This window comes from Ammospiza caudacuta, chromosome 10 (genome assembly GCF_027887145.1).
Source record: "Ammospiza caudacuta isolate bAmmCau1 chromosome 10, bAmmCau1.pri, whole genome shotgun sequence".
Classification (NCBI taxonomy): domain Eukaryota; kingdom Metazoa; phylum Chordata; class Aves; order Passeriformes; family Passerellidae; genus Ammospiza; species Ammospiza caudacuta.
The window spans coordinates 24247249-24391427 of NC_080602.1; the positions used below are offsets into that span (position 1 = coordinate 24247249).

Sequence of the window (144179 nt, forward strand, 5' to 3'; positions counted from 1 at the left end):
AAGACAAGTACCCTGTTAGTCCTGTCCTGTGGGTTGATACAGAGGGGAAAAAATTGATGGATTTGTCTTATGCTTCTTGTGCTGATTTCTGACTCAAACGTGTATCAAGTAACACAAAACTCAACATGAAAAATTCCTGTAGTAAAGTAGAAAAGCATTAGTATTCAAAAGGCATTGAGGCATCCTGCAGCTACATGGCACAGATGTATTTATATACTATATACTGTAGTTTACTTGTTCTGTTTCTTTCTGGTCTCATAGTGAATGTTTTAAGCATTAGATACTTGCATGGTTAAGATCTCTGTCATATTTATGCTTGAAAGGCAAGTCTTGGTGTTCATTACATGTCACTTGGAGGGTCTCTGAAAACACAGAGACTTCAAATCCCCCAGTAGAGGCTCCCCTAAACCAATCCAGCTGTTTTCCAAAATACATTCTGCAAGTTCATCTCCGAGATCAGGGTTTATTCATTACCTATCACTTCTGTATTTTTACAGCCATTCTGTACTTTTCCAACCATTCTGTAATTTCTTCATCCTGAATCCAAGGAGGAGAAACATGGTGAAACTTTCAGAGTTCTAACTCTCTTTCAGCTGGGATGATACATTTTTATGTTACATGGGTAGACAAAAATCCCAGTTATGGATGTAAATTTAGTTTGCTAGGGCATGGATATAACCAATCCTTGCTGTCAGAAATCCCTGATCTGGAGAGGGTTCGAGCTGTTCCACTGTGTGGATGTGCTGGAACTGAGAACCCCAGTGAAGCTTCTTCCCAGTATTTCTTTCAAGCTGCCTTTCTCCCCCACAAATGCCCTTTAGATCCTCACTTGACCACTTCAAGTAGAGCACATCCAGCCTTTTGGGAGTAGCATAACCCATGGCGATGTGAAATAAGTGTATCTTTTTTGCTGAGGCTCCTTATTGCATGAGTTAAATACTGTAACTCTGATCTATCTCTAGAAAAGTGCCAGAGAGATCCAAGATGGTTTTTGGTTATACTCATTAAATAATGTACCTGTGCAGTGCTAGAAGGATGGGATGTCCCAGACGCCAGAGAAGGGAGGAAATATGAATAATAATACCCATTGTCAGTCCTGTAAAAAATATTCATGCCTAATCCTGATGCAAGAGTCGTACCAAGGTAACAGCTTTGCAGTCATACCAGCCTTGAATTCCCTCTTTTCCCTCTGCAGAATCAGAGCTGGGTGAGCCAGCAGAGGTGATTGCAATTATCCACCTAGCATGAGGTGGCAATTCCAGCAAATTGTGAAATCCACCCTACCAAGGCCATAGCATATTTATGGGAAGGCATCCAATCTCAGTGTCAAATTCAGGGGACAAAAATAATTCCTGGGTTTCTGTGTGGGCAGGGGATGAGAGTGGCACCAGTCATGCAGTTGGTGTGGGACTGACCCACAGTCTTTCCAATTCCTTCTTTGGAAAAATAGTAATCCACACTGAAATATCTTCTGAGGGACTGTTTTACTACTTCTTTTCCTCAAGTCTGAAAATTATGGATGAATAATGATTGCCCCAATTGCCTTTCACAATTATGATACAGCCAAAGAAGTTAATAAGTCACCTCTGTAGCCCCCCTCCCTTCTCTGAACAGACATTTTTTACCACATGGGTGAACACAAAGAAATAATCAGATAAGAGATTTTTCTTCTAAATTAGGCCTCTTGTTTGTAAACTGAAAGAGTGCTAATGCAGTTCAAACTCAGCTGTGTACCACATACGCACACTCGGCCCAGGAGTATTATAAAGAGTGGGAGAATAGGAGGTTTTGTTCTATTCTTCAGTCTCTTTCTATATGAGAGGGCCATTCATTCAATCCCTATGCTTCTCTCTCTCTCTCTATTTCTCTCCATAATGCCAGCATTAGCTGCAAGCTGCTAGCTGTAAAAGTGCTTTGATGTTGACCTCTCACTGCCATTGACAGACCCTCATTGGTGGGTGAGTAGCAGAGCAATAAGGGCATGTGTGGGAGAAAAGAGGATGAAAGCCTGGACAGCTAGGAAGGGATAATATGAACAGATTCCTGCCTGTTCACTTAGTTTCTTTTTTTTTAACTGGGTCTTCTGATTACAGAGGTTACGAACCAGTAAAACTTCAGAAATGACCACTGAAAGCCTGCTGTACATGAAGAATCAGATAATTGTTCCAGCTCTTGCCTTGTAAAATTAAATCAAGCCATGAACTAGGCAGGAGCGCATAGGGGAGTTGAAAACATTTTCCTGTTTAAGGCAATGAAATAGTGGGGTTTTGCCTGATACATACAGTAATATTACAAGGGCAAGGAGCATGTAAGTGGCATGGGAGCAGGGGACACACAGGAGAGCTGCCTGCTAATGATGTTGATTATTTTGTTTCTCATCTCATGCCTAAACCTAAAGCATGAGTCTTGGGCTTTAAAAGGATCAAAACAGAAAGGTGCAGTGAGAGGTCAGGAGGACTCAGAGGGGTTTGTGCCCTGGCGAGCAGAAACGTGCACATACGGCAGAAAATCCTGCCTGCTGCTCCCCACTGGAAATGCTCCCAAATTCAGATCACAGCAGGGCCTCAAAAGCAGCTTTGCACCCCCAGAGAGAGCGGGGAGGCTGAGGGGACAGGGACAGCACTGTGGGCCACCTGGGCCCCCAGCCAGCTGTTAGTGGGAGCTGAGAAAGGCGGGGAAGCCTCGCTGCTGCCTGTGCCCCATTGAGGCAGGATATCTCCAGCCACTTCACCTCTGCTCTCCCCCTTCACCTCTCTGAAAGCTCAGCTTGTCATACTAATAATTAAGCCCTAAGGCTCTAAGTTGGAATGGCCAAAAGGCTCTGCAAGGCCAGTGGAGGGAACAGGAGGGAGGGAAAGTTCACACAAATTTGTGTTGGAAACCCCGGTTTCAGTTGCGATCTGAAGGACCAGCTATGGAAACAAAGCTGCTCGCCTGAAGGTTCCCAGCATCTGATCTTCTGCTGCTTTGGGACAGGCAGAAATCTGTTCTGCCTCCACTTCCCTCCCTCTTGGCAGCATTAGGCCATCAGACTTGTTTAACTAAGCCAGGTGAGCTACAGATCATTGGTTAAACCCAGCCTATGCCACCCCCAGCGCAAGCGCTGTCATGTGGAGTAACCCCTGCCTGGAGCAAAATGCACCACTTGGAAAACTGGGGGATTGGGTAAAACAGGTGCCCATGTAACAAACTGCAGTGCAATGGCACGTCAGCAGTGTCAGCATTCACATCACACCCTGCTCCAAGCACTTGAATGAGAAAGAAGCCATTGCTGCTATGATCTGGATTTGATTTCTTCTTTAAAAATTAAAAGGTATTCAGCACACACTTTTGGAGCAGAGACTCTTCACACACTAATCTGTTAGAAAGAAAGAAATCTTTCACTGAATGATTAAAAAATATTCACATTTTGGAGGGGACAAACTTCTACAGCACTTTTTGCCTTGCCGTCTGCATTTGCTATCAGGGAACTAATTCTCCAGTCAATTTCACAGATGGTTTCCTGTCATTACTATACAATTCTATTTATTTGATAATAATTTTATAGGACTTTTCCAGGGGGATTTCAATTACACATTCAGCTTGTAGCAGTTTTTAAAAGGTGCGTGAATACAGCACTCAGTCAAAACTTCCTTGCCTAAACTTTTTAAATAGAAAATGAATTTTCAATTCAAGCAGGAAATCTTGCCAGAAGTGTCTTGGTTAAGGTTTTTTCAGTACATTTTTCTGCATGTAAAGGGCAGTGTATATAATCCTTTCTGTTCTGTCACTTTGCCTTTGCTCTTTTCAAATTTCATCTGAAATAAAGGCTATTTCCCCCTTTCCAGCTAGAAATGAAACAGGACTTCACTTATTTTTAAAAAGGTACCATTTTTAAACTTGAAAACAGAATGTAGCAAATATTTTAAGTTTCACGTTTGCTTTTGCATTTTGAGCATGGTCAAGATGAACTTGCAGGATGCAGAAATCTGGGGTTTGTGCAAGCTGAAATTTCACCCAAAACAGAGTCTGTTTCCATTATTTTTGCAGGAAACATCTCTTCTTATATCACCTGTTTCTCGATGAATATTTTACTTGGAACAGTTCTTTTTTAATACAGTCCAGTCTCTGCTAGGGCCCTGTGTTGTTGCTAAGCTACCTGAGATTTCAAGTCCCTGCTTTTTGGTGGGACTCCACTGAGCACAGCATTGCTGGGGTGAGCCAGGAGTTTCTGTTAGGGCATTAAGGAAAATGGGGTCTTCATGGGGAACAAGCTCTGCCCCACAACTCCAAAGAGAGGACTTTTGAATCTGGATTAATCTCCTTGAGAGGTACAATACAGAAGCCTTTGGAGCTTCTGCACTGTGAGCTTGGCCGACAATTGTAAAAAAAATAAAAATAAAAGGTGCTTTCTCTAGCATTTTCAATTAAGAAAGCCTGTGGGGACCTGGATAGGCAGTTGGAATCTCCATTCCAAAGGATTAAAAATATATCTTTGCCAGAGGTACAGCAGCTGTTTTGGTAGGTACTTTGTATTCTGCCTGTCTGTGGTCTGCTGGAGTCCTTACTGTTCCCTGATGTGTCATTTCACTCCAGTGAAAATCACAAGCGATAACTCAGGAGGCAGTAAAATTACAGGGGTCACAGAATACCCCCAGTATGCCTGAAATCAGGTCACCAACCTCACTCAGCTGGCCCTCTTGCTGATAATTCCCCTTTTCCCATTTCTCCTCTCCCCTGTTCTCTCTGCATCTCAATTATTGAAAATAAAATAAAAAAAAAAATTTAAAAAAACAGAGAAAAGAGCCAACTCCCCAGGGCCTATAAAAATAAGAGCACATGGGCATCTCCAACAGTGGGCAGTGTTGGGGTGAGGAGGATATATGTGCTACCCTTTGGACTGATCTGGCCATGGTTTGGTGATATCCTGCACTCTGGCCATGCTTTGCAGTATCCCAGCACTGTGGAGAGCCCTGCCTTAGAGCAAGGCCAGTTTCAGAATGAAACCCAAGTAAGAAATGTGATGGGCAGAAGGAGTGAGTGTGTTATGGACACCCAAATGTTTTGATGAAACATAGCAACATTGATAGTTTGAAATTTTATAGTGTAAACTGAGTGTGAAAAACCATGGAGTGAGGGAGAGAAATGGAATGAGGATGCAGAAAACTGGAAGTTTTCAAGTCCCATTCTCCTCATGGTGCTCCCAGACAAGCCTCAAGTGATGCAAAGAACTGGATCAGTCTTTGAAATTCAGGTTTTCTTCCAAGGTCAGAACAGTCAAGAATCAATTAAATTTACAGGAACTCAGAATATTGCAGAGGTTTTTCCTTGATAATGGTGTTTGTTCCTTGAATTTTCTCCTACTCTCCATAGGAAAGTAAGGGCTCCAAACTGCAGGGTTGTGGGAGAGCACTCAAAGCATTCATTGGATATTTCCGGCATACCTGTTACTTCACTGATTTCTCCTTCAGTAAATGCTCACTTCATGTGCCCTTTCTGAAACTCAGTCTCTGGTTCGGGCTTGCTCAGCTCTAATTTTTGATGATTCCTTTTTTTGTAACAATTCTCTGGAAAATGCTGCGCTGGACTACTTTAGTTTTGATATCTGGAAGCACAGGTACAAGGTACTGACTGCAGCAGGTGATTCTGCTCTGGGGGCCTCTCCTTCCTTCCTTCCTCAGAAGTCAATCCTCACCATTCCTCACTGAGACAAGCTTTGTGGCTTTGCAAGAGTCCAGTTTCACTGAGGAGCCTTTTGTGTGGTTTGATTATTTCAAAGCAAGGAAAGAAAATACAGCAATGGCTTAGCTTTCTGAAAGCCTCCAAGAAAATTTGGAGAGCTGTGAGCTTTTCTGTTCCTCCTTACTCCGAGCATCCTTCCTCCTGCTAGCTCTTTGCAGAGGGAGCTCAGAGATCACCGCGCTGTGCTCTTGAGCCCGAGGCAGCTTTCCCTCCTTGCAGTGGAGGGAAGAGCTGCTATAAATCAGTCAGAAATGAATGCATTTCACTTGCCTGCTCGGTTGGGGGGGGCAAGGAACTGAGGAAACCACCTACAGATGAGGCAGTTGTGTGAGTCATGAGAAGAGAGGAGCGTTCAGCACTTCTCAGGAGGTTTTTGCCAGTCTTAGAGAGGGAGATGAGCGCTTGGGAGCACTTTGAGAAGCTTGTAAGTAAAACTCACAGAAAATACCAGGCTGTGTTAGCGCATGGGCAGCCATGAGGAGGCCAAGAGTTTCCTTCTGAGGGGCATTTATCTTTCCCAGGGAGCAGGAAGGCCTTCTTGCAGTGGATGCTACTCCACAGAGCTCCTCAGGGCAGATTTGTTCCCTTGACTTTTAATTTTCCGGTTTCCCTCTGTTTATGCCAGAAAATAAGGCTTGGGTTTTGCTTATAAAAATAATAAAGCCAGAAAAGGCTGAGCTGAGACTTGGCCTCTTTGCTTTCTGAAAGACAGCAATAGGGCCTTTCCAAAGGGCCAATTCCAGCCTTTATTGCCCCACCACAGGGCCCACAGGAGGGACGAGCGCTCCGCCCAGCTCATAGCGCCGACAGAGAAAGATGGGTTGTTTTTAAATTATCTACCTTTGCTTTGCAACGTGAACGTTTCAGGGCAATTATCCTGAGATAATGCCTACAAATTGCTGAAGACTTTGGGTTTATAATTGCTCATGTTCATTTAAAGTTCCCAGCAGACTAGGCCGGGGAAATCACTGCCAGTCAAGCCAAGGTTGATGGTGTACGGTAACTGAGTTTCTCTCAGAAGAAAGACAAGCAAATCAGTTTTCTCTGAGAGCAATAATTCCAACTAATTGTTTGGTTTCATTGTGCCTCCACAGCAAGGCAGAGCGGTGACACTTCCCATCCAAGGCACATCCCTGTGAAGGGGAAGATGGAATTCCACTGTGTGGGGCTGTTCCATGGAGCAGGGAAAAGCAGCTCTCTCTCCCCACACCCCCTTTTTGGCACCCCAGTGGCCATCCCAGTTGCCTCAGAAAGTGAAACGTGAATTTGCAGTGAGATAATGTTATCATGTCAATGCAGGGAGAAATAACGGTAGCTGCCTGCCACGTTTGTAATTAAAAATCACTTCTTAATGCAATATTTAGGTGAGGTTTCAAATCAGCAAGAGCATTCATAATGAATAACAGAATTTCAAAGTAGGGATGTGCTCACATACTCCCATCACATACATTTTATACATACACCTATTACCTATTTATATACTTACATTCCTATTTGTATTTATATACTTACATTGCTATTTATACATGCCTCTGTATTTTGTGTGGAGCCTGACTCCCCACCAGCTCTGCTGTGAAGCTCTGATATCATTCCCATCACAGGCATCCTCCAGGCATTACTTAGACAAATCCATTTCATCATTTTTTACTTGCTAAGCACAAGCAGCATTGGCCAGTTTAGGTGTCTACACTCCAGCAGTGTAAAATCTCCCCTTCTGTCCCTCCAACTGTTGCTATTAGAGCAGCTGAATAACTGATTTTTCTCATCCAGTAACTAAGATTAAAGAAAAAAAAAATTATGAAATAGGCTTAGTTGACATTTCTGACATTTGGGAGGGAAAAAAAAAAAGATGTCTTGCACAAGAAAAAAATCCCCCCGCCTAAAGTGCATTGGCTTATCAAAAATATTTTGCTTGACCTATATAAAAAAATCTCTGGGTTGTTTTCATGTTATTTTTTAATGTGTTCCAACAATATTTGGACTGAAAATATTGTCTGGAGAGAGATAGCAAAGTATATGGTTAAAAAAAAATGTCGAAAGTCTCTGTGCATGTAGACTTTTCTGAATATTTTTGCATTTTTTTGCCTTATTTATTAGAATTTACAGATAACAGTGGTCAGTTTGAAGATGGGTTTTTCAGTGAAGAAACTAATTTTCTGAAAAATTCCATCTAGGATTAGGAAGCGAGGAAGATACCCTGCCACAGCACTGAAAATGTCATTAGTATCCTGCTTATTCCAATTTTAGGGGCTTTATTGTAATGTTCAGTGGGGGAAATTTTTGGAATTTGTGCCTTTATGAATTTGAGGGATCATATACTTTAGTTGGATACAATATTTAAAGCTATTGGGTCAATATTCATCCTCCCAGCCACCAAAAAGAAATATCTGCTTTCTGCTGAGGTGCTCCTTCACAGCCCTTCAGCTTTTCCTGCAAACTGTGGCAAATATAAACACAAATACAAACATAAATATAAATTTTTATATATATATATATATATATATATATATATATATATATATAATGGAGATTTGAGCCCCAGATATTGCCAGATTGTTTTACCACTTTATTAATATTTCCTTTCACATGAAAATGAGTCTGTAAAAGCAGAATTGTTTACAGTGCACTGCGTGAACACCAATAGCTGATACATGTCATAGACAGCCAAAACTAGGACTTTGCATGAATCATTGATTTCAAGACATATTTCCAGAGAAAACTGAAGAATGTGTGTTATGCTGTCAAGTGGGCTCTTAGAATGAGGAAAAATAAATTTTTTTATCCACATTTCTTCTCAAATAATTAAAAAAAAAAGTAGCATCTTTCCCCAAATAAATTCAGGATATGACACATACACAAACTAATTTTTTCATTATCTTTTTAAGATACTTACTTGACCAACTGTTATCGCCAAATGATTCTTGTTTTGTAAAGTCTCTCATTTGCTGGTGTTATCCACTTGAAGGGCAAAGAGTTGCCCCTTCCCATCCTCCTGGGCATTAAAGGAAAAATACCAAAGGTGGCTTGTAAACCTCAGAATGTGTGTCTGGAATATCAAATCCATTTTGCCACCATGTTATGTTATGTTATGCTGTAGAATTCATAATCTGCTCAGATTATATTCTAAAACTATCTCAATGCTGTGGGCAGGGATTTTGTCCTTCTACTGCACCCACTATGGGGTGGAGTAAATTCAGGGATTTTTTTTCTCCAATGGTCAGGATCATCTTGTAATTCCCAAATTAGCTGAATTTAAAACCAGTTTATAACCAGTTCTTCCTGGGTCACCTTTGCACATATATATCCTTTCCCAGTTGGATTGGGCACCACCATTCCTGAGCTGGATCTGTGTCCCTTTAAGCCACGTTTAGGTAGGCTGAGCAAGCAGAGGCTTTTAGTTTCCTCTCAGAAGCTCTCCAGCTCCTTGATCATTGTAATAGTCCTCTTTGCACCCTCTGCTCCAATTTGCATGCATCCTTCTTGGGCATGGGTAACTAGAATTGATGCTGTATTTCAGATAATGCCTCACCAGTGCTTTGTGTAGTAGCATTAATATTTTCCTCTCATTATTAGCACTATTACAGGTGATGAATCCCAGGATTGCATCTTTCTTTTCAGTTGCATTATATTATGGCACATATTTATCCTGTAATCAACTAGGAAACCCAGGTCTTTCTCTTCCTTTGTCATTCCCAACAGCTTCTAGCAGAAATTCTCATTATTAGTCCTTTAGTGCATGACCTTGCATTTTGTACTGTTCAGTTTCATCCCATTTCTATTACTTCTGTCCCCAAGGTCATCCAATTCTTCCTGCGCGATATTGCGATTTTCGTTTGTGTTGATGGTGCCTCCCAACTTTGTACAATCTGCAAATTTCATTTGAACACTCTTACTTTTTGTGCCAAGTTTATTAATGAAGCGTTAAATGAGATCAGTGCAAAGACTGATCTTTGAAGTACTCCCCTAATATTTTCCCTGCAGCCCCCTATTCCCCCCCTGCAGCACATCTCATCCTCCCTTTCCCGGTCACCAACCCAGACCTCACAGCTCTGGCTGAGTCTATTTTTCCCCCAGTGAACTGGGTAGTTCCCAAGTGGCACCTGCTGAAACACTTCAATGAAGATTGGATACCTTTTTAGAATTTTAATTTAAAAAAAAAATTTTATCAGGGTAGCTGGGCGCAGTCTAGCCCCAGGAAACCCGTACGGTAAATGTTTGCCCTTTACTCCTTTTGATTCTTTCCTCAAATTTGTTCTAAAATCTAGTCAGCTATTAAGGTCTGACTGACAGGTCTTCCCTAAATCCCCTTTATCTACTCTAAGAAGAGGAAAACTATAGTAAAGGTGCAAGGAGTGGGTACAAGGGGTGTGGGTGCTGCTGTTCCCTCTCCATGTTACAGTGCAGCACTTCCCTGCTCTATTAAGGACTGACAGTGGTTACTGGATGTGCAATTTCATGTGTTCATCCTCAGTTAGGGATTATGTTGCCACTCTTCAGAGATAATAAAAGGAAGGTGTTCATTTAGGCTTGTGAAACTTCCTGCACTCTCAACCCATCCTTTCCCCCACAGCAATTTTCATTCCTTCTTCACTTGCTCTCTTTCCATTCACTTAAATCCTGTTCTGATCAGTTAATTTCCTTTCCAAAATCCAACACTTTTCTCTGAAGTTCCCATTTCTTTCATCTCTCTCTTCCACAGGAGAGAGAGTTCCTTAGGAACTACAAACTCCTGCTTGAATCCCAAAGTTTTGAGGCACAATCAAAAATCTGGCTGTTCCAGGCCTGTCAGTGTAGAAGGAAATATCACACACCCACATTGCATTAGGCTTTGCAGCAAGAAACACAAGTGACCAGACTTCCACAGGTCTCACATGACATTTAATGAGCCTTGATGTGTTATCATGGTTCTCTGAACTCTTGTTTCTCTCTTCTTTCTGGCTCATAGCTGCTTGCAGAGGTTTTAAGAACTCTCTTGTCACGTCCATGCAGATTTGTCTCTCTCCAGAGGAAGGTCATGCCATGGGAGTCAAACCCTCATTTTTTTACAAAAGCAGAGGCTACAAGAGGTGCCCTCTCAGTATTCAGGAAGAGCACTGAAATAGTATTTGCTCATTTCCAAAAGTGGAGGCCAACAGCACACCAAAAAGTTAGAGATGCTCCCTGGTGAGAGCACACGGCAGGAACTCCTGAACCCAGAAACAGCCCTCCTTCCTCCTACCCTGCTACCTGACAGTGCCCTTCACCTGGATACATTTCAAGCTGTGCATAATTTCCCTCTGTATTCTACCTGGAGCATTTCTGGGATGTGTGGAAGGGGTGTGTGGAGTTCAGCAAGCTGTGGCACAGGTGAAGCAGCACAGTGAGCAGCATTCCCAGAACCTGCACTTGATAAGCAGCAGATGAGCCCCTTGCTGGCCTGGCAGGGCACTTTAACAGGGTAGGTTGCATTAAAATTTAATTTCACCTCTGGGAAGATGCATTTGTTTGATGGCAGCAGGCTCTGGTCTTGTGTGGTGTTGTGCACCAAACATCTGAGGTGCACCTTGGAAATCAGTTTCTCATCATTCTCATCTCAAAACCTGTGGAACTACTGTGCAGGCAGGGGAGAGAGCCCAGTGTTTTCTTTTATGAGCTGGAATCTCTTGCTCCTTATAGCATATGCTGTTTGTTAATTATTCTCTTTCTCTCTCACTGTCTCATTCCTACCCTTGTTCATCCTCCCCTGTGTTTTACTTCTCTGATGGTTTGATCTCTTGTACTGCATCTCCTCAGCCCCAGCGTGCTTTCTGTGCATGTTGATTTTGATTTGCTTTTGCTGTGTGGGATTATACATTTATAACAGAGCCTGGAAATGAGTCTGTTTTGATAGCCAGAATGAGGAAAGCACCATCTCCAAATCATGTTGATATTTGAGAGGAGGGAAGAAGCATTTTAAAGCCTTGCCTTCAAACTCTTTTTTTTTCATGGCCTAAGTAGTTTTTTTGCAGTATCAGAAACACTTCACTTGTCTCCTTTGCTGGTGCCACTTCTGGCCCCTGGCATTACCAGGTGTGGTGACACAGAATCTCTGGAACTTGTCACCATGGCTTTTTTCTATTTCCCCATGAAGGTACATTTTGAAATGAGACCTTGGCCAGCAGAGCCCACGCACCGGAACTTGCTGAAATCCCTGGTGGAGTTGTGGGGCTCTGGGGAGCTCACTCCAAAGAGGCCCCAGGTCCCATTCCAAGGCAAAAATCAAATCTGGTTTGCTTTGGTCCTGTTGTATTATGCTCCAGTGAATTCTGGGCTTCTTCTTTTTAAATTACCAGCACACCAGAAAGGATGGATAGGGGCAAATTAATGAAAAGAAGAAGACAGAAAAATGTCTAAGGTACCAGTCAGGGGAGAAAAGAAGGGCTCTGCCATCAAAACCTTCCCCAGTGAAAAGACCCAGCAGGATACAGTGACTAAATGTATTTGCCACAGCACTGAGAGTTAAAGAAAATTTACTTTCATTCACCAGAAGTGGAAAAAGATATCTGTAAAAGCTCCTCTTTTTGTTCCCTTAGTTCTTGTCAACAAAGTGAAGTTCTGAATGGCATGGGGGAAAATCATCTTCCTGCATTTGCAAGCAGTGCAGCCAGTCCTGTTCCTGGGCATGGGGCAGTGATCACCCCCCAAAGAGTGATTACAGCCCCAGCAATAAAAGGGTGGCACCTTCAGCCCAGGGCTGTATTTTGACACTGTGTTTCCTGCATTTCATTTCCTGTGTGAAGCCCAAGGAGAATTTTTTTTTTTTCCTTTTTGAGCGTTGGGGGTTCAAAGACTGAAATACTCATCAAGGCGCTCGAGGAAAGTAGGAAAGGAGAGCAATCTCCTGTTGCCATCAGAAGGCTGTGCTTCCTTTCTTTGTGCAGATCCAAGGTGATTTCTGGGCCTGATTCCTGTTCCCTTTCCGTGGCAGGCAGTAGGAATTATGCTCCTGTTCTCTGAAATAATGGGCCAGGGGTCTGGCTCCAATTCTGGAATGATTCTTGTAGTCACATAGTTAATGGTTAGTTGGAATTATGTAGCAAAATGCAGTCTCAAGGAAGGAGCTGCTCAGAGAGCTGGAATGGTCCAGCAGCTTCCCATCTTTGTCCAAAGACCTTTATAAATGTTCCAGGGGCTCTCAGACCACAAACTACTGGATCTTGGTCCTCGGTCATGCTGAGATCTCTATTTCTTGCGTTCCTGTGGAATATGTGGAGCACCTCACAGGCTAGGGAATTTTGCTGTAGTCCCTCGGGTGTTTTACCACTGTCAGCACCACCAGGCTGTTGGGGTGATTTGTGTTTGAAGCCCTCTGCTCCCCGAAACATCTCTTTTCCTATGCTTTGCATTGTAATGCTGCATGTGCCACTCTGCATTGCACTTATCCGTGTCTTATACCAGAGAGCTCCTTCTCATCTTCTTTCATGGATGGGAGCAGAGTGGTTTAAATCAAAGCATTTGACTTTGAACCTCTCTTGAGCTGGCCTTCAGGCAAGTTCTTTCTGATCAAAGACAGAAGCATACCAGGGTCCAGGTATTAAGGCTGAATAATTGGTTCAGACTAAAATAAGAACTGTCCCAAGCCTCCACAGAAAAAGTTTTTATCAAGTTTAAAAAAATGTACAGGTAACTTTTTGGCCCTTGATATACTTCTGCATTTTCTCAAGGGGGTGCCAAGGCAGAGGCTGCTAATGCAGAATGAGACTGTGAAATATCAGTCAAATTTGGAAGTCAAAGATGATCAGATTACTTGAGGAACAGGTAGAATTAGGGGTACTGAAACAGAATGGCTTTTCATATGGAAAAAGATGGGATACTGTCGGCAAAGCACAATATAACCGAGGTGATTTTGAAAGATCCTTATTTCTTCTGCTATGCAGGATCCCCTCATATCTCTGAAGAAATGTGTATTTCCACATACAGCACAGCACATATAGCTGTGGCTTTTCTGAAGATATCACAGACCCTTCAGACTGGGGGGAGAAAAACAAACCAACAACCAGGCAATCACAAGCAATTTACCAGACGGAGCAGGATGCCTGTAGCATCCCAAGCAGCCTGAGCCTGTCTGCCTCTGTTTAGGATAAATACTGAAACTGCACCTCCGTGAACTCTCCTGCCTCTGCCCATCAGTAATGTGTATATAAAAAGTCTATGCCTGGGGATCAGCTAACGGGATTATTCACAGACACAAAATGAAGCTGGCCCAATCCTGACATCCTTTGCAGCCCTCCCTGCAGCCTGCTGAGAGGGGCAAAAGCAGGCTCAGGCTCCAGGTCCTCCACATTTCAGCAGCCTTTTGGGAATCTGCAAGGGGGGTGGCAGTGGAAATAGGCTCCCACTTCTGCTTTTTTGTTGTTTTTCATTTTTAATAGAGCAACTTTCAGTCCGAAAGGAAACCCTGGTGAAGTGGCGAGGCTTTTGTCTCTCGCTATAATGCCACTGGGCTTTGGATTGACCTGTGTGATACAGTGACACTGTGTGGTTTGAATTTTTACATACAGCTGCATAAAGCAATTCTTATGTAAATTTTGGAGGTAAATAAGCCTGCTGTTGGTCTGCTGCATGGACACATATGCTCAAACCATTAGGCTTGAAAGGAGATTAGAATTAACCCACCCGTCTCTCACTGGCTCGCTCTTTCCCTCCCCAGCACGCAGCTCTTACAAGAGCCCAAACACCTTGCTATTTTAATGAATGGCAGCAGAGTTAAGGCTGACAGAGGAAGAAAATCTCTGTGTGCCCTCCCTCCCCCTTCCCTGCAGCCGCAGAGCCTCTGCTGGAAGCCTTGAGGGTTTAGAGGAGGCCAAGAGCTGATTCCCCTGGCACAGGCGGGCACGTCGGAGCCGATGCCCTTCCCTCGCTCCCCCAACCTCTGAATTGCACAGGGCTGAGCTGGACCCTCCAGCTCCCACTGTGGCAGCAGGAAGGCTCAGAGCCTGCCATAGCAGGCCTTGTGTGTGTTTTCTTTCTCCATTAACTCCTACTGGGCAGGGAAAGCTTTCAGAGCAGCTGGGAAGTCCCAGGTGGGACGTTCCCAGGTGCTTCTGCAGGGCCGGAATGGGCAGAGTCTCACCCAACAGCAGGCAGTGGCCGCTGGCCACCACCCTGCCTGGAGCTGGCATCTAAATGGCTTCACCTTCCAGCTGAGGAAGAGTTTTACTGTGAGCTCTTGGAAGGAAGAGCAGGATTGAGGGTGCACACACACACACACACACACGCACATATACACCCACACGTGCACAAAACTGCCAAGGGCATGAGCCGGGCCGAGGGGAACCTGGCCCGGGATTGTTTGTTTATGCCAACTTTAAATAATTCATTTTGATCCCTATTGAGCTCATCACAGCGTGACCAAAATAAACGTGTCTCCTTGGCCTATTGTTTGAAGCTGAGGATCGCCGAGCGGGAGGGAAATATTACAGTGACTGAGGGAGATACACGTAAGAGTGTGACCTTTAGCTGCGCTACCTATAACCAGCCTCATCAAATTAAAGCACTGTATATTTTCCCTAATAATCCCTGATTAGGCCCGGGCTATGAGCGAACACGAACGGCCGCCATTGCTATGCAGCGGGAGGCCTGCTAAGCACCCGCCGAGCGCTTGGGAATAAGTGAGCAAAATGCTTTAATTTGATAGGGTTAGAATCCTGCAGGCTCCAGGGTGAGGAGTCACCAGCAGCTCCGCTCGCACTGAATATGCAGAAATAAAAAAGTAAATTGCTTACATCTGCTGCAGGCGGGAGGGAAAATGATCTGATTGGACAGGCCGAGGGCTCTCCATCTCTTTTGGGTTGGGAAGAGGGGTTTGGAGCATCAAAAGCTCGTAATTGGAGTAATTCTGAATTAATGGACACACGCGCACAGGCGCGTGCACCATTTTGAAGCAGCTGGTCACGGGATGCACATGCTCAGGAATGTTTGGAGATGGCGAAAATGCTGTTAAAAACATTGTCCCTTATTCCTAATATTACTGACGTTTGGATTTTGTGACCTGTAAGAAGTGCAGTGAGTACAATAAGCCTTGCCCATCTGCCCGATAGAGCCGCCTGCCTCAGCCTAGATCTGTTTATTCACAACACAATTATTCTATCTCTCTGTCTGTCTCTCTATCTCTGTTGTCTATCTGCTCTTTCATGTCTGAGGGCCTTTGCTGCACGCAGAATCCCAGGCTTTAGCCTTGTCATCTGATACTGTATTTAATCTATGTATTTGATCAATAAGAATCAAAGACAAGGCTCAAGGTCTTTTTGGCACCAGGCATCCAGCTTTGTGCCGGGTGTCAGAGGTTGTCTACAGTGTCACCTTGATGGTGTCACACTAATTTGTACCCTACTTTGCTTGCCTCTATGATCACAGTCTGCACTGGTTTGTGAGGGGTATTTTTTGCCTCCGTATCTCTTTTTTTAATGCTTGTTTTTATTAGTTTGGGAGGTGGGAGGCTGAAGACATTAGCTTAGAGATTTAAGGAGCGCACTTCCTGACCCTCCTCCTCCTCCTCTCCCTGCTTCCCCCTGAGTGTCACTTACAGAGTGAGGGTGTCACCTCCACCTGGCAGGCTCCGTGTCCCAGGGGGGCACACATTACTAAATCCAAAACGACCAAGGGAACAAATCCTGCAAGGCAAACTTTCAGCAGCGATTTCTCAGCTTGCTGCTGACAGGGAAAGGCAGGCACAGCAAGGCCAGAGCCCAGGCTTCAGCCCACTTCTGGGCAAATCCACACAGAAGGTGCATCTCTAAATTTCACTGGTATTTTTCCTGGAGACAGGGTTCTTTGGATCTCGCACTGATGCACAAACTTGAACAATTTGTTCTTTTATGGCTGCCTAAGGCTGTACTGCATCATTTCAATGGCCTTTTGTCTTGTGACAAGTATTGCAATGCCTATAATGTACTAAACATTCTAAAAATCCATGTAATTAATGCCCCAACATATCTAATATAGAACTATTATCTTGAGGACAGATAAATGCAGTTTATTATCTTTTTTTTTTTCCTTTGCCTACACCTCTTCATTCTCTTTTCTGTGCTGTTATTTAACACAGCCAAATAATAGCACAGTAAATGTATTATTTAAGTCTCTCATTTAGAACTCTGTGTGTGTGTGAAGGCACTGCAGAAAATGAGGCTGTGTTTAGACCCAGTTTCTTAGCTGTGGACTGCACCATGATTTCCTGAGGTGCTTTGGAAAGTCAGCCAAGATTTTCACAAATGGGTGACTGACACCAGGCATCCATTTCTGAGTTTTGATTTCAGAGGCTGCAGGAATCCATGGGGACTGGAATGTTTCAGTACCTAGCTCCTGCAGCCACTGCCCTTGGCTTTTCTGCTCTTAAAAATTCATATTTCAATTTTATTTAGTGAATCAGTGGAAGCATTAAGGCTTAAAAACAGCAGAAGGGCTGCCCACCCGGGAATCCTGTCCCTAAAAATCAGCCAGGGTGGATGTTTGAGGACAAAGTATCTGAGAAAGAGAGCAAACAGCAATAGGAAAATTTGTAGTTGTGCTTTTTAAAAACCATAGGCTCTGGGAAGAGGAAGGGCTCGGTGCAGAGTTTGCTGTTATGGTTAAGCTGCCTGTTGTGATTAAGATGCATTTTGAAGTTTGAGGTTGTCTAGAGGAAGGGGCACCCTGGCTGGATCCCACACAGCCTTTGGACAACTCTGCTTTTTGTGTCTGAGCTGGCTGCCAGCCACCAGAGGATGGGAACGGGGTGAATTTTACAGGTTTTTCCCTGTAAAAGGGAAAGCTGGGTGTTCCCTTGGTGAGGTGCCACCTCCCTCAAACCTCTCCCTGTCGAAGGGAAGTCTCTTTTGTGTGCCAGCCATGCCTGCCACAGTCCATTGGAAGGTATTTGTCAACAATTATATGTCTATTAAGGACAAGTCAATCAGGCCATGTGCAAATAGCCAGACCTCTGGGGTCTGCCTATTGATAGGGACCTGTCAATAGCCAATCCAGGCTTTTTTCAGCCAAACAAGAAATTAAGCACTCACCAAAATCATTGCTCCTCTGAGTCCCTCTGGCCCATTTTTATTCTCAGAGTGTTGGTCCCTCTTTTTTTCTTTTTTCTTTTTTTTTTTTTTTCCCTGGGCTAATATTTATTTGGAATAAACAAAAGAGACTAGGAGGCACTTGTTAAAGCCCTGCTTTTAACTGTAAGAGGAACATCTTCTCATTGTAATTAAGGATATTACCAAATGGTTGCGCTTGTAGGTGGCTGCGGTTAATCCCAGTGACAGAGGAACTATAAGGGAATTAATAACAGAAACTTTAAATTAGCCCAGCTGTAATTAATATCTACAGTATATAAATATCCACTCTTTCACCAAGACAAATTTCAAACATATTTACCTTTATTAGGCTGAGGAAGACAGTAACACCATGCAATATTTTCATGCATATTCAATCTGTAAACTCAACAGTTGATTTTGTAATTTATATTGCAAATTACTCTGCTGTTTCCCACACGTGAGCGGGAGGGAGAGCAGGAGAGAGAGCAGACAGTGTGTGGGAAGCTTTAAACAAAAGCCTCTAGCAAAAGCCATGACATCAAAAAGATGCTCCACAGGGCCATCTCCTTTGAACCAGCAGAACTCCGGTATCACAGAACCCACTGGTGTTACACAACAAACGGCAGCGCTGAATAACTCTGCACAGGGACCTGAAATGACCAAAAATATTGAAAGCAGATGTAGTATGCAAAGCAGAAATGATATCTGATCCGTGTGCTCTTTGGGTACATCACAGCTGGCTTTGTTAGTAATTACCCAAACAAACATTCTGTCCATCAGGGCTTTATTTCTTTTCATTTCTACCCTTCAGACAGGACAAATTCGGAGAGCTGGGCATTTTTTTCCCTGTTATTCAAGCACCAAACTAATAATTGGTAACATAATTTATTAAAATTCAGCATTTACCCAATAATATCCTTCAAACACCTATTTTTGATGTATTTCTGCCCTGAAAGAAGGGTAGAATGCAAAGATACATTCATTGCATAATATTCCCCAACCACTGGGAGATTACTAGGTATGGAGATAGTTTTTTATTTGGTCCCAAAATTTCTTATACTTTGAATTAAATATGTATCAGGGGAGAGCTTTCAACCTGGCTTTTATTGCTGGTTTTATCGCAGTCTTAATTTAGGTACTTGTTTTGTGTTTAAAAAAAAAAGAAATAAAATTACCATTTCAATTTCCTATTTCAAATCTAAAAAATACTTTTTCAAAAAATCATCATGATTGCAGCTCCCTTTTTAATTCTTCACCCTCCTCCCAGACATGGGCCCTTTAGAAAACAGCTTTGGTTCTTCTTTAATCTGATTTTAGCAGGTGCAGCACATGGATAAAAGCTTTTCAGCAGATGCTTTGGGAAAGTGACCATTAAAGGCAGGCAATTTATTTCACTGTAAATATGAGCTATTTTTGCTAAGGAACCCTAAAAAAGAAATTCAGACGTGTCAATACACAGGTTTAGCACCTATGCTTCCAGCTTCTCTGACCTGTGTCAGCTTTCACATGTAAAATCAGCTTTCAAGAGCTCATTTATGTAATTATTTAACTTCATAGGAGAGGAATCTGTAACATTAAAAATCCCCATGTAAACACTCTTTCATATATAAACATGGGCCCAGCATTGTGACACCTTTCAAATAAGTACCAGTTAAAGGTATTTTTTCTAAAAGCTTTTAATTCTACTTCATTTTTTCCTCCCGGCACTCAGAGGGGCAATGACCTCATAGATAACTGCCGCAGTTCCTAAATTCACAAATTTAAAGCCCAAGTTATTGACACTGTCCACAACAGAGACCAAAAATCCTTCCATGCCTTTCTGCCAGCTCCTGCTGAAAGCAAAGCACATCCATTTAGAAATTATATTTAAAATTGTATTTAAAAAAATATATCCCCGTTGCATCAGCGTTTGATGTCTGTCTGGTTGATGAATTTTCTTAAAACATCCAGAAAGGAAGCTGTTGAAGGGCTTTTCCTTTTCAGATTTTATTGAGGAGGGAAAGGGCAAATTTTATATTGAGAGGGCTTAAAGTAGGCACTAAAGGTCTGCCTTTAGATTCCCTAAAATTTAGGGAATTTAGCAAGGAGGGAGATGGCTCTTCTGATCTGCTTCATATTTGCACAGTGCAAAGAGCACGGCTCTCCAAACAGTGTGAGATGGGCTGGAATTCCTCACTCAAACGGGCGAGCAAAGGACAGAATATTTCCCTTTGAATTCTGAAGGTTCAGGGTTTTTTTGCTTTTGGTCAGCTTTTGCCAATTTACTCCCTCTGCAATAATTTTCCTGCTATACTTTCTAAAATTGCAATTTTTACTGGTTTGGTTTGGTTTAGGTTTTTTTTTTGTTTTTTTTTTTTTTTCCACCCTTGATGAACAAGTTATCCTCTTAATCAATATTCAATAAGAAAAAATAATCCAGAAAAAGGTCTGTAACTTGGGATCTAACGCAGGGCTGGAAGGAGAGAGCTCATTACTGACCCAGGGGCTGCAGTGTCCCTGTGCTGCTCCGAGCACTTGCAAAATTCAGGATTACCTGAGGAAAGTGTTGAGGCATCTGATGGGGAACAGCATAGCATGTAATAACAAAGATTCAGCCACTGTGTGCGTATTTTCCATCTCTTTGACATGAAAAAGAATGGAGTTTTAACAGGCAGGAAGAGATTATTTGGGGACGACTTCTTAAGAGAAAAATGGCAAAGAAAAATAAATGGTGTATACAAAATATTCACAGTATGGGCAGCCCAGATAGGGTAGTTCAACAATGTGCGTTTGTTTCTGTATTTGTACAAGGTGGTTTTTATTTAAAATACCTGCTTGAAACAGAACAGGGGGAACAAATCAACAAACAAAGGACAACTCTGCTGCAAAGCAGAGAATTCCCTCTGTTCCTCGGGGATATGAGGCAGGGAAAAGGGAAGGGGCAGCGCCTGCACCTCCGGCCATTCCCTCTGCACCACCGCCTGCAGACACAGAGAGAGCTTCCAAAAGGGTAACAAGTTCTTGCTGGGGTTTTAAACTCTCCACGGGCAGCTCTGTGTTGATGAGCTGGAGAGGTTCTTCTCCACAAAAAAAAAAAAAAAAAAAAAAAAAAAAAAAAAAAAAAAAGAAAAATTGCTGCCCTCTGCCCTGGAGTTGCGGCGTGCTCGGTTCTGTGTCCAGCGTGTCACAGCAAGGACACCCTGCACAAAAATCACCATTGAAGTTTGTCCTGATCCAAAACAAGGCTCAGGGAGTCCAGGTTTGCTACAGAGGCAAAACCTTAACATGTGTGTGAGAAAGTGGACGTAAAGTCATCATTTAAAAAGACAAAAAAAACCAAAACCAGAGAAATGCAAGAGCAGCATTTTACAGCTGATAACACCCAGATAACAGCCACAGTTGGAGCTTTCTTTATGACTTAGAGATGGTGCTGCAGTGCGCCCTTACTGAAACCAGGCACAGAGAAACATGGAAAATGTGATATATTTGCATACAGTGCAGTGCCAGTACACAGAGAGTGAGCTCCGTGCGCTGGAATACAGCTCCGAGGCGGCTCAGGAATTTTTCTCATTTTCTAAATTGTTAGGACTCAGAGGTTTGCTAAAAATATTCTTTTGAAGCTTGTCTAGTCCTTGGCAAGTGTTCCAATTTATCCTCCCTTTAATGGTGTGAAACTGGGTTTTGTTAGGGCTGGGTACATGATCTCTGCTGCCTGGTGCTCAAAGGCAGCAGGGAAAAGCCTCTGATGAAGATGCGTAAGAAGGGAAGAAAGAAGCAGCTTCTGATCTGGTTATTTCGTGATCAAAATTGCTCGAAATGAACTTTGATCCAGCTGCTATTCTGAAGAATTATAGCTAACAAATAAACAAACCCAGCAGAAAAAAAAAAAAAAAATTGAAAAAAAAAATTCCTTAGTGCTTTTATTCCCTCCTCGGTTTCTGCGGGTATCTTGTCAGCCACAGCCTGATTTCAGGGAAAACTTCCCCAGATCTGGCCCAGGCCTGTCTGTTGTGGGCTCCTGGCAGGAGAGACCGAGCCTGCCTGGTACCACACGGAGCACCTGGAGCGTAACGAGGGATAAGTAATAATAATAACTGCCCACTAACCACATCAATGTTTTAAGTATCTCGCGTAAGTGGATAACTTGATTTGTAAATAAACTACATTTCAGGAATATTTCATAAACATCCTGTGCTAAGTTGGTGCCTGGGGTAATATAGATTTCCATCCATATTCATCTCCGCGCAACAATTCCCGGGAGTTGCTAGGGGGGTGCTGCAGCAGCTCAGGCTTTCACGGTGATTTCTCCTTCTCTTTTTTTTTTTGCTATTTTTCGTGTTGCTAGACCGTGCTCCAGCCGCGGCGGGAGCGCGGGCACGGCGGCGCTGACCCCGCGCCGCGGGGCCGGGCGGGAGCGGGACCCGAACCCGCGGCCCCCGGAGCGCGGGGGGCAGCGGGGCCTCCCGCGCTGCGCGGTGCGCCAGCGCCATCTACCGGCGGCGGGGGGGCGGCGCGCGCCTGTCGCGACTGTCGCCGCTGTCGCCCGCCCGCGCTGGGCGCTCCCGCCGCTTTCCTCGCCGCCCCAGTGAGTTTGTGCCGCTCCTGGCCCCTGCTCGGCCTCAGCTCCCATCTCGGCCCCTTAAGGCGAGGTTGAGAACGCGCCTTTATTCGCCCTGCGGGTAGTGGGGATGGGCTGGGAGCGAGCGGATCCCGATCCCGCGGGGTGGGGGATGCCCAGGAGCCCGGCCGGCTGCCAAGGGGGAGACGAGGTATAGATCTGAACGTGGATTTTGTAACCATGACCAGGAAACAGTTTTTATGTCAATGGATTTGCTGCTGGACCATCCCATCAGTGTAACTCGCTTGATTTCAGGTCTGCTGTGGACTGGGGTGATGGCGCAATTACAAATTTAAGTTTTATTTAAGATTTTTTTTTTCACATAGCTTTTTATTGTGGTGAGCCATGCTTTGGCTGTTGGGTTTACCTTAGAGCACCCAGTTGTGCAGGGTCACCAATGTGACACTCAGCAATCGCCCTGGCACGAGGCTGTGCCCAGTTGTCCCCAGCTGTTCGCTCTGGCAACAGCTGGAAACCTCCAGGCAGCCCCTGAGACACCCTGAAATCAATTCCTCACCCAAAGCAGCAGCCCTGGCCCGGTGAGCAGGAACCACCTGGCTGGCTCTCTGCGTGCGCTCGCTTTGTAGCTGCAGGGAGCCACATCTGAAGTGTCTCTGCCTGGAAACTCCTGGCTAAAGCAGCGATCCACGGCCTTGCTTCTGATTTAATGTGACGCCGAGGCTGGAAACAGGATTATCCCAGTGATTCCCTGCAGCAGGGAAACCACCATGGCTGTGCTTGGTGTGTGAGGTGCCCCTGCTGAAAGCAGGTCCTCCTGCAAGGAATGGTGTTGAGGTATTTTGCTCCTGAGCATGATTGGTCTGGATCTCTGTTTTCAGGTGTAACAAAAGCTGCTCTGGGTGGCTGGAGCTCTGAATGTTGTGATTTGCTCTTTAGAGTTCACATTAGGGGCGTAAGTGTTCCTGATATTTGATTATTTCATTACCCTGCCTCTCTGGACTTTCATGTTTCTTTCTGGATAGATTTTTCCTGAGTTTCTGCTTTCTATCCTTAATATAGAGAGAATTATTTTAAATACTTTCAGTTTCTAAAGGGAATATCTGGTACTAAGTGTAAATTATCTTTAGGGTATAGAAAATACAGCCCAATGGACATATTTTGGATTTTTCATGGAAAAGTACTTTTTAATATATTAATTACATTTGGGATGGATAGGACAACAACATGGACTTTTGAGAGGGAAGAATTGCAGTCTTTGGGGTTTTAAACTGAAGGGGTGAAGGATTTGGGCTGGCAGATTTCTACCGTGGTGCTGCAATTCCCTAGCTAAAAATTGATAAGGAAATATCTGCTCTGTTTCTGCTCTGTTGGAAATAAAGCAGTTTTGGAGCTGGCACTCCAGGGGCCATTGGAAACTGGAAGGGAACTCTGGGGAGAAAGTGGAACCCCCTGTGAACTTGTTGGTCTTCCTTGCCCTGAGCCTGCAGACCCTGGGCTGTGGCTCTCCCTTCCTCTGGGAGCAGGAATCATCTGGAATTATTCCTGCTGGAGTAACCTGAGCTGGCCAGAGGTGAGGCTGCCCTGAGCCCCAGAGAGGAGCTGAAATCTGTATTTTTGTATTTTTTAGGGGTAGCTGGTGGCTCTCAGAGGGCCACATCTGCCTGGTTGTGAACCTGCCTCACCCCACAGAGGCAGAATTTTTATTTGCGCTTTGGTTTTGGTTTTATCCTAAACGTGACAAAAATGTAATTGTAGTGGCCCTTTCAGTCTTGGTTGCAGGACTAAATTTTGCCTGGAATTCTGCACTCAGGTGACATCCACAGACCCCCAAGAGAAAGCAGAGCAGAGTGAGGACTGAAGTTCCCCCATTTCCATCAGAGTTTTGCCTGGCTAAGGGCGTAGGCATTTGGCTACAAATTAATTCAGTTTCGTTTTCACCCAGAGAATGCTGCAAACTCCCCAGAAAGACAAATTTAATTTTTTTTCCTCGCTAACACAATCACAAAATAATACAAACTTCTCCCCACAAAGTGTTGATTGTTCTATAATGGAATCGTAAGTAATTTTGTAGTCGCTTTGGGGAAAAAGCAAAAACTGTTCTTAGCACCTGCTGTATGATATCACAAAGCTAAGGCTCATAATGATTCTAATATGTGAAGGCAGTTGCATAATATCATCATATTACAGTTTGTATAAGGAAAAAAAATCATGGACAAGAGATTGCCAGTAGAAACTCTTCCCAAATGCTATTTTTTCCCTCATTGCTGTTCCTCTGTCTCAAAATATCTTTGCATTTTCCTTGTCAGAGTCTGTGGGTTTCATTGGTGGAAATAACAGCCAGCAAATAATGAAGAGGGAAGGGGGAAAAAAAAAATCACCATAAAAAAAAAAAAAAAAAAAAGGCATTTTTCTATAGAAGCTAATGTTCCATAAAGAGATGCAAAAGGAAGAGAAAAAGATACTAGATAGCACAGCTGCATTGAATTGCAAGACAGCTGGAATTTTTCAATGTAACCAGATTTTAGATGAGTTTTCTTTTCATTTCTCTATAATAAGATCTTTGTAAACCACAGTCCTAAACAAAATCTTGGTGGTGGTGGTGGTGGTGGTGAAAATAGGGAAGAGCAGCTCTGCTTGTGCTCTGTGTGTGTGTGTGACAGTCAAAATACGAGGCCAGATCCTTGGGAGCTGCAAGCCTGTGTCAGCAGAGGCACTCAGGCCTTGCTGCAGGCCCTGAGGATAAGGATTGCAGCATCCAAAGGGAGATTTCCTGGTGCTCAGGATGCCCTCGGTGCCCTCAGCTGAACGAAAGAAATTCCAGGCAGAGCCTCTAATAAGACTCGGAGCTGAATCAGAGTTTGCCCTGCAAAATCCTGGGCAGCACAAAGCAAAGCAGCTACTCCAGCCTTGGAAGGGATCCAAGAGGCCTCTGCCTCGCTCCGCCCAGGCTCTGAGTCTGACCTCTCTGAGCGATAAATAGCGAGTTCACATCTCACCCTGCTCCTGGCTGAACCTGCCCCTTGCACAGGGCTCGGCGCAGACGAGGTCAGGCCCTCGTGGGCAGGCCGAGGTGTGATAAAAGGAGAGAAGTTCCTGCGCTGCCTCCATCCCTCGCTCCCTCCCTCATTACCTTCGCCGGGGTCAGCCTGCTCTGACTCCTCAGCAGACAGAAGAGCAAGAGGCATTTCCCAGCAATAGTTCCTGTTCTGCCACCTGCCTGCCATGTGCTCTTTAGCAGCTTTACCTCATCTCTGCTGGGCTGTAAAACACAGGGCAAAGCAGTCTGACGGGGGGATTATACAGGTTCTCAGCCTGTGAGGAGCCTCGTTGAGAAAGCCAGAGTGTTCAAATGGTTTGGATACCTTAATGCTCACAATTTGCCAGAAATAAAACCCCAGGAGGATTTTCAATGCACTTCAACAGGGCAGAAAGCACTACTTGGCTGTCTGCAGTTGGAAAGGAGTCTCTTGACATTCTGTGCTACATCCTAACATCTTCCTTTGAGCTAGGAATCAGTGCTGTTTTCATTTTTCTGTTGTGGTTGCTTTAAATTCCTAAACTGGATCAGAACCAATGGTTTTTTCCTTTGTGGCAGCAGGGGGGTGATTTAGTTAATGCTGGGCTCGGATGCCAAATCATGAGTTCCAACTTATTCCTATCAGTGGTCATCCATCAGCAAACTTGGGGGAGTGAGGCAGAAATATAAGCACACTGACAATTTGCCAGAATGATTTAAGACCTGGCATTTAAGAGTTCCTGTTGTAGTTGTTCTTTTGACATGTCTCCTAATTTGCTCCCATCTTGAAGACACTCGCTGCTTTAAGACTTAAACAATCTTCATCTGGGAAAGGAGCTCAGCAGCAGGAACAGGGGGGCCTTATCCAAGGGAAAGGTTGCACAAGGGCAGACACACCTCCTGACTTGTGCGTCATCAGCAAACAGAGATGTGCCTGTAGGAATGCTGCTCTATTGGCTTGGCCTCTCACGAGGGAGGAGGAGGCAAAAAGCAATATGCATTATTGATCAGAATGTGCAGGTGAACCAAGATGGACAAGGATAGGTCACAACTTTATTAACTCCATGTAGGCAGCACTTGCACAGATCCAGGGCTGAGTTATGCTGCCTGATATCCTGGATCTCATGGAATATCTGTGATGCACAGACCCACCTCCTCCTCTGAATCTTTCACCATCGCTGGCAGATGTGGTACCACAGGCACAGACCCCAGCAGCAGCATCCAGGGCTGTGCTGTGGGAGCTGCTCTCTCCATCCTCAGCCATAAAACAAGAGCCATGACTGAGCTGAAGGGCTGGAGGTGCAAGCTTGTCCCTCATGAGCACAGGGATGGAGAAGCCACCAGCTGTCCCTTATCCATCCCACACACAGAAAAGCAGCAGAACCTGCTGTAACCCACCCTGTCCCATCCCCATCTTTGCCTGCTGGCTTTACTCCTGTCCTGAACATCCTCTCTGTGCTCTCCTGTGACAGCCATTCACCATAGTAACAGGAAAGTCAAGAAACACAAAAGGTGAATACAACCAAGCTGGACGAGTGCTGTTTGGGCAGAGTGCTGCAAAGTCACAAAAACCCCTCCCAGCACAGCTCTGGATTGGCAGAATAACCAAGCCTGTGAATCCCCTCCATGGGATTTGATTGCCTCTAAATAGATTGGAGCTTTCTGGGATTCATTTGCTCCTCACTGTGAATCACTGGAACATTTTCATGGTCACAAATGTTCACAGCAGAACTGTTCAGGGAAGTGTGTGATGGGCAGGAATCCAAGGGGGTTGTTTGGTTTTCATTCTGGTGAGATCCACTGATCACAGGTTGCAAAAGGTTTTCTTCTCTATTGCAGGATGTTTCTCTCTCTCACATTAGCCTGACTTTATGACATTATCTGTCAGAAATTACATTAGTCTGTGCTGTTCTCACAGGTTTTCTATTCAGATTGGTACCAGCAGCAACCTTGAAGGCTTGCACAGAAAATCAGACTTGGATACATGGTTAGAGTACAATATTACTTAAAATAGGTAAGTTACACCTCAGACTAATATTTAAACGAATTTATATGTATGCGTACACATCTTGGTGCATGACCTTTTGGACCTTTTGGACCTCAAGTACATGGCCTGTTTTCCAGAGTTATTTGTTCCAGTATATAATTTTTCATGGAATATTTCATGGTTAACTGGACAATGAGAGTCAATTTTTTGAGTGAGAATGTATATGGTATCTGCTTTACCATGAATTTACTCCTGCATTTGCTCAGAATTTTGTTGAGCTTGTTTTTTGAGTATTCCCACTGTTGACTATGTTCAACACAGTAGATGTAGAAAGCAAATAAAAAGGGAATGGGAATGCTCTCATGGAAACTGTTGGGCTGTGTCTGCTCAGCTCTTCTCAGCACTCAGCATCTGAAAATTACTGCCAAATTTTGAGCAGATTTGATATGCCATCATTGCTAGCAAATAAATTTGGAGCACAGCACCCCAAAAATACATAAATTGAAGTACTAGATTTAGAGCCTGTGTTTTCTCTTTCCAAGTAACACAACTTGAATGGATGTAGGGGAAAAAAGCATTGTCTGTTTGGATGTAAGGTAAAGGAGAATATATGGAGAAAAACCACAGCCTGGCCATGCCTGATGTGGCCCAGTGCTCTGGCGTCAAAGATCTCTGATAATGACTTTATAAAAGAGTGATCTGTGCTTTGGTGAAGCTTTTTCTTCCCAAGCCAGCCAGCAGTAACCTTGTCCTAGAAAATGTGAGGATATGCCACTGTTGTAAAGATCCACTCTTCCTTTTTGATGCATTTTTAAGTGAGGAAAGTGCTATTCAAATGCCCTTGAAAATCTTTAAAAGTGGCTCTTGGAACATTTTTTTTCTTACTTCATTCTTTCTTTCATTCCATATCCATGCATATGATTCCATCTGTTGGTCCAAAAGGCTCAATATGACACTGACAACAGACCAAGTTTCTTTCAAAATTTCTCCTTTAATTGAAGCCATTTTTTCCTAGGAAAGTATGAAACCCAAGAAATCCTTACTCCAAGCCCATTTGAAAGGGTAATAGAACTAATGGGGAAATGGTTTGTATTTACTTTTAAAACAACCCCCTGAGTATCAGATGTTGTCGAAGCTAAGTGAAACATTGCAAGTGTCAGGTTTGTGTCTGTACCCAGCCGTGATGGCTGAGCAGGTTTCAAGGTCTCAGCCTGCCAAACACTGACACACACACTCACTCTTAACTTTCCCTGACTTTAATGCAGGATCAAGGCTGGGACTCATGCAGACACGTCAGCTGTCCCTCGTGCATCTCTCTCATGTCAGCCAGGTCTGCTTCTGTTGTGCTGGTTTTTATTAATTGGCTACTAGGGAAGCACAGTGAGACTCTATCCATAAATAGTATAGGAATAAATGAGATATGGAAGTGATGGGAGAGCAAAGAAAGAGAAAGGACAGATTCCATCTTGAGGTGGAGACTGAATCCATTTGCCTTAGAATCAGTGACAGGACAGTTCCACCAACACTCTCCTCTCTGGACAAAGCTGACTTGCTTCTCACCATGTGCCAGCACATTCCTGCTACACATCACTTCTCTTCCTTTACCTGCCTCCTGATAGCCACGTTATGTCTCACAAAAACACCCACAAACAAATACAAAACACATCACCAGGCCAAAGCTCTTTCCGCGCAATAGGTTTATCCCAGGATGTATCAGTGTCAGCTCCAGAGCAGAAATTTACAGCCAGTTAGAGGTGCTATCAGCGTGCCAGGACTGAAAAGGGACCAAATGAGGCACGGTGTGAGGGAGAAGATGTCAGCCCAGACACAGCACACCATATTCCTGGGATAAAGGAACAATGCAGAAAGCAGCAGTGGGTAACAGATGAGGTATTAGGCCTAGCGGGGAGAAGACAAGAGCTTAAATCAAAAAGACATCCTGATGAGACTGGATGTAAGCTGAGCACACAGGCCTTCAAGGAGGGATATGAGAGGTGGTTAGACAAAACACTGCAGGAATTCATCCACAGTGAGCAGGGCAGGAGTTGCAGCAACAGGATGGGAGAGGTGGATGCAAAGGGACTTTTCAGCGCTGTCAAGGAAATTGGCCAAACTCCCTCCCTGAGGCAGTGTCACCAGGGCAGCATATGGCAAAGGGGAAAGGAAAAAAACAAAAAGAAAAGGAAAGTAATGGAAAAAAGAGACAGGAATATTTTAAGAATCTCAGCTTTTGCTAAGTTGCAGAAAGAGTCTGTGGACAATCTGGGATTTCAAGCCTAATCTTTGGAGTTGGTGCAGGCCATAAGCTCATCTCCCACACTCACATATTTGCAATTTCTTCCAATGGTGTAATGTGGGAAGATTTTTATATTTAAAATATTTAATATATTTATCCTATTAACATGATGCAAAATAGTCAATAATTTACATATATTTACATCTAATGTTCATTTATAGGCAGACAAATATAAATTTACCAGTGTGTGTGCATATGGCTGTAACATATGATTAATACACTGTCAGCATAATCTAACAGCTCAGAACCATCAGTTGTGCAAATAGTCCTTTCTAGCCATGTTTTCTGCTGCTATTTAACCTTTCTCCTTCCCTTCCTCCCCCCTTTCACAGTCTGTCTCACTCACCCTTGCTTCACTAGCCTGCCTTAAAATAGCAGGCAAGGTCTGTGCAGTGGTGACTCTTTTTATACATATTTCACAATGCCTAAAACATGATGGGATCTCTTCTCTGAAGCTTTTGGGTATGAGAGGAGTAGAAATTAACAAAAAATATTCCTTTCTCCCAGAAATCTTAACTCATAAGTCAAACCTCCAGAGTAACACTCTTGATTCACTGTCCAGCCTTAGGTAATGAATAGTTTAATGCCCCATTCCTGGCACACCAAAAGTCATTTTTGGTCTAGGGCAAAATTTTGGTCGAGGCTCTTGTTCTGTCACATATTCCTGCTGTCTGCCATGTGCTGATGGCAGGCACAGCCCTGCCATGGCCAGAGCATATTGAGCCATCACATGTGGGAGGACACATGGGAGCCTGGCCACAGCAGCTATCCCAAATAACCTCCCAGATCTCTCAGGTGGAAAGAAGCTAAGCTGTCCCAGCCCAGACCCAAGTATCCTTCACAGGGGTTCTGTTTTCAATAATCTTCCCCAAGCATGGAAGAATTGTTTGTTCCTAGAGCAGGGATGTCCAGCACACACATGAGTAATGGCTGCATCATCGCTGCACTGACTTGCATTTCATGATACAATATATTTTGCATGCTTTATGGCCCAATCCTGAATTTTTTATTTGATGTGGGTGATTCCTCATCCCCAAACAGTCCTGTTGACTTCACAGGACTCTTCAGACTCCCCATGAAAGTGAAGTTTATGGTCTCACTCATGTTTCTCCTTTATGGCCCAAAGCACCAGGCTGACCTTCCAGGAGGTTCTGGGAGCAGAGCAGTTGTTTTCCCTCTGCTTTTCTCCCAGGATAGCTGCTCCTATCCCAGCAGCTCTCTGAAGCACACGAGGCAACACTTATGGAATGCGCTGAACACTTCCAGACCGCCTCGGTCAGGGACAGGCACCTGTCTTATTTCACACATCCTGCTTCCTGAAACCCCTGCTTGGATTTACGCCCTGGGAAATTGCTGGATGTGTGGAGGCTTCATTTCCCTGCCTTTTGGAGTGTTTTGTCCAGTGTATGAGAACTGAAGTACTACAGCAGTGTTTCTGTCAGCCACTGAGGTGTTGGTGGCCAGGTAACAAAGCCACCACCAGCAAATGCCCAGACCATGCTTTGATTCATTCCTGTTTAGGAATTCCTTCCACATCACCATGCTGAGAGCCCATGGAACTCTCTAGATCTGGCCCTTCTGTCTAAGAAATTAAAATATCAAACTGAGAATTTGTAAGGAACTTTCAGAGGGCTGCCAGCTTCCCATCCTCTCACTTCGCTTCATGTTTCCATTTGTTGTCACTCTCAGTATGGCTTTGTCTTTAGAATCCATACATAGTTTTGTTCCAGTGACATATCAAATGATTGGACTTCCTTCCTTCCTTCCTTCCTTCCTTCCTTCCTTCCTTCCTTCCTTCCTTCCTTCCTTCCTTCCTTCCTTCCTTCCTTCCTTCCTTCCTTCCTTCCTTCCTTCCTTCCTTCCTTCCTTCCTTCCTTCCTTCCTTCCTTCCTTCCTTCCTTCCTTCCTTCCTTCCTTCCTTCCTTCCTTCCTTCCTTCCTTCCTTCCTTCCTTCCTTCCTTCCTTCCTTCCTTCCTTCCTTCCTTCCTTCCTTCCTTCCTTCCTTCCTTCCTTCCTTCCTTCCTTCCTTCCTTCCTTCCTTCCTTCCTTCCTTCCTCCCTCCCTCCCTCCCTCCCTCCCTCCCTCCCTCCCTCCCTTCCTTCCTTCCTTCCTTCCTCCCTCCCTTCCTCCCTCCCTCCCTCCCTCCCTTCCTTCCTCCCTCCCTCCCTTCCTTCTCTCCTCCTTTTCTTCTTTCCTTCTTCCCCTCTTTACTTATTTCCTCAAAAAACAATCCTGACTTTATATTAAAAAAAATCCTAAATAATTCAACATTTCAGCAGAAAAATATTTGATAAAAGTAAGGTGTTGGGTTGTTGGTTTTGTTTTTTTTTTTTTTTCTGTGAAACACACTGCTCACTAAACTTTTCTTTATTTGAAAAATCAGGTTTCCATCAGAAATGTTTCCATCAGAGGCTTTTTCTCCTGGGCTTTTATTCAGTGTGCAGCCCTGCTAACAGTTACTGAGGTGCAACATCTGTTGACTTCAGTCGAAGCTGCACCCCAGTAATTGAAAGCAGAATTGGGTCTGTTCTTTGTGAGGTGTGTTGAATGGACAGAATCCTGCATTGACTGAAGTGTTAGTCTTAGCAGTAAGTGATCCTCTAATTTAATCCTCCACTCTATTCACATCTCAGATTCGAAGTGTTTAATAAACTGCAGCTCAGTGCTAAGAGAGTGAGGTACCCATCAGTGCATTGCTCAGCCAAAATTGTAGAGTAAACTACTCTCAATAGTAGGTTTATGTTACCATTTACATTACTGGGTAAAACCTAAATTGGAGTTTTTATGTATTATGTGTTACTTATATAATGCGCTATATAAGGAGGTTTATTTTCTCAGCTTCCTCAGATTTCACGTTGGATGTTACTTGATTGTACATTTTAGTGGTAAATTACCAGTGCAATTCTTTTCTTTTATACACTTCTTGTATCCATGCAAACAGATTTCCCATCCAGTCTGTAGTTTCCTGGGATGTGAAAAAGAATCTCCCCAAACCTATAATTTGGGGGGGTTGGGGGTGAGAGGACCTGGCACAGCTTCATTTAAATACCAGATACATTTTTTCATTCCCTGACCCAAACTTGCCTTTTATACATATTGTACCACACAGAACAAGCCATAATTTTACATTTGTATGTTGTTCACACCAAAATGGGGGAAATGTATATTTTGTACACATGAGGACTTTTAAAAATATGTGTGTATACTGTTTAATGATACATTGAGATTTAAATTACTCTTTTATTTTTGTGCTAATGACTTTATCTTTTCTTTGGGATTCTTTTAGTCTTAAATACTTTAATGCTTGGTACAGCAAATTGCTGATCAATAGAGTTGCAGCTCCTAATCTACCTTTTCTTCTACTGAGAAACTCCATATTTAAAATGTTCATCTTACTTGAAAGGTAAGTTTTATAAATTTATTTCCTCTGAGAAATACTTGGAAACAAATTTGATTAATCACCTGCACCACATTTGCATCCAGAACCTGATAGACCAAGTGTCTGCAAGTGAAGAAAACCCACTGAATTACTTTTGCAGAACAATTCATTACAATTTGAATAAAATAGAAAAATGCATCTATATACCCATTTCTTAAAAATATTCTGTGTTCTTGTTTTTTGAAACTTTTGGCATGAATAGAAAAGTTCTCGAAGATTTGCAAATTTATTAGATGTTTCAATAGCTTCTGTTTAAATCTAACTACTTTATTTGGAAGTTATAAAGATCTCCTGCCTGTTAGAAACATTTAAATAAAAGCAAAGTTTTGGTCTCATTACACACCAAAAATATTTATGTGTAATCATTAAGCCAAATTAGTGGTGTTATTGGGGAGAATTAAGTTTTATAAGCACCTGAAATGTGAAGCCTTTGTGTTTTGTATTTAGATTTTTGCCAACAGCAGTTTCGTGCTAGTCCAATGAGAGACCTCACTCACCATTAATGACATTTGAAATAAAGCAAGCAAAATATTTATTATCTAAATAATTATAAATTTTAATAGCCATCTGTAATAGCATAGACATTCACAGGTGTTTTTAAACATCTTGACTTGTTTTAAATCAGTGATAAAAAATACTCCTGTCATTAGAAGGATCTTTGATTTTAATTCTTCCATCTACATAATGAGTTATTTCTATGAGCAGTTGCTTTCCAAAATCTCTGTAAAATCTTCTGGACCCCAGTGTCTTAGCCCAAGAATGATTTGGTCTTTTAAAGTCTTGCATCACTAGGCAAACACAGAAGTCTAATAAGCAGAATTCATGTTGTGGTGTTAAATGAAAATATAAAACAATGTAGGTGGTACAGTAGTATGGAACAATTCCCTGAGTCATTTAAAGCTGATTAAATTGTGTTGATCAATCATTCTAAATAAGTGAGGAGGAACAAAACTGAGCATTGTGAGGAATGAGGATGGGGCACGATTTCTCAGCAAGAAAAGCTTTCCTGGCTTAGCATGAAAATATAATGCGTTAAGAGAGTCTTAAAATCAATATACCATGAATTAGCAGTCAGCAGAAAACAGCCAGATGACAGGGGGAATATGATTCATTTCTCAGAATGACTAAGATCTCAGGCAGCTCGTGGAGCAGAATATTTGGAGATTGTGAATAGAGTTAAAAGAAATTCCTTTAATTTGATCTGGAAGTGTGTTTATGACAGACATAAAGCACTTGAATTCTGCTGAGGATTTCCTCTGGTGCTGCAGTTGTCCTGACTCTGCTCTTTACAGCTGTTCTTTAAGTGCTGGCTGCTGAGCCAGACGCGCCAGCCCTCTCACACCCCAGTGCATGGAAATGACGTTTCCAGCTCTAGATGAGTAATTAGATAACCCAGCACTGAGGGTGTAATGATAATGAAGTGAAGAGGAAAGGATCCCTCAATAATCAGATCTTTTTCAGGAATTGAAAAGAAAATGCATTTTGATTTTTTTTTCAGAAGACACTCAGCTGCCTTATTCCACCTCTTTCCTTTCCTTCATTTCAGCTTAAAAATTACAGTTTTTTCATTAGAAAAACAACATCCATAGGTGCTCTAGATGCAAACGAATGTGGATTGCCTTAATATGGGAAGTGACAGCCCCTGGCATTTGTCTGAATATTAATGCTGAATCAGATGGAGAAATCATTATGGCTGATGGTTTTGGTTATTAAGTTTAAAATGTCAGAAGCCTGAGTTTAAGTTTTCGTGACAGCAACAAATGTTTTGTAATTTTTTTAATGCTTAAGTTTCAATTTAAATTCAAATTTCCACTTCTTTTTTTTTGTCTTGTCTTTTGGGCTTTCAGAGTCCAGGAACTTTTATTTTTGGTGGATTGGGAGAAGTCTGAAATCTAGTTTGAACTGGGAGAAAACTGCTATCTTTAGTTGCAGCACCTTTGCTTTTTGTGCCATTGGCCTCTCTCTTTTTCTCCTGGGATCATGTAGGACATTTTCATAGCAGAGGGCATTTCATAGCATTTTCAGAGAGGCTCATGGCCAGTTTTTTGAGCAATCCCAGCCTGGGCCAGATTTCCAGAGCTGCTTCCTGCAGTTCTCACTGTTGTGTTTACAGACAGACGTTCAACAAAGCCCTCAAGCTGTTGAGTTCTTTAGAAAACCTGTCCACATTTTTCTGTGTTGGCTTTGGATAGAAACCCTGGGCACTGATGCTCTGTGCTTGAGGTCTTCTGCCATTTCTGACCTCACGGGACATGTCTGGATGTGCTGGTGATGCTTCTTGAGGACTGTGAGCTGGCAGAGAGGTCTGGAATCTCATCTGGAATGAAAGTTTGTCTTGGAAGACACTAAAAGACTTGGTCCTCATCAGTGAAAGGTGTGTTTGCGTCTCCCATGAAGTTCTGGCCACACAGCCAGCCCAAATGTGGGGTCTGTTAAGCTCTGGATCCAAAGAGCCTCTCCCTTTTTTCCAAGGCACATATTGCTCTTCTTTATCAAAATTTACCTCTTAGTGACCTCCTGGCTCTGCAAGTTCTGCAGAAAACCTCACTGAGCCCTGCAACAAAACAGGTGTGAATGTCAGATTTAAAGGGAGAAATGAACTCAGGCTCAGAGGGAAACCCTCCTGATGGAGCAGAGAATGAACAACTCCTTTGCAGAGTCCTGGAGACGCCCATGCTCCGCAAGAGAAGGGAGCTCGGGGAGGAGAATCAATCTGCTGAGCAGGAGAGGGCAATTCTGCTCTCTGCCCAAGATTAATAGCTCAGCAACCTCTGTGGGAAGCCTGACAGGTACAACCGCAGCAGCAGGAAACCCCAGCACAGGCACTGTGCTTTTGAGCATTATTCTCTCATCCCTCAGCCTTCCCGCCTTCCAAACTGGAGTTGCTGTGCTTGGAGTGAGATCCAGCTCTGGATCCAGCCCCAGCCACTCCCACACCAGCCCCTCCAGCCCCACAGCTTTTGCTGGGAGTGGTAGCAGGTCCTCAGCCTGCAAATCCCCCAAGGCAGAGTGCCAGATGTGCTTTTGGGTAACACACTCAGAAGCACCAGAGTGACTTAGAAGCTGAAGTCCCCAGCAATCCTGACTGCTGTGCATTCTCTAAATTGCTTTGACTTTTCAGAGAGACTGGGGCTATTCAGATGTTTATTTCCGTCTGAAAACATTCCTGCTGGTGTTTAACAAATACAGTATATTCCCTCTTTGGGATGTTGGAGTGAGTTAACAGCCCAGTTCCCTCGAGTAAGGCAGAGGAGAACTGAAGACTCATCTCTTGCCCACATCTTTTGTTTTGGCAGAAAATGTGAAACTTCTCTGTTCAGGTGCCTGTTTCCTATTTTAGTTTTGTTTTACTCCTCACCCTTCTAACACTTTTAATTTGGTTGTTGAAGAGAGGAGAATGTCTTTTACTTTCCCACTTATTGTGGTAGAAAATGGGGGATGGAGAGCAGCTTTCTTGAACTCTTATATTCAAAATAGCTATAAATAATTAGTTACAGGGACCTAGCTTCCCCCTCCTTTTAAGGGCTAATTTAAGTTCTTTATCAAAATGATTTAAAATGCCTTTCCCAGTGGGAAACTATATTTCAGAGCTTTTATTTATTAGACTTCTCAAAAAGTGTGTTTTTAATGCACATCCTGACTTTGTGCCAAAACTCTCCACTGTAACATTGAGATTGGAGCAACCCTTTGTATAGGGAGTTATATTTATTGGATTTTTACATATTGATACAGAGCAATTAATCTAAATAAATCACACACAGAATTGGCACATAAATCTCCCAGTCTTCACTGCTCACAGTACTATATTACTGTCCTGACAACCTTCCCTCAAATACAGAAAAACTTTCCTCTTGGTGTACTTTTTTCTAGGCCTCCTAAAGTGTCAGTGATTTTCTGGGGCTGGTTGCTTGGTTGCTGTTGTTGTGAGCTGTAGAATTTGGGCTGTGGATTTGGTTTTAGGATGTAGGGATAGGACAACATCACTGTGTTTCAAAGGAGGGCAAAGCCTTGAAATTTGTAAGATGTGTGAGGAGCAGGTTTCATGGTAGATGGCTGAATATCTAATTTTAGCATTATGAGCCCCTTGTGGCGCAGAGAGGAGATTTCTTTCGGTTGGTTTAAAAAGGTACAATGTCTCTTGCGCTGTGTCACAGACACATTTTATGAAAAATCATTTCCTCAAGATTTTTTCTCCTGAGAAGCTGAGAGGTCTCAGAAAAAAATGTAAACATTGATTATCTGCTGTTGTGGAATGCAACAGGTGCATCTGTGATTGGTCTCATGTGTTATTTCTAATTAATGGCCAATCACAGTCAGCTGTCCAGACTATCTCAGTCAGTCACAAGCCTTTGTTATGATTCCTTTTCTATTCTTAGCCAGCCTTCTGATGAAATCCTTTCTTCTATTCTTTTAGTATAGTTTTAATATAATATACATCATAAAATAATAAATCAATAAATAAATCTCTTCCCTCATCCTAAGGCCCCTGAGAACACCACCACAGTGCTGCATGGCTGCTTTGAGGAGTGCAGTTTGCTGCAGCATTTCAGGGCTCCCAGGCTGTGTGTGTGTTTGTAGGTTGGACTACTCCTTTCTGGGACACCCTCTTCCCCCTCCCAAATTGTTTCCTGCTTTCTGAGCAGAAGCTGCACGTGAGACAGTCTGGGCCTCATTATTTTAAGCAAATACAAAACCATAAGCCAGGTCAAGGCTGGGTACAATTCAGTGTGACCCTCAGGCAGTTCACACCAGGGAAGATCTGCCTGGCTCTCTTTTGAATCCCTGCCATTACAAATCCCAGGGATGTGACAGCCTTCTCAAAAAACTCCACTTCAGACTTTCCCAGGGAAGGGTTAAGAGCTGTGGCTTTCCAAAGGGATTCTGCAGTACTGGGCCCATCACTGCAGAAGGCTCTGGTCTTTCTGACAAAAGGGCTCTGACATCCAGGCAGTACTCCTGAAAGTTCAGAGTTGGGAAAGTCGGAGCTCTGTAAGGAATCATTACAATGAAAGGTAGAACAGATTCCAGCAAGTGTTCAATCACCCAGCGTGGTGCCACTTAGAGGCACAAGACCTTAAAACAGCCAGCAAGATGCCTGCAGAAGAGGCCTCTGTGCCAGCTCTGGCACTCTGTGCCTGTCATTCCACTCTGAGCCTGTCATTCCATGCCTTTCATCCCAGGTAAGTTTGGTGGAGGGGCTGGGGACAGGTTGGGTCAGCTCAGCCTGGGCACTGCTGGTCATCATTTTATTCACTGGAAGAAAACACAAAGCATACAAGCTAAGATAATATTCCTGATTGAAAAATAAATATCTTATTTGAGGATGCTTCATGTAGAAATAGGATAAAGGGCACAAAGGCACCTGCAGGAGGCCATCAGTGCCACTGCTGCCAGCATTCACCTCTGGACGGGGTCCAGCTGTGGCCGTCTCCAGGATCTGTCATTCCAAGCATGTCTGGAAAGAAAATAAACAGAGAGACACTCTCAAAAATCATTCTTAAAATGCCCAGCTAGTACTGCTCCTATGTGAAAAGGGGTACTCCAGCCCTTCCCACTCTCACAGTGTCTGATGTCATACCAGCAGCCCATGGATTCATGGGTCAGGCCTTCCTCTGCCCACCCTGTTTGTAAAAGGGGGACAGAATTAGAGGTTTCAGCCAGAGACAGAGAGTAGGTTTAGATTACATATTGGGAAGAATTTATTCCCTGTGAGGGTGTGAGGCCCTGGCACAGGGTGCCCAGAGAAGCTGTGGCTGCTCTGGAAGTGTCCAAGGCCAGGTTGGATGGGGCTTGGAGCAAGCTGGGACAATCTGGAAGGGGTCCCTGCCCATGGCAGGAGGTTGGAAATAGATGATCTTTAAGGTTCCTTTCAACACAAACCATCCTATGATTCTTTCACCACTGGTAATTTTAATGAATGATGGTTCTGTCACTTTCTATATAACATTCAAGCATATTGTTTACAATCTACCTTAAAAAAAAATCATAAAAAAGCAGAATTTTTTAAATGCATGCAGACTTGCCTCAGAAGAACAAATTTGTTTGGATCGTAAACAAAAATTCTGGGTTTATTTCCCTTTTCTTTTTTTTTTACTTGAAATCTGTGTGCATGTCATAAAATATTCCTGTGTACTTTCAAGAATAATTGAAGCATATGTACCCAAAATGTAATACTTTTCATAATGGTTTCAGACTAAATTATCCATTATATGGGACTAACACATAAAAGCCTTCCTCTACATCAAGTGATAGATCAAAGGGAGGCACGATGGCTTGTCCACATGCACAAACCACACCTCTCAGATTCTGAGAACAAGGATATGCTGTCTGCATTTTAACTACATCTCCATGACATGAAACACTATTCCTGCGTCTCCTACTGCGGAAGAGTCAGGTACTCCTGGCTACAAAGATTTCCTTTTACATTTCTCCCCTCTTTTTTTTTTCTTTTTTTTTTTTTTCAGTTCCATAATACAGATGAGATTTCAGTGACTAGTCCTGGGTGAGTCTAATTTGAAAATGAAACTCCTCACTGTTCCCCTCAGGGCAGTGTGGGAACCTCCTGGGAGGAATTGTGGATCCCCGTCCTTGGGTGGGAAATCCGTGATCCCAAACCCCAGCCCTGCATCCTGGGGGTGGGTGCTGGTGGAGATGTGATGCTGCACAAATCCCAGAGGGCACAGCATGAGGATTGATGTGTTCCTGTTCCCTGGGTCCCTGTCTTCCTGCTTTGGAGCACAGCATCGTGCCTCGGACGCTTCACCTCTTTACTGCCTCGCTTGTTCAACTCAGATGTGTTTAAAACTTTCTGTGCCTCATTTTTCTATCTGCACAATTAATTAATCTATTAATATTTCCACCCTTGTAAGGATTCTTAATTACTTTGTCTGCCTAAAATCCTTTCCTTCAAGTGGATGATGTGAGGGAGACAAATTCTGAGTGTTACTGCTGGTGAGCATTAATGGATCACTCTCATATAGGGATCCAACTGTCCCAGCTTTTGGAGTGTTTTGCTGTGAGTTTTTCTCACTGTCTCATCATAAGTAATAAGAAATGCAAACTTACTGGCTTAGTGGCATGATTAAAGATGTTTGTGTTTGGAATTTGACTGCAGTAAGAGACTGAAGATGTATAGTTTAATTTAAGTGCATGTCTAGATCCAGTCTCCCAGCCAGCAGATTGGATGTAAGCCCAATTATTCCCATTAGCATCTGGTTTCTGAGCATTGATGTACTACCATGATCAGGGAATAAAATTCCTTAAAATAACCTCCCCTAGCTGAAATGTTGAGGTACCTTTTATTGTTGTCGTGGCTGCTAAAAATGTGAAGTGCACTGGGGAAGTGCTGAGTTGAGGCACCAGAAGAAGAGGCTGTGATCATGGAAAGGCTGAAACTTCTGCTCTGATCATTTCTGACAGCTCAGAGTGGTTCTTCCACAATTGGAACCACTTATGCTGCTTATTAATATAATGAAACTTATCCTGCAGCAAAAACAGAACCAACGACTGACACAGGAGTGGAGGGAGAGGCTGAAACCTGATCTGCTTAGGGGTCTCTTAAAGATGATGGAAGACTAATAAAATCCAGCCTGCTTCCTACCTCCATTACAACTCCCACTCCCAGCCTGTCCTCACGAGCTCAAGTGGAATAATGGCTCCTTCCAGAGCCAAGACATCCATCCCCAGCACAGCTGAGTGGCCTCTAATGGTGCTTGGCACCAGGGCCTGCTTCGGTACCTTCCCTAATCTAGGAAATTCTTTACTTTGATTCCACTGGGTGTTATGTGAAGCCTCTAAAATGTTTCTTAATTCTTATTCTTTCTTATTTCATCAGGAGTAGACTTCTTTGGTCATTTGTTTTAGGGTTTTTTTTTTTTTTTTGTTTTGTTTTTTTGGAGTTTTTTTATAATTATTTTTCAGGTTAAAAGATGTTTCCACAGTGCCTCAGGAAAGCTCAGTGTTTGGTACATCTTCATCATGGGGATAACCATAAGAACAGAAAAACATTCATTTTTCCCATTGGCAGTGGATTAGAGAAACAGTCGTAACTCTGCATTAAATGGGATTTCTCAACACCAGGAGGGTGATCATGAGATGTGGAGTGAAAAAAAGTACTAAAATGATTTAAAAAAATCAAAAAAGCGCCAAACCTGAGGTCTTCTGGCTTTTCAAGAAGTGGATAGGAAAGCAGCTAAACAGAACTGCAAGGGTAAGCAGGGCAAGATGTCAGAGTTGATTTAACTCATTACATTTAAGTGGAAAATAAGGGATGAAAGTTTAGTTTAAGAAAAATTAAGGAAATACCCAAGAATGAGTTTACAAAGTGCAATATTTTCTCTCAAAGCTGTAGGGTTAGCAGGTTGGTATCCAGCATCTGTGACTGATTAGGGGCATTTGAGATGGCAGGTGGCTTTAGGAAATGGAAACCTTACAGAGCTTTACAAATACTTTCTGTAGTTAGGCAAAGTTATTTGATTTATTCTCGCTGGTTCTCATTGAATAGCCTGGTTTAAAATCTATCAACTTGTCTTAATCCATGTTAATATTTTCTTATAGACACAGTCCTGTGAAAATTCTCCAATTTGATTCAGTAGAGTTGCCCTGGAGAATAATAGAGTTACTCAGTTTACACCACCGAGGGCTGTGTTAAGGTGAAGAACATAAATCATGGCATTTAAAAATGCCAGCCAAATCTTTTAGACAGTAATGAGATCAAGAACCAGATCTGATCATATTTGCTCCTGACAATTTTAAAGAGGCCTGTAATTCCACGTGCTTCCCCTCTGTGTGGTCATGTTGAAATTGCCTGTCTGCGCCAAGAAGCCAAAGCCCCAAAAAACCCCTCAGCAGGGTGAAGGGTGGAACGGGGTGGATCTGCTGCTCACACTGTTGGAAAAGGAGCAGGAAAAGGCAACTGTGCATCTCTTCTTTGCTCTGGTCCCCAGGCCATGCAAGGGCAGGGCCACGGGAGAGCCTAAGGTTCTCCTCTCTGGGCTTGGATGGGAACCAAAACTCATCTCTGAAGAAGTATTTGGAAGAGACACTGAAAACAAAAAAGTAAACCCTGTGTCTGGAGCTACTCCACAAGTCACAGCAACACACAAAAACTGGCTCCTTAAAAAAAGGCAACAATAGGTAAAACAGGATTTGCAGCTGCAGGAAGTGCGGCCATAACGTGGCTCGGGGCAAGGGGAGTTAAAACTCTCAATTATCTTTCCCAAATAGCATTCCTGAGGAATAACTCAAGGAGAAAATACTGCAGAAGCCCCAGCACAGGTTTGTTATTACTAGAGAAGAAAAATCAGCATTTGGCCAAACCTTTCCATTTTCTGATATTGTAAAACCAGTCCTGCAGTGCTGTCTGGGATGTTCTAACCTCGGCACTGGTCCAGATCCATTTCCAGCTATGGATTGTGTGTCTCTCTCTGTTTGCGTGTTCTTCTGCAGATTTATTTTAAAACACCCTTCCTGAAGCTGCCTAGCATCCTGATTTATAGGATTTTACTAAGCTTCCCATAGCCTTTTCTTTTCTTTACTAAGTATGTTTTACTACTTTGTATTTTTTTCCAAAAAAATGAATTTTATTGGACAAGGGTTCAAACATAGCTGCATAATGTTTGTTTTACAGATCCTGTATTAAACCACTTTAACACATTTGTAGACCTGAGGAACTCGGCAAATACTGTGAAGGAAATGCCCTGAGCTTCATCTTGCTGCTTTGAACTGAGCAGGGTGAACTTTGCCTGGTTGCTGAGCTGACACGTGAACAACCCATTTGCAATTCATACAGAGAGACAGAGAGCAAGGGGGCCTGATCCTGCTTTTACCAAAGCCAAAGGAAATCCTACTGCTGACTGCAGCAAAACCAGCAGCAAAATCATAATGACAATTTAAGATGATATTCCACAAGTACAGTAATGTGACAATCATGATAAAGTGCTGTTTTTTCCAGAGGCACCATCTGAATTAATAGGGTCTTTCCAACTAGCTCTCCTTGGAATGGGTTGCAAGAAGTAAAATACATTTTAAAAGATTTATTTTAAAAAGTCTCTAGGATACTTTGCCATTCACCAGATTTTTATTCATTTAATAAATAGCTGTTATATTTTGAAGCCGGTTTTGGGGGGTTTTTTTCCTCTATCATTGTCATCTCCTCCTTCTTTATTGTACCATGAGTAATCTAATTTTTCTGCATAGCATGTTGCAGTTTGATAGACAGGTCTCTGAGGGAAGCCTTATGTGTCAGCATCAGTGAAAATGACTTCTGAGGTTGGCTCACACCCCCACGCGAGCTCGGAATCCAAATCACCCCAGAGTTCCGCATCCGCCTGCCCCACGCCTCGCTGCTGCCTAATGTATTCATTTGCCTCTGGCAAAAAAAAAAAAAAAAAAAAACAAGTGAGATCCTCCACTGCATACTGATGTCATGTGCAAGGAGCCATAATTGGGGCTGGTCACGTGTGGCAGGCACCGGGAGCTGCTGATTTTTGCCATCTGTGGGGATAAAGTTCAGCTCTCTGCATCCATCGTGTATTGGTGGACACCCAGCAGTTCAGGCACGTATTTTTTTCCCCCAAAAAAGGAAATGAAAATAGGATGCAGGCACCAAGGTCTGTGTTTTTTTTCCAGAATTCCATTGTAGTGGCAGGAGATTTTTGTTTGGCTCCATCACCACTTCAGTTTATCAGTAATAATTAATGACTTGTGCAATTGCATTTCCCACTTTAATCAAGGACAGATATTTCCAATTCAGAGTTGCAGCAAGAAAACATCCACAAATGGGCTGCCTTTTCTTTTTCCTTTTCACAGGCAGATGCTGACAGAGAAATAAAAAGACTTTTTGCTTCAGGTACGTATAAAGCTTTACAGCTTCACTTCCAAAAGGACTCTCCAGGACTGAGCTTCCCAAGTTACATGCCTCATTCCCTCCTCCCAGCAGTGCACCCTAAATAATTTGGGTCTTGACTATTAGAAATCATCATGTGAAGCCCTCTGAATGGACAGGAAGATTTCCAGTGATTCATCTGTTTTCAATTATGCCCCTAAGAGCACTCCTGCCCTTTCTTCCTGCTTGTAATAGCTGGAGAAGTTATTGGAGAAGTGGGGCTCTGGATGGTCTGCCACTGATTTCTGAGGAGTTGGACCAATGCTCTTTGACTCAGTTTCCCTGTCTGTAAACAAGACCTTTAATATGGGCAAGGAGTCTCCAGGGTATGGAAGTTTTTCACCTGAGATGGAAGCTGCTGCTCCCTGGTAACAGCACAACTGCTGGCAATGATGGTAGAGCTGAATTGGAGATGTGAAATACAGCTGTCATTGCTGATTTTCATGTCATCCTACCTCCAGGTAAGGAAATAGAGCTCATTTTGGGACAAACCCACCTCATTCAGTCTTCTTAACCTTCAGTCTGGATAACTGCAAAGATGAACAGAAGAATTTCATGCATAACATTTTAACTTGGCTTGATGAGCTTCCCAGTAGCATGTAAATAAACTGCCTGATTTGGAGCACTCTGTTCCTGACATATAACCCACTGCTCATTTAGCAGATTTAATTTTGCAGGCTTTGTGCATTTTTTATGCGACAATGATGATGTGAGGAGGCAAGTCTTTATCACAGAAAGCCAACAGCACAGACTCTTTTTTACAGAAGTCCCTTCTTGCTGCTTCTTCGGAGCAAGAGCCCGAGATAATTCTATCACAGGGTGTGCCATCTGTGACATGGGGCAGGTTTTTACTTGCAAACTTTATAACCCTTGATTGCTGCTGCATTTCAGTAATAATGTCAGTGGATATCAAACCTTGAGTACATAGGGCTCAATTATGATCTTGCAGAACACAGAGGCTGCTCAAATCCAGTCCAGACTGTGAACTCACAATCTGCTGTTTACTTAAAGTATAGAGAAAGCACTTGACCTCTTCTCAGTGGCATCCATGTGGAAACACTCGGCAATAGAGGCCTTCCTTGGTTTTCTTAGGAATCATGTTTCGACATTTTCATCTCCCCTAATTAAGGTCAATGGTCACACACTCCCACTCCTCTCCCCACTCTTCCCAAACTGCCGGCACTTACCCAGCTCCAGTTACCCCGGGTGGAACAAACTGGGCCCAGTTTGTGCTCACACATTTCCGGGGGGAATGAAGGGAATCCTGGAGATTTGAGGCTCTGCTGAACCAGGAGCTGTGCCTGAGCTCTGCTGTTCACGTGTCCATCACCACCACCACGAGCTGCAGCAGAGCCTGATAGCCAGAAGCGAGCAGGCGGCGGGGGGTAGGATTGCTGCGAATGTGATTCCACGATGAGAATGTTTCCTAACCCGCAGCACATGTTCCCACCGGGTGGGGAAGGTGTGAGCGAGCTCTGAGGGAGGACAGCGAGAGAATCTCTTCTCCCTTTGCAGCGCTGCAAGTGCTAATTGCAGGCGGGAGGAAGGGTGGAGCTGGTAGACGGCTCCGAGAGCCTGGGCAGCACAGCACAAGGGCTCCTGCTGGAACCCAGGGAACCCAGGAGTGCTTCACAGCCCTGGCAAGATTCGCTTGGGCACTGCTGTGCTCTGTCTGCAGCCCTGGCTGCCTCTCCTTGAAAACCCTCGCTGTTCTCAGCGGGGCACTTCCCAGGAATGGGAATGCGCCGGCCAAGGCCACTGTGTCAGGATGCAAAGGATACCTGAACGAGCACATCCCGCTGAATCAGGGCCTTGTGGGGACTGGATTTATCATCAGAAAACCTTTTCGGAGCAGTATACATCCTGCTTAGTAATTACCTTTTCTCTACTAAAAGGATTATTTCCTTTCATCATTTTTGTTGAGTAGGTGGCAGCCATGAATGGTTAACAATGGAAGGCAGAAGTTGGTGAAATAATAAAAATCTGTGCTTCTAGAAGTCATTTTACATATGTAAAAACAAAAGTGGGCCAGCCAGCTGCAGACCCTGGCATTACTTAGGCTTGTGCCTGATGCATTGCACCCTTTCCCTTTAAACTGGCTTCCTCTCATTTCTCACACAGAGCAGAATATCACTTCCAGAAAAGAGCTAATGCTGTCCTTTTCCTTTTATATTAAAAAAAAAAAGAAAGAAATGAGAACAAAACTAACAGAGTTGTGCCCTAAGTGAGATTGTCTTGACCCTTTGCAAAGCCAGATCCTCAGAGCCTCTGCCAGCACACGCTTCCAGCACAACTCCTTTGCTCATGCTGAGCTCAGCCGTGGGTGCAGGATCAGGGCACCTGCTCTCTGGAGAGAATAACTACCCAAAAATATGAATTTTTTTTTTCTCCTTTCTATACTGTTTTTTTTTAAGCTTAAAAATGTGTGTTTGGTGCTAAGGGCAGGCTGTGGTGTTGAGCAGCACCGTGGGTTCCTCACCCCAGTGGTGTGGGGACTGCAGCCACAGTTTCCAGGGAGATGTGTCAGAGCCATCTGACATCCCAGAGAGATGGATTTTTCATGTAAAAGTAGAAAGTCATTAGCTCCAAAAACGTTCTCTTGGAAGCAGCAGGGCAGCAAGTGCTGCTACAGGGAAGGCAGGTGCTGGGCCAGCATAGTCCTGCAAAAGGTTTTCTGTTGTCACATATTGCAGAATAATGTAATAAAAAACCCAAGGACTTTTATTCCTGAAAGAGCTCAGTCACTCATGCCACAAGGAAGATTATGTTTAATTAAATATTGAACCCCTTTATATATCTGTACCAGGCTCTGAATCACACTCCCTCTCCTTACAGCCAGAGGACATTCCCACATCTTCAAAGATTTTACAAATGAAGGTAGTTGAGAGTTTCATTTCCCCTGAAACTAAATTGAGCTACTTTGGAGATGGAAACAGCAACTCTTGAAAATCCCTCTTTCAGCAGAGCAGGCCAGGAAGAGAAAAAATATACAGTATTCCAGAAGTGAGCCACAGGATGATTTTTAATAGCAGAAAAACTATAATATTAATTAGTATCTGTGCTTTGTTGCTGTGTTTGGGGGCAGGTTACACCTCTTCCACTGAGCTCAGTAATGGGCCCTTGCACTTCAGTTACTCCTGGTTTGATTTCTGCAACACTTTCCTGACTCCTTTTCAGGGAAATTTTCATATTCCTGCTAAAATTTAGTCACTGGGGACTGCTTATACATCCTCAGACCGCCCTCCTTGGATTTAAACTCCATCTTTTTTGCGAGTGTGCTGTGAGTTTTCTCCATTGCTGGGATATGTGTTATCTTGCTCGATTGCATTTAATTCAGTCTCTATTTGCATATTCGCGTCCTGGGCTGAAACCGTCAAGATTTTTCCCATGACACATTTTGCCTCTGCTGTTCCCATGACACATGTTCCTTCTGCTGTGGCAAGATCCACTCTGTGGATTCCTCTGAGGAAAGTGAGGCTGTTTTCTTCCCCAAGTTCAGGTCAGGATTTTCCGTGCCTTCCCCGATGTGCAGCGGTGTCAGCTCACACACAGTCTCCCCCAGCTCAGCAGCAATGAAACTCTAAATCCTTCCTCACTTCAGTCTCTCAGCTGCCTCTTGAGCCAAAGGTTGTGGTTTGTGCCCTGTCATCTGGCTTGCTGTTGGGTGTTTGGGGCTTGCTTGAAGCTGTTTCTGCAATCAAAAGGCTCAGTTTTAAATACCAGCCAAAGACTGGGCACGTGTGTACAACATCAGGGCTCCTTTTCAAAGAGCACCTTTGGGTGAATCACTTGACCTGGCTGTGCCTCAGTTCTCCATACAGAACAGAGGAAAATAATATTAATGCAAGTCTAACTTTCTTCAGATACTGCGAGGCTCAGTGCGCGACCAGAGGTGATGTTCTCGGGTATTACAGTAATAGGGGTCACAGGAGCTAGACAGAAAAGTAAAGCAGAAGCTAGTTAAGACTTTCTCAGCTGCAAAGGATTAGTGTTCATTTTAAAATCTCTGGCTCTTGGCAAATTGGGACACTTACTAACCTGTAGCTTAGAAAAAAAAAGAAAAAAAAAAAAAAAAAAAGCCAAAGCAGCTGAAACAAGGGTGTTAGCAAGTCTGGCAGCACAGCAGCACAGTGCACCTTATCTCTATCCTGGTGGAAAATCAAAGGCACATTTCCAGCTGTGCCCGTGAGCACTGTTTGGTCACTGAACAAAGCAACTGGCACCTCGTATCCAACCTACAGAGTGATCACAGCCTGCTTCAGGTGCACAAACAAGTGCAGAAATGAGCTCCATGCACAGAACTCATTGTTATTCAATCAAGCCTTTAATTGTAAATGTTTTAAGCAAGGAATTCTCCGTTTTATGAAAGTGTGCTCAGCATTACTCCGCCGCAGACATCTGTCATTCAGCAGGCGCCACCCAATAAAAGTGCTTAAAATGTTCTGTTCCTCAATTAAAATATAAACCAGAGCTGTTTAAGGGCTTTTACGAGGTGATTTCTATTTACCTGACAGATTTCCACACTGGAGGAGCACAAAGCAGGATTTCAGTTTCTGATCAGAGTGATGGCTCTGCAAAATAGTAAAGTTTCAATTGTTTTAATTTATTTCTTTTTGGGGTTTGGGGTTTTTTTTTTTTTTGTTTGTTTGTTTGTTTAATTTCAGGAATAATAAAAATCTGTTAAGAAGAAAGGGATTCCTATGCCAGATAAAAATGAGGAAGAACTTGGAAGGGTGATCATTACTGATCACACATGCTGGAGGAACTGGATCCAGGATGGACTCCAGGAGCCTGTGCCAGCACCTGCTAACCCTTCCTTCCAAATGTCATCAAACAAAAGCCAGGGAAAAGTGATCTGCTCTGGTTTGAAACAGCCTCTTATGAAGAGAAACAAGACTATGGCTAGACAAAATCTCCCATTTTCCCCTAAGAAACAGTGCATGAATGCTATTCCACTGTCATGGCTATTCCACTGCAGATGGATATTTCATCTCCCATCCTGCCTTACTATGACTCTCAAAAAAAAAAAAAAACTTTCTTTTTACCTTCCTGCTACTCAAGCAGGAGTGGATGTTACATGGAAAACAAGCATTTTCACTAAAAACCCCTCTACTTTCTGTTCCAGAGCCTCAGGAACTCACCTTCAGTGGCATGAGAGGTGCAGAAAAGGCTTCGCCATGTGTTGTTATGCTTTTACAATGTGCTGATCCCTGCTCTCCTGTGCCCCACCCTCTGGCAGCTCATCACTCCAGTGCACCTGGTCAGCATCAGGAGAAGATTGTACTCCTGCAAGACAAAGCTTTCAGCACCTTAAACCTTCTGGTTTTGCCAGGTAACAATATTTTTGGACCAGTTTGCCCTGTCCTGCACGGCCATTAAGCCATTGTGGCACTTAACCCCACCATGGTCACAGCTGATTTCTGTCAGCGTGGGCAAGCCAAGGATGGAGCCTGTGGGGAGGGAAGGAGGGTGGGTTTGCCCCATCTCCTCCAGGTGCTTTTGGGCACCTGCAGGCCCACAGAGCCTCCACAGCGAGGAAAACTGAGATTCCACATGGCACCAACCTAGCCCAGGCAAAGCAGGCATCTCCCAGGAGCTTCAGAGATCCAGTGTTCATCCTGCCAAAGCTGCCTGTGCCAGAGGTACCAATAACTGCTGAGGCTCAGCCCCCAGCTGGTGAGTCTCTGCTGGGCTGCCTCAATTGGATTCTTCCAGGGGAGATGTTAATTCCCTTTAAAATTAAAGAAAGGAAAAGCAAACAGCAACTAAACCAAATAACAGGTAGACAAGCAGCTCCTGGATTTTGCACCACAGGTATTCAGAGTAGCTTGAACCACACTGCTTGAAAAATGCTGAAAAATCTAATGTTAGCCCTTAACTCAATGTGGTATGTGTTTTTGTCCTCTGCAGCAGCAGCATGAGTTAAGGATGAGGCACTAGCCCTCACTGTGATCCCTGCAGTGTCAGTTCAAGTCAGATTCTTCCTGTTATTTATATGTTCCCTTTTGTGAGTGTATCGATTATACAAGTGAGATCTCAAGTGCCTGGGCACTCAACACAGCCACACAATGGAGGAGAGTGTCCAGGTTAGCCTGGAATTGCACATGAGCTGAGCATGCCAGGGGACAGGAGTAAATAGTGACATGTACAATTCAGAGCCACCTCTTCAGAGCTTTCTGTTTTGCTGCTGCACACTGACTAAAAAAACCTGCATTTCAATTTCCAAGGTGTAGCAGCCAAAGATTGTCATAGTTATTCTTAGCCATGGCGGAATTGCCACCTTCAGACCATTTCTGAACACACGAGATTATTCCATGATAATCCAAAATCCAGCACAAGCTCCTCCCTCCCCTCTATTTGTTTTACCCTCTGCATTATGAATGCTGTGAGTAAGGGCTGTCTGTTTCACAGGGGGCTTGGTATCACAGAAAGCTGGTTGTTGATCTCTGGATGCCTGCAGGCCAGCAATCTGTGCTACAAGTTACCCCTCTTAAATAAAAAAAAAAAAAAAAGAACCAAAAAAAAAAAAAAAAAAAAAAAAAAAAAAAAAAAAAAAGACAAGTGGATAAAACTGATACAAGCATCTGTAACAAGCTAATTGGACCCTTGTGGGCAACACAGCAGATACAAAATTAAAACAAACAAAACATCTCATTGTACAACTGCACTTCCAGGACCGCTATCACAAAGGGACCCGTCTGGATTTTTATTTTAGTTTCATTTTGTGTAAAAGGACCTAATTACGGCCAGAGCTGGAGTATCACAAGTCTGTTTTCATCTATAAAGAAAGGATATTTTGCCTCTGAACCTGAGAAATTGTTAGAAGTTGGTAATTAGTATGACTTGTTAATAGAGTTTGGCTGTGATTAAGCTGTGATTGAGTGTGAGTTTGGTTCTTGTCAATGTGAATGCCTGTAAGGTTGAGAGATGTTTAATGAGACACCTGTTGTCAGCAGCACCCCGTGGGCTTTGTTGCTCCTGATTGGAATTTGTACCACAGAGCAGGAGCAGCAGCACCAAAACGCAGCAGCAGCAGCAGGCACAGCTGGAGCATCACTGGCAACAGCAAAAGCTCCAAGAGAAATGGAGGCTTGGATCCTCTGCACTGGAAAGCTCCAGGGATGCTCCAAATCCCACAGGTCACAGTGCCTGGGGTGATCCATCATCCAAACCATGCAATTGCAGCTGACTTGGGCAGTGCAACAGGCAAAAACATTGACATTTTATCTGCTCACCAGGGAAGGGTGGCCTGGGCTGCTGTGGGATGCTGGCTCTTTGGGAGATGGAAAGAGAGGGGATGCAACTGAGCAGGTTTAAACCTCTCTGCCCCCCAAAATGCCCAGCCCTTGGGTAGCTGGTAATAGAGGGGCTCTTTAAAGTGTGACATTGATGGAGAAAGGTTCTGCCCAGTTCATCCCTTGATCATCCTTCCCCTGGGGCATTTTCACCAAGGGAAAATGTCCCACTGAGTGACTCAGTACCTCTTGGCCTTTGAGCAGAGAAAGTTTCATTCATTTATGATATTTTTGTCTCAAAAATCAGCATCATTTTCCACATGACTCCATTTAATCACTCCCCACACCACAGCCTGGGCCTGATGACAAATTTGTGTACTTGGGGCTACATATGTAAAATATTACTTCCCCCTGAATGTCTATTAAACATTTTCGAGCCGCTGCAACTTAAAACATACCTGGGTTTTACACGCAAAAAGCCAAAGAAGCTGGAAGCAATCACGATACAGTTGCAGCGTTTTTCATGTGAAATGCCTGAGCTGGGAGCCCCGGGAGCAGAGGCATTCCTGCTGCGGGAATGTGCCTGGGGAAGGAGCCGCTGGCTCTGTGATGGATCGCAGCAGCCACTGGATGGCATCGCTCTACACGAATGGACCTGGAGCCGAGCTCAGCCCGGCTGCTGTGCCCGGGAGATCCATCCAGCCCCGAGAGGCTCAGGCCACCGTGACCTCACCAATCCTTTAAATAACATTCAGAGTTCTCCTGGCTGCCCGGCCGGGAGCTCCGGGCACAGAGTTTGGTCAGAGCGAACAAAGCCGACACCCTGAAGCAAACCTGTTTCCAGGCTGAGCGTGTTTCTCTTTCATTTTAGGTGAGATCAAATATTCAGCCAGTTTTTGATAGGTTTCCTTCTCATGAAATGGGAAAAAGAGTAGGTTGTAATTTGTGGCTGTATCAAACCAGCACAGGGCAGGGAGCAATGGCCTGACTGAAGCCCTGTTGCTGCTCAGGCAGCTTAGGCTGAGCTGAGCAGGTTATTCACGAAAAACCAAAGAAAAAGGGAAAGCAATTGTTGTCTGGCCTGTTGTGCCTTGCTGTGGGCTCCAGAGCACCGAGCTGCGTTGTCACCCGCGTGTGGCACCGCCCCGAGCGACAGCAGCATCCCAGCACGGGTTAATGCAGTCCTGCTTTCTGAAAGCCACATCACTATTGATAAGGGATCAGCTGGGGGCCAAATAACCTGATGTTCATATTTTCCCTGGGGTTCTTTCATTACTTACACCCTGTGTTGGCCTCGCTCTTCCAGTGACTCCGTGTGGCCAAGCCAACTTGAGAATGTCATTGGCCAAGTTCATGCTCAAAAGAAATCTGCTGGTGGCTTTGGTGCAGCAGGACATTTGGGACTGCAGCCCCACAGAAGGTGTATCTGAAGGGGAATACACTATTTGTGGGGTCAGCTGGCAGTCACGGCCAGCAGATTTATCTTCAGCTAGGACATGACACCATCAGGTGAGTGCTTGTACATGGGCCAGTAGGTACAGCTGTTCTGGGCTCAGAACTTCCTGCTGGTACTGCCCCAGTTTTGGCCAGGTTAATAAATTTAATTATCATATTCAATTATATAATTCCAGTTACATTGGGATTAAAATCAGATCATCAGTTTAAGTCCTGCAAAAGCCCCTTCACTCCCAGTTCTCAGTTCTGTACTCAAACCCCTTCTGCCTTTTTAATACTGGAAAGGTATGATGAAAAAATTGCAGCATAAAATAAACGCTACATTTGTTTTATGACCCCATTTGTCTCCTTTTTCAGGACTTACCTCCCAATCCAAACAGCAAGAGAACTGTATCCATCTTGATGTGCTCAGCAGTCCGCTGGTAAATGCTTTCAGCTGTCAGAAATGCTCAGGCTTGGTGGGAAATTGAGGTTATATCAGCAGGAGGCTGCTCAGGTCCTTCTTCTGGTGGCCACAGCTCTGCTGCAGTGGCTGTAAGAGATCAGAACAACTGGCAGTGATTTTCTGTTTCACATCTCCTGTTTGGTACCACTGCTTGAGGTCTTGTGCCACCCATGAGGTGACACCAGAGAGCTCAGTGATTTTGATCTCTTTCCATTGACTTTTGAGGAAATGGCAATTTCTCCCCAACTTCAGCACTTTCAGGGCTGTGTTTGAAAACAGGAAGGATAAATCTGAATATCTTTCTCTATTTAATAGTCAGGAGTGTAAAGACTAAAAGAAGGGTGTTTCATACTGCTCCTACACTGCATGGCAGGCTGTGTTTGGAAAAGATCCCCTTGGACACAGCATTTATGGGATGGCAGAAATCCCAACCAGGGTACCCACTTCTGTGCTGGCTGTTTTAAGAGAGATTTGTTTTAATGCAATCACCTCAGCACACAAATGTGCCCAGGATCTTTCTAGACTCAGGGCAACACTCCAGATCTCCAAAAAGTCAAGGTGACCTTGGAAGCTGCAAGGCAGCCCAGAAATGGAATTCAGGAAAAAAAAAATCAAATTCTAGACTAATTCCAGACTATTAAAAAACTATCAGAAAAACTGAAGTGTCTCGTTGAGTTTGGTGGCACAATGTAGCAGGGGATCTGTCACTGTCAGCACTGCTCTTGTCTCACTGAAAGCTGTGGTGCCTTTCACCACCACGACATAAAGATTCAAGCCAGCTGTCCCACCTGCCTGAGCAGCTTCTATTCTGGGCTCCCATGTGCCATAGGTATTGTGCTTATTGATAAGCTGGGGCTCTTTGTCCCTTGACATTGTTAGGGAATATTCTGCTGGTTAAAATCACTGGAACTGACACAGAACATTCCCAGCCCTGGCTGTGCCAGGCTGTGGTTACATGTCCAGGTGAGACTGCGGTGGGATTGTACAAAATGAAAAAAAGCTTAAAAGAAGGGAGACTTCTCAAAAAAATCTAAGTCAGAAAAGACTGGGGGCCTCCATGACTCTGGCTGTCAATAAGGTGTTAGGTAGGGGAAGATTAACACCCTTTAGCAATGACACAGCTGTTCCATTGAAGGTGATAACATGCAATCAGGGGAGGGAAGAGTCTAGCACAGAATAATGTACAGAGCAAGAAAAGATCAGTAAAAGGGAAGGTTTTAGCCCAAAAAGCTGAAAAAGCCTCATAAAGCTGATTATTTTAGTGGTTATAAATAAGTATAAAAAGACCCAGAGCCTCACTTTAGGTCTGCACAACGAGCTCAAATATTTACCCCTCTTTCTAAAATCAGCCTGGCTCCTAGGAAGAAGAAAAATAGTGATAATGTAGAGAATAAAGTCTCTTATCTGCCTTGGCAGTCAGCGTGCAGATAAACACAAAAATCCTTACCCCAAAGACAGCATGTAGCACTGAATCTCTTCCTCTGAAAGCACAGCAAATTGTGATAAGAGTAGGGTTGGGAAGACAATAGATTTAATAGTGGAAAGAACCTAGTATTTTGTCAACTCTTGTCTTCCTTGGAAAGGAATCAGGACAATGAAATTTCTCCCCCTACTGCTGATGGCTAAAGGTAGAAATTAGTGGTTTGATACACCCACAGCTTTGCTGCTCCCCTGAGCTTCTCCACTGCATCAGGAACCACCAGGTCAGTAGATTTCCCCAGGGAATTAAACATCAGGATGTTTAATGCAGAGTTAGTGGTGATAATGCCAGTCAGGGGTGAGGCCACCCTCACAGTCTCTGCTCCCCTGTGGAAGAACAGCAGGTCTTTACCCACATGGCCTGTTCCATGATTAGATTTTGGCTGGGCTTGAGGAGGATAGGGGGGTTTAGCTGAGAGATGGAACAGGAAAAGGATCACCCCTTTAAAATGCAGCTGGGGTTGAAGCTGCTCATGAGCCATGCTGTGAAGAAAGCTCAGCCTTCAGTGCTGGGGGGCTCAGCTAACATACACATGCAGAGAAAACCTAAATCCCATGGCTCTCACTGAGACACCACTACCAAATCCCTCAGAGCCCTGAATTGCTGCTGGGTAGGAGCTGAGAATTGCCTATGCATTCCCACTGGTCCTTTCCCACCTCACTCTCCACTCCCCATCTCACGGATCTCACACACGCACTGAAGAGTGACTGCTCTCAGCCCCCAGCCCAAAGGTGGAAGGTTCTGTTCCCCCCTGTTGGACACAGGCCAGTCCCCCACCTCTGCCAGACCTGCCCATGTCCCTTTCACCCCCAGCTGCCCCACAGCCATCCCACAAAAGCCGTTTGAAGGAATGAAGTGAGACAGGCCGTGCCACCAGGGATGCGGCAAGAGCCGCATCTGCTCTCTCAGGGGCTGTGACATTGCTGTGGTACCGCCTGAAACAGAGCAGGCAGGAGCTCCAGGGAAGAGCAGAGGGTCTGCATGGGAACAGTAACAACCACAGGGACACCACCAGCACCAGCAGGAGCAAAAACGTTGCTGTACCACTTGTGAGAGCAGCAGAGCATATGGCCAGTCTGGGACTGTTGTCAGCAGCCCAGAATGGGGTAGCTCTGTTCTGGCAAACTCCATTTTTTGTCTTTATGACCAAAGAATGGTTGCATGTTGGAAGCTCTGTAGTTGCTACGGGAAGAGCCATTAATATGCTGGTGACTGAGAAGTCAGCCAAAGCGAGTGCTGAGATAAAATTACTTTTTCTCACTTGTGTTTCACCCTGAGTGTGTTATTCAGTGTGTTTTCTCTGCTCAGGGTACCTCACACACACTGTGCTGGGCTAACTTCTTTGTCCTTTCTGATTTTATTTTTCACCTTTCCTAACCATGATTCCAAAGAATAATACTAATCTGACAGACTAGAAAGAGTTTTTACATCATAAATCCCTACTTACTGGCAGAGTAAGACTGCAGACTGTTTCTCTCCCATAAAATCCCCTTTTCTCTATTAGCCTGAAAATTAAGAATAGAAAATAAAATAATAGTGATGGAGGTGGTGCTAAATCAGTGCATGAGACTGGGGATACATCCAAAGGAGGGTGATCCTACAGAATAACGAATAATTTGGTGATGGGGCTCAAGGGTGCTACCTGGATCCCAGCACACAAGAAGTTAATGTGCCTGCCTGCCCAGCTCCTGGGGTGAATGTGCATGATGTCATTCCAGAATAACAATATTTTCTTCCCCTGTAGTTTGGCTCTGCTGGGGCAAGCAGTGCCTTCCCAGGTAAGGCTCTCCCCTCCCACACTTGCAGCCTGTTTCTCCATACAGGTCAGTGCAGCCCTCAAATCTCATCTGCACAAGGTGTCAAGTCCAGCTCTGGAGACATTTATTCCAAACCAGAAATGAGTATTCTTATTCCAAAATAAATACATCTGTAAATCTCCTGATTTCATAATGTTCACACAGTGGTGGGGAGAATGCAAGGTGAGCACCCCCTGATCAGCCTCCCTCCCTCCAGCTCAGTCCCATCATGAATAACAGTGGAGCTGAACCATACAGAGAAGATGATTTTTTCCCCCAAAGCCTTCATTTTAAAGGAACTGTTCCCAATTCTCTCCAGTAATTCCCCAGACGCGTCCTCTTTCCCCTGCTACACAGGAGTATTGCTCCAAACCATCCTTGAATGAAGTCAGCTCTGCTTTGCCTCTTGTTTGCTCTAACCCACACCACTTACAGACATTTTCAAAACTGGGAAACAATACAAAGCCACACTTTGTGTGATCATGCAGTACCCTGCAAACACAACTATTCATTAAAAAAAAATAGACTAGGCACTAGGACTGCCAGCTCCTGACTCTGCTGTGACACAGACACAATTTTTTTCCACCAGAGGATTTTTTTTTTTGCCATGAGACGCCGAACAAAAGTCACAAGCAGTTCCTGTGATCAAAAGAAATCCCTGTGAGAGTCTGTGGCAGCTTCACCCCGTCCCTTCATGCCAGCCACTGCTCATTTCCCTGAGCCCTCGCTCTGCTCTGCACTCTTGAGGAAGTCAGAGCAGATCCAGCACTGCACAGTAACGCACTGAGAACAAACGTGTTGTTTCTATCAGTGGAAAAGGAGTTTAACTATTCCTAGGCCACAGAAAGCTCAAATGCAATGCCAGGATTTGTTAATGCTTTGCCAATACCATCAGTGTGGATGTACCTGGCCTTGCTCTGGTGCTGATCAGTGGTGTAAATAAAAACGTTATTAATTTATAAAATGCCTTGCCTTTATTTAACAGATCAATTAAAGTCTGAATAAAATTATAACCATTAAAATAACCAGTATGTCATAAACTGTATGGAAACCTTCTCAATCTTAAGTTTGATTTTCTCTACAGGTCCCCATTTAACCACAGGGTCAGGGCAGGATTTCAGATGCAGAGCTGGGCCCCCTGTATCTGCTCCCTGGCACTGTCAGCACCTCCAAACACACCAAGTGTCTTCAGTCTGCTCCACAATCAGATACTGTGCAATAAATAATGAGCCACATAATTATAGTTTGAGTATTGAATCAGGCTGTGAAAGCTAGAAGTGTAGGAGGTGAGTTTTGTGAGGACAGAAACAGCATTTGCTGAATGTACTCGGGATAATTTCAGTCAAACCATGAACAAGAGGGCTTTGGGTAGAAAGATCTACAGAAAAATGCATCTCTGTTCTCTATGAGACTTGGCTATTTTTTCCACTAATTTGGGGCAAAACCACACTGACCTTTTCCATTAAAGAAAACAAAAGTGCATCTCCAAGGCAGTGGGAACCATGAAATCAGGAGCTGGAATACAACATTGTGGCTTCTTTTTAGAAAGCCAAAGAGCAGCTAGGAACCTCAAAGCCCCAGAAGAGCCAGGAATCCTGGACCACCATCCATACAGCTTGCTGATTTCCAGTGTAGGGATGTGGAAGGAAAAAGCCCTGATGTGGCAATCCCTGATGAGTGTTCCCTGCTGTTGTAAGCGCCCAGCTGACCTGCACCAAAGCCATAATTCTTGTAACACCAACTGCCCACTTCAGCCTTTCCTCTGCAGGAAACAAAGAGGCAGCTTGGGATCCAGTGCTCCCAACTTCTGGCTTCTCCCTGCCTTGGCAGATGCACAGCAAAGGAGGCAGGAGCCAAGGAGACCAGTGGCTCCGAGAGCCTCCCCAGGCAGCTGTGATAAAATCAGATAATTGGTAGGGAAAGGCAGATTCTCTTGTAACTTGGACAGCATCTGATCCATCAGTTTTCTTTAATGGAAAACTGTCCCTTGAGGGATTTGCATTGGCTCCAGTCATGAAGGCCACAGGGGTAACCATGAGCTTTACATCATGTTTGGGCGAATACTCCATCTCCGTGTCTTTCACAAGAGAAGAAATAAATCATTATTCAAATTTCACACATGGTGAAACTGAGGCACCAGGAGGTGCAGCACCCTGAGCAGTATTTACACATGCACTGGTCCAGCTGGGGCTGGCTGTCAGCTCTGCTGACCTCTGCTCTTTTAGCACAGGCTTCCATGTCATCACTGCACACAGTGGCAAAAGATCACAGATTCATCTTTCTCACCTCTTGAATCTGCAGCATCACTGTTCAAATATGGCTTCTATGAATATGTGTGGCTTCTATTCATAGATATGAATATTAAATATTCTGAACTTTTTATCTAAATGAAAGGATGCATTGCAAGGTGAGAGAAGAGTGAGCTTGATTCTTTGTCTGGAAAAGAATACAATTGTCTCAAGAAAATAGCCCTCATTGACTCACATGGAACAACTGGGAAGCCATTAATAGCTATTAGTTTGGTGATGAGAAGGCCCTGTTTAGTGAGGCTAAAGGATTAAAGAGGAAACAATTTGAATTCTGTCTCTCACAGCACACCCCCTCCAAAACCTCCTCCGCAGCCCGACCGCTGCCCGGCTGACTTTAAACTGCCAGCACTGACAAAAAGGGGTTGTTGCATCTTTTACAAACAGCCTTTTGTTTGCCGCTCTGACACCTGCGAAAAGCAAAATTGTTATTTTCTTGCTGCTTGTTGCTGGTTTGATGCCCGCTCTGGGGCCCTACATCAGAGGCAGCGCTCAGAACAGGTTGCAGGGGTCCGCTTGCGCGCTGTCTGCCGATGGTGCTGCCTGGAGGAAAACCATGGAAACGGAGTTTGACAGGCTCGAGGGGACCCGAGCTGCCAGAGCCGCTGCCTTTGAGCGCCTGATGAAGACATCACAGAGCAAACACAACGTTCAAACGCTGCCGGCTGCTTTGCATCACTTAGAATGCAAATCTCTTTGTTCTGCTCGGCCTTTGCGTTCGGTACGCCAAGGAATCTGTGCCGCGGCCGAAACACGGATTTGAGGACCTTTTTTTCCCTCCCAGAAAAAATAATAAATCATTTGTTGCGGTAGGGAGGTTTGTGTGGAGATGTACGTGTGAAACAGCCCTGGCTTTCTGCGGTTCCTGGGATTTCTGTGCACAAATTAAATGCCCACATTACAGAGGAGAGCAGGCTGGGCTGCTTTGTTGCTCCCTGTGCATGATTTGATTTGGATTCATTTACATGGCAACTTGCAGGGGTACGTTTTATGTCATCTTTATGTCATGGATCAAAAGGCAAAAGCGATTTGAGCAGCATGTCCCTTCCAACCCCTTCAAGCCACACAGATGGGGAAAACCCCAAACCCTCCCACCTCCTGAATTCCAGTTTTATAACTTTTAATGCTAAATTTGAGGAGCTGTGTGGTCAATAATTCCCCCTTCCCTTTGCAAGCAGCCTCTGTTTTAGCTGCAATTTCTGACTGCCTTGGTTAAGGTCAACATTTCTACACAATCTTTGCCTTGGTGCTCGGATGTGCCATGGGGCAGCCTGGAAGCTTTTGGTGCTGATTGGAGAAACCCTGGTGAACATCTGCAGAAGGACATAGCTGGTGAGTGAGACTTAAATGGGGATTTAGGTTAAGATCTTTCTGAAAATACAGCTGGAGGCCTTTTCTAGGCAGCTTCTCAGTAAGTTTTAGGGAGCTGGCCCCAGAAAGGAGCTCATGACTGGTCCCTGCCCAGGCAGGACTTGGCATTTTCATGGCCATACCCTGGGGTTGCCCCAGAATGAAGCTACTGCTTCCTGCCCAGATGTTCCTAATAAAGCTGGTGGCCATTGGGAATAATCCATAGAAAATGGCACCCTCGTTTTTAATAGGATCAGTTCTACAACTGGGAAGAGAGGATGGACACAAGGATAAAGACATTTCCAAGTCATGGCAAAGTCCTTTTTCCTTCCTTGCCACTGCCACAGTGGATATTGGTCTATGTCACCTGCTGGTCCATCAAAGTTAGGATCTTTCTACAAAGCTGGAGAAGAATGATCTGCCTAGACAAGGTTTTCCTGCTTCCAGTACTGCTCCCAAGCTGCTCTGAGCCTCTTTTCCAGCTACAGCCTGGGAAGGACCCACTTTACAGCACAGTTAGCTGTGCCTGCAGAAACTGTTATTTGTGGGTGAAATTAGTGTGCAGTTATTGGAAAAATATGGCTTCAAATCTCCATAGGAGTGTTGAGGAGATGTCACACTGTATTTTGGCAGTCACCAAGGAGATCCAGGTGCTCTCATTTCTCTCTGATTCCTATGCTCCTTTGGATTGTGCAAGTCTTTCTCCTTCTACACTCTTTTCCAACCTTTTTATTTTTTTTTTCAGGCTGACTCCTGGAAAGACCTTTCATTTTCCTATGGACTCATTGACTGAACTTTCCTGACTCAAATCCCTCTGCAGGACTTTGCAGAAATGACATCAAAATATCCCCATTTTGAGGCCACATGCTTTTCCTGCCCACTGATGTCCTTTGAGTTTGAATTACAGTGTTCACTTTTGACTGTGAGGCAAAGCTGGTGGTTTCCTGACTAACCCAAAGTCAGAAAAGAAGAATGAAAACCAGAAAAGCACCCCAGAATGTCTGAGCAGAAGACAATCAGATTTCTGTGTCAAAAAGATGGCAAAACTAAGGATGTGGGACTTGCATGAAAAATCTTCTAGATAGTTTTTTTTCTTCCTTTCCTTTCTCTCACAGTGGGACAAATTCCACTTTTATTTCAGTTCATCTGTAAAACATGAGGAACCAGCTGAGCATAGTGTTGGTTCAGAATGAGGGCAGCTGACAAGGGAAAGGTAAAAGGAACTTGTAACTGCTGCAGTTCTCTCCAAGAAATTATTGCAACATGAAAAAGAACCCCTCAAACTTCCAAAAGATAAAGAAAGGCATTAGGACATCATCTAACACTCCCTGACACAGAAGACTCCAAGGTATAATTATTAATGCATTAAGTCATTTGAATATAGGCCAAAACCTTCTGTTGTCTCAGGGTTTCTAGAGCTCATTGTCCTCTGGTGCTGGCTTAGGATGGGCTGCAAACAGGGAGGAGGCAGCTCCAAGAGTCAGGGAGCTGAGTTACTGATCAGAACCTGGGTAAGGGTGGAAAAGGAGGACATGAAAGGGCAGAAAAAGGTTGAGACACATTAGATGTCTGGGGTATTCTGGGGTGAATTTTAAGTTCCATATCTCATGTTAGGGACCACTGTGTGTTATCTCAATTCAGGGACTGTAATACCAAAAGAAAAAAGGCTGCATTTTGTACCCAAGGTACTTTCCAAACTCTCCTTCATCCTCAAAGAGCTTGGAAATTATTCACCAATGCAAGCTGTAAAACCTGGCTCACCTACAGCACATTGTCACCTCCCCAGGAGCATGAGAGGTGTGATGGCACCAGGCACTTCCCAGGGAACTGTCCCCACTCTGTGACACTGCTCAGGTGGAGCCTGAGTCCCACCAGTGGGACAGACCCCTCCCCTCAGACAGCAGCACTGATCAGAGAGTTTGGGACTCCCAGTGTGTTACAATTTGCAAGTCCACAGCCATTAGGCAGAGAGGGAGATTCAGAAACAGCCTAATTAGTTGCGTTTTCTTTGCTAACCCCAGTCAAAAACCAGTCAGACTGTGCTTTAGATTTGACATCCTATTAAATGCAGAACACAGGCCAATAGCTTTCATTTTCCCTTGTGATGCCACAGACTGTTGTTTTTATAGCTTGACAGAGAGACGTAATTAGGCCTCAAAAAGGACAAGTCTAGACTATTAGTTCCCCACAGAGGCTCCCTGGAAAATCAGAACCCACAATTATTCTCCACTTTCCCACTGAGGCAAATTTGCGGATATCTGCTCTCCTGCCTCAGATTTTCTGCTCACAGCCTTTAAGCCTGGAACTTCACTGTCCTTTCACTTGAAGGGCACAAGGGAAGACACAGGAAAGGAAGGTGCTGTGCTGGATTTTCCAAAGGGACAAGAACAAGTTAAGGACAATACATGGCCCTGCTAATGCTGTAGGTGTGGGTGCTTCTCAGTGCTGCAGCCTGAGTGGCAGAGAAATTTATTGCCATATTTCTCAACTTGCCTCGCTGCCCAACAAGATTTGGCTTCAGAAAAATGCACTTTACAACTTTTTACTTCAATTACATGTCAAATGAACCAGACACAAAGCAGCAATCTGTCTGTGATTCCTTTCCTAGTGTCAGAGCAGCTGTCATCAGAGCAAGGCTTTTAGTGACACTTCTCACTGAGACCCTTGCTCATTCTCCTCTCTGCTTCTGAGTTACCTGCAGCTTCAGTTTATTTTCTCAATCACCAGGAAGCAAATTCAGGCTCTGGCTACCACAGTCTCTCCCTCACAAGCAATTCCTGAGTGCTTTGGCAAGTGGTACACACCAGTTCCCCCTTGTTTAGTTTCCAGGGGCTTGGATGGTCCTGTTGAGCTGCAACCTTGGACACACTTTGATTCAAAGGAGCTCTCAGCCTCAATGTGAGCATGGGACACTGGTCCTTTGTTTTGGCAACAGCATCATATTTCAGTTGTATCTTGAGTGTATAATCCCCAGTAATCCTCAGCTCCTGGTCTGCCTAGCCAGCAGTCCCTGATTCTGTGTAAACCATCCTACATTGTCTTTACTGTATCACATATTACTGTTTTCAAGCCATTTCCTCAATATATCAGCATTGCATTGAATTCTATCTTCTAAAGTGTTACTCAACACATTTTCTGGGAATTTGACTCACAAGGAGCATCCTGTTCCCTCTTGCCACCTGTTTCCCACTGCAAACCTTGGTGCACAATCTGTTCCTGCCCCAGGGAAGTGCAGTGCAGGTTCCTTTTTGTTGTGCATTGCAGCATTTCCCTTTCCTCTGTGAGCTGTCATATTTACTTAAGACTACTTTGTTCTATGAATTCATGGAATCATAGGATCACAGAATTGTTTGGGTTGAAATAGACCTTAAAGATGACCTTGTTCCAACTGCCCTGCCATGGACACCTTCCACTAGACCAAGGCTGTTCCAAGCCCCATCCAACCTGGCCTCCAGCACTTCCAGGAATGGGACATCCAAAGCTTCTCTGGGCAAATCCCATACCACAGAAATAAGCAGAAATTTTGGGCAAAGCTTTTCTGCCTCTCAACAAATGCAGGAAAATGTTTTCCATTTCTAATAATCCAGGTTCATTCTTACTTCAGCCATAGGTTATCACACCCCTACTAGGCAGCAACAGAAACCTCAGCACTCCAGGGGTGTGCAGCTGCCAAATGTCCCCATTTTGGTGACACTGGCACCTTTCCTGGGCTGAAAGGGTCACAGAGAGCTGTGCAGATGCCAACTGCAGACCAGGGCCCTGTAAGCACTCAATTAGCCTGGCTGTGTAGGCTCAGCCTCTCGAGCACTCGGTGGAAGTAAAATGCTTACACAATCCCTCTGCCTACAAGGCCTTGAAATCTTTAGGGGGCCTGGCTTTGCTGCCTGGTTTTCCATTGACAGGCTGATAGAGACATCACAAATCTCTCCAAAGGCCAGTCACTAGGCTTCTTTCAACATCAAAGGGTGTCAATGTTCACTCTGCCTTAGAGCCTGAGGCGATATAAATCACACATGGATATGTGAACTGAGTGTTTGAGGTTAAATTCTCTCCGTATACACAAAAATTTCACCTTGGGTAAACTGATACCCTGGTGTTGTCTCCCCATCAACATCAAATATTTTCTGTAAATCGTAATATCCCAATGGAAAACAAAGTTTATAGGTGAAAGAAAAAATAAGAAAAGGAAGGATGAACTAGGGTGTTGTGGGAAGAGATGATTGACTCATTTTAAACATACATTGTAATTATATTGGGAAAAAAGTCAGTAAACTGATGGGATTTTGTTGGGCTCTTTCATTGCTCAGTGACATTAATTTTCCCTTGAACTGAGCCAAGCCTTTAGTCACAGGGACGTGCAACCTTCCCTGGATCATCTCTGGGCTGTTCCTTCCTAAAAGCTCTTGACCAGCTCAGGACTTCCCGTGGAGCAGCAGCTCCTCCCTCTCTCACTGATAACCCGTGGCAGGAGCTGGGCTGCCCATCAGCTGGACAAGGCAGAGCACCCAGGAGGTGCCTTTGGGAGAGCTGATTCGCCCTGACTGGCACAGTTGTGCCACCTCTGTGGGGAGCTTGTGCTATTATTATCAAAGCCTAATGTCAGGCTAAAAATGATTTACTACTCAGATAAACATCAGCCTCAAAGGTTGTGAGATTTTACAGGAGTAAGAGGTCAGCCATAGCTCAAGGCAGTCACAAGTTTCTTCATTATGAGGCAATATATAACACTCTAATCCAATAGAAAGTTGCCACAAAGTTTACTTTGTTTTTCTGACCTTTACTTAATTCTGCTGCACTGCATATGCTTTTATCCAATGGGCTACTATTACACATATACACTTCTATTATCACATTTGGACTCTTAGCTCACTCTATACAATTATATTACTACACTATAAAACCCTTCACTATCTTACTCAAAAGTTTCTTAATTACTTAAGAGACATTCTCATTTACAACTATAGAATCATAAATTTATAATTTTTTCTGCTTAATGTCTGTATACTTTTATTTTCACATCAATCCAAGCTTCTTCCAAGGCTGCAAATCAAACTCTCTAGTATCTGTGGAATTTTCTATCTTCCCATTTCCTACACTCTGCCACTTGCAAACAGGAGACAGGACGGCTGGGGCTGTCAGTAAATGACACTCTCAAGGAGAGCTCTGGTTTCTGTCTGGCTCCCTGGCAGAGCCCTGGCAGGAGCCTGGTGGCACTGCCACATCAGCACATTGGCACCGCTGCCACCTGGCCCTGCTTGCTCCCGGCAGCACCTCGAGGAGCCGCGCCAGCATCTTGCAGAACGCCCAACAAATCCCCCTGTGCCACGTCCCCCAGGAAAGCAATGGCCATTAAACTCGGGCTGTTGGCTACTCCACAGCCTTGCTGGGCTCCCTGCAGCTCATCTGAGCTCTCCACAGCCCGTTCCATCCTGGCTGGGCAGGGCAGGAGCAGATGGAGCTCGGCAGCCTCTGCCTCTCCCTCCGCGCTGCTCCGCGCACCAGAGGGGGATTCCTCCCTTGGGCAGCCACCCAGACAGCCCCCGAGGCTTTGCACTAAGCACAAACTACCTGCCTTAAACGGTGTGGGTTTAATGAGATTTTTTTATGACCTCTGCAGTAAATTGCCTGTGCAGGGTATTGTGCTGGAGCGAGCAACACCCGGCAGAATCCGCGGTAATTGCGGAGTGGCTGCCTCAGATCTCCGTGCCATCAGACAGGGGTTTTCATTTCATACATTAGCCACAATTTGCATATAATCATAGTCATAGTTGCATATAATCAGTACATCCCTTTGAATGTGAAGGGAAAAGGGGTGAGAGCTGCCCAGCACTGAGGAAATGCACGGAGTCGCTGTGGGTTTTATGGAGCTCCCCATCACTCCCAGCCTGCCAGGGGCTGCATTGCTACTCAAGTCACACACCCCTTAGCACAACCTCTGGATTAAGGCAGGGAAAATGTGTTTGCTTGTCCATTTCTGGAAGGTTTTAGTGAGCATTGGGTGGATTATACATCAGATTTTCCATTATTGCCGTTGCCCAAGATGCAACAACAGCATATTCCCAGCCATCCTAAAATGAATTCTAAAATCTTTTTTTCTGGAAAGCCATTTCATAGAGGTAATAACTCATCAAAGGGATGGGGGGAGCATCTCCCTGCTTTATCCACTGAAGCCCAAGCACATGCACCTCAGCATTACAGGTACCTCAGGAACAGTCATTTTTGCTCCTGGCTCCCTTCCTTCTCCCACCAAAACATCCTCCAGCTCCTCAGGACCATGTTTGTGTTCTGAGTGATGCCAAATGCACCCAGCAGTTTCCCTGTCTTCAGAAAGATTATACAGAAAGCAGATCAAAAAGTCAGAGATGATGGTCAGAAAAATATCCCTTTCACCTTATTTGAGGAGATACTCATCACCTCAACCCTCCAAAGCCAGCAACCACAGCCAGGGAAAAACTACATTCTGGCACACAGAATCCTTTTTTGGCACAACACTCTTAGAGGCAATATTTCAAGCTGTAGCTGGGTGGAATTGTGGTTCACCAGCAGCCTGAGTATTTACACCTCTGTGGTCTGTGCTCTTGGATGTTCACTCTGAGCACCTCCACACCTCAGTCCTGCCTTCAGCTTCTCACCCAGCAGAAGAGCAAGGCTTTTCCTGGGATTTAAAAAGCCCTCAAAGACCATCATGGGAATTTTAACTCATTTCTGCCCACTATTGTAAAATAATGACATGAAAAATCTTTACGTTTCAAATAGCATTTCTCTCTTTCTGGTTCTTTTTTTTAGCTGCAGTCTGCTGGGCTGCAGTCAGGGGATGATTATCTTGCAGAAGTTGTACCTTGCCCATTGATTCACTGGGCCCATCTCATGTCTAGCTGAAAATCTGCATAATGAGAAGAAAGCCATTTTCCTTGCGATCCGCTCTCCTTTTCAAAGCCCCTCACGTGCCAGGTTGTTGTTTTTTAATCACACAAAATGGTATATATTAATGAGGTCTGAAGTTACATAAAGATAGATCTAAAGCATAAAAACACTAATATGCCCTGTAGCATTCAGTGCTTTGAACACGGAATGGCATCTGTGTGAGAGTGTGATTGCAGGCAGCTATGGAAACCAGTGCCAAAAAATGAGGAAATGCTGAACAAGACGTGCAAGATTGGGAAAAAAAACCTGGGAATGAAGATATTCAATTTGCATTAAAAGGCCTAGCTCGCTAGCAGCCCAAATTGTGCAACTTTCTGCCTTTAAATGATTATTTTCTGGCATTCTGCTGGCAATGTGGAGATTGTCTTTTCCCTGGAAGAAAATTTCCTTCCCCCTGCAGCCCCCAACAGAAACAAAGGCCGAGCCAGTCCCAGGTCAGTTGTGGCTATTCCAAATAGGACAAGTTTTGCAACTGTGGAAAAGTGCAAGGTTTTCCCTCATCTTTGCATTAATCCTGAGCAATTTCCTTCTCATTTCCAGATGGTGCCAATTAAGAGTAAGAACCCCTGCCCTGACGGTTGTTAGCAAAACAAGCACAATCTGAAACTTTAATGAGGAAAACTAGAGCCACATCTTAGGCCCAAGAGAAGCCAAAATGAAAAGAACGACCACAGTTGGCAAACACTTGGGTGGCTGCATCTGAAATTCTAAAATGCTGGAGGTTTTCTTACCACGTTTTAAAATCATAAAATGCTGGATTTTAATTTTCATACTCAGGACTGCCTTCTACTCAGCTCAGTTCAGTGGGATTATTTTGAGTCTTAAAGATAATCATTTGGATAAACTATTCTAATCAGTGACTGGGGCAGGAACATCGGGGCATGGGTAATTCATAATAGAAGACATATTTTTCTAATATATTTTTCTAATATATTTTTGAGATGATTTTATTAATCAGTAGGTAATTAGAATAGCATTCATGCTTTCCAAAAAAACATATCAGATAGTCCTGGTTAGAAGAGATCACCATTGAGACATGGCTAAAACTACCAGCTGGAAATGGAAGCTACCATTGAACTCTGACTGCAAACCAGATTCACAGGGTTTATGTCATGGGGAGGAAATTAACAATTTTCACCAATTACCTGGGGATATAATTGATGATCTGTCACTTGTAAACCTCACCTTGAGTGTGAACATCACCACAGAGCATCCTCTACCACAGCTGTGCACAACTTTTCTCAATTCACAGATTTCTCTGCTTTGGGTGGTGGAACGGGGATGGGAGCTCCTACAGCAAATCAAGGGAGGTAAATGGGAAAGATCCTTTGGCTTAGGAGAAACCCTGGGGTTTTGTCCAGACACCAGGAAAGTCCCTGCCTTTCAGTTTAGAAAGCAGATTAACACCATACACAGGGATTTCTGAGCCAGCAAGCTGAGCTGTGCTTCATACTGCAATCAAAAAAATTAGAGGCAGCAAAAGGTTACATCATCCAGGTCTTAATCCAGAGTACACGTACTAAAAACGTGGCACACAGTTAAATGCTTTGCTAGGTCAGAGACCTAATTTGCTCCCTGTCAGTAGGGCTGCTCTCTATCAGGGAGCTCTATGGATGGTGTTTGGGCTAATTACACTCTGCTCCTGGCCACTGCAAGAGCAAAACCCAAGGCATGAATCCTCTGGCACTTCCAAGTGCTGTCAGCACTTTGCAGATAACAACAGATGATAATAGCCACGTTTGTGCTTGAGGTCTGTGCTCAGGGTGGCTTCAGGGGTGATCAGATGTGGCAGAGAGATTTCCAAGCCAGTCAGGACAGAAAGATGCCCCAGATACAAATCTGGACACAGAGTTATTTTTGCGCACTTTCTTACCTTGCCTACATTTTCAATTCAAATGTTCAATTCAAACATTTCTGTGGACCATACCTCCTCAAACATTGCACTTTAGATGCTGAACTGTGCCATTGCTGGGTCTGATTTTAGGCTGGCAAAGTACATTTGCCCTTGCATAACCAACTTGCATTAACAATTAGCTCATTTGCAAGCACCTGCACAGTGGATGATGATCTTTTAGGTGCTCTCCTGCCCCTGGATTCACCCACTTCTTTCAGGTGACTTGTGAGAAGGTGACTGTCTTGCCCCTCTGTGTGCAGTGCCCAATTCCACTCCCCTCACAAATAACATCAATAATGACCCAATGCTCATTGCACCTGAAAACCTGACACATCACTGGGCATATATTTTGGGCATGGAATACCCCAACTGGTTTCCTGACAGTACTGCCACTTTGTTTTCTGAGATTCAGGCTCATTTTTAAACTCAGTTGAAACATGCCCTATTCCACCATGCAAGGAAGAAACTTCACTCACCTAAGTTATTGTAATATCTTAAAGACCAGTAGCATCTGGTTGGGATCAATGACAGTTTGGTGGCTCATCTGCATTTCCTTCAGTCTCTCTGAGCTGTTCACAGCCTGTCACGGTGCTGCCTGGCTGGGCCAGGGCTGCAAACACTAGATGGCACTTTGCAGCAAGGAAGGTTAGGAGTTTATGCAAGTAAATGCAGACCTCATTTACTGCCCTCATTCACAGGGCAAGGTATTTTGCTCAGTGTCCTCACCACCTCCTGGTTCTAATCCACTGAGAAAAAACTGATCAGTTCCCAGAGAAATTCTCAGTTTCATCAAAGGATCGCTCCTTGCTGGTGATATAAATTTTTAATGATGAGGTCTATCTTATATTAATGTCAAACTTTGCATTTTGTCTCAAGTTGGAGCATGTGCAAGGAGCATCTCTATGATAATGGCCTGGCCAGATACTCCAAAAGTTCCAAATCTTCCTCCTGATGAAAAGACAAAACCAGCCCCAGTAATGACCTTGTTGCCATTTACCAAATGCATCATTAGGAAATGAAGGCACTGCTTCAGGTTTAGGGGCTCCTCCTGCCTCTCATACCATGTCTGGCACCCCTTGGATCATTTCAAGGGTCAGATGTTGCCCTTGGATTGTGCCTGGAATTTTCTGGCCCAAGGGGAGCTGAGTGACTCTGTGTTACAGCCACACTGCAACAGAGCAGAGAGAAAATGCTCCAGCCTGGCAGAATGGGCTCCTCCTGGAACAGTGCCAGGGAGGCATGCAGGTACCTCAGCCTCTCCTCTGGGTTGGCTGAGGACAAGGAGCTGCCCTTTCCCTGCTGCCACCTGGGCCATCATCCATGTCAGCGTGGCTCCTTTTATTCACCCCTGTGGCTACACTGGAATAGAAACCCACAGCAGCCTCAGCCTGCCTTGCAGAGCAGGTACGTGAGCGTGCTCTGGGCCATCCTCTTCCTCTCCTGGAAGCTGAGGTTTCACCCCGGCCTCTCCCAAGCCTGGCCTCCAGGCTGTGCCCAGCCCAGCAGGGCAGCAAAGTGGGCAGAGGCCACAGTAAACAACTCACTGCTCATTCACTGCAAGGGTAAAGGGACACCCATTACGTGGCAAACACGATGTGTGGAAGGTTTAAGGCTGCCCTCAAGACATATGAGGAGCTGTAAATGCCCACTCTGCCAGCTCTGGGTCCCTCTGCAGGGCCAGGCTGCAGTGCCACAGCCGTGGCAGGACAGAAAAGGCAGAGGTGACAGCGCTGGCCCTGCAGCCAGAGGGCAGAGAGGCTCTGTGTGTCCATGTGCAGGGTACAAACAGCGCACCATGGAGCCAGTGCTGCTCTTCACCTCCTCCAGACATCTCCCACTAGTGCCACTTCACCTGTTCTGGAAATCTTCTTGGTTCCTTTTATAGCTATTATTCCTTCATCCTTTTGACTGTCAACTGTTGCTACTCCCTTAGAGGAGCAGTGCTCCTGCCCAGCCTGATCTTTCCCAAGGTCTTTCTCAGCTACTTTCAAAACAGACAATGCACTTCCCACCTTTTGTAGCTTTATCCCTCTCTTTCAAATTAAAGATTTCTACACGTTTGAAGTCATCACCTGGATTTTTTTTTTTTTTTGGTCCTCTCATCCTTTACTATCTCCCCACCAAGGGCAGTGTTTCATTGCTTGGAAGTATTTCTTCCTCCTTTAGGTCACTCTACTAGATCCTCTTTTTTCCCACAACCAGCCAGAGAAGCAACTTGCTTTTCCCCAAAGTCTCAGCTATGTGGTTCCTGAACTAACCAAGCTGCTGGAAGAGCTGATGATGCATCTGCATAGTTTCCCTTATTCCAAAAGGAACTGGATGATTCTCAAAACCAGTTCAAATTTCCCATCCTACCACAAATATTGTCTTTTCCTAACTCAGCTGAAGTCACATTACTCTCTCTCTTGCTTTGGCCTGCTTTGACATCAGTTTCCATCTCTGCAGACAAACTCCAGGCACGTTCAATAGGATTTTTGTCTAAGGACTGAATAGACATCGTGAAGTTGTACCTCAGCCTCACAGCCATGGTTAAACAGCACCAGTAACTACCAACACTGCTGCTGGGTGGCTCCACCACCAACGGCAGAGACAATGAAACAGAGAGAGAGAACAACAGAAGGGCACTGGCCTGGAGCCCACTGGGGCCAGACAGCAGCAGGACCAGACCAGCACGGACCAGCCTGGACAATCAACTGGGACAGAGCAAAACTCCCACTCTTGGTCCCTCCTTGGGAGCATGCCACAGAGCTGGAGGCTGGTCCAGGGCCTCCTGGCTCTTGCTGACACTTAATGCTCATCACCCCCATCCCACACCGAGCCTCATCCTGCCCAGCCCCAGCTTAAAAACCCCTCCAAGCCAACCAATCAACCAGCCAAACAACAACACATCGCAGCATTCTCCTCCACTCTTTCTCATCGGACTACAAGCCCTACTAATCTAATAAAGATGCTTCAGTCTCCTTTCAGTTCAGGAGAATTCCCCCCATTGTTCCCACAGAAATCTCTCGGGATGTACTGCCAAGAGCGCGCGTTTGCTGTCGCGTTCCAAGTTGCTCGAAATAACAAAGAATTATCCTCACAATTAAGATCAGGCTGTACAGTTTAGATACGTGCCTTAAAAGAGTTATTATTCTCTGCCAGAGATGTATTGTTCTTCCCCATTTAATTTTATTTACTTTTATAGTGGATGCAACAGTTATGCTGTCATTTATCGGAGGAGAAGGAAGCAGCAGCTGCAGAGCTGTGTATGTAAAATAAACACAATGTGTATGAAACTATCAGAAGCTCAGACTTCAAGGAGGAGAGGGGGAGGATTGCTTTTAATAAGATCTCATGTCAGTAAAGTTGTGAGATGGAATGGCAGGGTCATATCCTATTAAAAATAAGAGTGGGAACAAATTCTCTTATTTAATGGAACAGCAGTGCGAGCTGCGTGCGTACAGACAGAGGCCTTAATTTAAAAAGTAAAAAGCAATTTGGTCATTCATGTTCAGACTTCGGGCACTCCGCAGAGCATGCTGAAAGCACTCCTTTCTTTTTAACCCTTTGGCTGCAAGACCTGTACAGCATGGGGGAGACAAAGCCAGGCTGTATTTATGCTTTGAACAGGACTTTTTTTCTCCCCATGGTGCTGTGCAGGCAGCTGGCTGAGCCCAGGAAAGGAAGGTGGGAGGCACGAGTCCTGCTCCCAGCTCTGATGCTGCTGGCTGTGCTAGCCTGGGTGAATCATTTCACCCCCCCATCAGCACAAACACAGATGCTGATGCTATCAAAGGCTGCTAGTTGTTTGTTTATTTGTCTGTATCAAGCCAGTGACTGGGAAGCCCCAAGCATGAGAACACCAGGAGCAGAGTGAGCCAAGTGCAGTTGTATTCACCAACACAACGTCGCGACTCAAATCTGCCCCATTCCTCACACACAAGATGCCTGAAGTGCTCCAAGGAAATATTGGCACAGTGAAATAAAGGCCAGTTCTAAGGCCAGCAGAGGCAAGCACAGACAGATTTGGTGGTCAGACTCCCACAGAAAAAGGGGGCAGTGGTTCATAAGTGCATCTCACACCGTGTGTCAGAACCAGGGGCACCAGGACCACAAAATCAAGTTAGATCATCCTTAAATCTCAGGTGTTTTATAATAAAGCTGAGCATATTTTTTAATAGAGCTAGATCACCCAGAGGTGATAACAGCAATCCCACAGTCACTCCTGTGGTGTAACAGTGTGCTCCAGCAGCACACAGAGCTGCACGAGCTCTGGATGACTCCAAAACAACCAGCCCTGGTGGTATTTCCCAAACATGCTTGCACACACACACAGCTCTGTTGCAGGCATTATTTCAGTAATAGCATAATTGTGCAAAATATGTAAGCATTTTCTGTAATTGTATAATCAGCATGTAATTACATAGAGGAGAAAACATAAACATTTATTAAACAGGTGAATGCATTTATTATTCAAATATAAATTTCAGTGGTAACTGAAACTGAGCCAGTCTGTACCTGTGCGTGTAATTAATAGAGGATTGGAATTAAATACTTGGTGTTTGTATAAATACCTGATACACCTGAGGCCACCTTTGGAGAAAGGCTAAGGGATGGCAGTGACAGCACATGATCATCAGAAGATGGCAGAGGTGCAGCTGCATGAGAAGCTTGGCTCGAGGGAGTTTGAGGAATCTCTCTCTCCCCTGCTGAGAAATGAGCAGCAGTAACAAAAGGAAATAGCTGGAGCTTCTGCGGTGCAGCTGCAGGCTGAGCCCTCCTGGTGCAAAGAGACCACAATGTCTGGCTCTAGAGATTATGAAATCTCTGTCTGGACCTCTTAGACCCAACAACCTGACCTGATAAAAAGCAGTACAGAAATTCTGAAGGAAATGCTGTTAGATCTTTGACCTCCTTTCGCTCCTGCTTCTCCTGACGTCAGCTCCAGTCGGCCACTGGAGGCAGAATTAGGCCTCTAGGGTTTTCTGTCTCATCTAGAAGAGCCATATTCCACAAAAACAAACCCATCAGCCCAAGCACCTTCAAAAAGAAGTATTTTATTATATGGAACAGCTCAGGGATTCAGCCTTCACCGAGGACTGTGCTTCGATCACAGATGGGATCTTGGGAACTGCACTAAATCACAGATGGTATATTTCTTCCTATAATTCACAAAATGGGCTATTTCCACTGCTTGCTGGGTTTTTTTTCCCTTCTCTGATTTTTATATTTTGCACATGGCAATTGCAAACATGGCTACAATTTTTTAAAAGGGCCCTTGAAAACATTTTATTTTAATGATGCCTGTAATCTTTTCCTGTTCAGTAAATCTAACACCAAAATATCAATCTTTTCACAAATTAAAACATACTTAATTTTAATAGGATTGCATTTATGCTTTATATGCCTTGCTTATTTATCTTCTGTGCCATTTCAGTTTTCTTGGATAAGCTCAACATTCCCTTGTTATCTCCTGAAATACTGCACCAGGCACAAGTTACTGCCTAGACTGAGACAGAGCAGCTCCTGCTGCTGCCCACTCTCAGGCCACAGGCAGCTGGGGATCCCACACTCCTACTCCTTACAGCCTGTGATATCTTAATGCTGACCCAGGGCCAGCTAAAGACAGCAGCACTGCCCAATTTCACCCCATCCCTTCTTGTGCTTGGCTGGAGTGATGGATTTCAGCACTTCCTAAAATCCCTGTGCAGTCAGGAAGGAGGGAAGGGGAAGAAGGGAGAAAGGAGCATCCCTGGCACATCACATTCTTTGGAGAAGCCTCCCCCTCTCTCTGTTGTCTATGCAGGGAGCCTAAGGCAGGCAGGTACTTCACCAAAGTTGGAAAAGGGAAAGGAATTTGGACATCCTCCAAACAACTTAGTCTTAAAAAACAACAGATGGAAACAGAGAGATATGGGGGTCCATGAGCAGTCAATGGCATTGTGATAGGAGTTTGCATAATACATGCCCAGCTCTGCACATCACTGCATCTCCTCTTTCTAGATGCTAAGTGACAGCAAAAAAAAAGCCAAAATTACATCTAATACTTCCCTGAAATTGCTTCATTGCTTTTCCACGTAAACTGCTGCTATAGCTTTATTTGTTTGCTGGTAGGAGATGAGGACAGCTGATGCAATCTGAGCAAGAGAAAAGGCAGCTATGAGTAAACCTTTCTGTTCAGCCACTATCAAAAAAGATGTAGAGCTTCACATGTTAATATCAGTACAGTAACAACTGGGCTCCTAGCAGCATCACATTGAGATCCAATCTCTGAGGATCCTCTTCTATACCCATTTAACTTCTCCACCTCATTTGCTATCACAAGATGCTCAAATGCTGTTGTCATTTTGTTTCTGGTTTGTATTTACTGATGTTATCAAATATTACACTTCAGTGGAGGGTAATCTAGAGAGCATTGAATGCCCTCTTCAGTACTGAGCTGCTCAAACACCTATGTGCCAGCCATGAAGCTGAACAGCAAATCAAACCAAGATTCCATGCAAGGCAAGCCCAAGCTTTCTGAATCAGCCTTTTCAGGAGTATTTTTAATTCACACTAAACCAGGATTTAACAATCCTTCAGCACTGGTAAGAGATCAGGATGGCAAGGACAGCTAATCACACTCTGGCTGAGGAGGTTTGTGAGCTCTAGAGTGTCTTGTGCCATCTTGCTGACCCTCAGGGAATGCCCCAACAATCCCCTGTGGTCACACATCCTGATTTTGACCCACACAGGAGCAGCTCCAAATCCCACTCCCAAATCAACACTTGCCCCTCAGATACGATCACACTTATTGGTATGATTTAATTGTGCAAAATTCACAAGCTCACTTCAAATCCCCGCCAATGCTCTCAGTGCGTCTCGGTGGGAGTTCCCTACTGCATTTTTTAGGGGAAAATTCATGTCTAACACAAGAGAGGAATGAGGCCATCTCAGATCCTGCAGCACCCACCCACACAAACAACAGACAAAAACCAACATGGTCCCCCCACAGAGGTTGGAGCAAAGACCCAGTGACCCATCTGTGATGGCTCCAGTGCTGCTGGCAGGAAAATCCACAGCCAGCTCCTGAGATGGTCTCCTGCTTTCTCTCTATCAGAATTAGAGACTTCTTGGAGTAGGAGCTGCTTCTGGAAAACCATGTTTTGTGGTTAGGAGGTCATCTTCTCTTCCCCCTCCTTTGCTCCTCATTTAACATATTTCTGTTGTTGGCCTCAGAATTTTCTCACAGCCTTCCATGGCTTATTCCACTGTTTAAATACACATGGAATGAACTAACATTTATTTGTGAGAGGTTTTTTTGGATTTCATTGTATCCTGCTAAAGTGTCCACTTTTCCCAGCGTTCCTCAGATAGAAGTGGTGCTGGATCTGGTTGCCTTTTGGCTAACAAGGTGAGGAAAAACAGGAAGGTGGCCAGGCATCTCCATATTCTACAGATCCAAGAGGATAAGTTGCTAGTGAAAAGTGGTGTGTGAAGGGTATTCTTGTGACTGAACTGAAATCTGCCCACAAGGGAGCTCCACAGCTGGAGTGGATGCTGCTCTCAGAATTTAATGCCCAAACCCTCTCCCATTCAGCCTTTATGAGGGTGAAGTGGTTATGAGCCTAAATGTTTTAGATGCAGTGAGTTTGTAGTCATGCCACACATGATTTAGGGAATAACTGATGCAAGGCAAAAAGATGGCAGAGCTCTGGGATCTAACAGCTGTGCAAACAGGCTAGAGAATTTAAAATTCAGGAAGCTGTATCTCCAGGAAAGCATTTAAAGAAAAAAAAAATCCCTAGTGCCACATCTGGTGGCATCAAATTGTCATTATGACATGGTATTTAAGATGATTTAATGGGTTTATTGCTGAGTAAGAACCTTGGAGTTTGCTTAAACTACTGTGCATTAAAAGGATGTAACTCTTTAAATGATATTCTGACAAAGTACTGCCTAAAGAGTTCATTATGCTCGAGGAACTCACTTGTATGTCATCAGCACGTGTGTGTGTGGAAATGAGGAGATCAGTAGACAGAAATTTGATGGGGAGCTGCACATCTCCACACACATGTATTCCATGATGCTCTACACAGCCTCACAGGGTTGTGAGAGATACCTTGAAAAATTCATTCACCTCTCTCTGCCTCTACCTCCTACACTCCATACATCCATACAGCAGGCAAGACTTCTGTCCACCTTAATTACTTCTCCACTTAGGGCACTGAATCAATGGGTGGTTTTGAAACAAAGGATTCAGCTACTAAAAACAGCCTGGGAAAGTGCCTGGGAAAGGTTACTGATTACAGACAGCTTCTAAGAAAAGGTGTCCAGAAAAAGAAAAGGTATCTCTGTTCTTGCTGAATATTTTTTTATGTGACTTAGCGTTTCTCTCACCTTTAGTTCCCAGAACAGTTCTCATGTCCTCTGAATGTTCTGACTTCTTATCTCAAACCCTTTCAGCTTGTTGATTTTAAATTCAATCTGGTTAATTCAAATTCAGGGCACGTTGCTCTTGAAGTCTTTCACCATTTCTGATTGCACAGAACGGGGCTGTTCATGCTGTGGGGTTTTGCCAGCCAGGAAGGGTGCAAACTTCCTTTTACACCTTTTTCTTTTATATTAGATTGATACAACACGTCCTGGGCCAGTCAGGCAATCTTGTGTTGGGTGTCTCTCACTGGCGGTTCTCTCTCCACTCAATCACAGAGCCATAGAATGGTTTGGCTTCAATCCTTGGGCAGATCTTGCTCCAACCCCCCTGCCATGGTCAGGGAACCGTCCACCATCCCACGGTGCCCCAAGCTCTGTCCAGCCTGGCCTTGGGCCCTTCCAGGGATGAGGCAGCCACAGCTTCTCTGGGCACCCTGTTCAGATGCCTTAAGTGAACAATGAGCACCACCACCTGTGAAATTGTATGATGGAGCACATTTGTCCAACCAGACAAATTCTTGACTAATTCCATCATGTCACCACAACCTTTTCCGTCATCTGGGGCAATTTTCCACCGTTCATGCATTTGCCTCTTTGCACATGAGTAAACTGTCAAAGCACACTTCTGCCTCTGGTACTCAACCACATGTGCATGGAACCGGGAAACAAAATATGCTCTGTTCCAGGCTGAATTTGCTCTTTAGACAGAAGTGGCCCAACCACAGTGAGATTAGAGCTCTGCAGGGACCTGCCTATGCTGCTGAGGAAGAGATGGGTCTGCTGCAAGGGGGCTTCTGCTACTGATCATCCCTGTGATCCCCCAACAGCTCAGGGCTCACTATTACCAACAATCTGCCTGTAACACTCGGCTACCTGTTCACAATCTGCCTCTAATTTTCATGTATCTATAACAACTTATATTTATTTTTTTTTCTTTTTTTTCCCTACCAAAATCCACCCCTTCCAAAGCAGGAGGGAAGCTGAAGTTTATTCCTTCTGAAAGCAAGTCAGTTTCAATTCAAAATCAGAAGGGGTCTTCAACAGTCAAAGGGACTTTTTTCCTTCTTTTTTTTTTTTTTTAGAAGGGTTTGATAGTGAATAATTGGAAGAGGGAAAAAAATCACCTCAGGTTGTATATTGCCACTTCCTCTTGCATCGTGGTTAATGCAAACCTTTGATTAGCCTGCTGAAGAGACCACACATTCAATAATTTGAAGCAAAAGGTTAATGGTGTTATTACAACTATTATCCCTTTTAAAATCATTATCCTCTTGTTTTTTATGTCTATATTACCTTCACCTTTCCATGAACCCACTTTACCAGCTGTTTCCCTCCGTCATAAAGTTTGCTGAACATCATCCTAGGAATAGGATAAATGCCATGTTTTATCAATCAAGCCTAAGGGAATTCTCAGCTTCTCATAACCCAAACTGTAAAGGGAGATTATTACAAAGTTTCTATTTTGATTTTTAAATTGGCCATGAGTGAAATACATGCTTAATGTCAAGGTGCACAATGTTGCAGTTATGACACCATTTTTCTTGGGAAGTTTTACACAGCAGCCAAGTATGACAGCTGAAGACTTAGAAGCAACTAATCAATTATCATTAATTTTAAATAGGTTCTTCACTTGAAGGACAAACAGTCTCTAGCAGAATACACAGAAAGACTAAAAGATAATGAAAACATGATGGAGGTGATAAGCATCCCCATTTCTAAAGCATCTTCCCAACTCAGCACCAAAATACTACTGACTTTCAGGCAGAGTTTTATCCCTCAAAGTAGAAAATGTGAAATAACTTCCTAAAAGTTTCAGAGAGAGATTGGTTTCTAAATCAATTGGTGTCTCAAATTTATCTAAAAATCCTCCTTTTTTCTCCAGAGACACTAAGAGGATCCAGATTGCCCAACTTCAGTCACCTCAAGTCAGTTGCTCCCTCAGCATTTGAATTAGATCTTTGGTCTCAGTGATTAATTTCCTGGTGCAGCTGCTTTAAAGTTATCTCCTGTCATATCCATTTCCCCATTTTTTCAGATCCTGTGGACACCAACAGTCAGCATCCCCATGAGTTACACAGAGAGCCCAAGTTGGAACACTGGGCCTGGAAGAACTTGTATAAAGAGAAGAAATTTCCAGTGAACCTAATTAAGTTTAAAAAATGAAGTGTGGAGGGAAATTAAAGGCCTTAAAACAATCAAATTTTCTAAGTGCTCAGGCTTCATTATGCCAAATAAAATTATCACACTCTTCCTGGAATTTGAAAAGAATCTGTTAATGATAATGCCTCTACATGAAAATACATTCCTTGCAGAATGGCAACAGTGCAGCATTTACTGAGCTCTTAGTAAAATAAATGAAGAGCTCTGTGATTGTGTCCTTTGAACACGGGAAAATACAGGTAGCGCATACTAATGTTTTCCAACAATAGTGTCAATCAGAGAAAAGCTGTGATCTCTGCAGATATTTAAGCAGAACAAAATGTAGGCTCTGCCTATGCCATTTTTATAATCATGGAGGCACAGCAGAAGTTAATGCCTGCATAACTTAGAGCATCAGTGGCAGCACAAGTGAGACTTTTTTTTTAAATTTGGAACATTTTTGCTCCCAGCTTCTGAGTAGTAATTCGTGATGAAGAAAGAGGAAAATTTCCCACGTGAAAGATGTAATAAGAAGCAAATTCCTACTACAAAAGTGCTGTGATTGACATGGTCTTGTCATTATAGCACACCAGAAGATTATTTTCAATGATAATGACAAGAGGATGTGTAATGTTATTCTGATACAAGAAAAGCTTGTGTACATTCATTGATCCAAAGAATTCTAATTCACCCTGTAGAGGAAGATAAGAATCACAGCAGCAGGCAGTTAAAAGTCCATCTAGCCCCATATCCTGACTCTGACAATACTAATATTTCATATTTCAGAAAAAGAAACTGTAGGAATAGCTGCTTCATTGTGTGCATATCTAAAAATGAACAGTATTAATGGTGCCTTCTTATCTCAGGCTTTTCACAGCCAGATGACCACTGGTGGCTTCCACAACAGTTACCATGGCAAGTGGGTTTGATGTGAGGTCCAGTATGTGAATGCATTTGTACAACTTCCATAACATCACCCCTTTCTCTCTTAATATCCCACAATCTGACATCAGGCTGGAGCACCTGACAACACACAGATCGTAAGGACAGAATATCACACCATGATTCTACATCTCAAATCATGCTGAAATAGCAGCAAAAGCTGAATAACCCTGTTCCAAGTAAAAGCACACATTCCCAATAGCAAAGCTCTACTGTGATCCTAGGCTGCTCCCTGTCCTGCCCATCACTTGTGTTATCTCAGGCTGCTGACTCCACTTTCCATCCATTGTAGCTCTTCCTCTACATTCCCTTTTGGCATAAAGCATCCCATTATCTCCATTTTCTGCTGAGGTAATTCCTTTCCTAAGCCTGGGCAACAACAGCAGCCCAGATTGTGAAAAAATAAAAGGCTTCATGTGGAGCACCTCTGCATCTGCAGTTGCTGTGCTGCTGAGCCATGTCACAAAGGTGATGGCTGCACCCACGTGCTTCCAGTAAATATCTCCCTTGGAGCAATCTCTACAGACATTCTGGCCATGCCACCTGGGTTTTCTCAGGGTTATGATCCACGTCAGTGCTTGGTGTGAACTCCTCAGGCTGAAGTGGCACCACAAGGCTCACATTCCTGCTTACAGGAATGCTCTGCCAAAAGGTGAGTTCAGATCCAGGCATGCATTTCCCTTCAGTGTGAGGTTTCCTGGTATGAGATTCAGGTTCATCATAAGTTCAGGTTTTTTCAGTTTAATTTTTTTTTCAAAAATGCACTTCACAAAGACCTCAAACCCTCAAATTACAGCCAATACAAGGAACCAGCTAAAGCAGCACATAACTAAGAACCCAAACGAGTCTGTTAATACCCCTTTCCTTCTCTGGCTTCATTCCCTTGAGCTGGAACACCAAACCACCATCCACACATGAATAATGCAGCTGCTGTTTAAGAGTTGATTCAACAACAGGAATTTGTATCCTCTCTCCATGTCAGATATTTATAGGAATTTTCCTGACCACCTTGCTTTGAAGTCACTGAAATGCAGAGGGGTACACGATACAATTGTAGGAAGCTCATCCTCCAGAGGGCCACTCTAATTGTGAGGGAGCCACAACCCCAATAAATCTTTCTGTCCCCAGGGAACAGCAGGATGAAGAGATGTTCTAACCACATCCATTATTTTCTCTACTCATACTCCTTGCAAAACCTATAGCAGCTGTAAACATCCAAAACCACCCTGGAGCAGTCCTCTGCTGCCCAGCTGAGTGCTGGATTTAGATCACTTTTATATGCAGGAACGAGCTGTAACAGATCCTGCACTCTGAATCACTATATAAATATTTAAGTAAACAACAGGTCACTACTCAAGTGTTTTCTTTACCAGCTCATGAAACAACACCATGGTCCATCACGTGCTGGGATGCAATCCTGGTGCACTGGCACATTTATCCTGTGGGCCTGCTTGGTGCTGCCAACTCATGAGGTGACAGAGAAGGTCCTGGCTCTGCAGAAAGGACCCTCTGCAGCTTGCCCCACCACCTTTCCCTCAGCCCAGCCCCCTGAGGGATGGGACACACCTATCTCACCCTTGGGAGGCAAGGATGGGATGTGTGGCAGCTGTGTGAGCCCATGAGTCAGTGCACGAGCCTTGATGGTTTGGTTCTCTGTCATCAGCCTCGTGCAATCTACTCTGTCCTTCCTCTGCCTCAGATTTCTACGTGGGCTCCCCTACTCCCATTTGTGATTTTCCATTTTCCAGACAGAACCTTGAACTCAGGTTGATCTTCTGGCCTTCAAGGCAATTGTGTTTTGTTGGACTGGGCTGTGTGAACTAACACCTGCCCAGATAAAGCCCTCAGATTACTGAGCAAGTACCTCAGAATTTGCTTTTCTCAATGTAAATACAGTACAACCCTTAAAAGCATCCATCCTGCTGCTTTACACACTGGCTGTAGTGACATATCAGACTTGCTGGGCAGCATCACTTAGAAAAGCATCTCTGGCTGCTCTCAATCTCCTCTCTGTAAATGTCACTTAATTGTCTAAGAAAAATTTGGCTGACCTTTCAATTCCTGGTAATGGGATAAAAGCAATAAAAGACTGTCCATGACAGCAAGTGTCACCAGCACCCATTTGTCGCCTTCTGGTGCTGACTGGGAGGCCAGGAGAATCCATGCTCCTCTCAGGGCTGCAGTTCTGGCACAGTGCTGATAAAGGAACTCATTGGTAAAAGGCCAGGAACTAAGGAAAGAAAGGAATTGTCTCTCATGCCTCCCTGTCCTGACTCCATAAACAAGTCCAGAACGAGGATTTCTGGGTATCTGGGAACACAAAAGGCCTTGTATTCTGAGGGCTTTTGTGGAACTCCAGAGTCTGTAATATCTGCTTTCAGGGGTAAACATTGCTCTCAGCCAACTGCTTCCTAATATCTGCCACAGCCACTGAGATAGCTGAAATTCTTTGCAGATAAAGGATGAGGTAAATGGACAAATCCCCCCTCCCATGCAAAAATAAGTCCGGATTTGCATACTGCTCACCCACACACATCCTGGCTCGTGGCCCTTCCACTGAATTCAGCTGCAGCTCAGGCACTGGGGTTTTGCCCCTTGTGTTTGGTACTGGCTAAGAAAGATGCTTGAATGGATGCTAAAGCACAACAATCTCAAGTAAGAACTGCAATTTGTAAATTAGCTGTTAGCAGCTCTCATAAACACTTCCCCAAGTCCTCTTCCAGTAGCAGAAATAGCTCTTCAGTCTCTAAACTGCCAGGCTACTAAGAACAGAAAGGCTTAGTTGGCAAACTCCTGGTGCCTGACTCATGATGCAGAGCTGTGCCTCAGCTCCCCTCAAGCAGGAAGAAGACACCAAATACTCATCAAATTTCTCACTTCCTTCCCAGCTACAGCTTGGATTCTTGGAAAACAGAAACCCTCTTGGCACCAGAAGCTGTTACTGAGACCATTCCTTATCTTATATCTTCCATCAAAAAAAAAAAAAAAAAGTTTATTTACATATTGTGTGTCCTTCCCGTTGTGGAAAGTTGGAATCAATTCCACACTTTCCAAAACTCTTCTGGCAGGTTCAAGACCTGGTAGCCCTGTTTTCAACATGTGCACTGAAATGAGTTAAAATATAATCACTGCATGTAGAAAATATCCATCCAAATTCAGTGACCTGACCACAGCAGCCATTTCTAAATTAACCAGCAGAGCCAGGACATCACCAGCTACTGTAGGAAGATGCTCTCCTACTTCCTTTCCCTTCATGATGAGTCTGTGATTATTGCTAGAGCTGTTCACAGATTTGTGGACACTCTCCAACGAGACCTTTCTTTGTGAATTCTTTACTCTTACAAGCTAATTTTTGCATTATCTAAGTTTTTCAGGCAGCTCTTTCCAACACAGTCCTGAATAAAGCAGCAAAATGAATGGAATGAAAATAAAATCAAGCATGTTAATATATCTCCTGCTCTGTCACACCTACTCCCACACTCAGATAACCAGGCACACACAAACACCCACACTGTGAGTGTTCATCTCCTCTTCCTTCCTTCTGGCTTGCCAGAGACTAAAATAGTCATGTGGTGGCTTCCACCATTCATGCCACAACATCACTGCATGGGTCAGCTAAAACGCCTCAAACACCAGAGAGATGGGTAGATGAGAAAACCAATCACTCCACGGTAATTATAACAAGCACTGAGTTTTGATTCTTGGTGGGAAAAAAAGATATATTAAAAGGCAAGCAAACATCTGGAACAAGTATCACCTGACTGTGACAGAATGTGCCCATTAGCTGTGTCCTCTGCAGGCTAATTGCTGGAGTTACTGAAGCCTCCCAGCTCTCTCTAATTCTGGGTAATGTTTTGTTTCATAAGCAATTTGCCATGTTTATTCATTTCCCTATCTAGCTCATTTGCACTTGCAAAGAATGAAAGGGAGGCAATGTTTGAATGGTCGCATAAACCCATAAGAGAATTAATTACTTTTACACAGGATCTAATTCAGGCAGGGAAAAGGGAGTTGTGGGATTTTCTTTTTTTTTTCCCCTCTGCATCATACTCTCAAAATCAGTCTGCACACACACATATTGTACCTAATGAAATTCACCAAATAAGCAAATATTCTGTCTGCACATCCGAACATGGTCCCTTGGCTGACTACAAAAATAACCTGATACTTGTAAATGTGAAAATTGCATATAGGGAAAAGATTGATGCAAAGCTAGCCATGTCTGAGTTTAATTGAACTTAAAAAAACACCAAAATAGCACAATTTTATACACCTCAATTCCCAAGTACAATGTAAGATTTGCAGTTTCTGTAAAGAATTATTTCACACGCACAATAGGATGCAAACAGGCAGCAATTCTTTAGATACTCAAACAACCATCATCATAACAGAGTCATTTTCTTTACATAATTTTCATCATGAGCTGGACAATGCATGGCAAAGGTTGAAATAATGCCCATGAGTTGACCCCACCTGTAAGCACATTCCTTTTCCCCAGGTCACTATTGATTAATATGGATACGGGCATGAACCTGTAGCCAAAAAAAAGTGTTCCAAAGGCCTACCTGGCTCTCGGCAAGTTTTTCACAGAAGGAACTCTCAATATGAGGCTGCATTTCACATGGGCCTGAGAAAACCCAGATTTATCTCATTGGCTATTTATTTAAAAGCCAAGGGCCGAGGCCAAGTTTTGCTAATTTCAGTAATTAACTGAGTCAGCTGGGAAGCACCAGGCGGGTGTTTTGCAGCGCCCCAGAGGGATGGAGGAATGCAGGAAGATGCAGCTGTCAGGAGCTTCGAGCAGGCAGGTGACGGAGCAGGAAATGACTCCTCGGTCACCCGTGGAAAAGGCAGCACACCACCCACCCCACACACCCTCTGGGAGATGCTCTGCTGTCGGCTTGGGCCACCGTGAAACACCACGAGGCCAAGAACAGCTTTAATTGCAGTATGTGTCCAGCGGAATCGAAGCATTTTGGTTTTGTGAAAAATGCACATTTTATGATTGGCTTTTTTGCAAATATTAAAATGAATATTGTATGTGTTATGTTGGAAAGTGATGCTGTATTAATTCTCTTAAGTAGCATGGTAAATATAGTTTTAGGTTATAACAAAATGTTAAAATAGAAACTATGCTAAGAAAGATACTTTTTTTTAAAGAGAGGAATCACACCGTGATAGCAGCCACAGGACACCTAAATCTTTCAGAGAAAGAAAATTTATTGCTCTCTTATCAGAAGAAACAAACTTCTTCCCACTTCACTCAGTCAGGACGACGCCGGTTGGGATTAAGAGGAAGAAGTTGATGATGACCAAACAGAAACTTGAATGGAATTTATGCATCATGTGTGAGATGTATAAATATACAACAGGCTGTTGTTTTTAAGGGTTAATCTTCTGTTAATGTGTGTCCTTTTTCAGGCTTATGTTGCCCAGAAAAAGGTACCCGGACATCTGTAACTCTTTGTTTCTATTGTCTCATATTGTCCTAATCCAAATTGTCCAAATTACTCTAATTATATTGTTATTTTTATAACTGTTTTATTATCATTAAACTTTTAAAATAAAATTAAAAAAAAACAAAAACAAAAACAAGTGATTGGTGATTGGTGTTTTTCACAGTTTGCAGCATGTCTTGGGCTGGCTGGAGGTGGGCACAGATTCCCTCATCACTGCGGGAATGATGATTCTGGCCGTGCCCACCCAGCCACTCAGACATATTCACCACTCTTCCAGTTCGTTGGAGTTTCCTAAGCTTCTGCTTGTAAACATAACAGCAAAACTTTGCATTTATTCTTTATTTTATCTCCCAGGTGTTACCAATGGATGATGTGCTCAGTGGGACAGCACGCAGTGGGGTGCAACCATTTCACTGCCCAAGCGGGTTGCAAGAGAAAGTTCTTGAACCAGGGCGCTTCTTGCTTTACAAGATGCAGAAATGCATAATATTTGTGTGGACACGAGGTTTGCACGCTGTCCAGGACGGCTTTTTTATAGCTAAACGCCTTCACCTCCTGCCCTTCAGAGGGGTCAAAAAGGGCTTCACACAGGCAGGTAACCTCCAGGAAAGCAGTGGGGGAACAGCATCACCACCGCCTTTTTACATATTTAACAGCAGCACCACATCGTTTTTCCATATTTAACACTCCCAGCCAGTCCGGCTGTCAGAGGGAGAGGCTGAGACCGCCCCAGAGCGCCGCGGTGCCTCCCTCTCTCCCACGGCAGCACCCGGGGGACACCGAGAGACAAGGTTTCCCCTCAGCTCGGGGTCACCAAGGGCACACGGCTTTCCCACAGCGCCGGGCTGGCGGGCAGTGACCATAGGAGGGGGCGAAGGAGGGACGGGACCCCCGAACAGCCTCTGCCGCACGGGGCCCCGTCACGGCGGGGCGTGAGGGGTGAGGGCCCCGCCCACGGCCCCACCCCCGGCCCCGCCCCCGCTCCCTGTTTACCCACAGGCTGTGCACGTGGTGGCCGCGCCGCGCCATTGGCCCGCGCGCCGGGGCCCTGCCGCCGCCCCGCCAATCGCCGCGCTGTCCACGCGCTCTCGCCCGCGCGCGATTGGCCCCGGCGCGGCGATCACGCAGCGTGACGCACTCCGGGCGTGCGCCCGCCGAGTACCAATGAGGCGGGGGCGCAGGGGCGGCCCGCGGCGAATGGCGGCGCGCGAGGCCGCGGGGCGGCCAATGGGCAGCGCGCGGGGGCGGGGCGTAGCTCCGCGGGCGCTGGCGGAGACGGGCGGGTTTAAAGCGCTCGGCGAGGGCGGGCGCGGTTTCCCCGCGGCCGGGGAGCGATGGCGGCGGCCGGGCCGGGCCCTGGGGCCGGCGGCGCGGTGAAGACGCTGGCCCTGGTGCTGGAGGACGAGGCCCGGCGCGGCGGAGGCGGCGGCGGCGGCTACTGCAGCGGCGACACGGTGTCGGGGCAGGTGCTGCTGGAGCTGGCGGGGCCGCTGCCGCTCCGCGGGCTGCGCCTGGAGGCCGCGGGCCGGGCGCGCGTCGCTTGGAGCGAGAGCCCCGGCGCGGTGCCCGGGGCGGGCACGTGGGGGGTGGCGGTGCGGGCCCCGGGGCCGGGGCCGCGGCGGGAGGCGGAGGTGCGGTACCTGGACATCCGGCAGAGCCTCCTGCGGGACCCACCCGAAGGTGAGGGGGGGCGCGGGCCAGGCCGCTCCCGCAGCGGGGGTGGCATCGGGGGAGTGGCGCTTCGGGAGTGGGGAAGGGCTGCGGGAAGGCGGCCGGCGGTGGCGGGGGGGAGGCGGAGGGTTGAACGCTCCGGGTGAAAACGGGCGCCGGGACCCGACAGAACGGGTACAGGGACCGGACGGAACGGGCACAGGAACCCAACAGAACGGGCAGCGGCCGCGGGGCTCCGTCAGGACAGCGCTGCCGCAGCGCTCGGCCCGGGGAGGATCGCCGCCTCACCCGCGGCCTCCCGAATGATTCCCTGTGTGGGGGCTGAAAGGCGCCGAGCGGGACTGGAATAGAATAAAATAAAATAAATGCGCAGCTGGGTTCCCTGCGCTGTGCGGGTGCGGAAGGTTTGGCCCCGCCGCGCTGGGTGTGCGGTAGCGGCAGCCCCGGGCAGGGAAGCTGCCGTGGAAGACCCTGGAAGCAGCCGGGGCTCATCAGTGGATTAAGGCGGCAGGGGAGGCTCGCTGTGGCGGAGCTCTGTCATTCACACACTGCAGCGCTACGGCAGCGTTGGAAAAAAATTAAAGGCAGAACGACGACATTTCGTTCTGTAAGGGTGAAACGCAGCTCGGGCTGATCTGTAGGGAAAGTAGATTCAGGCCTTGTCAATTGTGTAACAGTAGGCCCTATGTGAATAAATTGGGAGCTCGTGTATTTATAGTGTTTCTTCATGCTGACCTTAAATGGTAGATTTTTCGGCACATAAGTTAGTTTAATTGTTAATTGGAAAAATAGATTAATTCTTGTCTTGCTGAAAAGAAATTTACTTTATGCTTTGGAGAAGCCATTTTGGATTAGAAATTGGCCACAGTCCTGCACTGAATCTCAAGGTCTCCCATGTTTCCTTGATTTTTGTTTTTCATTGAAATCACATCACAGCATAAATAAAATATGGGCCACAGTCCAGAACCCACTGGGATCAATAAAAACTTCTTGCATCTGGGTGTTTTCATACATAAATAATTTATAAAAGTGTCTGCTTTGTTCTATTTCTGGAATAACTAACACATACTATTCATTCTTATTCTACAGGTGAGGAAAACTTAATTCTTCTAGATGGAAGACACGAATTTCCGTTCAGCTTTCAGCTCCCTCAAGAGTAAGTTCAATAATCCAACCTGAAGGGATTGTGCTGAATGCTGCTTGTAGTGGAACATTAACTTAATGTAGTTTGACTTGTGTTTTTTTTAGTATCAGCTTTATATATTTGTCTTAATCAAGCACCACACAGACAGGCCTTGTTTGCTTCAGCTTCCCCAAGGCCCTAAAAGTACAAGCTGTAAATTGGGAAATGTTTACATATGCAGGAAGTGTTAATGTTTGAAGCTGGAATATTAATTGAAGGTAATGGTTTTATGACTGCTCGTTTCAGACCTCTGGTGACCTCCTTTACTGGGAAGTATGGCAGTATCCAGTACTACGTGAAAGCAGTGCTGGAGAGGCCTGCTGTGCCTGACCAGAGCGTGCAGACAGAGCTGCAGGTCATCAGCCATATCGATGTCAGCTCACCAGCTCTCCTGGTAAGAGGGTCCCCCACTTCTCCTCCCCCTGTAAAACCAGCTGCAAATAAATAAACCATTTCCAAGCAGCACTCACATCCAGCCATAACCCTTCCCGTGTTATTCCAGAGCGTCATTTTCTGACTTCTGAAAGCATATAAGCTCCCTAAGCTTTTTTCTATAAATAGATTATCTTAGGTTGTGTGAATAGCAAACAGAGTGGCTTTTTTAATACCATTGATTACATCCCTGCTGGCAGAGATGCTCCTGCCAAAAAGTTAGGCAGGCTTCAGATGCATAAATAAGGCTTAATAATAGTAATGTGTGTGTGCAGAGTAGTTACTCTTACCAGAGCAACTACATTCACAGGGCTGCAGTGTCCTAAACTCTACAATAATAGTAGGTTGAGGAGCAGTAATTAGGGAAGAGTATTAATCATGCCCAGCCTGTCATTTAGGCTCTGGCCATTATGTTACATATCCCTGCATTTTGCATGTCGTTTTCTACCATGAAGTGTGTGCATGCAGCTGCTCCAGAGATCCTTTCAGTTATTTCCCTGTGACAGATTTGGCCACATTAAAGCATTGAGTTTTTAATAATCACTGGAAATACTGTAGAGTAATAAGAAAGATCAGGCATTAAGTAATGAGTAAATAGGCAAGATGGAAGCTAATGAGCTGGATTCTTTTATCTCAACCCATATTATGAAAATAATATAAAATTATACCTTGCACTTTCATGATAGCAACTGGATCTAAATGGTTATTCATTTAAATATGAATGAGTCATTTCTATTTTATTTTAAATGGTAGGATAATTTTAACATCATGACGTGAACATAGAAAAGAGATGTTTTGAGCAGGCTTTTTTTCCCCCTCATTACATGCTTACATTTTAATCCATTCTAGGCAGAACTTGGGGTATTTTGGCAGTGACATCTGTAAGCAGAATAGTCTTTATATTCATTGGTGAGGAGTTTGAAGGCATCATACCCACATTCTGTAAGGACAAAGGAGACCATAGGTTATTGCACAGAAGACACAGCAGGATGGCAGTGCCAATCTTAATGGATTCCAAGGCTACCACCAAAAGTGCAAAACAACAGGGTTTTTTCATTGTAATAAAGAAAATAAAAACCCAATTTTCATTACTGTATTGACTGAGTGTCACTGCCCAGCAAATAATTTTGAGCAGCTTTGATCCTGGCCTGGACACTTGACATGTGTGCTTGTGACTTTATTCAAATGAAAACGTTACAGGCAGTGTAAATGCCATCCAGTGGGACAGTCCTTGAATAATTAGATGGTTTTTGTCATGCCTCTACATTTTTGGAGGGGTTTTGTGGCTTGCAAGTAATGAAGGTGCATCCCCTTAGCCCAGTGCCTACATATATTTATCCTTCCTTAGAGACAGAAAAGTAAAAAAATTCCCTGATTAACTGTTAGCTGTTTGCAGATAAAATGAATTTTGCATTCTTCTGCACTGAGAAACATGGAGATAAACACGACAGTATTCCATGAGACCTTTAAAAAGTTCATTTTGAAGACAAAGCACATGCAGAGACACACTAGTCTGTGTTACTTCCTACAGTCCAAATACAGACTGGGATTTCAAAAGAGAAACGTTCAGATTGCCACACCTTGACTCCGTTTCACATGGTGGCAAAAACTACAGTTGCATTGAGCAGTTCAGGGATTCAGATCATGTGGATTTTAGAGCTGGGTTGCAATGACTGATATGCATAACACTAAACTGCAAGTGATTGAGAGCTTTATCCCATAAAATAAAAAATACTCTATATTTTATAGACACCTGTTCTAAGAAGTCAGGAGAAGATGGTTGGCTGTTGGTTTTTCACCTCTGGGCCAGTGTCTCTCAGTGCCAAAATTGAGAGGAAGGGATACTGTAATGGTAAGAGTAGTTACCTTAAAAATATAAATACTCAGCATCTAATAGGTTGTGGTTTTTTTTTAATCTCAGTGAAGCCAACATTTTGTAGTTAAAAAAATAGTTCTGTTTAATAGGAGTAAATTAAGATCCATATGAATTCAGTTTTTTCAAAAATCATCTTACCTTTCCCCTTGGGAATATTAATTGAAAGGAAGTCCTGTTAATAATCTTATGGAAAGTCAACGTACATTTCTGTGTAAAGAACAGCAAAATGTTTTTATCTGGGATAAAATACTTAACTGGGATGTAATTAGATTTTTACATCCTATTTGTGTAGGTTTACACTTCGGTAAGAATGAGCTTTAGCAGCTTCTTCATCTTGACAAGATTAGATACATTGAGAAAATAAAACATCCTGAAATTCATTTAGTACTATATAAAAGGAAGATTGGGGCGTAATTTGCAAATAAAGCTTTTATAGCTTGTTCATATTATGCTTAATGTTTCAAAATGAATCATTGTTTATGTGTAAAACATAGTGGGTGGCTATAATTTTGCCTGGATACCACTCTGAAAAAAATAAACTGGCTTGAGGAAACTTACCAAGTATTGTTCTCATAACACTGCAGATGATGTACGTGCTGTGTAACTTGCTTTGATACTCCCAGAGGAAAGTTGGTAAATACCAATCATTCATTGGACTTTTTCTGTCTCTAAGGGGAAGCCATCCCAATCTATGCAGAAATTGAGAACTGCTCTTCTCGTTTGATTGTTCCAAAAGCTGCCATTTTCCAAACACAAACTTACCTGGCCAGTGGGAAGACAAAAACCTTCCGTCAGATGGTTGCCAATGTCCGAGGAAACCACATTGCCTCTGGGAGTACAGATACCTGGAATGGGAAAACTCTGAAAATCCCACCTGTATCCCCATCTATACTTGACTGCTGCATTATTAGAGTAGAATATTCATTAGCTGTAAGTATTGGGTTTTCAAATGTACAAACTGTAGATACTGCATTCAATTGGGAACAGAAGAATTTACTGAGTAGCTGTTAGGTTTTTAACTTGGGAGCTACAATAAATACAAATCCAGAGAAAGGTGTCCCAGCCCTTGCTGGGGGTTTAGATCTAGATGATCTTTAAGATCCCTTCTAACCCAAACCATTCTATGACTCTACAAAAAATAAATATCATAAATCACATACATGAGAGACTGAAGGTCATAAAGAGATTCTGAGATGGAAAGGTGGGAATAATGTGGAAAAGGGAAAACTGTTTCTGAGGAAGAAGCAGCTTAGTTTCAGACATGCAAGGATTGTTTTAGGAAAGCATTTCAAGCTGAATTGGATCTTTAAGTGATTCTTTCCAGAAATGGGAAGATAAGACTGAAAGTCAAGTGTATAATTATGTTTGTCAAGATGGTTTGTATTTTTTAATGTCACTTAGAGACAAGTCACAGAAAGAATGAAACTGCTGTAAAATAAGGAAAGCTGCCAGGGTATTAGCTAAACATATCTGGGATGACAAAGCTCTTAATTTTTAAATTTGCAGTAGGGCAGCTTTTAAGAGCAGCATTCAATGGGGTCTCATGATGTTTTTTTCTTCTGTTTGGGGGTTGTCACATAGGTTTATATCCATATTCCTGGTGCTAAGAAATTGATGATTGAAATGCCTGTGGTGATTGGCACTATTCCATGTATTGGATTTTCAAGCAGAAACTCCAGCATTACCAGCCAGTTTAGTATGGATATGAGTTGGCTGGCATTGACCATGCCTGAACAGCCTGAAGGTAATAAATACATATTGAACTGTCTCTACTCCAGCACAGCACTGTCTGCAGCAGATGGGTGCAGTGCCACTTTAAGGGCACTGCCTGGGATGTAGGCAATGGAAATCTGACTCACAAAGTTCTTAAATTGAGGTCCAAAATGATTGGTGAGGTTACCTCAACTCCAGCCTTCCTGAAGTCTCTGTGTACCCCATCTGACTGAAACAACAAACTTCTGATGGTGGGAATATTCTAATACAACACAGGTTTGCTGCTGGAGTTATCCTAAAAGCACAGCACTCTCTGTATTCCTGCTGAATCACCTGAGTTTAATGAAAACATAATTTTAGTTACTGTATTTATGTGTTCAGTGCACTTCCAACACAGTTTTTGTGGTCCTGGATATACTGTAATGCAGATGTTCTTGCTGTGAGTGAGTGAATAGTTTGAAATATGACAGAAGCATCTCTTGTGTTTCAGCACCACCAAATTATGCTGATGTAGTGTCTGAGGAAGAGTTTTCCAGACATGTTCCTGCTTATCCACCTCCCATTGACTGTGAGGAACAGTTGTGTTGTCCTGTCTTTGCTTACATACAAGAGTTCCGGTTTCAGCCTCCACCTCTTTATTCTGAGGTAAGAAAATAAATAGCAGGTGGTGTTTTTATTGTCAGATGGCAGAAAAAACCCAAACACATACCTAAATGCAGGAATTGCAGGCAGTAATTGTTGTCTTTCTTCTCTACTTAGATTGATCCACATCCAGCTGATGTAGAAGAAGTTCAGCCCGTTTCATTCATGCTCTGAGGATTTGTAATGAGCATCATTGTGATGAATGTCTTAATCTTTCTGCTGCTTAAGCTGGTAGTGCAGCTAAAAAGGAAACAGTTTTCTTTTTCCAAACTTCAGTCTGTGTATGAGAAAGGCAAAGGAAAATGGAGAAGGAGGTGTGAGCACGTTTGGTGATAAAAGAGAACCTGCTGGATTAGTCTGCACAGAGGATAACTGGAGAGCAGCTGAGCTTTGGATACTTGAGAATTACCTGAAAATACTGAAAAGAAAATGCATCAGTGAAATACTGAATGTTTTCCAAAAAGTGGATACACTACACAAAGTACAAGGAGGAGATGTGTGGATCTTCTGAAGAGAAAAGAATTTCTATTTTGTTTGCAACGCTCTGGAAGAATGTATATAGCAATGTCAAGAACTCCTGTAGTAGAACAGAGTGTGGGGTAAGAAAACATTTCCAAAAGATTCCAGTGGTCAAGGGGCTTCAGCTTGGCACTGTCTGCATCCAGAAAAGGAACACTGCTGCATCACAGAGCGAAGTCTTAACGTCACATTGGCTGGGAAGCTGCCCTTCTCACGACTGCCAAGTGGTACTATTTCCTCATTCATGATGATCCCGAGGACACCGTGGATGACAGAAATGCTATTACACAATATTGCAAAGGCCACCATTTCCTGAGTGCAAGACACAAGTGTGGAACAAACAGTAAACTTTGAGATGAGCTTATGCACTATGCTTTCTTTCAAGGGATTTCTTAAGGGAATTATTCTAACCTCTTCTACTGTGAGTTCTTCTTCTGCATCTTAAGCCTATGGATAGCATGATAAGGGGAAGCATGGCAAGGGAGAAACCTTTCGCCAGCAGCAAGTATACTTAGCAAAAAGGACAATATTTATTTATTCAAAAGCCTTTATAAGCCTACCTCTGTTTTGGATATTTACTTACGGTCAGATTTGAGACCAAAAAAAGTCTTGTTAAAGCTCCAGTATACTTTAAGGTTCTAAAAGGGACCCTAAATGGTTTCTGTGGTTAGTGAATGAGATAAGAGGTGTAAATATACCCAGAATAGACATAGCTTATAACTGAAGTGAAAGCAGACATCAGGGGAATAAAGTTCTCTGGTAATGGCACAAAGCTTTTCATTACTCCTGCATTTTTGTCTAAAGATCTATTGTCAGGGGCTGCACTGGTCATTTGCTATCCATACTATATTTGTTGGTGTGTCTCATTGTTTGTTTTTGCTGTTTAATTTTGTTTTGGTGCAATATTTTAATGTTTTCTTCCTCAGGTCATTTAGAACAGTGAGAGTTTGTTGCTGCTAAGAGTGAAGGCACAGCATTTACTTGCCCTTCTGCTGCCTTCATTTAAAAGTAGAATGTTTGCTTCCTGCCAGCCATCAATTGGGAACAGTAAACAATCACCAACAGATCACTTACAGGAGCAGAAAACAGCATTGTCAACATGCACGTTTACAGTCCTGTCTGAAATACAGGGGATTTTGGACTACTAGAAACACTCCAGATGTCTTACAGAAGGGTTTGGGGTTAAAACGCGGTGCTTCATGTGGTAAAACAGTGTACTTTCTGATAATTACAAAAATAGCAATTCAGTTTCCTTCATTCCATCAATAACTGCAGTTTAAACAAGGTCTGAATGGTTTTTATGAAATCTGTCTTCACTTAAGCAGGGATTTTTCTACAGGCATACACAGATATATATTTTTAGTCTTCTTTTAGTTTAACTTCTTTACATTGTCTAATTTCTAGCACTTCACCTCAAATCCCTTTTGCATCAGTGTGGAAGACAGACTGGTGGAGATTGACATTTCCAAACTGCAGTTACTCCTTCCATTTGCAATATTTAGTATTGTTTTCTATAGCAAATGCAGCTTTAACCAAAATTTGAGTGCATGATTTAGGAAGGACATGCTAAAAATGATTATTTAAGTCTCAAGGTGTAGCTCTCATGCCTTTTTGTTTAAGGGAGGGCCTGCCCATACAATCAATGAAGGATTTTCATTCACATCATTTGGAAAGGGAACAGGCATCTTTTCCTTAAACAGATACCATTTTAGTTACTTGAAAAGTAATTTGGTTGTGTAATAACTTGCATGGTAATAATTCAAAATATTAGCTTAAAGAACATTAGGTGCTTTTTGGACTGTACTACCTGATAGGTGATGTGTGCTACTTGGCATAATCATGGTCAAGCAAACAGCAGTATGAAGGGTAAAGGTGTGCTTTTTTTTTTTTTTTTCTAAAATCTTTTGAGTTGTTTTCTATTCTTTGCAGATAAACTGTGGCCTTAGATTGTTTGCTGCAAAAAAAGTCAACTATTAAGTGTTTCTTAGGAAGCACACGTGGCCCTTCAAAGGAGGGGTGAAAACATGATAAAGTTCTGCTCTCTGGCACTTGGCTTAGTGCAGAAATTGATCCTTAAAAATAATTACTGTTTGCACAATAATAAGTTCAATATGCAGGGGCTTTGTTTTGATAACTGTGAAACAGTTTAAAAGAGACAAAATAAAAAAAGCTGTTTAACATACAGGAACATGATTGTATTTTGTACTAATGAATGAGCCCCATGGGTTCTTTGTTAATAAAAGTGTCAAATCTACATTGTGCTGTTCATCTTTGGTTTGGTGCTATGTCAAGAAATACCTGTATTCTACCCTACAGATCTCTAATTCTTCTCTGATCTAGGAATTATACCTTCATCTGTCACTGTTTTAGTTCTCTGAACTATTCATAACCAAGAACTGGAACAAATTGATCAAACAGGGCCTCCTCCCACCCATAGTTATTGTGTAATAGGGGCTCTTACCCGTAAGGATTGAAGGATGTGAGCTCTAATTGGATCTCTCATCTCTCATATTAATCTTAGAGGATATTTCATTGTTTCCTGTCGACAAGATTAGAGCAACAAACTAAAAATAAAGACATCAGAACAGCCTTAGAACCAGAGAGCAGAGTGACTGAAGCAGAGTCCCTGCTGCTGTGGGGAAAGAGGTGACAAACTGTGCCTGCCCCATGCTCACCTGAGCCAGGAGTGAGGTGATGAATCCGTCAGGGTCCTGCCTCCCAAGGGTTTGAGGAACAACAGCAAACAGTTATTTCTTCTTCCTGTTTCCATTTTTGAGGGAAGATGGCAGATTTCTTCCTGGAAAAGCATGGTGAAGATGCTGTTCAGGATTGTGGAATCACAGAATAGTTCAGATTGGAAAGGACCTTAAAGCTCATCCCATCCCACCTCTGTCATGGGCAGGGACACCTTCCACTACTCCAGATTGCGCCAAGCCTTTCCAGCCTGGCCTTGGGCACTGCCAGGGATCAGCCACAGCTGCTCTGGGCACCTGTGCCAGGGAGGAATTTCTTGGGTCTATTCAGGCACCAGAACCACCAGAGGAGTCATGATTCATGAAAAGGAAAATTCAAAACCTCAAATACTGGTCTTAGATTTTTTTCAAAAGCTCTGTCACTAAATGATAGTTAAATGTCTTACCATTAAGTTCACAGTAGCAATTCCACTTCAGCCACTGTTTGCTTTTATAGGGGAGTATTTCAGTTGACAAGCTGTAACTGTCTATTAAAATCTGTGTGGTGTTTAAACAGGTAGTAAAAAGCCAGGCAGAGATAGAGCAGCTCCTGCAGGCTCATGTTTGCAGCCCTGACCCTTCTGATGTTTGCATGGAAACGCACAGAGTACGTACAGAGCAAGAGAGATCATTTAATCAGCTCCTGGGGCATGTTCCAAATTATCAAAATAGCATGTTCCATGACTTCACCACCCACTTTGGACAGCAAAAGGGAATATCTAACTCAGTTTGTAAAATCTCTGCTATATATATAGCAATAAAAACATGTTGGGAGAGCACAGTTTGCAAACAATGTTGATTTGGAGATAATCAGTTGTTCTGCAACTCCTTGCAATACCCAGTCATTTGTATTCTATTTTCTAGTCAAATTCTGCTGATTTTTAGTGCTCTCCTCAGGGTATTGACTTAGCACAGGGACACAGAGCCCAGCCTTCAGACTGCTGCCTGTTCCAAAGCTGATTATATAATATGTTAACATCAATATGGACAGTCCAGGCTGCTGCACAAAGTAAATTCTCCAAAGAACTAATTAGGTCTAGGATGAACCCAGTCCACTTTTAGTATTCACATTTTATATATGGCATAGACAAGGTGACAGTCTCGTTCCAGATTATGTTGTCGTTATTTCTAAGCAATTAATAGGAAATGACAGTACAGAAAAGCTCTGCTAGAATATCACTGCATTATTGACATTTTAGGACAAATGACTAATAATAATTTTAAGTCAAAAAACTGTGAAAGGTGGAGAGTTCACTGGAGTGGCTGCTCATGCCAGCAACATGCTGTGGGCCTTCTTAGCTACACAGGGCAGATTCAGCTGTGCTGCTGATAGATCTCCAAACAGCCATCCCTTCAAATGAAAAGAGATCCTTCTTAGTTTTGGCTGACATTCAGCCACCTGGCTGCCTGTAAGGAGAGGAGAAAAATGAAAGCCAGGGTGAAAGTTGGAGCAAGTAGGCTAAACCCAGCCAATTTTTGGCAATGAAAAACTCTGGTTTTTACAGCACCTTGTAACAGCATCAGTCTCCCCATAAATGAGGCACTGGGCATTGATAGAGATGAGAACAGAAGCAAGATTTTGACTGCAAGGTCTTAAAGAGGATTGTTGCATACCCAGGAAGATTCCAGGTCTCTGTATAGGCCAGTCCTGTGTGATGTCATGTCTAGAATCAGGTTGTGTTGGTCACAACATACCAGATCCCAGCTGGAGGAGAAAGTAATTTTTATTGCTAAACTAATTAGACTAATCAGTGCACAAAAGAGAGCACAAGTGACAAAAGTTACAATTTCATTTAAATCTATTAAGGCTTGAAGTGCTTTTCTCCTACGTCTTGATGTGATGTGACCAATTCAGTAGCCTTAAGAAATTAAAAAGATAACTAAAGGAAATATTTTGCTATCCTGAGTGTAAAATGAAAGCAGAAAGGGAAAAGCATTGACTGACCTGACAGATTCTCCTTCTGCAGTAGCCTGGAGGAGATGTGGCTGAGAGGGTTTGTGTCCACACAGTCTGATCAAGTTCTGCACTCTGTGCCCCAAAAGTGGCATTTTGGTGTGAGCACAACTCTCCCTCACTCAGATCCTGGAGCAGGTGGCCTCATCCATCAATCCAGTACCTGCCCTGCACAGACACAAGGGACAGACAACAGTTTAGCACCAGGAGCAAGATCAGAAAGGCTGGAATTCAGGGAGCCCTCCCAAGCTGCAGCCAGAGCTTCTCCCACATCCCGGGCTGGAGCAGCTGTGCTGTCACCTGCAAGGATGGCAGTGACTCGAGGAGCTGCTCCAGCCCCACCTGGGAGTCTCACACTTCGGGGGCACAGAGCTGGAGATGTCTGTTAGCAGAGGTATGAAATAAAGGTCCCCAGGAAGGGCAGTTTGCAGGCTTTCCCTCATGTGATCCCACCTGCCATCGCTGCGAGAGGACTCTACACTCATCCAAACAAATTAACAATTCATTTCCAGCCCTGACACGAAGATTAACCCTGCCAATTAATTCCTTAATCTCTTGCTGCTGACAAGGCTCACAGTTGCCATGTGGATGCCTGTCCACTGGGGCCTGGAGCAGGGCCATTCTGTTTAATTAATGCTGCATCCAGGAGACGCTGGAGCTGATGCTCCAACAGATTTCAGCAACACAAACCAGAGCTGCAGCTCACACACCCCCCTGTGCTCAGCACCTCCACAAGGGCACACCCCATCCCAGTGCCTGTGGCAGCTCCTACTGCATAAAGAGGGCACTTTAACCAATCCAGAGACATTTAGCTGTGGTTTACTTGTAGAAAAATTCTTCTTGATATCATCTCCACAACAGATGTGATCAGAATTTTGCATGTTTCCAGTAGCAGCAGGAAAAAACAGCCCACAGAACTGTGTCATCTCCTTCCTGCTGCCTCAGCCAGCTGACAAATGTTGGGTTTGGGCTTGGGGCTGCAGGGAGGAGGAGCAGCCACGCTGAGGCTGCTTCAGAGGGAGAGGCTGGATGAGAAATGAGCTGACACGAGTTTGGAAATGTGTGAAGTACAGTAAAAAGGAAAAGCAATGCTCAGTCACCTCAGGGAATCTTTGTAAACCAGCTGTAACAAAATGGGTCAATTTTCCTTTGTTTCTATAGGCTTTGCCATATATAATTAAACAGACACTGCCCATTAAGGTGCTTTACAAAGTGAACTAATACTCAATAAAATCTATGAATAATATTAAATTAAAGACTAAAACCTCTGGACACATAAACCAGGAAACTGCAGGTGTATAAACTAAGCAAGCAACAAAACCCCCATAATTTAGTGCCTGTTACAACTAGCCCAGTGGGTGGAACAAGTGAAGGGATCCCAGAACTGCAGGGAACACATGGATTGTACAAACCCACACATAAACGGTGTTTACAGAGAAGGATGAGGAAGGAGGCAGGATGATACACTGGACAGGACACTCTGCTCCACACTGAAGTTGGGTAATGTCTGCCTTGGGGTTCTGTTGTTATTGTTGTTGTTTTTCATGGATTTGGGCTCAGTGCTCCATTATACATTGAGCTCCCTTCAGCCAGGGAGGGTCAAGGCCACCCCTTTGCAATGGCCAGACAGAGGCAAGAAAAGCCTGGGTTGTCCTGCAGCCCACCTGCTCCTGACAGGGCAGAATAAACATCTGCTTTTGTAACTCTGGGGAGTTACAAAAGGGGAAACGACTTTCAATGCAAAAATTGCATCTACCTGATTGGAACAAGCTGTGCAGGTACACTGGTCACACTGCAGAGGTGGTGCCTTCTTCAGAACATCCTTTTTTTAAGGTGTGCAGCAAAGCCAAGAGCAGCTTGAGGGCTGGAGAGATCAGTATTTCTGCAGTGCAGGTGATTTTGCAGACACCGTGTGCACCGTGTCACTGGAGAGCCAGCTCATCGTGTCCTCAGGGTTTGTTTCCATGGGACTTGACAGAAGGACAAAAACCTCATGGGCTCATGGCATGGCATTTTGTGCAGGAATCTTAAGCTGTCCTTGTTGATTCTTCTCAGCATTTCCCTCGTGAGGTCACCTGGTACCAATCCTCAGCAGGGTTTGGGGCTCTGGGACCACGTGGCTCCCACAGGTGTGTGCGGCCAGGGGTTCATTTGCTCCTCTCTGCAGGATGATTTGGCAATTCCTTCTTTTCTGGAGTTGTCACACTGCCTTCTAGGAGCTCCTGCTATAAATAGGTCTTGGGTGGATGCCAGGGATGTATTTTTTCCAGGCAGAAGCCCAAACCTAGCAGTGAAACACTTGACTATCAAACATGGCACACCAGGACAGGGACAGGGTTAGAGAGAGGGGCTCCACTGGTTGTGCATTGTGTGAGCTGGTAGGAAAGCCCAAGCAGTGCTTAGAGCAACACCCTTCCCTCTTGCACTCAAGTAATTTATCTTTCTTAATTTATGAAATGCAACTTTCGGCCATCCACACCAAACACTCTGAGCAGTGCTCAAGCCATGCACAGATATTTTGCTGAGCCATTCTGTCACTCCCTGATGCACTTGGCACATCACAGGCTGAATCCTCCCTCAGCCCCACTCCAACCCCTGCCTCAGGCCAGTCCAAAGCAGAGAATTTCCATGAGGACTCAGCCTCCCCCTCCTGCTCAGATAGGCTTCACCCAGCAATCACAGCAATCACTTGCATCTCCTGTTTGATCCCAGCCAAACTGTCCTATGGGGATCTGGCACACACTTGGGATCCAGGCATGTTGGGAAAATGACTTCAAGGCTGTTTAGAGAGGTTCCCAACAGCTCACAGTTCAAGGGGATCTCCATGTCTGCCTGCAACACTCACTGTTAAACACATGCTGCCAGAAAATTTTCCTTTGGGGAGGGAAAAGCATGACAGAGAATGCCTGACATGGAGTTCAACATCAGCCTTGGCATGTTTTAATGTAATGCAGGATGGAAATCCAGGATGGACCAGGCTTGGTTGTTTACCATCCCCTCTTTCTCTCCCCCACCCATGCTCTCCATCCATTACAGTGGTGCCACTTTTCCCAGGCCTCAGCCATCACCCACAGGCCTGAGCAGGCAGGGATTCCTCCCACTCCTTCAACTGCTGCCTCCTTCCCAGACAAGGGCACGCCAATCACTGTTATCTTGGCTGCATCACAGCTCCAACCCCTGAGCAAAGAGGAGCTGTTCTATCCCCAGACCTCTCTGTTCAACCCTTCCCTGCCCCTCACACCCAAATCACAGGGATCCTCCAATCCCTGCCCAGGGCAGGGGGTGGCAGAGGAGGGCAGGGAGCAGGGCTTGCTGTGCTCTTGCTGTCACAGCTCTCTGTGCCAGCTGAGCTCCTGTGAACCGAGCAATGGAACCATCAATGCTGTGCCCCAGCCCTGCTGTGCCCATCCTGCCGTGCCTGGCATGTGTTCCTGGCTCTCTGGCTGGCAGGGCTCTGGGAGGCACTCTGGGATGCCAGGAGATGCCCCTGCTTGGTGAGCCACCATTGCAGGAGCAGCAGGGCAGCCCTCCTGCCCAGGGTCTGGCACCAGGACCTGGCTCACACACCACAGGCCAGCTCCCGTGCCAGTGCTTGTTTGAATAATGGCATTATCATCCTGGCACCTGCAGAGATGTTTGCAATTTGCTCTCTTGCACCTCAGTGTTTTAATTGATCTCACAGCCTGAGATTTTCCTAAAATATTCAGTGGTTTCATGGCCTTGCTTTGCCTTCAATAGACTGCAGTGCACAGTGATGTGTCACTTGTTCTCTTGGTGATCTTGGCCTTTTCGGGCTCTGGAAATCCAGATGCTGGCTTTCCTGCCCTCATCCCTTGGCATCCTTTTCCTGCTCTCATCTCTTGGCAATGAAATGAAACCAATTTGCAAGAAAATCTACTGCAGACATTGTTGTCTTCAGCTGAGTGGAAACTCCCAGATGCTTCTGCTGTTGCTGGCTTAGGAACATTTGTGGTTTCTGGCATGTCCTTGACAGGTACGAAACCCGTACAACTGCTGAGTCATGAGCTGCACAGGGAGTGACACAACACACCCCACAGCCAACTTCCAGAGGTGGCCTTTGGCTGAAAATTCCCTGGGAGGAGGCAGAGGTGAGCACCAGAAGCATCTGTGGGGATGGTGTGGGCTCTGGGCCAGCGGCAGCCGGGAAGAGGTGGCCCCAACCAGAAAGGGGTGTGTGGCTTCCACAGCCTCGTGGAGGATTAGGCAGAGCTCCTGGGCAGGACAGCTCACCTTGGAATGCTGCTCCTTCCCTGGGTGATGGCTGTGACGGGGGTGAATGGTGTCACACCTGCCTGAGAGCCAGCAGCAGAGACAACTCTCACTCCTACCTACCCAAAAAAACACACGTGGCATCCTGTCCTCTCACCCCATGCACCCCAGGGCACTTCTGGCAGATTTTTAAAGAATGTAATTACCAACACTATGAAGAAAAAAGGGTGAGAAAACATTTAGTCTCCATCAAGGACGCACTTGGAAGGAATTTGTTTTTCTGCATCAATTCTCTGATAGCCAAAGGATTCGCTTTTTGGAAAGCATCCAAAATCCACAGCTGGAAGTCTGAGTTCCTTCCCTCTGTCTTTTAAAGCAGAAGGGAAGGAATGACTCTGGAGAGACCCTGCCGCTGCTGGGCAGCAAGGAAACACCCTGGGCAGCTCCTGTTTTGAGAGGCACATCTGAGACACTGCACTGAATGAGCCAGGCTGGAAAGGATGGAGGGGCAAACAAAACCATCAGCACCACACACAGACCTCATGGCCACAGAGATCTCCAGTGAGGGACCACAAGGACATGGTGCAGTTTGCTTTAGGATAAACAGGCAACCCAGTACATTTATCCAGGGTTACTCATGCCAATAGCAGCCACAGCCTATTGTAACATTTCCAGAATTCATTAGGTGCTTCCCCGCCATCCATATGAGTAATAATAATAACAACGATTAATACTTCACACATGAACAAGTTAATCCTGCTCTTTTAAAAGCAAAAATATTGCTGCCCTTATTTTATGGGTGGGAACCTGAGATAAGCAAGGAGGGTGACCTAATCATTGTTATTCTGTGGAGTACACGATCACTTACGGTGTTTCGGCGCCTGGTTCACTTAGGTAATTATTTTTGTGATCCACCCATAAGTAGAACAACAGCCACAAAGGTTTGGAAATGGAGAACAGACCATGCTGCTTCGGAGGACACTGTGTGCTCTTCTCATTACCTCTGACTGGAGGCAACAGATACAGGAGTTTTAGGGAAGAAAAGCAGGATATGATGGAGGAATCCTGCTTAGACCTTGGCTCCAGACCCAGTGAGCACCACAAGATTCATGCACATTCACACCCTACCCCAAAACTCTTGGTGTCAGGGACAGGCACAAAAAGGGGACAAAGATTTTAACATCTGTCTGGAATTCAGCCATGGCTGGATTCAACATGATGTAGAAAGGACAGAGGGTCATCCATCTCTGAGCCCACAACCAGCATGAGAAAACATTTCCCACCAGGCAGAGTCAAAGCTGTAGTTGCCAATCACTCTGTACTTCCAATAAGCTTGTCCTGGAAAACTCTCCAAATGCTACTGACCCATCAGTCTTCAGGACATCCTGCTCTTTGTGCTGAATTCACCAAGCACACAAACCTGCTCCCACTTTACCTACCTCATAGCTGTTATTTCAGATAGCAGAAACTTCTGCTTTTAGCTCCAAACACTCAAACCCTTCATAAGAATAAAATATTTAAGCCTTTATACCAAAATCTCCAAACACTCCATAATCACTACAGTAATCCCCATAATACATATCCATCCTGCAGTCAGCCTCCAATCTGTACTCATCAGAGCAGTTTTCCTGGGGGATTCAGGAGTCAGTGTGGGGGATTCAGGAGTCAGTGGACTCCTAAACCCCTGCCTGCTCTCTAACACCAGAGGAGACAGGGGACAGGCCAGGAGCTGCAAGAGTTTCTGTGCATTCAAGGAACCATTTCACCCTTGCCTACATCAGGCACATTTCAGGAACACTGGAAGCTGCCAAGCTGGAGGAAACCTCAGTGGAGGAGGCACTCAGAAAGCTTGTGACTTAAACCAGCTTACTCCTGACCCTGCTGGAATGGCCCTCCTCAGCACACTGACCACCAGAACTGCAGGATGCAGCTCACAGGGATATTTCTCTCAGTTGTAGTTTCACCCTCATTCTAAACTCAGTCCTCCTCAAAGGTGTCCTGTTTCCAGCTGGGATAGAGTTAATTTTCTTGTTATTAGCTGGTACAGTGCTGTGTTTTGGATTTAGCATGGGAAGAATGTAGATAACACCCTGATGTTTTAATTGTTACTTACAAATGCTTACCCCAAATCAAGGACTTTCAGTTTCCCATGCTCTGCCAGTGAGCAGGTGCACAAGAAACTGGGGGGAAGAGAAGTGACCAAAGGAATATTCTGTACTAGAGAATCTCAGAGAATCCATATAAACTGGAGGAAGTGGGTTGGGAGATGCTTGGGGACAGGCTGGGCATGGACCAACACATAGTGATCAATTGTGTTGGGTTCTATTCCTCTCTCTCTCTCCTTGTACTTACAAATAACTATTCTTACAATTAGCAATTACTATTATTACAATCAGCATGAATATATTACATTTTATTTCAATTAATAAAATGCAATATCTCAACCCACAAGTTTCACTTTTTCTTTCTGATGCTCCTCCCCACCTGAGAGAGAGGATGAGCAAGGGGGTGTGCTGTACTTAGCTGCCAGCTGGGGCTAAACCATGGCAAAAGGTGACAGCAGAAACCTGTGATGGTGGTGCACGTCAGAGAGAGACATTGAACAGTTCCTGGGAACATCCAACCTGTCCCAGAGTGCACCTTTTCCCACTGCCACCTCTGCCTGGGGGCAGAGCTGCTGCTCAGTTTATCTAAACTGGTGGCACAGGCAGCAGAACAACTGACTTGTGCGCATGCTGCTCTGGGATTTGTGCAATCGTACCCAGCAGTTTCCAAAGCTTTGGGATTTTGCAAAAGAGTTTGCAAAGCAGCAAGAGGCCTTTGAGAATTGCAGCCCTTAAAAATCAGCTCAACCATGTTGCTGCTACTTGCTGGCAAAAAAATCAAAACGTCACCTCGGTCACATGCTGGACTGTGGAAAAAGGGGCTGTTTTCTTCATCCTGCCCTGCTAACCACAGTCTGAGAGATGTGAGGAGGATCATGTGCTCTCCTGCAGGTTGGGGCTGGTGGAGAGAGCTAGGGAGGATGGTGGAATTTCAGATTGGGTTTGGACACGCAGCCTCGCAATGCCAAGTCAAGAAATCTCATTGGGTCTGAGCAATGAACGTGTCTGACAGGGTGCCAGGAGAAAGGGAAACCCCAAAAGGATGAGGAACATATTCAAACTCCTTAAGACTCATGGAGTCCTTTTCCAGAATCCAACAATCACTGGTCCCAAAGCTCTTCCCACCCTGACCCTCTCCTCATTACCCTGTCAGTGATTTGCCCATTGGGCTTTTCCTGAGCCAGGTGCTCTGGAGCAAAGGCGTGAGGCCATAACTACATCTGACTGCAACAGACAGTGAGGGGGCCCACAAGCCTGGCATGTCCCCAGAGCGTTCCCAACCCCACCCAATTCCCAGAAAGGATTTTCCAGTGGAATGGCATCTGCAGCTTCTTTCTACCACACTCAGGACCCTCAATTCAGGAGAAGACTGCTGTACCTCCCACCTTTCTGTTTTCTCTCTTTCCAGTCCAGAATCCATCAGTAAGGGGTTGGACAGCAAGGAGCAGTGTGGCACCTCATGAAGGAGGGTGGAATGGCTTCCCATCCCAAAGCCCAATGCCAATCCCCACCCTGACACTCTGTTCACCTTGTGCAGCCATGACTGATGAGTGGCTGAACTGCACCTTCCACCAGGCACATTAAACCAATGCTTTGAGGAGCATTTCTATTTCCAGTTACACTCCAAAAAAGTCCATTACTTGCAGAACTGAGGCAACAAAGGGGGCCAAATGAACCTTTCCAGCATCCAGACAACAAAGTATTCATTTGATACATAAAGTTATCATTGCATTGCCTCACACACCCTGTTGTCAGGCTGCAGAGGCTCCTTTTCTCCTCAGCAGCTCTGGTCAACACCAGACCTCTGTGCTCAGCCCCTGCCCTGGTTTTGGCACAGGGGAGGCTGATAACCCTCTCTGCTCCACACACACATGACCTGCTTGGCTCTGTGTTGGACACCAGCTGCATCAAGCTGTGGTTTTGCCACCTACATGATATAAAAGAGCAACCCTGTACAGCAGAGGACTCTGATGGATCAGATTGAAATAGCAAACTAATGCTGGTCTATCCAGGCCACTAAGAATCAGAAATCAGATTAGGGAGAAGTCACTTACTGCACTGTCCTCCACACAGGAATTATTCAGAGGATATAATGGAAGTGGAAAGAGTCTTAGAAATGAAATTAAATGACCAAACAATGCTCCAACACAGGGTGAAGTCTCCATCCACTGAGGCACATTGAGCAAAGGGTACATTGCTGGCTGAGGACTGACAGCAGCAGCTTTTAAATACCCCCACACATGGCACTCCATTGTTCTCTTCAAGGGTGGACACTGGGCTGCACAAGGGTTCAGGAAATATTAATTTTAAATAGTTGGGAACATAATAGTAAGGACCTTGCAATTCTGCACGTCATGATCACATTCCCACATGTTCAACCCACAGCTAACATGACTCTGCTCCCAGTCCTGCTGGCCAGGAGATGGCTTTCTGTTGGAACAGAAACTTCACCCTGCAGAAGAGCTGTGCTTTGCCCTCATATCAAATTATCAGAGAACCCAGATATTCACTGGCTGTGTGTTGTTCTGCACCCAGGGAGCTGGGGTGTCACAAGGGCCAGCCCAGCAACCAGCCAGCCTGGGGCCAGCAGCCTCAGGTTGGAAAGCATCAGAAAAAACAGACCATGTCCCAGAGGATCACTGTATATAAACAGCTGAACTCCAAAATAATCCAAAACCAGATGAACCCTCAGAGCTCTCCTCCCTTTACCATCAGCTATGCTTCATCTTAGTGACTGGGACACCACAAAGCTGATGACTGGAGGGAATAAAACAAGAGCTCTTGATCAAAATCCAATCCTATTATTTTCCAGCTTGTGGAACAGAGACAAAGCAGCATTTAAGTGTCTGTCATTTGCCAGTGACCTTTGAGCAGAAATGCCCTGACAGCTTGTTTGCGTTTCCATCGCCAGGAGCTGCTCCCTGGCTCTGTGCTGCAGCGTGGGGGAGCCCATGGGGGATTCACTTCTGCACCACCTGAACCCTCAGGTGGCTTAAGCATCCTTTAACTGCCCTGTTAATGCTTGCAGAGCCACACAGGCTAGCTGAGAAGCCACAAATATTTCACAGTGGAAATTCCACGGCTCTGCGCAAAGCAAAGAGGTCCAGGAGGTCCCACAGAGTTGGGCTCACAGAGTTTAGAGCATGATCCCAGCTGGATTAATCCCCCCAAGTGCCAAAAACACCTTTGGAAAACAAGAAACACTTCCCCAGTCATTAACTCTGAATATTATCATTATTAAATGCAGTCAGCTGAAAACAGAAGGACCTGGCAGAGCAGAGTGAGGGACTGCAAATCTCCCAGATTTGACAGGGTCTGATGTGAAGCCTTTTCTGACTGGCTGAAAATACTGAGATGAGATTTTTTTTAAAAGATGTGAATTGTTGAAATAACATTGCTTGTTCCAAAAGTTGTTTGGGATTTAGATACAACTGAGCAGCATAATCTTTTTAGAACACATCTGAATAGTATAAAATTCATAAATATAATCCTAAAGAAATCCTTAAGTTTTCCTTAGCAGTTTTAGTTACCTGTTAAAAAAACCCCCAAAACTCACAAAAAATTTCCATATTAAATAAAGTGTCAAAATAAAAATAAGCTTCTGATTTTGAGTAATTTTAAGAGATTCTCCTGGAAGCAAATTTGAACCCCTGATCCTGTGTCACTTGCTGCTGCTCTCAAATAATTCTCCTTAATAATTTCATTTGTGAGGCTACAGTAACTCAAGACTTTGGGAGGAAAAAAAACCTTTTAAAAAAGGGAAGAAAAATTGCACCAAACCCCACAGTGAGACTCAGAGATGCAGAAAGCCACAAGTGTCTACACCAACCTCACATGTTGAGGTTGCTCATTCACTCACACCGTGCCTGTGTGGCTGATCCCGGCCATGCTCTTGGACACGTGGCTGGAACCTCTGGTGGCCACCAGCACTCGTGGCCATGTGGCTCCTGCCAGCCTGGGGACATCAGAAATCTCACACAGCAGGGACAGCAAAACGGGAACCAGCGATGATGACTGGGGAAAAAAGCATTTCCTTCTCACAAGGCACATCTGTGAGGTCACTGCCCAGAAGAGGTTTTCTGGGCAGTATCTTGGCCAGCCCCAGCAAGACAAATACCTTAGTCATTGCAAGTAAGAGCCTGAATTCTGGAAAGTCCAATGTTTTCACTCCTGGAAAGAGCTAGGACAAATAAACCATCCACAGCAGCACAGTGAGAATCCCCTCCTTCCCAAGCCAAGGCCACGTGGAGATAGATACAGCATCCCAGAAACACCACCACTGGCTCTTTCTCTTCTCAAATAAAGCAGCCCAAAGACACAGGACAGACTGTCCCTGGGACACCTGAGGGTCCAATCCCACCAGCTGCACCCAGCTCTTCCTGGGGCTTCTGCTTCCAGCAGGGATGGCAACAGCAGCACCCCTGCACAGGCTGCACATCCTCCTCCTGACACAGCCTGTGAGGCCACAGCCCCTGTCCCTTCTCTCAGAGCCCTCAGGGTTCCCCAGGGAGCACAGTGGAGATGAGGGTTCTGCTTCCAAAGCAGAACTTTCTGCTGTGCCAAGGTGTGTGCTAGGGTTACTCCAGCTCTAACCTCACCACAAGCAGCTGTGAAGATTGTCCCTGGACTATTTTTCCAAAGCCCTGTCAGTGGTACTTAACGGGGTATTTTCTACCTTTATCTTCCTTCCCTCTCCCCCATCTCTAAAGTGTTTTCCTCAAAACCCCAAGACACTTGCCCAGCGTGTCACAGAATGAATTATGTCCTGGTGGATGATGGGTCATTTTTCATCATGTCCACTGTGGCAATGCAGGGCAGATGCCCAGAGCTCTGCTTACAGCTCAGACACACTAATCAGCGAGATCTGTGAAGAAACTTATGGTCTTTCAAAACACACACATGATTTCCAGCAACAGATTATATTGCAACAGGACTCTGTGGTTTTCTTTCTTCATGCTATGACACTGCTGGAATAAAAACATTTCATGACCTCAGGATAAAGGGGGGAAGATCTCACAAAAACTGCAGCAAACAAATGAAACAACCCCTCCCCTAAGCTGTGGGATCCTCCTTCCCCTGCTCTTTTTTCCACTTTCAGTTTTGCACTTGGATGTTCTCAGGTCTCTGGTGAGCTCAGGCATTGCAGCTTGGTAAAGCCTCATTTACAGTCTCAATACTGATCCAGCTCTGAGTTGACATGAGGGCCACTGCCCAGGATGGCCACTGACCCTGGTAATGAGCTGCTTTACACATGCTGAATTAGAAAAAGAGACTGGCTGTGCTGCCACAGGGCATCCACAAAGCCAGAAGCAATCCTCCTGCCTCCTGGCACCACAAAAGACAGAGGCATATTCAAATGGAACTTGTTTTCTGAGAGGGGACACTGCTTAGCAGAAGCTTCTCAGCAGAGCAGCTCTCTGGGGCTCCCATCCAGGCTGTGACCACATTTTGCCAGCACTGCTGAGAAGCTCCGAGCCAGTGCTGGAAGGTTGCAGCACATTTTGTGCCTTGCCTGACTTGTGAGCAGCAGTGCACAAGCCCACCCAGCTCCAGGTTTAACTCAGGAGTTCTCATGAGCCACAGCCCCAAAAACCTGCAGAGTTACAAACCTCCATCTCTGCTCCTGGGAATCCTACAACCATGGGTTTGTAACGTGGAATAGAGCAGCATTCCACCTTCTTTATGGCTTCACAGGCAAAGAGCAGACCCAGGGACAGGACAGAAAAAGGATGGCAGGTCCTGAGGGATGCACATGTGCTGACCTGGAGCTACAGACTCTTACCCATCCCATAGCACAGCACAGTGGCAAGGCAGCCTCACTTTGAATATTTCAGGTGGCATTTAAGACACACTTTCGCTGCAGGATAAACGGGATTTTGTGTTCCAAAAATATGTTAGTGAAATATTTCTGCCAGTTCATCTCCTATTCTCAGAGTAGGGAGATGTGGGCTGATTTCCTGACAACTCACACTGAAATGGAGCAGGAAACCAACAGATTTCTCCTTCTGGTTCTACCTGTAGGGAAGGAATTTCTTTGCTGCCATCACTGTGTTTTCCAGTGCCACTATTTTAGAAACCTGAGCATCTCACTCCTGTAGCCACTGTCACAGGTGAACACCAAAAGAGGACAGAGAGTGACTGACTGACTGCTTCAGAATCCCTGCACATTTGCAAGTTCCTGAGTCTCTCCTGGTGAGTTTCCCCACCATTAGTGAGCCCTTGCTGGAAGCACATCTCGACCTGGACACTGGGACTAAACTGAACTGGCAGGAAAAGAAGGGAAGGGAAGGGAACAATTGCTTTGGGCACAGGGAGCACTGGGGACAGGAATGGGACTCAGCAGGCAGCCATGGTGGGTGCAGGAAAAGCAGAGGGATGAGGAGAGAAAACACAGCCCTGAACACTCTTAGTCACAAATACAATCCTTACTTGCCTGAGAAAATGATTCAATCTTGCAAACCATATGAGGATTAGAAGGAGCTTCCAGGCTTTCCTTTACACAGAGACACTTACATGTAGCATCATTCTCCATATTGCACTATCATGCATTTCCCCAAAAGATTCAGGACTATCAATAAAACTGAGGATTCAAAAGCACAAAACCAATCCACTTTGTCTGTCCTTTCTGTAGATGCCCCAATCCTGGCAAATGACCTAGATTCCTTGGAGGAGAAATTTAATCACTCCCAGGAGCGGATGCTGAAAAGATCACAATATTTGCTCTCTGATCCAGTCACAAAGACGTCATCAGGCTCACAGCACTCCAACTCCTCGTGAATAATCTGCACAGAAATATCATCCAGGAAGCTCTTCACAGAGAGCAGGGAATGTGCAAATACTATGCCGAGCTTTTCAGCTCCACGGGCATGTGACACTGTTTTAATTTTATGTTCAGTGTCCCAGCCAGAAATCTCATGTGGCAGCTGGTCTCCAGAATTCTGTAATATGATAATTAAATGTCTGCCTATAAACAAGTGTTTGTATTACAAGTGCTTTCCCATGGTATTTATCTGTGCAGCAGGAATCTGAGGCAAGCACAGAGGCAGCAGCAGTTTTTCTTGGATCTGAGCAAGTCTCCTATCCCAAGAGAAATAGAATAGCACAGTCCAAGCAATAAAAATAATTAGTTCTATTACATTTATATGGGATATGTATCTTTTATTCTCAGAGCTATTTACTACCTGCATATATATCAGGTATTTCATATAGCATATGAAATTGCTGCTCCATCTTGGGCCAGTTGCAACCACAGAGTTTCATGGAGAGTTTGCAGTCTCTGGCTCTTCTTTGGGAAGGAATGCAATGGTTGGTACCAAAATTTCTTGAAGGAGGGTAAAAAAATCCCATGCCATTAAATGCAGCCACTTCTGAAAGCCAGCTGTGCACAGAAACTCAGGAGCCCAGGACAGACCATGAGAAAAAGCGCCCCAGGCAGCTGGAAGCACTTGTTGAATGCAGGTGGCTGGGAAAGCATCTCCTCCAGGCAGAATCCACACCAGAGACTGACCCAAGAAATGACCCCACTGTCCTGTTCACATCTGTGAAGTTCCTGTGCCACAGGCTGGCACAAGAACCTGTCACAGGCATCTTTTCATCAAAATCCTTTCCTTAGGATTTTTTCCTGCTGAGAGGCTTCAAGAACAAAATGTAAACATTGATTATCTGCTGCTGTGGGATGCAACAGGTGCATCTGTGATTGGCCCATCTTGGATGTTTACAATTAATGGCCAACCACAGCCCAGTTAGCTTGGACCCTCTGTCTCAGACACAAACCTTTATTATTCATTCCTTTCTATTCTTAGCTTAGCTAGCCTTCTGAGATGAAACTTTTCCTTCTATTCTTTTTAGTATAGTTTTCATGTAATGTATATCATAAAATATACATTACATTATATTATATATATAATGTAATATATATAATATATATACACATTATATTATATATATATAATGTACATATAATATATATACACATTATATATATAATGTATATATATATATACACACATAATATATATACATAATGTAGTATACATATATTATATTATATATATACTACAACTCAAAGAATCAATCCCTGACTCTGAGCTATGGACACCAACTCCATCCCAGCCACTGATTCCTGCTGAAATCCTGCCAAGGTCAGACCAGTTCAGAAAAGTCTCCAGGTGTAATTTTGCCTGCTGAAGGCAGGACTGCATTTTAAGCGAGATTTAATTAGTGTTATTTGAACATGATGAGTTAAAGAATTAGGAAAGGGGGAAATAAAAGCAGACAGAGCTCTAACAGGTATAAATATTAATCTCCCCACTGCGAGCTTAAAAAATGTGGGAGAGTTGAGGAAAAGAAGAGAAACTGCCAAAGGGAAATAATGTTTCTCCTAACAAGATGTCCTGGATTAAACCACAACACAAGATAATGCAGGCTTTGGGAAATAAAACCAGATAGAAAACGCCGGGAGTTAGGAACCCTGCTGCTTAAAAGCAGCCCTGAATTCCCATCACTGCAGGTTACACTGGAGTGGTTCTGCTCTGCTTTGTATTTAACACTCCACATTTCACTCCTGCTCCCGTGCAAAGCCAAGTTTGGCTGTAGGATTACAGCACAGTGGCTGATGACCACATTAGCCATCTGCTCTCCTGCAGGTCCGAGCACAAGCCCAGGCTCTCTCTCAGCCAGGAGTGGCTGGCTGAATGAGGTGACACTGGTGACTGGCTGTCAGGCTGCAGGGAGGCAGCTCCAGCCCAGCCCTAATGGCTCACCTGGCACAGGTGCCAAGGCTGCCCCTGCCAAGCCCAGCACGGCTTGTGATGAATGGAGAACACATGCAACAAGTCTGGCCACAGCCAAACAGCCTCAGCCCTCTGGGGGGGAGCAGCAGATGCAGCACACGGGGACAGAGAGCATGGCCCTGCATGCCAGCAACAGGCTCAGCATCTCTCCTCTCTTATTTATGGGACACCTCTTCTGCCCAAGGTTTGTGCTCCAAAGAGCTAAATATCCACTGACATAACCCCCAGGGATGCCTGCAATCAGACTGAAACAGGTCCTAGTAATTTGCAGCAGGGCAGGAACTTTTATCTGCCGTAAATCGGAGCAAAAGGGAATGAAGCAGTTCCATGCAGATCTGCTTTGTAGAGGAAATGCCTTAAATGCCCAGAGGAGCACAGAATAAAAATGGAAGCAGCCTGATATAAAACCCCTGATGTCAGAGGGGCTGTGTCCTCCAGCCTCATCCAGCTCCAATAAAAATCCACTGAGAAGTTCCAGAAGCAGCATTTACTTTGGAGTCCAAAAGACTTATTCAGAAACTGCTATAAAAATAATTTTGAGAATTTATTTATGAGAGCTGGTGGTCACCTTGGTGTGCTTCCCTGTGCCCCCTGCTGCTGCAGACAGACCCACAAACACAAAAGACCCACAGACAGACCAGCCCATGGTACCCAGCCATCAGCTGTTGCTGGCTCTCAGTCCCCTGCTCATGGGGAGAAAAACAGCAAAATGAATTAATCAAGGCATTTCCTGGAAGCTGCAGTAATAATTTCTTCCCCTCAGAGCTGCAGTCGGTAGATCCCTCATACAAGGGTTGTTTCTGTCTTATCACATCACCCTGCAGAGAGTCACAGTCCCCTTCCATGTGTCCTTTGTGCATGCCCCCAGGCAGATTCGGTGACACAAGGGCTATTCCATCTCACAGCTCACCCTGTTAGTCACAATCCCGGCTGCTTTCCTCATCTTTACATCCCCAGCCCTTCTCTGAAAGGCTCAGCTTGCTTACATCCAGCCCAGCTCTGAACATTTTCCTCTCCACCTCAGGGGAGGACACCCACTGGGGGACAGATGAGCTGTGTAATGTCCTCCTGACATTTTTGTGAGGCAACTGGAAAGGTGAAAAAGCAAATAAAGCCCTGGTGCCTGGGGATGTTTCTCTCTGTGGTGGTTTGCTCTGCCTGGCTGGCTGGGGAGGAGCTCCCTGCAGAGCACACGTGTGCTCACACACACACACCCAGTGCCCACAGCCCTCCACAAGAAACCAGGCCAGCTCCCAGAGTATTTATAGAGCTTGAAAAAGAGCCAGAACCCTCTCTGCAAGAGGATGCACAATTTAACATTGTGCAAAGTCATTAAGCCTCACAGCACCGACTGCGCAGCCCTGATCTGGTAATGGGGATGGCAGCTCCTCACCAGACCTCATTAGATTAGTTCACATAATTGCAGGCACCCTAAAATACCTGTGAAATCCCACTGATCCCAAACACAGAGCAAAACAATTGCTGGCAATGAGACACATACAAATGTACCTTTAAACTTTAGCACAGGCCTCTGCTGATGGCAAAGAATCCAGCAGCAGAAACATGAATTCACATTTTCCTCACACAAGAATTCTCTGCCCCCCCCCATTTATCAGAAGGAAATATTTTACATTTTTTAATTTTAACTCCAGTTTGAAGGAGTTCCAGCCCTCTGACACATGCTATCCCATGTACAGAAGGCCTTTGCAGACAGCCCCAGGAGTTAATGGGGATGAGGTTGATGGTCTAAATTAGAATGGTTCCCTTTTACCCTTGGACTTTCTTTAGCCTGTCTGACGGAGGAGATTAAGGAAGTAAAAGTTCACAAACGGATGATTTGTCAAGGGATTGCCACAGGTTACCTTTTATTTAAAGCTTTCTCAAGCATCTTATCTTGCTGGGCTTTAAAGCTGAACAGTCACTTTGGCATCCAGCTCTGTTTGCTCAAGTGTAGTTACAGAAATGGCTGGGGAGGCCACCAGGACACTGCCAGCCTGTGACACTGCTGTGCTAATGAGGGCAGATCATCAGCAGGCAGTGAGGCAGCTGAAATGTAAGGTCTGTGTCCTACAGTCCTGCTTCCAAGAGCCACTGGATCCAGCAGATCCCCAATTTTCAGATACTTAAATGTGTTTTTTCCAATCTCTAGACTGTAATATAACCTTGAAATATGAAGGAAATATATCAGGAAGTATCTCCTTGGCTCTGCCAAGAGCCTGAGTTAGAAGCTTCACATCCTGAATTCTTTAAGCCCCTTCTCTGCAGCACTGCATCCTGTCCCGTGGGACTGTGTGCAACACCACAGGGATCTTTAAAATTTGACCAGGGATGTCTGTGCCCACTGTTTGCACTCTCTTTCCCCACTCCATTTCCATGCATGTGTTGCAAAAGTTTCTGGATGAAGAGTATTATTTCAGTTCCAAGGATTATTACTGCTGCTTAGGTTAGATAGTGTCACTGAACTCACTGAAGCTCTGCCAGAGGAAAAAAAACTCACCTGAAATCACCCATCTGGGCTTCTGAGCAAAGTCACTAATTCAGCCAGACCATGGCCATCTAACTCCAGGCCCTCTATTGCACCCTGAAGGCTTGAGGGAGTGACAAAAAGCCAATGAAGGAGTGACAAAAAGCCATGCCAAAACCTGCCAGCACGAGAAGGGAACAGCTCCTAAGCAGACCATGTTAGCTCTGTAACAAATGTTGTTTGTTCTTTCTTTTAACACCTTCACTGCTGCCTTAGCAGACTGCATTTCCTCACTGCCCACTACAGCTGAAAAAAAAAAAAAAAAAGTTATTTTAATTAAAATAAGTGGCTACAAAGCCTGAAACCCTAAGTGATGGACAGACAGACAGACATTCTGACTGAGGGGTCCTCAGGTTCATTGCTCTGCCATTTTCTGACTCTGTAGCAAAGATCTGTGTGGCAAGAGGTGAGATCCATTTGATGCCTGTGGTTTTCTGCCACTCACATTCAAGTCATTCCCAATGATTCCCAGCTCCACACTCTGGAGCTGTGTCCCTGCCACCAGGGGCTGTGTGCATCCCATCTCCAGACATTTACAGTGTGTAACTGGAGCTGTCTGCTAATGCTCCACATATGGGCTTGAGAGAACATTATTGACAGCATATTGCTTAAACTGGGTGAGCAGCTACTTCTCAACGTGCTTTCAACCTCATAATTCAGCAGTGTCCAAATTAATTTTATGATAATCTCATGCATCAATAAATTCAACTCACAGGTGGCTGACAGAACCCAAGATTTTGAAAATTATGTGCATTCCTCTTCAGGGAACAGACTCAGGCAGAAGCAAAGGCTTGATTGCAGCCTGTGTATTTTTAGACACGTTAATTAAATCTGCCACATCATTTTAGATAGATGGCTCTGCAACTTTAATCCCAAGGTGCTGCCTTTCAGAGGGATTCCTGCGGGAGTCAATTATATTTTGTTTGCACAGTGTTAACAGGTGGTACCTGCAACTCTAAACTCTGGGCATGGAAATGAAAATCCAAAGAGCAAACTCTAGTCACTTTGCTAAAACAACTGTAATTGCAAGCGAGCATCCAAAAGCCTCCTTGGGATAAATTATCTTTCCCAAACTCTTCAGAAATATTGTTTTCCCATCTATCCAACTGCTGGTCAAGCCTGGCTCAAAGAAAAATAGGATTGGTTCCCCATTTTCTCCCCAGACCTCACTGCTTTTGGTTTCTTATAGAATCATAGGCTGTTTTGGGTTGGGAGGGACCTTACAGACCATCTTGTTCCACCCCATGCCACGGCCAGGGACACCTTCCACTGTCCCAGGGTGCTCCAAGCCCTGTCCAGCCTGGCCTTGGGCACTGCCAGGGATGGGGCAGCCACAGCTCCTCCAGGCAATCTCTCTGCCAACATCCAAGCCTTCCCTCAGAGCCCTGGGAAACTGCTGAATTATCTCTGAATTTCACCAAAACTTCAATGAGGCTGAGGAACCTTTAAAATAGAGATGGACATCTCAGACATTATATTTTTCAGCTCTGGAATGTAGGCCTGGCAACAAAAACTACAACTGAAAGAGGTATTTGTGCATTGGTTGGGAATTTTTGTCTTCTCCCTCTACAGAAGTCCACCAAAGGGCACAGTGCCTTTGCAATACCCACAATATCCATATTGCATTTAAACAATATGACCTGCCCCAGGTACCACACAGCCCCTTTGTGGATATGGCATTACAAAGTCTCCACCTTGCTCTCCCACTGCCACAGAAAGAGAGGTGACAGGATGTAGGTGACAGGATCACTGCCCAGAGATGCTTCTTGCTCTCCAGAGCTCTTCTTATCATCCAGAGGTTTTTATCATATCAGGTCTATCAGAAATCTGGCCAGGGCTCACCCTTATCAGCAAGTCATCTAGACTGATTTATAAATGATGAAAAACAACCCTTTCAGACCCAGAAGCCAAATACCCCAAGAAGGGTATTCCTGTTTGAGGAAGGGAAAGGAGATTTGGAGCACAGGCATCATTATCTTATCAGCTCTGCTGTAATTCTGCTAAGCTTCCTTTCTTAGGGTTTACAACCACGGTTTCTCCATACTTAGGCCTCAGTTCTGCATCATTTTGGTTGCATATCAAAGGGTGAGTCAAAAGCTGCATGGAGAAGGGAGGTGCATACGTGCAAAAACAAATGTCAAGTCGTCTGTACTGCATTGACTTTGGGATCTGAGTGGCATGAAAAAGCAGAGCAAAACCATGGAAGTAAAGCACCCAGCCAGATCACATCTGTCTTCACACTAAGATACCCACAGGGGTACATGAAAACCCCAGGAAAAATATCATCCCAAACTAAATCTTAAAAAGAAGAATGAGAGTGAAACTGCAAGTCTGTTTCACCCATTGTGTGACTCCAGGCAAGTTCCTGCCTCTCATTTATTATCAGCACTGGAGAGTGAGGCCCACACCACTGGGGTCACTCCACTGAATGGATTTTTATTCCCATTTCACACAGCACCTACAGCTGGGTTTGATCCATTAGAGAGACAAGACCTGGCTTAGATTTTAGGACTGAGCCACTTCTCTGTTCTGCACCTTACCTGAAACAGGAATATCATCTGGAAGATGCTCCTTTGAATTGCTTTCTCTGTCTCCGGTGGAAGGGCACTCACTGTACTGACAGATGGAGCTTATTTAATTTAATAATGGCTGATTTTAATCAGACTTAGAGTTCACAGCAATTAGCAATTAAGGCCTCAGTTTCTGCAGAGGTTGTCAGTGGTGTCTCTCACAGACAGCTGGGTGAGATGTGGGGGTTCAGGGAGGTGGCAGCAACCCAGGCTGGCCTGTGTGCCTGCATCAGGGAGCACCACACACTCCCTGCACCCTGTGTGAGGGCAGCAAGCCTCAGAAATGGTCAATTCAGTGAAAAGTGTTACCCTCACCTAAAAACACCCTGTGCTGGGGCGGTTTCCTGAGCACACACTCCTGACAACCCACACAGGGAACTGATGCAGAGAATCTCTGCAGTGAAAAGGAAACTTCCCAAGTGCTTGTGAGCTTTAGCTGTGTTTGTGTGTTTATACACAGCATCCTGCACCCAGGTTTGTGCTGCAGAGTCAGTGCACACCTGAGGCCACACTTAACCTGCTCAATGTGCCACAGACAGCACAGCTGGGGACAGAATCAAGAAAAGAAAGCATGAGAGTCACACTTCTGCACTGAAAAATCCCAGCAGGCTTTGAGGAACTGCTAAAAAAAAACCAAAAAAACACCACCACAAGCTACAGGTGTTTTCAGAAGCTGAGCATCTCGAACCCAGAGGTCAATTTCTTAGATGCCTTAGCAGCAGTGGCAGAGTGACCTGCCTAAATCATCACATCAGTTATTGTCCTGCCTGGTCCCCTGGCATTCACTTCTGTCTGGTTTGAATAGCTTCCCAACACTTCTGCTGTTCCAGTCAATGAAAAAATGAAAAACCAACAAAATTCAAGGAGGGAGCTTTTGAAATAACAAATGACAGAAATTACTGTCCCAAAGAGAATATGACAAAAACCAACAGTGAAGACTGTACATACCATAAATTTGCTCCCTGTTTTCCTGCTACATCAGTAATATTAAGATTAATGTCCACAAATCTGAGTATTTCAAATGCCTGAGGATGAGAGGAGTAGTAAAGCTGATCTGTATCTTTGCCAAGTCTTTGATTCCTGCATTATGCTTCCAACAGCTTATGAAAGATGTACTACAAAGCTCTAGATGGCAAACTGCATTCTATTTTTCCAGCACTCAACACAATTCAAAGCATAAAAACCAAGCACAAGGTGGATTTTTCCCCTAAAACAACAGCCAAACGAAATGTTATTTCTGCTGCCTTGCTCCCCTTCTGGGAAGACAAGGAGGTGCTGTTGTCCTATTAAGCTGCATGTCCACCTTCTCAGATAAGGCCAGCTCCCCTCTTGAATTTGCATGTGAAAATTACCCTGCTCAGCCCTGGGAGTGATGCTGGGAGGTGTAAAGAGAGGAGCTTTGCTGCTTTGAAGTTTGCAAGGCAGCGAGGATGAAGGCAGGAATTAACTCAATACCAATTACAGCTCCTGCTCTCCTCCACGTTAGACTTTTGAAGGTGGCACAGAAACACACTGAACAGCCAGGTTACACTTCTTTTTGCCATCCAAAGCCCTCAAAGGCAGGAGAGAAAAGCTCTGTTTGTTCCTGGAGCCCAGCCTTTCCTCTGAGCTGTCTGTTACGGACTCAGGCTTGTGTTGGAAGAACACATCTTCAGAGAAGTGCCAACATCAAACACACCAGAGATTTTGCAGGTACACACATTGAGGCCTCTCTGTGATGTTTCCCAAAGAAAGCACAACCAGGGAAAGCACTGCAATATTTTAATAGTAAGAGGGGCACTCACATTCTTCTCTGGGCTGCTGTGAAATGATGGCAAACCTTTCTCTTTTTAATTTTCTGTTGCTAATGGCTTCTTAATTACCATCACCAAGTTGTAACTTGGATCCTCCACCAGGAAATCACTTAAGCATGCACTTAACTCCTTCTTCATTTAAACAAGCAAACAAACAAAAAGGCTTTGCTTCACGCCATTACTGAAATAAATGCCCTTCCCCAAAGAGGGGATCCAGTGCCAAAACCAGCCCTGAAATTCACCATCTCTGGAGCAAAAGGCACCAGTGGAGGCACAACAGCTCTGGGCAGCAGAGAGGAGAGGGAAGCTCACCCCAGGCTGTGGGTTGGATTCACTCTCATGGTGAGCAGCTGTCAGATGGACCTTGTTGGTCCCCCAGCCCAACCCACACTCCTCTGCAGGGCTCAGAAATTTAATATAAAGAGCCCTGGCCAGGATGCACCTCACTTTCTGAATTTGCTGTCCCATTTTCCTGGGACCTCTGCATTGCCCCGGAATGGATATCAATCTTCTGGTGCTCTCTCTACTTGATAAATGCCACTCAAATAAGGCCACCTAAAAACAGCTCAGAAAGGTTTTGGCATTTTTCTCTTCTAGACCCTGAGTGCTCAGTGCATCTTCAGCTGTGACTTATTAACACACAAACAATTAGGTCTTAAGCAGATAAGAAAATGAAACCGTACAGACAGGAAAAAAAATTATTCCTCAGTATTTTGCTAATGATCAAAGGAAAAACATGCTGAAACACTGCCCAAAATCAGGAATTATCTGCCAGAAACTGACCCCTTGCTGCCTTCTACCTTGCTCAGTGTTTGCTCTAACCCATCCCAAGGTCCTCTCTAAAGGCTCTTTGGGAATATCATTCTGGAGGATTAGATGGCTTCTTGCTGGCAGCCCATCCTTCTTCTTGGCCATTATTTGCTTATTTGTTCTCATTGTTTGTTTATCTTTGATGTGCTCCTGACAACAGCCAGAGTCAGGCCCAAATGTTGATGAGCTGAAGGAGATGAGTAGCCCAAATGTTGATGAGCTGAAGGAGATGAGCTCTTTGGATCTTCCCATGCAATTGCCTGGCAATTCCTGCCTGATAAGGACTTTGAAGGTCACATCAGGATGGATGTGAGATGGATGAGAAGCCTGTGCCTCACCCAGATGTGTGTCTCTTACAGCCCCCAGCTACTCCAGCAGGATATTTGGGTTTGTGGAGACTCATGACCACTCACCTCTGAGTCCTGGCTGTTATCTCAGTTAGTGATCACCTATCAGCAGCAATCTTGAATCAGGCTGTGGAAACAGCAGGTTAAACTGAACTAAAGGCTGGTAACAGAACAGGACCATGGTAAATTCACAAAGAAAGGGACTTAAATAGTCAGGCTGAGCATCCAGCTTAAAATCCACACTGACACCTACTGAAACTTTGACAGCAGACAGCCTTTTCCCTTTGCTAGCAGAATGGCACATGTTCAGAGAGCTCTCAAGGCTGAAATTCACTTTTTCAGATTGGCTAATTCAACTTGGCCCATTAAGTATTCCTGAAACAGTCTTAGATAGTCAACTGTAATCTAGAAATATTCTGTAGATAGGGCTCCAGCAGGAATCCTTCAAATAAACCACAGTAAAAAGAGAAAATGGTCGCCCATAATAGAATCACTCCGTTCAACATAATAGAAAATAAAGCATAATCAGTGATGTGCAGAGTGACTCACTGTACCAAGCACCAGGCATTGCTCATTCTCTTCAAGTGATCAAAATTGCCAGGATTCTCCCATGTCTAGAGACCAAACAACCCCATAAAGAAACTGCTGAATATCAAGAGGGAGACTTTTCTCTACCAAGAAAAACACCTTGGTGGCATTAGAGTCTTGCAGCCTGAATCTTAAAGGCTGCAGACAGTATTCAAAGGAACAATTTTCGATTCAATGATGGCCACAAGTGAGGCCCATTACACCTCTGAGGCAGCTTCCCAGCCACCAGGCCCCACCAGAGGAGCATTTCCAGAACGTAAGAGAGTGAGGAACATTAAGGTCAGAGTGAGAGTAAACCTACCTGAAGTATTGTTAAATTGTCAAACCCTTGTGAGGAACCCCCAGCAGCCGATGTCAGAGATCTGCTCTGGTGGCAGAGTTTGCTCTCCCTGCCTTTAGCACAGTGCACACATAAACTTTGTGAGTGAACTAAGCATAACTAATGCTCTGTGTAAGCACTTGGGTGGAAGATTTGAGTATTTAGGAATTCAAGCCCCCAGAACAAACTGACTTTCAAGTGGACCCGTGGTAGTTACTTATTCAAGGCAGCAGTTGCTGAGCAAAGTTGGGATGTCAGGTTTTAAAAGTCCTGATGTCATGAAGTGACCCTGAGTAAGAAAATACAAAAAGAGGTCTCATTATTCCTAAATACTTCCCACTCCAAGCTCTGCAGGTTTGCAGTTGTCCCAGACAGTCAGACCCTGAGGTGTTCACCTGTGAGGAAGCACACAGAGGGCTGGTGTGAAGCTGTTTAAAGCTGGATGTGAAAGAAGCAGCAAGGAAAAACCCCCCTCTTCCTTCTCCTCCTGAGAGCAAATCAAACATCTAAATGAGAGAGCATCCCAGAGCAACTGGGTCCCTTCAGTGCTGAGCAAGAGCTTATTCCAGCATCAAAGTGACTGTGTATGAGCCAGCCTTTGGTGTTCCTGCTCCTTAAAGAACTGTAAGCAGAAAGCAACAGGGGATATAAGAAATTCTAGAGAACCTCTGATATAAGCTGTGAGAATCTGCAGGATTTACTGTCAGAGATAACTTAGGGCCTGATTTTCCCACTGTATGGATGCCTTAAGCCATCATCACAGCCCCACAGTTTCTTCACAGCAGAATAAATATTTCCTCAGCACATGTGAAAACTTGCACTGGAAAGACTTTGTTATGTTGTTAGAGCAAAGCTTGAAAGGCTTAAAGGTCCTGCCAAAACTGAGGAGAACTGACAGATTTTCAAGCCAAATATGAATTTCTCCCAGAGCTTTGGTAACAGTGGCAGCAAAGACACAAGGGTTATTGATGTGCTAGAAACCACAGACCTGCCTGAGAATGGTCACAGAGGAATTAAACATTTCTCCCCCTAAACAGGTGATGATATCAATAGCCTAGGTAAAGATGAGAAGATAAATCTGAGCAGAAAACAGGAAGAGCTGGAGATTGTTACTAACTTAGCAGATACCTGAAAATACAGCACAGCAGAGAGGAAACAATCCCATGGCTCAGTTTTGGGGCCCTCATTGCAAGAAAGGCTGGAGGGTGCTGGAGGATGTCCAGAGAAGAGAAACAGAGATGGGCAAGGGTTTGTTTAGACTTGAGAAAAAGAGGCTCAGGGGAGACCCTCCCACCCTCTACAATTCCCTGAAAGAAGATTGCAGCCAGATGGGGACTGGCCTTTTCTCCCAGGTGAAGAGGGAAGGACAAAGTGGCCTCAAGTTCTGTTGGAATGATCATTCCTTGAGGGATTCGAAAGATGAGTCCAAGTCACCTGTATGAATTACTCCCAAACCTGAGCCTCTCACAGTCTTCAATGCATGAACCGTCAAACATTCCTGTGAGGCAGGGAAATGATGGTTTGCTAACAAGAAAAGGAGGCACAGAGATGATCTTTGCAAGACTTTGATCAAAATCAAAATTTAGCAACGCAAGTCTGCCAAAAGACAGGGAGAAGCAAAATTCTGTTAGTTCCCTCAGCTAGTCCTCACACAGGGGACTGTTACTGCTCCCATCTGGAAAATAAGACAGATTATTTATGCGGAGTTGCATTTATTCGTTGTGAGGTCAGAAGCTGACAACAAAATAAGATGACAAAACCCAAAGCTGTTCCTGTGCTGCTCTTCCACCCCCTCAGCACCACGGAGTCCCCTGCTCTGCCTGTGCAGAGACACCTGACAGGCCCAGAACCCCTCTTTGTGATTTAGCTCGAGGAGGGGATGCTCATGTTTTACATCAGGCTGCTGAAATGAATCCCTGCTTTCTCACCCTGTAATGCACCCCGGGGCTCTCGGATCGATGGGCTCCTCCCCAGGCAGGAGCAGGAACACGCTCCCAGTTCCGCTCGGCTGTGCCCCGCTCTGCAGAGAAACGGGGCTCTGTCACCCTCTTGTCATGGCAGGAGAATAACATCATTTAATCTTCCCAGGCAGTTTAAATGAAGCTGCTCTAGCCTGAAATAGATACATGGGTGCACAACATGCAAAAGACAGATCCTTCAATAAACACGTTGCCCGTGTCTGTCACACTGGGGTGCTGGAGATGGCCAGGGCTGTGTTCCCCCAGCTCAGAAAGCTGCCACCACATAGGAAAGGGACCAAAATGCTGCTTGTTTGTGCCACTTTGGGAGGTCATGCTGATCTGCAGATTTCCATTTCAAAGCCTTTCCTTTGGCAGAGGCCACCAAACACGACTCTCCATCGCTTCCTCACAGAGGACAGATTATTCCCCTTCTCTCCATGCCCTCAATAAGAGATTTTCCACCCTCCAGCTTCCTCCTGTACATAATGCCATCCATAATGCCTCCTGCCAGCCATCCCAAACTCTTTCCATTGGCGTACTTCCACTTATTTAAACACAGGAGAAATTCTCTTGTCTGCTCTCATCACATGGCTACTCCTCATGCAAATCCTATCTGATCATCCTTGTCTTCCCTTGCTGCTTTGCTGTGCTGGGAACTGGGAGCAAGAATTCTCACACAGTGAGAAATCATTTCTAGTAGAGAAATAAAACGCATAAAATATTAGTTCACAAGAATCTGGAGTTGAGAAGGATTTGATTTGTACTCAGTACATGACTTCACACAGATAAAATAAACTGAGTACTCCACCTTTTGCTACCCTGCACCTGCTATGCAAACTTAATTTCTGTAATTAAAAGTACCCACACCTATCACAAAAAAACCAGCTGATGTGCACAGCCCCCGGCCTGTCCCCCATGCCAGACAGTGGGATGAGGTTCCCAGGGGAAAGCAGGATTTTGGAGATCTAGTGAGCCCTGACCATCCCTTGCAAGGACATACCTGCCACCAGTCTGGGGACTTTCTAAAGATATCATTCAAATGCCATCAAAAATCTGTCACTGCAATTTCCTTCCACTTCAGCTTATAGCCAGAAAACACACTTGTCCTCTCCAGAGGAAGAAACAGAGCTGCAATCAGTTTGAAAAACACTACATATTTCTGAGTGGGAAAGTGTAATCCCCCTTTAAACCAATACCTATTTTCCACTATTCTAACAAACACTTGGTGACAACACTTAGATTTGGAAACAAACTGCCCTTGCCACCTGAGAGATGCCATTTGTGAATTTGGTTCCAACAGGCCAACAAATGGTGGGGTTTCAACACCAGAGAGACCCTTGGAGCAATCAGTGTCTTGTAAGAGAATGTTTCTACCTGGTGCTTAGTGGTTTGGGGGCTTTTATACATTTGTAAGTGATTCTTGCCTTTGTGGTCTTGTGGGACAAATAACACTGCTGGAACCAAGCAGCATGACTAAGTGCAACACAAACTTCTTTGCAAGTCTCTTCTGGCAGAGCTGAAAATTCACCTCCAACAAGGGAGGCAGCTGCTACACAGAGCCCTTGGGCAGCTCTGGAATGAGGGCCAGGCTCAGGCTCAGCTGCAAGAGCTGAAGTATGAGAGTAAATAATCTCTCTGGGGATTAAAACAGATTGCTAACTGCAGAGAACCTCCCAGGCAGTTTTAGGGACAAGTGACCAGGGCCATTGCCCAGAGCTGTAGGCAGTGAGACAGTGTGACAAAGTGCTGGTCACTCAGCAGTGGTACCTGCCTTCCCCACAGCCCAGCATCCATTCAAGCCTATAGGCAATTCCACCTAAATAAAACCCATTTTCCTCTAATGAATGTTTCCTGATCATGGGCAGGACAAAACCCCCACCAAAGGGTGACAAAAGTCCCTGCTAGAAGGGTGACACTTGCACTGCTTCTCTCCCTTGAAGAGTTCAAGTATTGAAGCTCACAGCAGATCATTACAGCATTTACTCTGGCATCCTGTGCATCATCACCTCCTGAAAAATCTTGCCAATCTTGTATGGGAGCCAAAGCCTGCACATGGGAAAGCTCCTCTGCACGAGCAGCCCCAAATATCACAACTGCCATTGACACTGCTGACATTTGACAGGCCTGAAGTGACCCATGGAGGTGGCTGTGCAGAGAGAAGGGTCTGCTGAGGTGGGTCCTGATCTCACTCCTTTAAAGAATGAACAGTCACAGCAGCACTAAATAAACAGCTTAGCAAGTGTCTGAGGTTCTGCCCTGCACAGCCTGGGAACTGCAGGTGGGGAGCACATGCAACCCTGGGACACACAGCCCCAAATGGAGGTGCAGAAACCTGAGCACACATCTCTGCCCACACAGTGAGAGACAGCTGGAGAGGAAGAACAGCAAAGAACAAAATTAAAAGTGCTGCTCTGAGCTGCCAGTCCTTTGGGGGCTGCAAGAGGTTGGAGCAAATGTTTCAGGTGGGAGATTCACAACCTCAGTGGCTGGGGCACAGCCCTGGGATGCTGCTGCATGAGCTGTGCAATAGCCATGGCCATGCTCAAACATGATTTCTGCTCAACTATCAGAGTGTTTACAAGCAACAGAGCAGGAATTCAGGTTATGGCCCAGCTGAAGGGGACTGTGAGACAGCGCAGGGCTCAAAAGAGAATTGTGGAGTCAAGGATGAATGAACTGCAGCAGCTCTCCATCTTTCTGTGCCTCTCCATCCATCAGTGGATGGCCTCAGCTGAGCTGTGGGCTCTCAGCCTGCCCTGGTCACACAGGGAGCTCTGTCAGCTAAACCCCAATAAAGAGATTCTCAGAAAACACAGCAAAGGCTGTTCCAACTCCAGAGCATGATGAGGACAGTCAGCTCCCATCCCAACACAGAAGATGCTTCATGACTTTCTGGTATTCACTAAATTGTCACCCAAAGCAATTGGTCAGAAATTTTCAGGCAACACACCATGTCAGTGGAAGATCCTCCCTGGCTGAATTTTCCTGTAAACTTCCAGCACATCACAATGGGTCCATGGGCATGGATTTCAACAGCACTTCTGTATGGCAATCCTGTTCTCTCAGGCTTTGCTAGCAAAGCTGGGCTTCCAGAACCCCTGTGGGAAGGCTGAAAAAGCAGGAGCACACAGGAGCTGAGAGCCTCCAGGTGTAACCATGTGGTACACACCATCCTTGGGCATCCCATGGCCTTTTATCTCAGAGATATTTTGTTCCAGAAGTTCTGGTTGTTTTTCCCCTCAATCCCAACATTTTTGGGTTTGAGACATTTCTCAACTTTTGGCTTCACTTTGTGATAAAAATGACCTTTCAGAAGAAGCAGGTGAATGCATCACCAAGAAAAACATTTCAAAGACTCTGACATTTTTCATGGCAGGACATTTGTAAGGTTTCCACTGGACTTAGGGGCAAGCATTAGTGTTGGACTTCTCAAAGGAGAAGGAATTCTATATTTCACATAGTCAAAGGCAGAGGACTCAACCCCAAAAGTCTTTGTAGGTATTAAAGAAAAAAATAAGCAGAGTTAAAGACTGATAGACCTGATGAGATATTGATTTTCAGAAGGAAAAATATTTCCAATTCTCTAGCCTGATCTTGCTGACATACAAGAAGCTGTATTAATTCTCAATAAAATTAAGAAAATAATGAGGCGCCTTTTATATGAAAAAGCCTGTAACTACAATAGATACTGACCATGAATATAAACGGGAGCATATACAAAATTAGGCCAGGCAAATTAGCCAGTGCTAAAAGCCTGGATATAGCCTGCACATGCCAAATATGACTCTAGAGAAATCTGTAATTGCTTTAAGGACAGGCTTAAGATACTGTAAGTGAAAGGCATTGAATATGCCAGCAAAGCACGAGCAGGCAGCTGCAGGAATATCACAGTGCAGAAAATGCTTCTTTCCATCTCCATCTAGTGGGTCTGATGAGCCATTGCTTTATCCACAATGCTCTTACAGCACCACACAGAGATTTAACCTCCTTATGTAACAAGCCTCTTGCTCCCCTAATTCTCTCCCCGTAGATTTCTGCTGTTCCCCCAGCAGCATCTCTGTCCCTGTCTCTCTTTTCATCACAAAAGAGTGATTCTCTAAGTTTCTCCATCTTGCCTAATAGAATTCATTGCACAATTAGGACCATTTTGCAGTGAGATTTACAGCAATGTCACCAATAGAGAAAATTGTTGTAAAATAATGGTGGACAGCGTTATAAAGTAGCAATAAAATCAGCAGTAATGCACAGCTGTGTATTTATGTCTGCCACCTGTTCACTTCACTTTCCTTTTTTAAGCCACCTCTAATCAGATCAACCAGTTCAGCAAAGGAATGATCTGGTAATGTTGCACTGGGAAGCAGAGCTCCAAATTTCACAGAGACAGGCACAGAGAGAGCACTCATTGTGCCCACGTGCGCAGGCACAGACACACAGATCATCATCACCACATTAAGCAAATAACCACCTCAACATGCGCTATGTGCACAAAAACACACATCCCCACAGAGACAGGCACTGTGCACACGTCTGAGCACACACTGCACGCACATATATCCATCTGGGCTGGCATTCACAGTCCTAATCCCCAGTTCCCAGATTGCAACCTGTAGAGCCCATGTGGGACAAGTATTTCTTGGCTGTGGTCTGCAGAAAGCTGGCTGCTCATTGGGATAATTCCACAGTGTAAGAGGAAAAAGAAGATGCCAGCTCAATATCCAAGCCCTAAACCATCAGACAGTGACAGGGGCTCAGCATATCCCCATGACTGAATGGTGACCAGTGGCCAGAGGGGCTCCAGCCCAGCAGCCCCTGTGTTGGCTGCCAAAGGCTGGTGAATGTGCAAACAGCGAGGCTGAAAGAGATTATTTTGTCCTTTAGTCCAATTTGGACCATCCATGATGGGCTGCACTCAGTATTCCAGCTCCAAACATGTCTTCTGCTTAGTGCTGGATGCCTTGCCAAGAGCATCCCGCTCCTTGAGCAAGTGAGAGCAGACTGAGACAGCCACTCCTTGCAGAGAGCAGATTTTGTACAATTCTCTTTCCACCTCTGGCAAACATTTCCACATGCAACACTCCAGAATAATTGCTGTGGGATCTGTGAACAGCCTGGTGCATTTAGATATCCCAATTTGCTTTATGGATCATTTTGTGACGAACAAGGGCAGAACAGCCGCCTTGGGTACCATCCAGCCAGCAGTGATGAAAGGCAGCCCTGCGTGCTGTGCCACCTAGGAGGGATGTGTGAAAGGGTCTGTCAAAAAACATTTGGATAAACCATCAATAACCCTTCTTGTGCAGCCCACAAAACTCTCTGGAATGGGAAGTGCATGGGCTGAATTTTAAATTCAGTCCCCTCCTGACAGAGCCAGTGCTGTGGCAAGGCACCGATGGTGGCACTGGGGGCAGTTTTGTTTGGGCTCTGCTGTCAGTGAAGCTGTTGGGTGAACACTCAGCTTTAATGATCACTTCACAATTGGGAGGCACTTCTCACTGCAGTGTGTTATTGCAGCATTCCCCACAGGGAAGGGAATGGGAGAACCCTGTGCTAGGATTGCAGCTCTTCTGATTCTTCTTTAAGAATCCCAACATTTTGGTTTCCTTTTAAATATTTGGTGTATTTTCTTTTTTACCAGAAAAATCCCAATTGTTCAAGTTCAGCTAAACCCAACCTCTTCCAGCCAAGAGGCATAGAACAATTCTTAGTGAAACAAAAACAGTATCATCACATAGCAGAACACTGCACAAAGAACTGCTTGAAGCCATATTACCCCTGATTTTATTCATCACTGAGTCACTCACAGAGTGAGAATTAGCAAACACTTTCCTTTCTCTGCTCCTCAATTCTCCCACCCCTGCCCTAGGCATAATGAAGTTTTCTCTAACTACGAAGCTTCAAGGCTAAGTACATTAAGAGTTGTAAAACACTCTTCCCTCAGCAGCTAGATGAAAAGGATATAGAAATTAAAACAATGTATACAAGATTATTACAATGGGGATGATATAAATCCCCTTGTGGAAGTGCTGAAAAGCCACTGGATAAAGTCATTCAGTGATGACCCTAAAGCTATAATGAGCTTCTCATCTCACACAGCTTCTGCAAGGAATATAATGTGATGGGGGAAAAAAGGAATACCAGGCTTTTGTGGACCAAAGCCTGAAGGCAAATCTTTCCTTATCACAAGTTCTGCAGGTCAAAATGGGATCAAGAATCTTCGTCACTCACAAGCAAATAATTACCCCAAAGGTGAAAGACAAGTAACTGAGGACTCATCCAAATTACACAGAGCTTGCACAGCACAAAGCAAGAGATTTCTAATGTGGTGATCTTCCTCGTGGTTATTTGTCACAAGTAGCCCTTTATCTGATGGTTTCTGAGGAAAACAGAAGGATCAATTCTGGCAAAGAAATCTCTGCCCTGCAGTTGAATTTTCAAAGCTGTGATGGATCACATGGACACCGTACAGAAATGAAAAGGAGGTCAGGAAACACATGCAGCCAAGCAGTTTGTGTTACATTTGAGATGCACCAAGGATCAAGCAAGGATAAGCTGGATACTGCATAGAAGTTAACAGGAAAGTGCACAAAGCAGTAATGAAGCACACACTTCAAAAGCACAATGTCATTCCTGTCCACAGAGGCGCTCAGATTCAAACTGAAGTTTGCATAAAGCTTGTGAGGAGTGTATGGGGGCAAGAAGGGGGATATGGAAATTAAAACCAACCAATTTCTACTATTTAAATGTCATCACTCAAAAATCTGTAGGAGAAAAAAAATAATCCACCTCACTGCTCCTAACAAGAACTTCCTTAATGCAAAAACCTTGATTTTTTAAATTTTGTTTTTAAATTTGAAATTATTATAGCCACTTTAGGTTTATCCATCTCTATTCTGCACAAAGTTAGCTCACCAGTGCTGGACATGTTCAAAGGTACATTTAAAAAAAAATCAATTAAATTTATTTTTCCATAATCCCTAATCTTTAAACACCATTCCTTAGACAGACAGCAAGTGACCTGACCAATTTCAACCACATAATGTACTGGACTCCTGCTCCTGGGGCTGCCTCTTGTGCACATTAGGCCCCATTAGATGCACAGCACTGGGGATGAGCAGGGTGTCAGCAAGATGGCCAAACCATCCACAAAGCATAAGATAAAAGGAGTTAATGCTGAGTTCCACAGCTGCCAGCACCTGTGACACAGCACACCTTGTGAGACGATGCTGCTCCAAGTTAGTGAGTCACAGCATTGCCACTATTTTATTTGGCTGCTGCAGAGGCAGCCCTTCAAGGCTGAGGTCAACACCAACCATTTTTAGAAGCAGCATCACAGTGAAGAAGAGCAGCTTCAGCCTTGGAGTCAGGCCATGAACACTCTGCTCCAGCCACACACCCAAAAGTGGAGGCGCAGCTACAGTTGGCAGTGGGGCCCAGGTGTTCATTTCCCCCAGGTCTCCCAAATTATTTACTGACACTAGAAGGTGGACTGGCCAAGAACAGATGAGTAAATGTTGCACCCTGGGCGTTTTGTCACTCCAACCATGTTCTGCATGAGTGTGACATCATTCCTTGGCATCAGAAGAGACCCTGAGGGAAGGACAGAGCCAACAGCCCACACATGCCAAGGACCTGATTCACCCCTGCTCTGCACCAGCTTTCTGTGCCACTGCACTTCAGTCAGAACCTGTGTGAATCACACCTGGGTTTTTTATCAGAGATCTAGCTGGCTGGTTATGTCCCAAATAAAATGAAACATGGAGTTTATAATGGTGCTCCTGCCATCTTGGATGAAAATTGAGAGGTGTCTTCAGATGGGTCTGAAAGGGACAGAACTCTCCCTGATGCAAAGTCACCACACTGCTGAAGGCAATGGGGTCTGGATCTGCCTTAAGGACTCCAGAGATCACTTAACCCAGTCACCTTCATCCCTCTGTTTGGGTCCCTCTCCATTATGTTTTTCCCTAGCTTGTCAAAAGCTACAGGTTTTGTCTTGCCATCACAAGCCAAGGGTCACCACTACCTGCACGGATTCAGCTACTGCAAAAACATGCCAGGGTTTCCTTTTATCCCCTCTGGTAACTTCTCAGCACACACTGGGCTGTCTCCAAGCCCCTCTCCTGTCCTGCAGGGCTCACTATCCTTTGAGCCCTGTCAGAAACACAAGAAATGCCTGAAACCATCCTGAGGCAGCAAGGAGGAACCCAACAGATTCCAATGAACCTGATGAATCCCCATTACCAGGCTTGCAGTAGGAACACAAAAGCCCCCAAAAAATAAAACTTAAAGACACTTAAAAAAAACAAAGATAAAGAGCAAGGGACAGGACCACCAAGCAAAGAGAAGGGAACATTTATATAGGAACTGCCACACACACCCTGAAACACACCACATGCACCAAGATGTCACCCAACAGCATGGGCTTGTTGTCATTCCCCTCCCAGATGTAACTGGAGCTCTGACTCTCAGAATTTCCTCTCTTCCTTTCCCCATTCATTGGGAATCTCAGCCACATGGAGATCTTGGCCTGATTTGCAGCATTTAGCAAAGATCTGTCTGTCTGCAAGTGCTATGTCAGGGTATTTGCTGTAGGTATGAGGCAGTTAGTCATCCCTGCTGCTGAGCCTGCAGCAATATTTCTACAACTTCAAAGCCCTTACAAAGAATAATATCTTTTGGCTAATTAAATCAGGATATAATGTAACAAAGGGTTTTTATTTTTCCTTCTCTTCCTTGAGTTTCTGCTTTCATAACCTAATCAGGCATTTTACTGGGTGAAACATCTCTATTAAGTCTCATTTCTCAGCCACATGATACAAAAACAGGACGATAATTGAGGCTGCATAATTGATGTGCGCAATGACAGAATATAGAAAAGGGCTCCATTAGCCAGGTCACATCATTAGCATACATTACGTTCAACAAGATTGCTCTCTTCACCTCCTATTTATTAATGGGTTAATCCAGTCCCATCAGCCTGAATACATCATTGTTTAGGTCCTTTCCTGTAAGATACAGCAGCTCAGTTTGACATTAGGGAAGAATTGCTACCGAGGGCAGTAAAATCCCAGAAGTGCCAGGGGTGCAGTGGTGCTGTTTGCAGGAGCCCAAGGATGGCATCAAATCTGCAGCCCCAACATGTCCTTGGCAGCTCAGGCCTAAGCACAGAGGGAGCTCCTGCAAGGACACACGAGCTGTTGCCAGAGCAGACCACACAAGGACTCCTGAACGTTCCCACTCTCTATTCTGTCCTCAATTTCCTGTTTGGATTACCACATTTCTCAAGAGTTCACTACCTCTCCCGCTGTCATTGACACAGAGAGATATTAGCTGCTCAAAGCCAAAATAATGTTTAAATCTCATGTGAGTTCTGCCTCCCTGCAGTGATGAGGATGCCTGGTTACTTCACTGCCTGCCTCACGAGGTGAACCCACCCAAAAATTTGCCACAGGGTCAACCACAGCTACCCATCATCCCAAAACCTCTGAGGAGTTCACATCTGCTAGCACTGGTGCAGAGGTAAAAGCCTGGTCTCCCACAGTGCTCTGACAGCCAGTGGAGGGAAATGCTGTTCCTGAAGACAAACAAGAACAACCTGGTGCAGTGGGAGGGTTTTCTACTTCAGTTATATCATGATGCTAAAGAAACTGGCCTTACAAATTTGGCATTTATTTAGGTGCCTTAGATTAACCTGTATGAACAGCCATGATTCATTTCCTGAGCATGGGTGTCCAGAGAACTGATGGCCTTAGTGGCATATTTCAACTGACACAAACAAAAAATGAAATTGGATCCCTGCTCTAGGGCACTCCATGCCAATTCCTGCCCTGTGCCTGGTTACAGAGTCCCTTGGGACTTCAAACATGCCAGTTCAGAGCCAAGCCCTCTGTCATTTCCATGGAATTGATGCCAAACCCCTGGAAGTGTTCAAGGCTCTGAGCACCCTGATCCAATGTGTGGCATCATGCCCATGGTGGGGAGGTGAACCAGGTGATCCCTACAGTCCTTCCTTACCCAAACCATTCTGTGATTCTATAAAGTCTTGGCCAACTACAATGTTCATTCCTGAGGTATCTTTTTGGCAATAACCTGTGCAGGAAGCCCCAAAGTGCTGCCATTTTTGTACCTATCCAGGCCACTGTTTCAGCACTTGCAGAGGTCAGTTGTGCTCAGAGCTCCCTCGTGCTAGACACAACTTGGGTAGATAAAGAACAGCAGAAAGCAAACACTGTTATTCTCATTTTACACCTTGGTTCAAATAAAAAGCTTACATTACTTGTTTGGTCACGTAGGAAGTCTATAAAAGAATCAAACAGGTATTTTTGATTGTAGCCATGCTCCTCACCATGGCAATAATTACCCACTTTCCTCTCCAGCAGGAACAGAGCAGGACGAGTGAAGCCAGGCTTAGGCTCAATTCACTCACTGCTCCTTCAGGAAGAGCACAGTCCTCATAAATTGACATTTTCTAATTCTGGGGATCTGCAGATGAACCTATTGTGTTCTTTGTCTGAGTGACACCTCCACAACACAGACACTCCTGAGAGCCCACAGTTAAACATCATGCCAGGTGCTCTTGTGCCAAACACTGCAGCCTGCTCGACTTTGCTGCTTGAGGAGAGGCACAAACCCTTCTCATTCTCATGCCTCATTCAGGAAATGTCACAGCCACACTGTGCTGGAAGCTGCTGATGCATTGATATATTTACCAGCATATCAGTGCTGAGGCTGAGACATGAACATAATCAATCTGCTGTGCTGGATCTCTCAGACATGTTAGAGTTATGTTAATAAGACAGCAGGTTGTCAGCTTTTCCAGTGAAGTACCAGAGTATTTTCTTTTAACACCTAATAGTAGCAATTCGGAGTTCAGAAGCTCTGGAATAAAAATAAATGCTTGTACCTCTTAAATAGCCTTTCACTCACACTCCTTTTCTCTGAGCTGGTGTGGGATACAGCACAAAATAATTACTCTGGAGACCACTAGAGCAAAGCTCTCATAACAACAAGCAAATGGAGCTTTCCACCTACCCAAGATGCTAAATTAAACCATATAGAGTCCACAGAAGTCCTCGAGTGCCATTGTAAAGTAAAAAGGAATTTTTATAGTCCTGCTTTAAATGAAGCGGGCATTGTCATTCCAGCTGGTGTAAACAGGGAAAGGAGGATCAAAAATCCTCTTTGTTGCTGGACCCTCTCCCCAAGTCCTAGGCCACAAAATTGATAAAGCTGTTTTTCTACAAAAAATATTATCCTACATTCAGCTGCAATAAAATGTTGATTAATTTTATATTTATTTTTTACATGTATCATTTAAATAATTTTCACTCTCATTTTCCTCAAAAATAGTTCTTATCCAAAGCCAAATAAACCCTCACTGGAAATATTTTCCCTGTCAAAACTCTCTAATTATCAGACCTGAAATGACAATCAGCATAAAATATCACTGTCTGATTTCACTGCTCACCCCTTGTGTCTTGGTTCAGATCCTGGCCAGGGAGCTGCCCCAGGGATGCCCACACCACCCATGGAGCCCCCAGCACTCCATTAACACCCAAACCATGAGCCCTGCTCTGGCTCACGACAGGATTACTCAGCAAATTCTGGCTGATTTGCATGGCAGGAGGCCCAGGGCCTGACTGTGAAAAAATTCATTATCTGGAGATTTGGCTCATCCTAGGAAGGGCAGATTGGGGTGTAAGTGCCAGTCCTGTAAATAACCACATCCCTGACAGCAGAGCCTGCAGCAGGGAACCAGGGAGGCTGGATCACAGCTCCATCTGCCTTCTCCCCTCTCTGAAAAGCACCAGCAAACAGGAGTGTTTATTTTCCCAAGTGCACAAGATCCCATAGACTCCCAGCCTGGAGATGGCTGTAAGGGGTAAGGGTTCCACACTGAGTCAGGTTTCAGCCCTAGGAGAGGGGTTTTAATCTCTGGTAAGGTCAGCACAGCTTACTGAGGAAAAAAAAGAGAAAGGAAAGAGCTCTTTTAATTGCATTAATTATGATACATTCTCTTTTGTTTCTGATGACTGTTGCATTTTAGGATCCAGGAATGGTATCACTGAATTTTAATCAGAGATCTGAACAAGCTACTGAAATATGATTAGTTCTTCTATCTGACACTGTGATTACTGCTTAGGAGACATCTGCTGCTGCATAAAATCAAATCTTCCCTTTCTGTCTTCCATTGTGACAATGCCAGAGCTTTTCTCTTTTTTTTCCAGGGAGGTGGAGATGATCTCAAGGAACACACCAGCACAGCCTTTGGCTGAGAAGCACTGGACACACCCCACGATGGTTTTTGCCCTCTGCAGAGCCCTGTGCTGACAGATTGCCCATTTTCACAGCAGGGGCACAGCTTTATATCTCTGTGCATTTGCATGCACAGGATGTGGCCCTTCCCTGCACTGCAGTGGGGCTGCCAACCCTTGCCATTGTCCTTGTGACACCTGGCCACAGGAATGGCTGGAGCAGCCTCCAGCTGGGTCCCCACTCCTTCAGAACAAAACCTGTCCCTCTCGTCTGTGCAGGTGAAAAGGCATTTTCCAGAATGGCTTAATCAGAGAGCAGGTGGGGCTTTAGGCTGCCCCTCAAAAGGCTGATGGAGTGAGGTGCTGGGTGAGAGCAGCACTCAGCACATTGCAGAGACACAATCCAGAAAATGAAGGCAGCAGCAGAGGGGGGAAGAGAGGGAGAGAAAAAAAAAGTAAAAGAAAAAAATTTTAAAAACCAAACCAGGAAAGAAATAATAATTTTTTTAAAAAGTCATATTTTTCACATCTGACCTCAAAGCTGCTGGGACTGCTGCGAGGTATTTTTCCCACTCAGGTTAGTCTGCTCTAAAAGGCTGTGGGCATCAAAGAGAAAACATTATAAAATATCTGTCTTCCACTCGCCTGCATTTTGCCTGTAATAGGTCTCCCACTTACACTGTTATTTTTTTTCCCCCTCATCTCAGCATAGAACAGAGGATGGCTGCTCACCAGGCTCATTAATATGCATAAAGTGCAGTATAATTAGTTGCCACAGGTAACCCTTCTATAACTGTGTGAATTGAGCTAATGTGCAAATATACCAAGCACTGCAAGTGGGACGGTGTAAGTAAAAGTCCCCCATTTCATAAAAGGAAATATTTGAATAATATGCAAATGCCCTGGATGTTATTAACAGGATGTCAAGGTTTGACAGTCCATGTTATTGTGGAAATAAATGAGTTTTGACACAAATAACTTAGATATGCATTGATTTTTTGAGCAAACGTTGTAATGAGATGTTATGTATTGTAGTGCAGGTTTATACAGATTTTGATGACTATTAGGGGAAAACATAACAGTGGATCAATTATTAATGTATTCATTAATATGCTCCAATGTGTAACAATAATTATTTTCTTTCTTTTCTCAACCCCCCCTTTAAAATGCAGTTCCTCTTGCATTTTTAATATACCTGCTTGAAAGTATATGGAGCAGAGTCAATACAGCATTCAAATCACAGGCGTCAGGGAAGATGAACTGTACCTAACCACTGCTGACAAACACTACCCAAATGCTCCTCATAGTCTGCATTTCTTCATTAGAACTCCCCAGAGGAGGCATTAGCTTCTGTTCTTTCAAGGAACCCAGGTTACATGCTGAAGCTCATCAGCAGGTCAACAGTTCCTAATGCTGGTCAGTGAGCTCATGTGAATTTCCATTGTGCTGGCATTTGCTCCTGAGAGGCAGAGGGAAGAAGCATCCAGAAAGCATTCAACGCCTAAGGACAAACATCTGCTGAAATGGCTTGCTGGCCAAGTTCACCAACAGGGGAATCTGCAGTTGATCCATTCTGCTGAACCTGCCAGATGTCCCTGTTTTGTGCCATCTCTCCTGATTTCTAAAAGGATTGTCACTGAGTCCCTGTAGGTGCCGTGGAGCCCTGCATGGGAGGACGGTCAGAGCCCTGCTCACTGCTCCCAAGGAGAGCTCCAGAGGGCATTGCTGCCTGGAAGGGGGTCAGGAACATCAGCATGGGCAGCCCAGCAGCAACAAACCCGGAGCTGAAGTGGCACAGACTCAGCTCAGCTTGCTTTGGCTTTGCTGCAATGCTGGACCTGCACAGTCATTTGCACTGGTACAGAGATGGTGCAGGAGGTGTGGAATTCTCCTTCACCACAGTGGCTGCAGGAAGGCGTCCCAAAAGGCCAACCTCCTTTTAAGAAGGATGATAAATAACTGAGTTTTCATTTCATTAGGATATTAATTGCTCTGTCACTTGGAAAAAAAAAACCCCTAATTTATCTGTGTGGTAGATCTTCATAATTTGCGGGATCTTGTCTAATATCTCAGGTTAAGATGTTCTGGACTTAAAAGGTTACCCATAAGTTGATCACAGAAGGGAAGCCATATTTCTGGACCAACTTTTTCCCAATCATTTCATAAACTGTAAAACAAAGCAGCAGCAGTTCTGAAAAGTGGCCATCTGAAGAAACTCAGCCAAGCCCCCAAGTCCTCTCCTTGGAAATTGTCTCAAGAGAAATTAGATTATTTGGGGGGTGGTCAAGAAACGTTCTTTAATCAGGGTAATCTGGCAAGCACTGCAGAGAGGGTTTGGATTCTTATAAAATATGAGCACAATCCACATGTTGTTCTGCCTGAAAATGTACTTTTCATAACTCCCTGACTTTGCAGGAATACAGGACACAGAAAGCTTGGCCCCTCCAGGAACCTTTCCTGTCACACAGGAGAACACTCCTTGTTGCTCAGTATTTTGTTAAAAGATGCTGAGAGATGCATTCTGCCCTGAAGAGAGGGGAGGCAAGAGAACATACCCTCCTGACTTTTCTCCACAACAAATGGGATTCCTCTGACTGTAGCTCAGCTAACAGCCTGTCCATGGTGATTCATCCCAAATAACCAAACTTGCCTCCAGACAGCCCTGTCCCATTCCACTGGCAATAAGTGAAGCCTGGATGAATGGCTCCAACTTTCTTTCAAGTTTCTGGTATGGCAGCTGAACTCAATGACCCAACAACTGCCCAGACCCCTGGGAGATATGGCAGGGAAAGATCTCTAAGCTTATCACCTGTGGTTAAAAACTGTTGCACAAGAACCAAAGAAAAACTGATTAGCTCATCAGGACCTTTATATTTTTTGCACTTTCTCAGAGTAACAGAGACAGAAGTTACCTTGGAACGCCAAACGTGTCCCCATGGTGCTACAGGAGCAGCCACACTGTCTATTTACTGCTGCCCCATGGACCACCATGACTGGGTCTAACTGCTTTTAAACTGTGACATGAACAAGTAAATGCTGGAGGCAAGAAGGGAAAATAGCCACAGAGAGCAACCTAAGCCTGGATACCTCAAGTTGTGAAAGCACAAGAAGAAATACAAGACCAGATTTAAAACTGTGGCTAGAATCACCAGAAGGATGAAGAAGCACATTTGCTAATTGTGTGCATGTCATAAATACTGGGATTGCTGGAGACTCACTGCTTTAAACACTCATTTTATGCAGCCAATTAGCATGCTGCCTAGACCATTATCTAGCATTACTGTGGGTTTCAGGGCACACAATGAAGAGGTTCATGTAATTATAACATGATCCAGGTGACCTCCTGTACCACAGGTAATACATTGTGCCTCTTGCACTGCCTAATTCTGGCCAACAGACCCGAGACAACCCTGAGTTGTTAAGCTACAGACAAGATTTCAAAAGTGTTTCCAGCCTTCAGGCATCCAAAATAATAAGTCATTTGAGGTCTTGTGTTTTCGAGAACAGGTACTGATTTTCAGGGGCAGATTAGATGCCTGAACATTTGAGGCTTTTGCTTTGGAGATAATAACTCTCTGATGGATTTTGCTCACAGTCATCATTGCTGGGTAAGTGAATCTGAAAGCAGCATGAGTGTATAATTGACTGCACACCGAGGTCTGGCTCAGCTCAGTGACGTAACCAAGGAACAGGGAAAAGCTTCAGCTGCCAAGGAAAGGGAATATTCTCCTTAGCCCATAAAAAATACAGCCCCCCAAAACCACAGGTTTGAAACTCAAAGCCAAATTTCCACACATGACTGATAAAAGTAACAAATTCCCTGAAAATCATTCCCCTTTTCTCTTAGATACTTTAAAAAATTCTGTGTCATTCATATACAGGTGAAAATAAAGCCAGCAATTCCTACTAATACCAATGCCTCTGCAAGCACAGCTTTAGTGCTGCAGAACATCTCCTGTCTCTATCATTTGCATTTATTTATAAGGCTACTGTCTCTCATCACTGGGTAACATCACATGTTGCATAATTGTGTAATGCAGCAGAAGAGAATAACTGGGATTCCTGCTAGAAAACCCAGAGAAATCATTTTGTGTTGGTTTTTTCCAAGCCAATAATAATCCCATACAAAAACACAATACTTTCCCTGCAGCAATATTGTGAAGTCTGCAAAAGACCATCTCCCAAGGAACAGACTGACAGCTCACAATTAACCCAGGCAGTGCCACCAAGAATCAGAAAACACGTTTGTGTAACTCTTTGTAGGATAACCAGATTACTAATATTCTACTTATTACTTCACAGTTTTTTGCAGGAGATTATCAAGTATTTTCTAAAAGGAGGGAAAAATCCTTGCCTGCTCTTTAGAGGTGGGGAAATCATAGCAAGGGGAGATGCAGTGAACTGCCTGTGATCACCCACCTGCAAAACAGGGAGAGAACAAGGGGTTCTGATCTCCCAAGTGAGCATCCTTCAGCTCAGCCACTGAGGGCTCCTGGCAGGATGTGTTACAGCTATAACACTCATGTACCCACATTTCTTCCGCTCAGTGGAAGGCAAAGTGCAGGCAGGGACAGAAACCCCAGGAGTGATGTGTGGCTCCTCTTGGCCCCTGTATCCAGCCTGGGAGCTCAGACAGGTCTGGCAGCCCAGAGCTGCTCCCATCTCTGCACACTGGTGATGCCTCTCCATGATCCTCTAACAAAACCTCCCCTGAGCTGCCTTCTCTGATTTGAAGAGACATCTGACTCACTGTTTGCTTTACCTGAGGCATCTCTCTTCCTACTTGTCACAGTGATATGAAAACCTGGGCTGTTTCCAGCTGGTGATATCACCATCATCTCAGCTCCCTCATGCAGTGAAATAACGTTCCTTCATCTTAGTGAGGACTGGTCCATATGTTTTTCCCTCTGCTGAATCACTCCAATTTGCTTTGACTGAATGAAGAGGAATGTCATCACTGCATTTTCAACACTCCAGTCCACCCAGGGGCTCCTCAACTATTTCAGATCTCAGGCCAAAGGAGTTGGTTTCTATGAGCTGACCCTCAGCTGTGGCTTCTGTCAAGGTACACCAAGGCAGTTCAGTGCTCTCCACAAAAGGTGACAAAGCTGGCAATGGGATCCTTCTAAGGAGGATTTTCCAGAAGGGAACAGATTAATTCAGAGCATGAGGAAAGTTTACAAAACTCTCCATCATCGCCTTGTCCTTATGTAGCTGCACTAAGTAGTAACAATACACAGAGCCTTGTTCCACAGAAATAATTTTCCTCCTTTTACTCTCTCTTTCCTTAGTTCAGAGTCAAAACAGCAGGAAAAAAAAGTAAAAACAAAATGGGGACCCAGGGTACAGGAAGAAAAAACAGGAACTGAAAAATCAAGCCAGAAAGTTATCTTTTATATTCAACATTTCTTTTTTTTTTTTTTTAAGTATGCAGTGAATAACTTCTGAGAATTCTTGAACTTTTTTTCCCCCTCCACAAAACCGATTTACCTTTTTTACCTGATCCACCAGACAAGCAGGCAAATAGCTGCAATCCTCTCCTGAGAACCTTTGCTCAGGTTCTTGCCCTCTCTAATGTGATTGCCAACACAGACTGACAGCTGGTACCATCTGCAGTGCTGGGTTTTCTGATCTGAATAATTTCTCACTCTTCCAATGAGACAAACAGGTCATTTCAGATCAGACATCAAACCTCACCAGGTTTTGGTCACTTCTGGCCTGGGTCACAATTGACTAGAACCTGTCACTCGCAAGTCATCTATCATCAGGTTGTTCCTCCCTCCAAAACCACCTGGTTCAATCATTGAAGTAGTAAACCACAGTCTTAGCCCCTGTAGGCTTTAAAATACATAATTAAATGAAGGAGGATATTTAAGGAAATGTTTTAGGGCCTTTTTAATTAGTCTACTACCTCACAAGAAACTTGTTTATTTTACTTGTGAAGAGGGGTGGATTTGGGGAAAAATAAAGAATATAAACAAAAGGCAACTATATTAAAATGCTAAAATTCAGTGTCAGGCAAAACAACACACGGGAAAGAAATGCTGAAGTGCAGCTCAGACCACCTTTTCCCCTTTGCCCATGAGATGGAGGGTACATGGCTCCCCATCACAAGTGCTGCACACACAGACCCCCAAGGTCCTGCTTTCAGTCTGAGCAAATGGGGAAATCAAGAACACCAGAGCACCAAAGGTGGGGTTTGCAAAGATGTAATGACTGCCCATGCAATTAAATACCTGCACTGTGCACAATGAGCCTCCACAGTTTTGAGAACACCACAAAGTTTATGGGTTTATGCAGTTAAAAAATGTTTGGAAGCTGATAAAGACAAAAAACACTGACAATACAGAAGCAGGATTCCTGCAATTCCTAGCTTCTCAGCACTCATTCATTTCCATGTTAATAAGGCCCCAAAGTGTGATGATGCTGGAACAGACGGGCCTTGTTTTCATGGCTGTGCCCACCAGATCTCTCCTCTTCTGCATCTTTGACATCACACATCAATTTCAACATCACATTTGTCTTGATGGTTTCACCCTGCTATTCTAACAACTTACAGACCATTTTCCCTTCATTTCTGAAATTAAAACTCAGCCACCCCAAGGCACTTCATATCACACTGTGTCCTTAATAATTTTAAAGGACTTTAATTGCTTAGGCTAAAGTCTTCAAATTTGTTTCAGTACTTTCAACATCAAATTCCACATTCTTTTGTGAACTCAGGTTTAACTCACTTGAAAGGCTGGACTACAAAAGAAGAGAAAGGAGAATGATTGCTTAGGTTTGTATAATGCACAGGGCCCTTCTCTCCCATCCCTAAGAGGAAAACACCAAAGAATAAGTGTATTTTTCAGAAAAGCTTTTTGTCTTGATATGGAAACAAGAGGAAAAACATCACTATTACCATTAACTTGTCACTGCTTATTTACCCTTGTTGAGATAAACACATGCCTGAGTCATTTCACTTCAGCATCCTAACACTGGTTCTTGTTATAACTTCACAGATAGATTAAAGAACCTCTTACAAGTAGTGTTTTCCTGCTGTGGAGGCACTTAACACTGAAGACAAGTCGTCTCTCAATCTTCTTTCTGATGAGTTCAAAAGATTGAGAGTATCTCATGGCAAAGCATTTTCCCCAGCACCTCTTTCCTGCCTCCTCTCCAATTTACCAGTATATTTTTCAGAATGGGAGCATGAAAAGAATCAAGATAAAGCAAAGCACCACTGGCTTCCTAAAGACAGGGGTGAAGTTGTCTTCCCACTTCACTGCCTTGTGGATTAAATATCCTGTAGCCCTTCAGGATTAGGAACTCTGCAGACACATCCACAGGGAAGGAAAAGGAAGCTAGAAAAGCCACATATCCTCATGTTAGGTTATCAAAATCTATTTATTCTTGTGGACAGGATGTACTT

The 144179-nt window shown here is 44.6% G+C and overlaps 1 protein-coding gene across 1 annotated transcript; it reads left to right on the plus strand.

Annotated features, from left to right (window-relative positions):
• Window positions 1–20650: 20650 nt before the first annotated feature.
• Window positions 20651–96043, plus strand: ARRDC4 (arrestin domain containing 4). The gene is made up of 12 exons (XM_058811093.1): window positions 20651–20742; window positions 22078–22317; window positions 45613–45748; window positions 86753–86997; window positions 87045–87433; window positions 88514–88580; window positions 88854–89001; window positions 90789–90891; window positions 91589–91845; window positions 92497–92659; window positions 93119–93273; window positions 93388–96043. The coding sequence occupies exons 1-12, from the start codon at window positions 20651–20653 to the stop codon at window positions 93442–93444; spliced, it is 2052 nt and encodes a 683-aa protein (XP_058667076.1). The 3' UTR covers window positions 93445–96043.
• The last annotated feature ends 48136 nt before the right edge of the window (window positions 96044–144179 follow it).

Bases quoted from the DNA above. Each gene is read 5' to 3' on its own strand.
- ARRDC4 (XM_058811093.1), top strand. From the start codon at position 20,651: ATGAGGCAGGGAAAAGGGAAGGGGCAGCGCCTGCACCTCCGGCCATTC. The intron at 91,846-92,496 runs GTAAGTATTGGG...GTTGTCACATAG, and splicing joins GAGTAGAATATTCATTAGCT to GTTTATATCCATATTCCTGG. The intron at 93,274-93,387 runs GTAAGAAAATAA...TTCTCTACTTAG, and splicing joins CTCCACCTCTTTATTCTGAG to ATTGATCCACATCCAGCTGA.